General features: G+C 39.6%; 6 protein-coding genes across 8 annotated transcripts; 4 read left to right on the forward strand and 2 right to left on the reverse strand.

Annotated features, from left to right (window-relative positions):
• Nucleotides 1–1231: 1231 nt before the first annotated feature.
• On the reverse strand, nt 1232–7014 carry HNRNPH2 (heterogeneous nuclear ribonucleoprotein H2). Its single transcript, XM_016195704.2, has 2 exons — nt 6906–7014; nt 1232–3482 (listed from the first exon to the last, which is right to left on the reverse strand). The coding sequence occupies exon 2, from the start codon at nt 3427–3429 to the stop codon at nt 2080–2082; it is 1350 nt and encodes a 449-aa protein (XP_016051190.1). The 5' UTR covers nt 3430–3482; nt 6906–7014; the 3' UTR covers nt 1232–2079.
• A 265-nt stretch (nt 7015–7279) lies between these two features.
• GLA (galactosidase alpha) lies at nt 7280–17513 on the forward strand. Its single transcript, XM_016195702.2, has 7 exons — nt 7280–7507; nt 11213–11387; nt 12405–12582; nt 13152–13243; nt 14998–15159; nt 15369–15566; nt 15931–17513. The coding sequence occupies exons 1-7, from the start codon at nt 7299–7301 to the stop codon at nt 16192–16194; spliced, it is 1278 nt and encodes a 425-aa protein (XP_016051188.2). The 5' UTR covers nt 7280–7298; the 3' UTR covers nt 16195–17513.
• A 336-nt stretch (nt 17514–17849) lies between these two features.
• On the reverse strand, nt 17850–21202 carry RPL36A (ribosomal protein L36a). The gene is made up of 5 exons (XM_016195701.2): nt 21077–21202; nt 20563–20668; nt 20283–20350; nt 18216–18338; nt 17850–17916 (listed from the first exon to the last, which is right to left on the reverse strand). The coding sequence occupies exons 1-5, from the start codon at nt 21185–21187 to the stop codon at nt 17896–17898; spliced, it is 429 nt and encodes a 142-aa protein (XP_016051187.1). The 5' UTR covers nt 21188–21202; the 3' UTR covers nt 17850–17895.
• A 6206-nt stretch (nt 21203–27408) lies between these two features.
• Nucleotides 27409–58753, forward strand: BTK (Bruton tyrosine kinase). The gene is made up of 19 exons (XM_016195757.2): nt 27409–27493; nt 36395–36565; nt 37198–37296; nt 39345–39413; nt 41010–41091; nt 47832–47960; nt 48266–48333; nt 49263–49450; nt 49879–49941; nt 50533–50587; nt 50876–50955; nt 51136–51263; nt 52395–52469; nt 52983–53154; nt 53675–53891; nt 54894–54958; nt 55567–55685; nt 56523–56680; nt 58431–58753. Exons 2-19 carry the CDS (start codon nt 36425–36427, stop codon nt 58500–58502), a joined length of 1980 nt encoding a protein of 659 aa, XP_016051243.1. The 5' UTR covers nt 27409–27493; nt 36395–36424; the 3' UTR covers nt 58503–58753.
• A 1067-nt stretch (nt 58754–59820) lies between these two features.
• TIMM8A (translocase of inner mitochondrial membrane 8A) lies at nt 59821–62478 on the forward strand. The gene is made up of 2 exons (XM_016195756.2): nt 59821–60043; nt 61457–62478. Exons 1-2 carry the CDS (start codon nt 59912–59914, stop codon nt 61616–61618), a joined length of 294 nt encoding a protein of 97 aa, XP_016051242.1. The 5' UTR covers nt 59821–59911; the 3' UTR covers nt 61619–62478.
• Nucleotides 62479–90437: 27959 nt separating this feature from the next.
• On the forward strand, nt 90438–106623 carry TAF7L (TATA-box binding protein associated factor 7 like). 3 transcript variants are annotated; one of them, XM_087813671.1, is made up of 12 exons: nt 90438–90505; nt 91301–91379; nt 94190–94323; nt 95155–95281; nt 95527–95582; nt 98115–98156; nt 98938–99085; nt 99418–99531; nt 99966–100223; nt 100609–100721; nt 101903–101962; nt 106579–106623. In XM_087813671.1, the coding sequence occupies exons 1-12, from the start codon at nt 90440–90442 to the stop codon at nt 106621–106623; spliced, it is 1242 nt and encodes a 413-aa protein (XP_087669797.1). In that variant the 5' UTR covers nt 90438–90439. The 3 variants fall into 3 exon arrangements, with proteins under 3 accessions (XP_087669797.1, XP_016051241.2, XP_087669796.1); XM_016195755.2 differs by having other exon boundaries at nt 90440–90505; nt 99013–99085; XM_087813670.1 differs by lacking the exon at nt 99966–100223 and having other exon boundaries at nt 90440–90505; nt 99013–99085.
• Nucleotides 106624–112356: the final 5733 nt, after the last annotated feature.

A 112356-nucleotide genomic window follows, 5' to 3' on the forward strand; every position in this document is an offset into this window, starting at 1 on the left:
TGCCACTATGATGTGGGCAGAAATTTAAGATAACCACAGATATCACAGGTGTCATTAATAAGCAGATGCAAGGTGTACTTTAATAGAAAGTTTAAACTACTTGTTACAGGAAAAAGGGGAGACAGTCAGGGATCATGAAGGAAGCAGCCTCTTAAAGTTGCTTAGGGTTCAGATAAGCCATTTAGAGAGCTGTCATGGGTCACAAAAACATGGTCGTGAAACCTGCAGCATCAGCAGATTCTCAAGCACTACCCCAGAACTACAGAATTTCAGAAACTCTAAGAGTTGGGCCCAGTAATCAATGACTTAAGTCCTGTAGAAGATTCTGGTGCATGCTTAAGTTTGAGAACCACTGGTATAAAACAATGTTTAAATGCTCTGAAAAACCTTAAAGGGTGTTTAGACTATTAATTTATGGAGGAGACTGAATTATTTCTATCACAGGCCTACTTTTTCAAAACATATAAAGGTGCCTTAAATCTTCTCATTTATGGTTATTGAAATAAAAGGAAGAGGCCCAGCTGGCGTGGCTCAGCAGTTGAGCATCTACCTATGTTCCACGAGATTCCTGGTCTGGGCACATGCCTGGGTTTCAGGCTCCATCCCCAGCAGGGGGCGTGCAGGAGGCAGCCAATCAATGACTCATTGTTGATGTTTCTATCTCTCCCTTTCCCTTCCTCTCTCTGAAATCAATACAAATATATTTTTTAAAAAATAAAGGAAGAGGATTATTTTCTTTTTCTTCTTTGGATTTTGGAGGATGCCATCTTGATAAAGTAGTCTCTAGAGCAGCCCAATAGTCCCGTGGGCATGTTGATAATAAGTTTAGAAATAAACAGAAAGTTGCTCCACCAGAATATTAATCAAAGAAATACAAATTAAAATAGCAACAAGATACCATTTTTCAACTAACAAATTGGCCAAGATCAAAAATAATGTGCATCACTGAGAAGGCTATGGGGGTAAAATAAAACACACACATTCCTGATGGAAACACAAAGTACCATGATCTTTCCAGTAGTACAAATTAAAAGCTTCTAAAATCTGTGTACCTTTGATTCAGTACACTTTAAGGATTATATCTTACAAATAATGATATATGCAAGAATGTTTGAAGATGCTAATGTATGTTTATAATAATTTAAAAATTGAAAACTTCAACTTCAACAGCAGAGGACAGCGTAAAAGAAATAGCTCATATGACAGAACATAAAAATCAGGCTGTACAAGATTATTTTTCCAGTTTTTAAAAGGAAGATTTATTTAACAAGTTCACTTAGTACAATACATCTAATGGAAATCACAATACAAGGAAAGATTTAAATCAAAGCTTCAGAATTTTATACAAATGACATGACCCGACTCCTAAAGTATTGATTGGTGTTACATCTCAAAATTGTCCCAGATCTTAATAAAAAATAAAAGTGTACACTCACGTGCCTTACAGGATAGTAAACCAAAAAGCTAGAATTAACAAACATGCCAAATGTTTTCACTTTGAATCATAGACAGAGCTCCTATATTTGAGTTTTACAGAAAAGCATGTTTCTCAACATGCATCCAAGGTTTTCAATGTATTGTGGTATAAGAGCAACGTTTAACATAAGAGAAACTGCTTTAACCTAAATATGCTTACTGCTTAGGTACACTCCTACAACATAACTAACTTGAGGAAAGATGAAAATTGTTTTAACAGTTATGGTCAATATTGAACTGTTATTACATCCTAGATGAATGTTTCAGTGTTCAAAATTACTGAGCTTGAAGTTTGAAAACAATCCTAACTTCCATTTTACAGTAAGCATAAATCACAAGCCTGTAATGCGAAAATGTTAAACTTAACCTTTGTTTTCTTTAAAAAAAAAAAGAGAAAGAAAGAAAGAAAGAAAGAAAGAAAGAAAGAAAGAAAGAAAGAAAGAAAGAAAGAAAGAAAGAAAGAAAGAAACTGACCTAGAGTGATCAGAATCAGTATTTCCCATTTACCATATTGCATATGCTAGACAGCCCTCCCATTCTATTCAACTCCCATAAATGCACAGCTTTCAATTCTGTAGTAGCTGTTTAATGCTCCTTCTCTACCTATGCAAGGTTTGACTGATAGTCACTGGAGTTTTCCTGCAGAACTTGGTCATATCCACTCATACTGCTCTGACCACCATAACCACCTCCATAACCACCACTCAGCTGCTGGCTAGCAGGACCCCCATAACTAGACTGGTTGGATAAGCCCATCCCTCCCATCATTTGGCTACTATAAGCCCCACTACTTGCCCCTGCTGTAGAATTCAAAAAGAGTTCTACATAGCTGTGATCATAAGCCCCACCACTTGTTCCTGCAGTAGAATTCAAAAAGAGCTCCACATATCTGTGTTGCATATTAGCCTTGTCTTTTGCCATAGCTGCCACAGCATCTTCATGGGTAGCAAATTCAACATCTGCCTCACCAGTTACTCTGCCATCGGGTCCAATTTCAATGTGTACTCTCATGGGGTTAAGGGGTGAGAAAAAGTTGTAAATATCATTCTCAGTGGCTCTGTAAGGTAATCCCCTCATGTGTACACAGTGCCCGGTGGTGCTCTGGAAACTGGACCCACCATCTCCATATCTATGATCAGACATTCCTGAAAAACAGTAATTCAGGTCTCTTCCAAATCTATCAGACCCAAAGCCATACCCATCGTTATAACCACCATAATCATCATAGCCTCCATACCCTCCACCATAGGCACCCCGCCTCATCCTTTCAAACCCAGCCCCTCTGCCAATGCTATTGTACCCTCTGCCAGTCCCTGGCCTATCATAGGGACCTGGTCGCTGCATAGCCATGAGCTTTCGAGGGGGATCGTAGTGGGTTCGGACTTCAGCTCGGCTACTCTTAAAGATTTCAATGTACCTGTGCCCTATTCTTTCCTTGTGTTTCTTTAAGGCCTTTTCAGCTATCTCCTGTGAAGCAAACTGCACAAAGGCCTCCCCTGTGCTCCGCCCCTGAAAGTCCACAGGCAGTGTCATCCCATTTGGCACAATTTCCAACCCTGAAAAAAACTGAACAATCTCCTCCTTGCTACAGCCAAATGGGAGTCCTCTAAGGCGGACGAAGCCATCATTGGCAGTATCAGGACTATTCGGACCTGTATGCTTCAACACCCAATCCATTTCAACACTGTTGGACTTGAATACTTCAACGTATCTGTGTCCCATGGTTTCTCTGTCTTTCTTCAAAGCCAATTTCACTTCATCTTCCGATTCAAGTTCGACAAATGCTTCACCACTTGGTCTGCCTTCTCTGGTGTAGATGAAACGAATACCTGACGTGCCATTTTGGATTTTGCAATCGGAGAAGAAGCGCATCACTTCATCAGCAGAGCAGGACCAGGGCAGGCCCCTGACCTTCACCACGAAACCCTCCCTGCCTTCCGTGCTCAGCATCATGGTGGCTGTTAGGCTCTTGGTGGCAAGTTCGGCTCAATGCAATTTCAGTGTAGCTGAAAAAAATTGGAACACTATTATCATGGAAAAATGTTCACAATACAGTACGAAAAAAAAGCAAACTATTAATACAAAATTCAAATACACTGACAGCTTCTTTGTAAGACTTTCACATAAACAAAATGACTGTACCAAATTTCTAATTCAGTCAACAATTATATATTTGATACCTATTATGTGTTGGATATAATTAATGGTGGTTATTTCTGGGTAGTAGAATTATGGGAGCTTTTTGTTTCAGGAAATGTTTCCTTTGGAAATTTCTGTATGTTCTAAGATTTCTACATTGATCATATATAAACATCATAGTCAAAAGAAAAAGGAGTAAAATTACTAACAACAAAATCAGTGGAAGATTTCAACAAATTAAAAAATGGCTATATGAGTATATAAAAATGAAAACTTCATTACATCAAAAGATTTAACAGAATTAAAAGACAAACAATACAACTGAGAAGATACCTGCAACAAATGCATTAATACCCTTTTATAAAGAACTCACACAAATTAATAAAATCAGGGGAATATTAAGGCCTAAGAGATAAATGGAAAAAAGACATTATGGGGAATTCACATATTCATTTTACAGTTTTCAGGTGCCAGGTTCAGTACTTGGCTCTGGCATACAAAGACCAATAAGCCCAAAAAGAACTTATGGTCCTACAGGGGCACTCTGTCTTTACTAAAAACAAAAGGGCAAATAAACACATTATCTCTGCTATGACAGAATTCTGTGCAGGGTGAAAGGGTGGTATTAAAGCAGGGCATGGTTGGTCAATTCTATCAATTGGCACAGAATAGTTAAATGAAAACAGACTAACTGATTCAGGGATCCATACACAAATTTTAAAAATTATGATAGAGCATAAAATAGGAAAAGGCAAGTCAAGAGATAAGGCTGACAAGGTAGAGATCAGATCCCAAAGGTCTTATTTGACAGACAAACACTAAGGGCTTTTAACAGGGGAGTGAAGGGAGAAGAGTGAGGGGAGAAGGGAGTGAAGGGAAGGGACTGAGGGGATAGGAGGAGTTAGGAGAAGGGGATTGAGGGGAGAGGAGTGAGGGGAGGGAAGTGACATCTTCAGAATCCTTTGAGATAGACTGCCCTGAAAACAGTATAGCACTCAAACAGAGGGGGTTGAGGTGACACTAGCAAGATCAGTTAGAACCCTAATCTCCTAGAGATATGTTAAGGATTCACCTAAGGCAACAGCAGTTTAAAAAAGGGAGGAAAGATGTGATCTATGTATTCAAAGCAGTGGACTCTGTGGAACTTAATTAACAGATTAAATATAGCAGAATAGAGATCTGAGGATACAGGAGAGGAGTCTGGGAAATGCCCAAACCTCATCAATCGCCAGAAATGCACATTAAAACCAGAATTAATTGCCACTTTTCACCCATCAAGACAGTGAAAACTAAAGTGAGGATAAATCAATGCTGATATTCAGGGTTCACTAACACACCCAGAAGAGTGAAAGTTGGTACAGTATTTCTGGAAAGCATTTTGGAAATAGGTATCATGTCTTTTGGTACAATAAATCCACTCTAGGTTATGTGCCATGAGGAGGTGATCTGAAATTCAGACAAAGATTTATGGAGCTATATATTCATTGAAAGGTATTTTATTAAGAAAGAATATTACACTTAATTTAAAAAATTATAAAAATATTTAATTACATGAGAAATTACTTATGCTATAATCTTAAGTAACCCAAGATCACAGCTACTTTATAATCTCAACTACATAAAAAACATATTCTTCAACCCTGCTAGAACTCCTTCCAGAGGCTGGTCAACTGAAATACTCACAAATGTTCACTGTAGCACTGTTAGTAATTGCAGAAAATTAGAAACCTAACTATCCATCAATAGGGGGATAGTTGAATGAATTATACTTTATCCTTAAAGTGGAATGGTATGAAGCTGTTAAAACAAGACCTGCCCTGACCTAGGATTTCCAAAATATATTAAATGAAAGAACATACACTGTATGACACTACTTATTTTAAAACATAAGCATGCATGTATATATGTTTGTACATGCATAGAGGAAGATCTGGAAGCATATAATACAAACTTTTTTTTGGAGAAAAGAACTAGAGGGTAGGAAAAGTGGAGTGGATTTTCACTTCTTATCCTATATACTACTACACAGGTTTAATTTTTTTAAATCACTGTAACTGGAATTAAAAAACAATGTTAGCAAAAGTATATGCATGGGAAACGTGTCAAATGTTAACGGTGGTTTCTGAGTGGCAGGTTTATGGCTTTTTAAATTTAATTTTTTAAAATTTTGGTGCATTCTTAATTTCCTAATTACTTTAATTCAGCAAAAATAAAAAAATGTTTGCTTTTCTGGGGTTTGGTATAGCAAATTTTATAAAAGCTTCTAATTTGGTATGTGGGTGGCTTATCTGACATGGTCTGGGAACGCTGGGCCTCTTGGAAAGTACAAAGTGTACTAACTGCCATAAAACTAGAGGATTCAATTAAACAAACACTAACTGCCCATTATGTGCCTTGCACACGGCATCTGCAGTGATTAACAGTCCTCCTATAAACCATCTTTAGATCTGAGCGATAGATTTCGGACTAGTTTTTTGCCTGTCTTAGCTCTTGGATGACCCACACCATTTAATATCCCCGCAGCACTCTAGGCCTTAACACCTCTCTGTAGTGGCAGGAAAGTTCTGCTTCATTACTGTATCTCCCGGGAAGGCCACTAAGACTCCGTTGCCTGAAGTAAGAATCAGGATTCCACTCGTGAGTTAAGAATTCGTGTATTTATATGTGTGTTTATACACATACTTTTTATACACCATAATGCTGAATAGTTATCTCTGGGTGATGAATTGCGAGTTTTTAAAAAACTTGTTATTTTTCGAATGTTCAAAATTGAATAACTTGTTATAAGCTAAAAAAATAAATAAATAAATAAACGTTATTTAAATACTCAAGTCAGTAAAAACATTTATTGGGCGCCTCTGTTAAGCACGTAACATTTGCCTAGATGTGATTTTACATATAACACTGACTTGGTGCCTCTCCCTACAGACAATCAGGCAGTGGAGGCTGAGTCCCCGAAAGGATGGACGAGCGCTCAGACCACTAGTCTCAATGTTTTTTTTTTCTTAATCCACGGACGTGGTTTTCAAACGTTTTTAACCGAAAGGTTTCTCTTAAGGGTCCCCTGAGACCCACTCACACAGCAAGATATACAAAACCCATACACAGTCACGAACGTCCACCATTTCCCCACCAGGCGCGGCGAAGGCGGCTTCCCGGCACTGAGATGGGGGAGTGGGGGGCGGGGGAGGAGAAAGCGAGGAGCGAAAAAGGAGAAGGGGGCCCGCGGACCCCGCTTTGGCCTTCATCATCGCCACCCCTGGGTCCCCAGTTCCCACCCACACACCAACCTCTAACGATGCCGGACGATGTACCTCCTTCCCTCCAAAGGCTATAGCGAGACGGTAGACGACGGCCAGAACTACTTCTGCTCACGTAAGCGAATGATCACGTGACCGCCTACGTCATGTGAGATCTCGGTCACGTGAGCACCTCTCCGCTTAAACTCTGATCACTGAGGTGCACACTTCCTTCTGGTATGGAAATAGGGCGGGTCAGCGTTAAGGAAGAAAGGGCATGATTGGTTGCGGTGCGTCTTACGTGAACTGATCATTGGTCCGCCTCTGGGGATAAACCGTCCCAGTTGCCTAAGAAACAATGACGTCATTACGTAACTTTCCAGTGATTGGCCCGCCCCTGAGGTTAAACTTAAAAGTCCATTTTACAGCGGAAATCTATTATGTATGGTTGCAGTGACGATGAGGCCGGCTAGCGGAGGTCCGCCGCTGGGCTGCTTGCTGGCGCTTCGCTTCCTGACCCTGTTTCTCTGGAACGTTCCCGGGGCCTGGGCCCTGGACAATGGCTTGGCCATGACCCCTACCATGGGCTGGCTGCACTGGGAGCGCTTCATGTGCAACACTGACTGCAACGAAGATCCGGATTCCTGTATCAGGTATCGGAGATATTGGGTACGCCCTTTCCTTCGCCTTTCCGTGTGTTTGGGGGGGGGGGGGGGGGGTCTCAGAGGGAACCTTTGAGCCCGAGAGCCTCCCTACTGCTGCTGCTTTTCTATTCCTAGCGAGTTGCCCCGGATGGGGACTAGCCCTAAATTTTCTCTGTATGACCTCTCCTGGGGTGGGACACCTGCCAGCGGCCCGGGCTTCTCCAGCTTCTCTGTCACTGCGGGATTCCCCAGCTAGGGACTTTGTCCATTTACCATCCAGTTCCGTTCAGACCCTTCTTGTGAGCTGCTGCTCTGCCTCTGCTGGTACTAGCAGCGAGCACAGCTGCGGTGAGTGAGAGAGACAGAGTACTTTTCTTCTTTTTGGGTCACAGGGGTCCTTGACTGTAACTTGAGGGAGTTTAGAGGGACCATGGAGGCTGCAGTGTCCCCACCCTCTCAGCCTTGCGGGTGGCGTCTGGCTGAAAGGTTGACATGAAGGAACTTTGTACAGGCATACCTGGCTTTGTTGTACTTCGCTTGATTGCGCTTCGCAGATGTAATTTTGTTTTCTTAAACAAATTTAAAGCCCTATCTTCCACCAGCAACGAGAGAGAGAGAGAGAGAGACTCGCTTTATTGCGGTGGGGGAGAGAGAGAGAGAGAGAGAGAGAGAGAGAGAGAGAGAGAGAGAGAGAGAGAGAGAGAGAGAGAGAGAGAGAGAGACTCGCTCTATTGCGGTGGTCTGGAACCAAGCTCGCAATATCTCTGAGGTATGCCTGTATATGGAAGCCAAGGGTTGAGGGTTGTTTTGTTGGTTCACAAACTGGCCAGGACCAACCTGGGTGTAATCTGAAACCACCCCAGTAGAGGAGGCCTGGGAGAAACCCAAGACAGTGGTAGATCACTCCAGATTGGTAGGTGGCAGTTTTAATGAGCCGGGGAACTTACCTATGCAGCTTTTCTTGGGAGGCTACAAGAGGAATGAATAGTTTTCCACACCCGCCAGCGAAATAAAAGTTTGTACAGAAGCCTTAGCTGGGTTTAGTCACGTACAGGCGTACCTCAGAGATATTGCAGGTTTGGTTCAGATATCGCAATAAAGCGGGTCGTTGTTTTTGCTAATAGAGGGCCTTTGCCTTTAATTTGTTTAAAAACGCAACATGTGAGGTGCAATGAAGCGAAGCACAACAAAGCGAGGTACGCCTGTATACTGTCCTGATAGTATGAACACATTTCTGTCTCAAGGCTGCATCCTTGGGGCAGCGTCTGGGAGCCGGGAAGGCAAGCAGAATGCACATCCAAGGACAGGGGAGAGGGTGAGGAGCCTCCAGTTGTCAGGTCCCACTGGGAGGGTCAACGTCTTCTCACTCATCTTCCCCAACAAGGCTGGCTGGATAAGACAGATAGTGAACTACCTGATCCACACTTTCCGTGTCTGTAAATTGGGAATAACAACCCTTACCTCAGGGAGTTGACTCAGAAGGATCTGTAAAATAGGAGCTTTTTTTATATTTAAATTTTCAATTACAGCTAACACACAATATTATATTAGCTTCAGATTACAACACAGTGATTAGACATTTATATAACTTAGGAAGTAATCACCCTGATAAACTAGTACCCATCTATCATATCAGTTTCTTTTTTTTAATGTTTGTTGGGGTGACAATGGGTTAATAACAGAGTAGTCCTTAAGCATAATAAAGACACCTGTGGTGCAGAGGCAGCTGTTATGGTACCTCCCAGTGCACGGAAGTTATTCCTATGAATGACTTTACAGTTTTATAGATAAAGTCAGGATGTTGGTCTTACATCACAGAATTAATTGACCTTCTAAGTTTCAGATTAAGCCTATTGTGACTCAGGGGTGAAGTGTGTAGCAGTTGTGCCCATCACATATTTCTTTTTTTGTCTTTTAATTTTTTTCTAAGTGGTGGTTGTCTTATTTTTGTATCTGATTATAAAACTAATGCATGATCAGTGCAAAAAAATTTTAGATAGTAAAGAAGAGTATAATGAAAATAAAGATTCCCCTCATTCTACCACCCAGAAATAATCATGGTTAAAATGTTAATATAAGGCCTTGGAATAGATTTTTAGTAAATCACACAGATTTCTTTTTCTCATTATTTCCAATAAAAATGAGCTCATGTTTGTGTTGTGAGTTAACAAGACTCTCAACTTTGCCTGCCTGCATTCAAATTCTAGCTCATTGTTACTTGGCCGTGTGACCTTGGGCAAATTAATTACCCTTCCTAAACGGAAGCAGAATGCCAGGCATAGAATAAGAGCTTCATAAATGCAAGTTGTATGTATATACCATAATTCATTTAAGCAAAATCCTGTGGATAGCTATTCAGGCTCTTCAGTTTTTCATTATTGTGAACAAAACTATACGTCATTGTACATCATCTGATTCTTTCCTTAGAAGTCTAATTACTAGGTCCAAGCATATGTTCGTTTTGTAACATATCAAACTATCCTCCCCAAAAGTTTTACAAATGCACATTCCCAACAACAGTGTATGAGAATGCCTGTTTCCCCACACCCTACACTGCATTTTTGTTATTCTTTTAAAACTTTGCCAATCCAGTAGGTGTTTTTATTTTCATTTATTTGATTCCTAATAAGGTTAGACACTTTTTCATTTGTTAAATTGGCTCTTTGCATGGTTTCTTTTATGGATTGCCTGTTTGTGTTAGTTCCCTATTTTTCTATTGCAATGCTTTTATTTTGGGGGGGGGAGGGTTGTTTGCTTTTAGGATGGTTTTAGTTTTAGTTTTGCCTATCATATGTTGTAAATATGGTGGTTCTTGTTATATGTTGGTTTTGATAGTCATATATCAAGTATCAATTTTCCCTTTATTATTTCTGACTCTGGCATCATGCTGAGAAAGTCCTTTCCTACCTGAAGATAATAGTCACCTATATTTTCTACTAGTGTGTTTATGGATTTTTAAAATATTTAATGCATCTGGCCTTTATTCTCCTATAAAGAATGCCACATTTAATATTAACTAAACTCCATGGTACCAAATAGCTGGAAGGATCTCTTTCTAAACTTTCTCTTTAATTCCACTGATGAGTGTATTCTAATGTTACTGGTACTATACCAGCTTCATTTATCATTTGCAGAATGATCACATGTTTAATCTTTTAGGTGAACCTTTCAAAGCATGTTGCCAAGTTCCTTAAAAAGTCCTTTTGGGATTTGTGAAGGGTTTTATTAAATGCATAAAATTGTATAGAGAGTATTAGCTTCTTTTTAATATTGAATTTTCTTATCCAAGAGCAAAATAATATCTTAACTTTATCTCTAGGTATTTTAGGTTTTCCTGTTGCTTTTTTGGTTGCTCTTGGCGATGGTATCTTTTTCTCCAACTAGGTTATTGTTGATATCTAAGGAAGCTGTTGATTATGTTAACTTTGTAGTTTATAACTTGACTGAACTTTCTTCTTAGTTCTAATAGCCTTTTCAATTTCACACATTTCTCATTCCTGTTTTAATTGTTCAGGGTTCTTAGAGTAGAAGTAGTAAGAGTGGAGGGGAAGGAGAAGAAAAGAGGCCCAGTCCATTTTAACTTACATTGGTTGTGATTACTACCCAACTATTCTTGCGTTGAAAAAAATTGGAAGCCCCAAGATGCCTAACAAATAGGAAGTACCCAAGCATTTGTTTAATGACTTTTAATGATTCTTGGAATTTCTCTTTCAGTGAGAAGCTCTTCATGCAAATGGCAGATCTCATGGACTCAGATGGCTGGAAGGAAGTAGGGTATGAGTACCTCTGCATTGATGACTGTTGGATGGCACCCGAAAGAGACTCAAAAGGCAGACTTCAGGCAGACCCTATACGCTTTCCCAGTGGGATCCGCCACCTAGCTAATTATGTGAGTTTATAGATAATTTTCTTTTTCACTCAGGAGACTAAACACTTCTGTATGGAAGCTTATTAAAAAACACTTAAAATAGCTGCCATTATCTGAACATTGAATTGTAAGGCTTATCACGTGGACTTTTCATCCCATCAGCAGACAAATGTTTTGCAATAGCTCTTGAGGCCCATCTTGGGTAAGTTTTCCTTTTGCTGAAACAGCCAAATTCTCTGGGAAGAGAAAGGAACTTGGTTCTTGACATATGTGTGCATATATTTCCATATAAGCTTTGAGTAGTATTGCAATTGTACTATAAACTAGAATTTTAGAAGATAGAAGGAATATGTGCTGGAGATTATTAAGAGAGATAGGGCCAAACATTAGTTAAAGGCAATGAAGACATTTTATTCAGTACTGTTGCATTAAGGGAAGGAGCCAAGCTCAATTCTGAATCTAACAAAGACGAGTAGGGATTTATAGCCAATAAGCAGATTGAGAGGGTCAGTGGATGGAAAATTACTAAGAGGAAGCATCAAGGGGAGGAGGATTCTTGCTAAAGACAGGTCAAGGACTTAGACATCGAGAGTGGAAGATGAGGAACTTGATCGTATATCAAGAGTGGGAGGAAGAGTTAGCAGGATTCTTGCTAAAAGTGGATACCAAAGGCCAAGGTTGAGGCCTACTTGAGGGCTCAAAGGAGCCCAACCAAGGTTTGGTCAAGGAGTCTATCCAGATAAATTTATCATTGCCCTGGAAAGGTAACTTTTAGGTTCCCATCATAAAAGATTAGAGTGGCTGATAGCTTTCTCTTCAGTTCTGTGCTATAGCTTACATGTGGAGTTTGAACTCAGCAGAATTGGAGAATTTGCTGTTTGTCTCCCAAGAAATTCATCTGGATAGTTTTGGGGACTTATGAAAAAAATGCTCCCAATACCTGGTGAAGTATGCATCTCTCTTCCCACAGCCTGGAGTGGTTCTTTTTTTGCTTCATAATTACGCTTCTATTGTGGTGACTCTTTCCTCTCATTTCAGGTCCATAGCAAAGGACTGAAGCTAGGGATTTATGCAGATGTTGGGAAAAAAACCTGTGCAGGCTACCCTGGGAGTTTGGGATACTATGACATTGATGCCAAGACCTTTGCTGCCTGGGGAGTAGACCTGCTAAAATTTGATGGTTGTTACTGTGACAGTGTGGAACAGTTGGCAAATGGTATGTTTCATTCAAGAGATTTAGCCATGAGCAAAGAGAAGAACTTTGAGGCCAAGGTAACTGATCATCCACAGAACTAATCTTCCCATTTTAAGTACCCAGTCACAATACTGGAAATAATTATTCTCAATATGCCAGAGCGCCTACCTCTTCACTTTCAGTTTGACCATGCACTCATTCATTCATGCAATGTAAAATCTATGCCTGCCTAACCACGGCTAATACTGTGCACTTTTAATTCAAGAAGGCTCTGGAGTTAATTACAAATAGAAATTCTAACTCTGCATAACATCATTTGGGAAAGCATCTAGAATGTCAACCAGTCATAAAGGGGCATCTTCTGCCTGCCTTTCCCCAATATATGCACCATCCCGCACTACATCTTCAGAACAATGCCAGCAGTCTGGGAATTACTAGACACAATTTCAGCGCAGAGCAGCTAGCTACCCGTCTCTGCTGCTGGTTTAAAATAAAAGCATGGCCCTTTCAGGCAACCTCTTTTTAAACTGTACAGCCCCCATTGGAAATTCCCTTCTTCCCCTTATTTTACCCATTGTTTTCTCATACAGGTTATAAGAATATGTCCTTGGCCCTGAACAATACCGGCAGAAGCATTGTGTACTCCTGTGAGTGGCCCATGTATATGTGGCCCTTTCATAAGGTGAGCTAGCGAGTCCAGAATCCAGTAGAGCCTTGGTGATAGATTTTCAGGACTTGAGAACAAAGGTCTCCTTCAAAGTTCCACCTTACTTAACAGTCTCATCCTACCATCTCTCCCAGGATCCAACCACTTCTTACCATCCCCACTACTCTAATTGGAGTCTAAGCTACCACCACTTGGGAAGTCAGTCATCTTTGATTCTTCCCTTTTTCTCAGCTTCACAACCTATCCATCAGCAATCCTGTCAGTACTATCTACAAAATAAATCCGGCATCAGCCCATTTCTTTCCATCTCTGCTGCATCTATCTTGGCCTTTCAAGCCACCATAATCTCGCAATAGCCTGATCTACTTTCCACTCTCCAGCTACCCCCATCCATTTTCCAAGCAGCGCCAGAGTGTCCTTGCTAAAATGTAAATGGAATCACATCACTCCTCTGTTTAAAACCCTTAACTGGCTTCCCATTGCACTTGGAATACAATTAAACTCCACTGATCTGGCCCTCGCCCACCTCTCCAACCTCATTTCCCATCACTCTTGCCTTCACTGCACTGGTGTTCTTCTGTCCCTCAAACACTCCAAACCTATTGCTGCCTCAGGGCCTATTGTATTGCTCTTTGTTTTCTGCTTGGTATGGTCTTCCCCAAGATTTCTTAGCTTCTTAACATTGAGTTCTCAGACCAGATACCACATACTCAGACTGGTCTCCTCTAACTACTCTAAAATAGCACTGTATCCTGCCCTGGCAGGGTGGCTCAGTTGGTTGGAGCATTGTCCCATACACCAAAAGGTTGTGGGTTTGATTCCCAGTCTGGGCACATATCTAAGTTGCAGGTTCAATCCCTGCCCCACAGGAGGCAACTAATCAATGTTTCTCTGTCTTTGTCTCTCTTTCTCCCCCTTCCTCTCTCTCTGTCTCTCCCTCTCTAAAACCAATGGAAACCTATCCTCGGGTGAGGATTTAAAAAAAAAAAAAAAGGTATTTGTAAAAAAAAAAAATAGCACTCTATCCATTTATTCTGTATCACATTAACCGGTTTAGTTTCCATCTAAGACCTTATCACTATATGGAATTATGTGTTGACTGGCTTATTGTCTGTCTCCCCCCACTAGAATGTAAGCTCCAGGAGGGCAGGGACATTGTCTGACTTTATCACTATATCACTAGCATATGGTAAGTGCTGAATAATTATTTATAGAATGAATCCCTGTTATTCCTTTCTAATCTGTAGAATAATCTTCACCTCTTTCTCAACATCTTAAACCTTGGATATCCCATGTGCCTGTTTACAAACTTTTACTTATCCTATTAACAAATTATATGCCTAGGATTCAGATCCGTATCATATTTGATGAGTTCTGTGTTATTTTGCAGCTGTTTTATTAAGATCATTTGTTATTTCTGATTATAAGAGCAATACATGTTCATTTTAGAAGTTTAAAAATATAGTGAGGTGTGAAAAAAAGATGAATCCTCCATAATCCCAGTACCTAGTTCCTGTTTGGTAAATTTCCAGCATAAACATTGTTTAAGCCATTTTAAGTGGAGATTTTAAGTTATATCACCTACTTCTGAAGCAAAGTTCTTACAATGAAATTCCATTATAATAAAGATTTATGTCTCCTCATGGCGACCTTTAAGCTGTAAACTAAAGAGAAGGCTTTAAGTGCTTCCTTTAAACTTGACTATTTTTCTCTCACAGGAACGTTAGTAGAATGCAAGGAGAAGAGTTACAGTATCTCTGTTTTCACAGCCCAATTATACAGAAATCCGACAGTACTGCAATCACTGGAGAAATTTTGGAGACATTTATGATTCTTGGGAAAGTGTAAAGAGTATCTTGAGGTGGACATCTTCTATCCAGAAGACACTTGTTAGTGCCGCAGGACCAGGGGGTTGGAATGACCCAGATATGGTAAGAACCTGAGCCCTCCGTTCAAACCCCTGCAGTGGGCCTGTTTCCTACTTGACATTCAAGGTAAATTGAAAAGGAATGTTCCTTGGAGCAGGCTTTATGTGAGAGTACTCAGAGTAGGGTGCTGGGAAGTGGCTTCTGTGTCTAGGCAACTTTAAGACTGTTTTTGTCTTCTCTCATTTGAATTCTAATTGCACTCTTTGTCCCAGTTAGTGATTGGCAACTTTGGCCTCAGCTGGGATCAGCAGATAACTCAGATGGCCCTCTGGGCTATCATGGCAGCTCCATTACTCATGTCCAATGACCTCCGACAAATCAGCCTTCAAGCCAAAACCCTCCTCCAGAATAAGGATGTAATTGCCATCAACCAGGACCCCTTGGGCAAGCAGGGGTACCTACTTAGAGAGGTATAGTAAATAATATTCTATGGGAGGAAATAGGCCTTAGCCAGGAACACATTCTCCTGCCTTCTAGTTTAAAATGCATCCAAATGTTTGGGGGGTGTATTTTAAGATGGCTTTATAGCCAAGTGCCAAGTTTGTCTTGGGACTAAATCTGTTACATATGAAGATATATGCACTGGTCTTTTGAGAATATATTTTCTAATCTTGATATAATCAGCAATGAAGTTTTTTGTTAGAATCATTCCTTTAGTTCCCAAACATGCTACACGGAAGTGTGTGATAGTTCTGACAGTAAGACTGCCTGCCACAAAGCAGCATATTGCTAGTTACCAAGCTATCACACCTGTTTTCTTGGCTTACTTTTCAGGAAGACAACATTGAGGTGTGGGAACGCCCTCTCTCAAACTTAGCCTGGGCTGTGGCTGTGGTAAACCTGCAGGAGATTGGTGGACCTCGTTCTTACACAATCAATGTTGCTTCCCTGGGTCAAGGGCTGGCCTGTAATCCTGCTTGTCTTGTCATGGAGCTGCTCCCTGTGAAGACAAAACTTGGGTTTTATGAATGGACTTCATGTTTAAAAACTCGAGTAAATCCCACCGGTACTGTTTTGCTTCGGCTAGAAAGAAACTAGATTACATTGTAAAGCTTCCTGAGAATTTATTGAATTTGTAAGGAAAGGATAGAGAAACATTGAGCTGTTTTTCCACTCATTTATGCATTTATTGGTTGATTCTTGTATGTGCTCTGACCAGGGATCAAACCCACAACCTTGGCTTAGCCGGATGATGCTCTAGCCAACTGAGCTACCCAGCCAGGGCAAAAAAGCTTCCTTAAAAACTTGCATATTGTTGCGACTACCACACTTCTGTCCTTTTCTTCCATTCTCACTTCAGCTGTTCTTATTTCCCTGAATAAAATTTCACTACAGCCTGGCCAGGCGTGGCTCAGCAGTTGAGCGTCGACCTGGGATCCAGGTGATCTGGGTTCAATTCCTGGTCAGGGCACAGGCCCAGGTTGAAGGCTCCATCCCCGATAGGGGGCGTGCAGGAGGCAGCCAATCAATGTTCCTCTCACGTTTCTCTCCTCCCTTCCTCTAGAAATCAATAAAAAATATATTTTTAATTTCACTACAAAAACCAACAGGGCCACTCAAAGTATGTCTGTTTGAACAACTCCTTTGCCTGTCAGGTGATTACCAGTTATTTTCAATAAAATTGGAAGACTGCCCTGGCCAACGTGGCTCGGTTGGCACATCATCCCTTATACCAAAGAGGTTGCAGGTTCGATTCCCAGTCAGGGCACCGATGGAAGGCGAACAACTGATTTTCAGTCTCTCCCTTCCCCTCTAGGGTCAGTGAGTATATCCTTTGGTGAGGATTAAAAAAAAAATTGGATGACTAATCATTGTCAGCTGATAAAAATTGCAGTGAAATTGGTAAACCGTGTCTCAATCATCCAGATAAACCGATTTTGAAAGCAAATTGCTCCATCTCACTGAGATGCACTTCCAGTTACCAGAATATGTAGCAAATTTACTTCGCCATCCAGTTTTGCTGCACAAGTATGAAGAGTTGAACATCAGTAAGAATGAAGTATGTAGAATAGTATACAAAGATAAAAGGGATATGAACTTGAAAGTATTAGGCATTTTAAAAATGGATTATCACTGCTGGATTCCATTGAGGATTTTCATTCACTAGAAATTATTGTATCTTTTGCATCATGAATTTGTCTACTAAATTTGAGGGTGATGTCAAAACGTTTAGGTGGTATGAGTAGTCTGAAGACATGTAATACATATAGTATGTTAGTGTCTAGAGAACAGGGCCCAAATTCCCTATGGGAAGCAACCAGTTTTTTTCCCTTTCCCTGTCCCTCTCTGAAAATTAAAAACATAGCCTCGTGTGAGGGTTTAAAAAAAAATTTCAAAATAAATGACTGAAGCACAAAGGTATGTGAAACAAATTATTTCACTCTTGGTAAGCTTTGCATTCACTGTGGATATAATCGTTACTGAGCTCACCCTGTTTGAGAGGTTCAGATCTCTGCTTATGTTCCACGATAACCAGTAATCCTTACTTCATAACAGCAAAAGGGATCCCGTGAAGCCTCAAGTGACTGAAGTGCTAGACCAAACCATTCACAACATCTGATTTGAGTTCAACCAAATTCAATCCAAATGGAGTCAAGTACCCGAAAAGAACCATTTAAGCATAAAATTTCCCTCGTGGAACACTAGTTTACTTCCCTCCCGAATGGACCAATTGCAACCACATGAAACGAACATATTTTCAAAGGTTTTATTGTCACATAATAAAACAAAATATGAAACTTAGAACTGGATCACTTGGCCCTGTAATAGAAAAGAAAAAAAAAAAGTAAGTTTTTGCATCTTGCATAGAACTTCTATTCCATCAAGAATAGTGTCTATTCCTTAAGAGATCACCATCCTTTATTGTGGTCTCCTTCTCCCCTTCCTACTCATGCCAAACACACCACCAAAAACCTTACACCTTCAGCTATGGATCAAGTATTTTAAGAGGACTGCCCCTATCTTGATGCCACAATAAACAAGTGGGCAGAAATATTCACCTCTCCAAATATAATAAAGCTACATAGAAAAGATGGCACCTTCCACCCCAAATTGTGTACCTTTCTCTTCTTATCTCCTCCCAGTTCAAAATGCTTGCATCTCTTAATAGCCAGCATTCTCTTAGATCTGCAGTTGGGCTCAACACATTCGAGTCTCAGCACAATCTTCTTTGTAGTTTTAGCCTGGAAAAAAGTGATACGCCTCATAAATCACTGCAGAAAATCTTCAAAAATATGACTATGTTGGGTTAAGTACTACTGTAAAGCAAAGCTTTGCAAACAACAGAGTTGTGACAATTTGTCTTTAGCCTTAGGGAGAAAACAAATGTGAAAAATAGTGAATTTAAGAGAGAATGTAGCCCAGCCGGGCGTGGCTCAGCGGTTGAGCGTCGACCTAGGATCCAGGCGATCGGGGTTCGATTCTCGGTCAGGGTACATGCCCAGTTGTGGGCTCGATCAATGACTCTCTCTCATCATTGACGTTTCTCTCTCTCTCTCTGAAATCAACAAAGATATATTTAAAAAAAAAAAAAAGAATGTAATAGCAAAGGTGGCAGGTTATCTAACTGCCATCAAGTTATCCATTCACATCACACATCTTAGAGGGCTTATGAAATAGGCACTCATAATGCCACCTTTAACTTGTGCCTGTTCAGCAGCTTTACATAGTTAGGTATTCCACACAACCAAAATTGGGTCATCCAAATCCATGCACTATGAAATACACAACTTTTGCAATTCTTTAAATAGGATTAAGCACTGTTACTTAAGATCTATCAATTCTCTGGAGACTACCTACAATTACATATACAATTTGTGTATTCAACTGTTACTTAACTCAAGGTACACACCCCATGAATACCCAACATTTAAAGCCTGCTCCTGTAGTCAGAATTCTACTGCTGCTAGTTTGCAGTTCTCAAAAAACCCAAAACCTAGCTAGAACTTCCTCATCTTCTAAACAAGTTACCTGAATGTGAAAAGGCAATCATTCCTTTCATCACTTTGAGATCAAATCATTTATGCACCTAAATGAACACTAAAGTCATTACTTAATACTTTCTGGAACCAGGCTAAATGAAGAGCGAAGTTCCAAAAGAAACAATGTTCATGGGAATGCTGTTCTAGGCACCCTGCACTTTAAGGAGCAGCCAAATCACCTGGGGTAAAAACAAACACATTCACCCTGAGAATGGCAGAATTCAGGTGGCCAGTGGGAGGTCTAAATGGTGATTTTAAAGGTTTATGACTTCACAAGATAGGTAGCAGACTGATTGAGGGCTTCTGAGCTGAGAAGCAAAATTAAGATAACAATTCTTGCCCTAGCTGGTTTGGCTCAGTGGTTAGAGCATCGGTCTGTGGACCAAAGGGTCCCAGGTTCGATTCCGGCCAAGGGCACATACTTGTTGGCTCCATCCCAGGGCCCCGGTCAGGGCACGTGTGGAAGGCAGCCAATCAATGTGTCTCTTTCACATCGATGTTTCTCTCTCTCTCTCTCTCTTCCCCCCTTACACTCTCTCTGAAAAGCAATGGAAAAAATATCCTCAGGTGAGGATAAAAAAAAAAAAAACACCAAAAACAATTTTTACTGCCAGCCAGCAGGCGCTGAAGATTCAGTAGGATATGATGACAGAAACAGGGCAAAGGGTTTACTGGTGTAAAACTTCAGTCCTTAGAGGGGCAGGGAACATTCCTTAACTTGATGTTTGCCTCTTCAAAAATGGGAAGGACAAGAAATATAAACACTGCAGCCCTGGCTGGGTCAGTTGGTTAAAGCATGGTCGGGAAGATAATGCCAAGGTCAGGTTGGATCCCCAGTTAGGGCGCACACAAGTATCAGTCAATGAATGCATAAATAAATGGAACAAATCGATGTTTATCCCCCTCTCTCAAATGAAGTATATTTATACACTGCAATGGTGCAGTATTGTAGACTAAAATCAAACCTAGGTGGTTGTACTCCCAGTTCCACTGCCTACTAGGTATGTCACTACAGGTGACTTGAGATAACTTTGCTGAAACTATGAAGACACAATACCTATATTGTAGAGGTGTGTGGGCAAACAGCAAATGCAAGGTCTTCATTACAATCAGTGGGAAACATGTCAAAAAGTAATTACTACTCACCTTTTTGCGGAAAATCGGCTTAGTCTGTCCACCATAGCCACTCTGCTTCCTGTCATAACGTCGCTTTCCTGAGAGAAAATACTGTATTTGTTACAGCGTACCAAAGACAATAAATAACAAGTCACATGGAAAAGTCTTCTTACGGTTTTATCTTTGGGTTTCCAGAAAAAATACCCATGCCCAAGCGGTGGGGTAGGGGGCGTCTAGGCTTGTGTGTTTACACTACTACACAGATGCCACATTCAAACCAAATCCCACACCATACAACAGACCATCTTACCCTGCGCATACAGAGAATCCTTGCCCTTCTTGTACTGTGTTACTTTGTGGGGCTGATGCTTGCCACACTTCTTACAGAAAGTCCGGCGGGTCTTAGGGACGTTCACCTAGTAAACAAACCGTTCAGACCGTGCAGTGTTATCATATACCAATAGCACAATGGCGACCCGGTTCACACTAAGGCAGCCCACGAGAACTCTATTCTCAGAGCCGCCGCTAACACATCTCTCACTAGAAGGTGGTCTAGTCCCACGTGCTTAATGGACAGCAGCCTCCGACGAGCCCCAAACTGGAAAGAGGGCATATTCGCTCCACCCCGGGCTGAGTTTTACGTCTTTGATCCCATCACTTTAATCCCTGACCCCGAAGCCAGGCCCTTCGGGATCGATCCCGGCAACACCGCGTCTCATTGGTACGAGTCCACACAGGGGCCTGGACCCACCCCGGGACGGCACCGTGGACGAGGGAGGGAAGATTAGACTGGATGTTACCTTACCCCAACCCCAAAGTCCTACCATGTTTGCGAGAGCGCTATCGGCACGGAAAGGAAGACGTAAGGCCGGAAGCGGAAGTATATAGGAGGTTCCTGGTCGCGCTTCCTCATGGGAGTTCTTGCGAGCGACCATAGAGTCTAAGGCTCTGGGCTCAGCGCCGTCTGGCGGCTGAGAGGACTCTGCTCGGACCAGCGGATGGGAGCTTCCGGAAGGGCCCTGCCCAAGACTTCCTCCCGGCCCCTAGCTTTGCGACTTTTCCTCACTTTTGGCAGACGAAGAGTGGTGCAGCTTTAAGTGAAGGAAGCAGTTCTCCTACAGACACTCTGGCCTCCATCTCCCTATCCGCGATGGAAGCCAGGACTGGGGTCAAGTGGAGGGGCCCTTCACCTGCGTGTTCTATTCCTGTTCCACCTCAAGGACACTGGGACCATCTTTTGCAGCCAGCTTCTGGTTCACTGAGGGCTTGGAGGGAACCAATGCTCTAGTTCATCTCTCACATGGCCAGTTCATATGTGTTGGGCACAATAATCAAATAATCATGCTCATAAGTGTATAATTACAAACTAAGTACTTTAAAAAAAAAAAGAAAGAAAGAAACAATGATCAGCATTTAAAGCAGCCCCTTTTTGTTGAGGGAGCAAGCTGGCTGCTCTAGGTTCTGAAAAGCGAAGACTAAATTATTCAGCTCCTGCAATAGCAATAATCAAGTCAAGAGGTAGAAAGTGTGCAGCAGTTCTTCCTTTCCTTGTATACCTGTATGAACAAAAAAGGGGCAATATACTAAACCTGGCAAGTTCAGGGGGAGGATTGCATGGCAAAGCCTAACAAACTTGATGACTAAAAGTAACCACAGGGTGGTCTGAACATAATTCTTAACTGGACTGCTTCAAGTTGGGGGAAATGTTCAAAATACTATTACCTGGTTTCTTTGGAGACTTTCTTCTTCCCCAGTGGCCCACCAATGGTATCACTCCAAGTCTCAATAGTCTGGCTGTGTTATATTCTCTCTCCCTTTGTTTTTTTCACATGCGCACTAGGGTTTTATTTAAGTCTCAGGTAGAGTTAACTGCAATCAGATTGTTGTAAAATTTATCTGAGTAACAGTTGCTAATTTGGGATTGGTTAAATGCTATGCTACTGGTTGAGTCTGGCTGAATTAGAATGACATTTCCTACTAATGTCTGCAGTCTATTTTGGGTCTTTGCTAAACTTCCTAAATGGCTTCCAGGGTCTCCTTTCAATGCATTCCTAAGGGGTCCTTGGAAACATTGCTACCCATTTCCAGCTTCTCTGCATCTTATCTGACAGGACAGAATAATTGGGTATATGTTCACCTTTAGGGCTGCAACTATAGCTATAACTTTCTGCAAGTGACATTGTTTAAAAGTGAGTGAGTAACCTCAGCTACTAAAATCATCCTCCAGGTGGAACAGAGTGAAGAACTATTCAAGGTGGCTAGTATCTGCTCTGGGCTGTGCTCACCTAGCCATTAGAATTCCCGGGGCAAAGAGGGTAGGGAATTCAGGGCAGGCAAAGCCAAGAGGAGGAAGCTTTTATGGAGAGTGAAAAGTTACTTTTCTTATCTTTCTACCAAAACCAAGTTTCAGGAAAAGAACTCTTTGCTGTTTGTTTTTAGTGACGCTTTCTTCCATAAGGTCCTGAGAGTTGTATCAGTCCTTTATCTGTCACTATTAAGCTTTCCAAGGTATCTGTCCAGACCTGCTGGTGTTTTGCTGTCTGTGGTCGCAGGGGTGGGACACTAAAGTGACTGCCTCCAGCACAGATTTCTTTAGCCAGCCAGTACCAACATCATTCTTTATCTAGAAGAACGAAGGCACTGCACCTTTAAACATTTCAGTCTGTTTACTGAGGCACCAGCAAGTCCCAGGGCTAACATGGAACCCTCCCTAGAGGCCATATTGGAGTTAGCTGGGTGTGAAGGTGGATCAAAGGAAGTGTCAGTGGGTGGGTGGAGGAATGAACAAAATGGCAGTGTTTCTTTAAGACTCCTAGAATGCTTCAAATATACAATACAGTATTCTTAACTATAGTCTCTATGCTATACATTACATCCCAGGGACTTGTTTATTTTATAACTGGAAGTTTATGATTTTTTACCCCCTTTCCCCATTTTGCTCACCCACCACCTCACAGCAAGGAGTTTTGGGGAAGAACATCATCTCACCATAGTTACTTTTTTCACTTTTGTTATATATGTATTTATTAGATCATTGGAATATTGATAAATTTTATTAAAAGAGTCATGTGGTGTTTTGCCATTGAAAAAACAAGTTCCTAACTGGGCAAATCATGGCTAGTAGTCATGTCCCAGACCTATAGCTTCCTCAGTAAAGGCCAATCTTTATCTATTATTCTTCTGCATGTAGGATAACATACCTCTCAAATATCAGAGCCGGGCCGGGCGTGACTCAGTGGTTGAGTGTCGACCTAGGACCCAGGTGATCAGGGTTTGATTCCCGGTCAGGGCACAGACCCCGGTTGCAGGCTCCATCCCCAGTCGGGGGCATGCAGGACGCAGCAGATCAATGACACCCTCCCATCACAGATGTTTCTCTCTCTCTCTCTCTCTCTCTCTCTCTCTCTCTCTCTCCTTTCCTCTCTCTGAAGTCAATAAAGATATATTAAAAAATAAATAAATAAAATAAAATATCAGAGTAACTTTCTTTTCCAGACCCCTCGAAGGCACAACCACAGGCACCAGAGCACAAGACCACTAGAGCATGAACAGAACCCTTAATTGTTACCTTGTTCCCCACATATCATCTCTATGTGCTATAAATGTTAATTAACTATCCTGTACCGACCAATGTAAAAGAAGTATGTGTTTCTCCATTTTGCTTTTTATCCAATCCTAGAGATTTCCCTGCTTTGCTTTCTCCTTCCTCCTATCGACCACCAATGGATTTCATGTACCTTCCTTACTTTCTCTCCTTTGACTCTAAATGCATAAAAAGAAATACAAAACTGCCATTCTCTGGAGCATTTTCTCAATCCATTGACATCTTGCTTCTGGATATGTCCTCAAAATTGTGGCTCAAATAAAACTTTCCTATAGGTTTGGACATTCTTTTGTTGACATCTGGCAGAAGGCATGCGCTAGTTCAAAAAAGTAAACCTAATAGAGAAAGACTTCAGGGTACTTAAAATGGATTGCCTCATAAAATTCTCACAGTAATTTTAAGAGGTAGGCAGTACTATTATTCTCATCTTACAGATGAGGAAATTGAGGCCATAGACTGGGGTTTTTTATTGAATTTATTGGGGCAACATTGGTTTGCAGGCCATAGGCTGTTTTTAAAAATTGCCAAATGTTAACATATTTAGTGGAGCCAGGATACAAACACAGGTGATCTGACTCCAGAGCCTGGGTTCCCTTACCATTCATTATACAGTATGATTTTTGTGGCCTGGTAATTATAACAGCTAACAATTATTGAGCATTTATTATATGCCAAGCATTTTTCTAACTGTCTTATATACTACTTCTTTTAATCCTAACAACCCACACAGTTTATACTATTATTTGTATTTAACAGGTGAGGAAACTGAGGCACAAGAGACATTAAATTTGCTTACTCAAAGTCACACACATGGTTATTTTGTAGAGCTGGAATTTGATCCCCAGGTAGTCTAATACTACAGCCTTGCACTTAATCACAACATCATGTAGGGGAAGCAGAGGCATCTGCAGGGTAGAGGAGGATGGGAAGAGAAAATTAGGTAGGGACGCAGGAGGAGGTGCCAGTGGATTAGGGGCTGAGGAACTATGAGAGCCTATGGTCTTCTGCTTGCATAACCCTCCAGGAACACCCATGAGTCCCGAACTGACTCTCTGATCATCCCATTCCCTTTTTGCTAGATGATCCCTAGGAATAAGACAATGAAAACATTACCACTGGTTGCTATATTTCTTAACTTTCTTTGCCAAACAGCCAGCCTATAGTCTCACAACACTTTCTTCTCTCCAAGCTCTTCTTAGGCAGTCTCACTGGACTTTGAGGAGTTTTTAGAGGTTTTAGATATTAACATGGAAATATGAAGATGGTAAACATGGCTTCTCTTAGTTCTTTCTATCACACTTTGTATAACATGGTTTTTGGTTTCCATTCCCTTCACCAATCTTGGTGTCTGTTTTGGACATGTTCCTGCTCATTAATTTTCCCTAAGATGAGGCAGTAAAAACTGAACACAGGATTCTAGATATGGCCTTGCCTTGCAGAGTAGGTGGCCTGTTCACATTCCTCTGCAAGAAAGCCTAATATCACCTTGTAATTTCTGGCAGCCATGTTATTGACATGACATTTCTCTCAATTACTATCAGCAAAAGCCTCTGAACCATTTTGACAAGTGCTACTACTGCCCCACTTTCACTTGGGTCATTTGAAGTTCAGTGTTGGCACCCAATTATAGGATGTGGCACTTAGCCCTAGTAAAACACACTTTGTTGAATTTGGCTTATCACATCAGGTGATCAAGATCTTTTGGGAAACTGCTTTGGTTTTCTCACCCCCTCTAGCTCACAACAGCCTCACACCATTCACTGATTAGCTAGGCTACTTTCTATAGAATCCTCAAAAGTCATTAATAAAAATGTTGAACATGATAGTACCAAGCACAGAACCTTATATTACATTGTGAATCATTTGAGGTGACACTAGGCCATTTATTTGCACTGTTCAGGTGCAGTCCTGTCTATCTAGCCAAGTGTGTTAGAGGAATGCTTGTGGGCAGAAGGTTAAGAATCTAGGTTTACTTTCCCCTTTCCCTTATCCTGTTCTGTCTTGTCCAGATCCCCCCATTGTATGCCTATCAATCCCCAGTCTTCACCACAAGATGCGCCTTGAGAAGGGACAGGACATGTGGCAACAAATAGAATCTGACTGAAGAAAAGGGGAGCAAAGGCAAATGTCTGACCAACTCTCAGGCAGGTGAGAGTTGTTTGGGGGTGACTAGTTGGAAGTATATAAATTGTCAATAAAATAAGAAGATCATACAGCACTTGTCACCCACCTATCTTATGTAGATGTGAGGATTAACCACTGTACTATCCTACAAATGCTTTTTAAATAATGTCCTGTTGACTTAAAAATTCTGACTGACTTCTAGTGGGATCTGTGATCTGTTTTTACATTAGGATATAGTACCTGGGTCAAGTAAACATGGCAGTGCCTGATGTGGTAAGGTGGGCAAGCAGATCAGTCACCAGGGCCTCTGCCACCATCCTAGTCTGCAGCCAGTACTGGCTGTATTTCCTAGGAAAATCTGCTGGAATGTAGGATCGGACTTGGCTGAAGATATGTTCAGGCTTAAGTAACACACCTAAAACACCTAATCTGGTTTATATTTTTATAGGATTAATGAGAAAGGAGTAAATTAGGAGTTAATCCCTGAGGCCGATTCATTAAGGGAGAAAAATTAACATCCACAGAAAATGGGGAAGGTCACAAGTCTTTGTGTGGGCTTACATTTGGACATTTTTATCTGTAGAAAAAATGCTTTCTTAGAAAATGACTCAGCAGGAGGAAGTCTTGTCTCTCTTTCTGTCAGGCTCTGTACTTTGGGGTCCCTTCGTGAGCACTCTCCATCTTTCATTGTTGAATTTAACTGTGTGACCCAAGTCTCCTCTGCCTTGGAGGACATGAGACTCTAAAGCAGGGGTGGGGAAACTTTTTTCTGCCAAGGGCCATTTGGATATTTATAACATCATTCAAGGGCCATACAAAATTATCAACTTAAAAATTAGCTATGAAAAAAGCTCCTAGATTTATTGAATTCCCACCTGTGGTTGCCTTGGCAGGGCCAGACTAAATGATTTCATGGGCCGTGTATACATATACACACAGGGCCTGAGGGCCGGACATTCCCCTCCCCTACAAGGCACTCTTCCCCTTTAGTCCCTTTGTTTTATCTTTGTGGATCTGCATTTCTCTTCTTACTCCTGTAAGCCTCCACTCCCTCTGCTGGCCATCTCCATAGTCCTTTAGGTATGTTGTCCCTTTACCTTAAGGAGGTGGGCCTGACGACCTGTCTGCTCAACTGAGCCCCATCTAGAGTCTCAGTGGTGCCTGTAATGTTGAGAAAGGTTCTTTCAGAGGGGACTGAAGATAGAAGTGTCAGAGGTCCCAAGCAAATGAAGGGCGGAGACAGCTGGGGTGGGGGGGTGTAGAATAGGGACAGCAGCAAGGAACCAGATACCATGCTGCTGAGAAGAAGAAAAAAAAGGCATTGGTTTAAGTCAGGAAACAAAAAAAGGGAACTGAGTGGCTGTGAAAGGGTGGGGTTTGCTCAGACTGTCCTTCCTCTCTGGACTGTAAGAATATGTCTCCAGGACCAGTGCCTTCTGAGATCGAGTCCCACCTTCAAAGTCCTGGCATCTCAATGCATCTGGGAAGCTACCTGCATTAAGTCAGGACTGAGGTGGGTCTGGGGCATGGCAGGGGCTGGGTAGCAGCACAAGTACCTTTTGTGGGACCCTTGAAGGCCAGAGAGAAAGCGTGGCTGGTGCCATATAGTCGGCTGGCAGAGGAGGCTGACTGAGGGTGGGAATGTCATCAGCATAAGGCCCTGGCAGTCCCTTCCGATGAACAGACTGTAAGGGTCTTTTCTGAGGAGGGTTGTGGGGGAACAGGAAAAGAAAAAAGTGACATGAGGTGATCATCCGAACAGGTAGCAAATGTTGTAAACGGGCACCTGTGCAAAACTTGGCTGAAAAGTAATATTATCGGTGGCAGTAGGATAAAAATAAGCCCTTTGGTCAAATATTGCCCGAAGACCCAAAATGTGTACTTGTGTCATTGAGACCCTTAGAGGAAAAAATTTTAAGAGGTAGATTATCTGACAAAACAGTAAAAGCTCACATGCCACAATAGGCCATTGACCTTTGTAAGCTGGGGAAAGTCACCAGCTAAACCAAGGTTTAGGTAAGCTACCTGCCTTAGGCAGCATGGGGCGAATGTTACCAAGCTTAGAGATGGCTTGTTGGATGGATTGTGTGCACCAACCTCGTGGTAATAGTGGGGAAAGAGACTGGGCCTGAAGAAAGCAGCCTCAGCCTCAGCCTCGGCCCAGACTGTGTGGCCAACCCCTGAGGTTTTTCCTACTACTATTGCCTGCCATGTGCACTGCTTTCTTTTCTCTTGTCTTCATCATTTCTCTTCTTTCCTCTCCCTTCCTCCTCTCCATCGCCCTTCTCCCCTCCTCCTTCTTTCTCTACCTGTAGCCCCTCTTTTTTATTCTCTCCTTTATTTTGTTCATTACCACATCCCCTGGAACAGAGTTAGCACTTAATAAATAATTGTTGAATTGCTTTTCTTGCCCCTTTCCTCCCGTGCTCTTTTCCCTTTCTACTTACTTTCCTAATACCTTCCCCGTAGGATTGTTGAGATTCAGAAGTGCGTTACAATATATAAAGCAGTCAAAATAGGGTCTGCAATAGTAAGTGCTAATATCTAGTGTTTACTATTATTTTTATTCTGCCTGAAATTTGCCATTGTCCCCAGAAAGCATGCCTAGAGCAAATGGTGTGGCATTTAGAACAAAAGGGATTGCTGTCCCTGACCAAGACATCCTTGGATGTGCTGCTGAACTTCCAAAAGGAATTCCAGTCCAGTTTCCAGGCCACCCAGCTCTCCAAGCTCCAAATCTCTATCACACGCTGTACATTCCCAGTGGCAAGGCGGTAACAGAAACTCAGAGGCAAGGGCCTACCAGCTCAGGGGCTGTCCTCTGTACTGTTAGTTGTGCTCTAGTTCTGCTCCTTCCTTCATTTTGCATGCCAAGCCTCTGAACCAAGGGTGCTAGAGCCTTTTTTGGAGCCTCAGTTATATGATAAAACAATGTCACCCTCCACATAAGCCACAAAATGCAAATACTCATGGAACCTAAAGCATTCTACCGAAACAGAATCCCTTAAGGCTAGCCCTATCTGCTCTATTCTGACCCCTTTTGTATTCAGACTATTTAAACTATATGCTTGTGTTAAAGCCCAAATTCCTGTTGCTTATGTCTAGTGATGTGTTTGTTTAGAATCCTTTTGATGAGAACTAGTACAACTTTCCACTCACTTCTAGGATCTTGGCACAATTTTAATCTGTTTTCTTTAAATACATTTTTTATTGATTTTAGAGAGAGAGGAAGGGAGAGAGATAGAGAGAAACATCAATGAGAGAAACATTGATCGGCTGCCTCCTGCACACCTCCTACTGGGGATTGAGCCCACAACCTGGGCATGTGCCCTGACCGGGAATCAAACTGGGGACCTCCTGGTTCATGGGTCGATGCTCAACCACTGAGACACACCAGCTGGGCTCTTGGCACAATTTTTGAATTAACATCATTATGATTTACTATTTCCATTTGAGCAAATTTCCTACAGAGTTTCCTTTCAGTGGACTAGATCTATCTATACCAGGAAGTGACTTAGGTATAGGGACTTAGGTATAAGAAACTGGTTTTGAAAATCAGTTTGGGTGTTTTCCACAGAGTCCATAGATATCTGCTGCTTTTCACCCAAAGATGCCAAGATCTGATTTCTAACTCCTGGGAATAAGGGAGAGCTAGAATTTTCAGCGAGGCAGTGCTCAACAAGAAGCTAGAGACAGACCTTGACCTAATTCACTCCAAAGCTGCTTGGTTATGCAAATAAAGCCATCAGAGAGGGAGAGAGAGAACTCCTCTGAGGACCCTGAAACAAATGGGGCCACGTGTAACTTTCAGTTTCTATGGAGGTTCATGTGCACTGACTGAGGATGTTCAGAGAGCATTGGAAACACAAGCCTTAATTTCAGGCGTTCCATCTCACTCTCTGAGAGCCATCACCAGAAGCCCTTAGGATTAATGTTGGTCATCTGAACCTAAAGGAGTAGCTCATCTTACTGCCTTGCCTCCCTGAAAAGGAAATGAACTATAGTCTATTAGCTCATTCCTAGAAGAAGGCAATTCTAAGGAGTCAAGATAAGTTAAATTTTAGACAAGTTGAAAGTTGGAATATAATGGAGTTTAAGATCATTGGCTCAATGAGAAAACAGATTAGTTTGCAATAAAAATAGTAAAAAATGATCAATAAAAATGGAGCAGAAAAGAGGCAAAAGTAGGGGAAAGAAGGCTCTTAAAAACTCCTAATGGGAATAGAAATTAGTACAATATTTCTGGAAACTGTTTTTTCAATATGTTTCAAAATGCAAAATGCACATACTTTTGACTTGGTAAATGATGCTTATTTAGAGATCCCAGTATCATAGGAAAATAATCAGGATTAATGTTAAATAAGAACTTTATATATTTGGGGGAAAGTTGTATTGGATGGATGGATAGATAGATAGATAGGTAATGTTAAGAAAAATAAGCAAACTACAAATAGTATGTGTAATATGATCTTAAATATAAGAAAAATGCACCAAAAAAATGGAAGGTAATATGCCCAAATAATAATGCATCTGGATAATGGGCTTATAATTGATGCTTTCTTTTTAATATTCCTATAATTGAAACATTTTCTATGGTGAACATATGTTATTTTGATATGAAAGAAAAATAAAATGTTTAAACCAGGGAAAACAAAAACTGAAAAAAAAGCCAAAGGAGCACACAAGTCCAGAGTGAAAAATGGACCCTCCAGCAGTCACCCTCAATCTGATGCTGAGTGTAAATTTGTGGATTGGTTCTCCTTTCATCATCACTTGGCCAGAATCTACTGTTTCTGGTGTGGGGCAGAAGAAATGATAAATTCCAGAGACCCAGAAGTTTCCAAAACCACAGAAGAAAATGTAAAATGTTAATGTGAAATGCTAAAGAAGAACCAGAACCCTGAGACCTCTTAGAAATGACTACAGCAGATGAGAATTTCCCTAGTTAGCATGCAGCCAGAAATCTGATTCTGTCTGGAAGTCTTCACCATAAATTTGGTTACCTGTAGCTGTAACCATGAAGTTTATCATCAAATAATTAGGTTTCACTAGGACCTGAATAGAGCTTTTTTGGGAACTTAACAACAGTAATTAAGTTTCTTTGTTGCTATGGTTATGATATTTTAAAGAAGACTTCTCTTCTGGTTCTAGGGCCAGGACATTCTCAATTAAAATCTCAATCAGAACCTGAAAGATGCTTCTTGGGACTGAGAAGAGATTTTTTGTACACTAAATTTGGTCCATTGATTATACTCTAATTAGAGATAGTTGATAGATAATTCTATCAGATTTCATAGTACAGCATTGGGAAGATAGAAGTAAGGAGGGAATGAGGGATAACACAAAGTGTATAGTCCAATAGATAAGCCGGACTTGGGTTTGCCACTGTGTCTGAATAAGTGAGAATTCATTTTGAGAGTGGAAAATTATGTCATGTGTACAATAATGTTCATGGCAGCAATTGCTTATAATTGAAAACAATCAACTTCCGTATCCACTAATAGGAGAATGGATAAAGTGTGATGTAGTCATCATATAGAATATTTTTCACATATAAAAGTGAATTAAAATGGGTGAGAAAGGTGAAGGGATTAAGAAACATGACACATAAACACAGACAACAGTATGGTGATAGCTAGAGGAAAAGAAGGGTGGGAGGAGGTAGAAGAGGGCAAAGTGGGGGTAAATGGGGACGAAAAGAGACTTGACTTTAGGTGGTGAGCGCACGATGCAGTGTGCAGATGATATGTTATTGAGTTGTACACTTGAAACCTGTATGGTTTTATTAGCCAATGTCACCCCAATAAATTCAATTAAAAATTTAAAAAATGTATGAACTAGAGTTACCAAGATAAATAAATCTTAAAACATTACATTAAGAAAGAAAGCAAATTGTAGAAGAATATATACCACTTTTATATAAAAATGTTGAGCATGCAAAGCAACACTGAATATCTTTTATGAATACTTTCATATATGGTAATAATATAAAAACATGCCTAGGAATGACAAACATCATAGTCAAGATACTGTTAACTTCTAAGGAAGAAGGAGACGGATTGTGGAGGAGACACAAGAAGGTTTTTACTCTATGGACAGTATCATATTTCTTTTCTTTTTTGTAATTCATGGGGTGATGTTGTTTCACATAACCATACAGATTTCAAGTGTAAAACTCAGTAAAATATTATCTGCACACTGCTTACTTATGCTCATCATCCCAAGCAAAGTCTCTTCCTGTCTCCATTCCCCCCTACCCACTTGCCCACCTCCGGAAACAATTACGGCACAATGTTAGGACTCCATAGAACTAAGTGGTGAGTACATGAGTGTAATGTTATTCTCTGTACTTTTGTCTATTTGCAATACTTCATAATGTAAAAGAAAGTTCAAAGTTTTACATCCACAGTAAGCGATAACAACCCAAGGGACAAAAAAGTGGGCATTCCACCTAACCCCAGAGCTTTTATCCCATTAACAATGAAAAGGAAACAGTGAGTGACTCTAGGAATCCACCAGTTAGGATCTCCTTGTGGAAGATTTAAAGGAAAATGTAAGAAAACCTGGAGGGACTGAAAAGAATCCTCATGTGGGAAAAAGTACAGTTGATAGTTAACAAGGACAAATCATCTTTTCCAGACTGGAAGACTATTACAGAGGAAAGTGCTCCACAATCCTCTTATCCCCTGTACTTACACCATTTCCTCTTATGCCAAATGTTCCTGGAAGATGAAAAGGGGTCTGTCCCAACTGCTTTTTGATGATAGCCATGGGAAATGACAGGATACTGATGTAGATGGCATCACACCTCAGTGAAGACAAAAACAAACAAACAAACAAAAAAACAAACAAAAACAAAAACAAAACAAAAACAATCCCTCTGGGGGGCAATGAAGTACCACAGAAACAGCTTGGATTGTAGAGTATAAATGGTTGAGGTTGGGCAATCACATAATCTCCATGAGCCTCATTTTTCTCACCTGTTTGTTGTGAGGAATAAATAAAATAATGCGTGTAAAATGCCTGACAAATAGACTGCACTGAAACAGGAGGAGATCCCTTCCATTTCCCTGAGGATAAAAGGGAATGGCCAAAATCTTGCTGGGCAATTAAGTAATGCTCTAAAGGAGAAATAAAGAGAAAGCACCGCTTTTTGGATGTTCTGGCTAAGTAGTTATTTGAACTATGAATAACTGGTTATTTCTAACTAGCATCTTCTGGACTCTTCCCAATCATAGACAGGCTATTAAGTTTTCTGAATTTTGCTCTGGTGTTGTCCCTAATACTGTTTTATCTTAATATGAGTAAAGGTAGGAGCCAAGGGCAATTTAGTTTACTGATCCTGTGAGTGCTATATATATTAATTCCTTGCCATACTGCAGTCTGTAAGATGGCTGAACTCCTTCTGAATTCTGCTGCTCCATAGGGAGCTGGGAGGAGGCAAAAGAAGGCCACATGAAAATCCTTGCATTTGTAGTTTAATAAAGAGTACATTATAATGTTGGAATTCTATATTTTAAATGAAGAGCTCTGTCTTTCTATTATTTTTCCTCCTCCTCTTTCTCTATATGAACAACAATGTCTGTAACATTCATGTTATTTCTACTTACATCCCCTGAGTGAAGTGCAGGGTCAGCTCTCACGGTGCATCTTTTGTGGTCAAATAGACTCTGTAGGGTTCTGAAATTGCTAGAAAAAAATTTAGGACCTGCTACAATACATATCCAAAGAGACTCCACAAGTTCTCTCAAACACACAGTGTCCATTACATACCAACCTTCAGGAAGTCATAAAGATGGAGATCTTTTCTTTCACATAATTGCTGGATGAACCAGTGGTGACTAAGGAAAAACTGCCACATTTTCAGGTTGCATTTCCAGACTGGATCACAAGGAAATAGAAGAGCAGTCAAAGAAAGGGTAAACAGGCCATGGAAATCCTGGTAATCCCCTGGCTCAATGATCTAGAGGATACAGGCCATTTCACCCCTTGTTCTCGCAGGGGCGATGGCTAGTGAGAGGCTTACTTACTTCCTCATACTTAGACCAACACTAAACCCTACCCCAACACAGACACTTGAAAGAGAGGAAGGCTCCCTCTTGTACAAACTGGATTTGTTCTAAAAATGAAAAAGAGCAGAGGCAGCTTCCAGAAGGACCTGTCTTATAGGAAATAAAAGCAGAGACCAAGACTGAAGCAGATATTGGGTCTGAACAGGGAGTGTATTTACCAAGAGTTGGCAACAAAACCAAAGACAAAATGCTGGATGTGCTTTACTCAGCTTTAAAAAAAAAAGCATAACCAGACATTGTTTGTTGCAAAGCTTCAGATCCAATTTACTGGCTATGCTACTCAATTTCTTTAGGATTTTATTTTGTCTAATGTAATTTTAGTCTTTGATTGTGAAGAGGTACTTAATTAGAATTCATCATGGGAACAGATGTGATATTACAGGGATCTCCATGAGTTAAGATTATTATTCGTTGGTTACCACTACTTCTGTGTAAATAAATAATTTTAATGTTAAAAGAAATCTCTGGGATTTGAGCTGAATGTGAATGTTAGAAAGGGCTCTCATTGGTTGTAAACTCTTTAGAGTTTGTCATTCCTCTGAGAGACCATTTATTTATTTATTTATTTATTTATTTATTTATTTATTATTTTTATTTTTGTTTAAAATATTACAGATGTCCCTTTTTCTCCCCAATGACCCGTTCCACCCCGTCCCTACCCCCTCCCCAGTCCCTCTCCCCACCATTGTCCGTGTCCTTGGGTTGTGCATATATGCATATAAATTCTTTGGTTACTCTCTCCCCCTCCCCCACCCGCCCTCCTCCATCCCTCTGACATTCATCAGTCTCATCTATGCTTCCATGTCATTGAATCTATTCTGTTCATCAGTTTATTAAGTTCTTTAGATTCCACGTATAAGCGAGATCGGTGATGTTTGTCTTTCGCTGCCTGGCTTATTTCACTTAGCTTAAACCAGGGAGTCAGAGAAGAGAGGTGTGGGGAAAGGTTTGCTTCTTTGTCCTTTTTTTTCTTTCTGAAAGACTATTTACAAACCATGAACTAATCCACCCCCAGAAGCCAATGGCATCCACAGACCAGATCATTCTGAATATCCCTGCTGTTCCTTTAACCTACTTTTGTCTCCCGAGTATGATAATAAACTTTCCTACATCACAGAAAGGTGTGGAGACCCTCAGGCTTCAATAACAACCACCCCCTTGCTTTCCGGTGCTTTATAAGCAGAAAACCTGCTGACTATTTATTCTGCTACCCTAGTGCCACCAAAAGCATAAGGAGTTTAGTTTTAAAACTAAATCCCCCCAGAAAAAAACCCACCACAAAACAAACTTGAGAAGGAGTGGTGACTTTTTCCCCCCAGTATTTAATTAGTGTTCTGTTTTTGTGACGGTATTTATATTTTCACTTTATATTTCTAATGAAGGTTTGGAATTCATAATATAAGATCTTGCATAAACTTTAAGTGAATAACTGATATGAAGTGTTGTTTTATGTGAATAAAAAAATGGTGACTTTTTGTAACTTTCTTTGCCTTTCTGTATTTCAGTTATCTAAACTGAACCTTTTTGGGGTTCTGTAAGTTTGGAGAGGCTAAACAAGTTACTTTTTATAAATGATAAGAGATGTCATTCATAAGAGTAGGATGATTATATTATTTTTGCATGGTGCTGTTTAAGAACTAATCTAAGCAAAAAGGTGGGGGAGAGCCAAAAAAACAAAGACAACTCCCTCCCCCAAAATTGTTTTTTAATTTTAGAACAAAGCTTCTTTTATTTGTAGCTCTGTCAGTGGGTGATGGGCAAAATCGGTTGGGTGGCAGTTAGTATTCATCCATAATTGCAGGTGCAGCCTCTATATCCTTATTAGACCCCTTGTATAGACTCCAGTAGGGCAATGTTTGAAAAATTACATTCACCATCTAGGAAACTGGGAACTGAAAGTCCAATATCTGCCTCGGTGGAGTTCTGGCACCTGCATTATCTCTTTGGGGGATATCAGAGTCAACAGCTGCACAGAGACTTTTGCTGTTCACAGATTCTGCACTTATCATAAAAGAGTGGTTAGTATATAATTGCCTCTAGACATTACCAAGCACACAGGTACATGTCATTTGACATCCAGAGCATTTCCTTGCCTTATACAAGACCTCAGTTTATATGAGCTTACAATGTAGAAGCAATCTCCCCAATACAATGTGCATCTATTATGCCTGAAAATTGACAGAGATGGGGGGCTGTGGAAGGAGGACATCAGGGTAGGAAGAAGGTCCTTTGTTAGCTTTGCAAGTTTCTCTTCCATTTGAAACTAGGTGTCTAAGCTGAGGGGGTACCAGGAGGGATGAGAATTCATGTGCTGGGTTGTCAAGAACTTTCATTATCAACAGCACACAAGTGAGCTCCAGAAGGACAAAGCTATGGCTGCAGTGATGTTGGAGAGCATCTTTCTGAAGCGATCCCAGCAGAAAAAGAAAACATCACCTTTAAACTTCAAGAAACGCCTCTTTCTCTTGACCGCGCACAAACTTTCCTACTATGAGTATGATTTTGAACGTGGGGTAAGTTTCTCTGCTGTGAAACCTGAGTATCAAGGACTTGGCCTTAGATCTTCATTGGGGAAGAGGTAGAGGCTTTTTGGTTGGAGGAGAAAGGTGGGAGGGACTTAAGTACATTTTAAACTCAGCAAAATCTTTCCTAGCCTAGAATTAGCTAAAGCCATGTGGAAACAAAAATTCAAAGGTGCTAAGAAGCCGTGGGGGAAATCTTACCACGGTATCTTGCGATTGGTGAGCACTCATTAAATGATTGTTGAGAATGAAATCCAAGACTTGAAAATTGCTTCCTTATTTTTTTGTTATAAAAGCACACAGTCATCCACTCTTCCATAGTATTTGCCTTCCCTCTGGTAGTAAAAAAAAAAAAAAAAAAAAAAAAGGTGAAATTAATAGATCTGGAAGTTGTTGTTTTTTCAAAATGACATGCCCTGATAAAAGTGTGGATATCACCTCACTATGTTGAATGAGTAGATAACAAAATCTAATCATCTGGTTGCTTAATTGCTCTTTTTTTCCTTTTTTTTGAATTTATTGGGGTGACACTGGTAAACAAAATTATGCAGGTTTCAGGTGTGCAATTCCACAACACATCATCTGTACTCTTTCTCCATTTTCTTCCTCATTCTCTTTCTCAGAGAAGGGGCAGTAAGAAGGGTTCAATAGATGTTGAGAAGATCACCTGCGTTGAAACAGTGGTTCCTGAAAAAAATCCTCCTCCTGAAAGACAGATTCCGGTAAGTAAAGGCCATTGGGAGGGTGGGGGAGCAGTTAAGAAACTTGGAACACTTCAATTTTCTGTAAAAAACAAAACAAAACAAAACAAAAACGACTGGTGAGGCTGTGCAATGTGGAATACAAAAAAAGCTTTATAAAATTCTTCACTCTGCCATGCATTGATTCTGCCGAGTCTCAGCATCTTTCCCCCATATGCAGAACAATTCCTGTACCCTGGAAAATTTGTAACACAGATTTCAAGATGGCATCATATCAAGTTTTAAAACTGATCAGAGATGATTGGTTTTACTCCCTTGGTTACCAGGATCAGATTTACAAGCTTGCGTTAGTCTGAAAGCCAAAATCCTAGGGCTTTGAATCAGATAAGATTTTTTAAATAGCTCACTTATTATTCTCTCATTCCCCATAGCCTCTTCTCATAGCATACCACCTACTGAGTTAATTTTTAAATGTCATTTATTTTTTCCAGATTACAAGAGTAATGAATATTTATTATAGAAACTCTTGAAAATATAAAAAAGCACAAAAAAAGAAAAAATCATGTATAATCCCCATCATCCAGCTAAAACAACTATTAACATGTTGGTGTATGTTTTTCTTCACTAGCAACATATACACCCACACTAATATGTGTTATATATTTAAAACATAGAATCATACTACACATTTTTCTTCGCAACCTACATTTTCAGTTTAATAATATATGAAAACTTTATTCAATGGCAATAGATACTCTTTAATAACATAAGTTTTATGACTGCATAGTATTCCTTATCATGGATATATTGTATTGTAATTTGTTTCCAAATACTTGACATTTTAAACCATGTTGGAGACCACAGTTCAATTCCAGTCAGGGCACATACTAGGGTTTCAGGCTTGATCCCCAGTCGGGGGCATGCAGGAGGCAGCCTGATCAATGATTCTCTCTCATCATTGATGTTTCTATCCCTCTCCTTCTTTCCCTTCCTTTCTCTGAAATCAATAAAAATATATTTAAAAAATAAAAATAAAAAAATAAACCATGTTGAAGGACCATCCTTGCATACATCTTTAAGTACTTTTGTTATTTTCTTTTAATAACTTCCTAGAAGTAAAATTTTGTTTTCTCTTTATGAGATCTATGCACTTTGGTTATATTTATCTTTTTATTCTATTTTGTTTTCTAAAAGTGGAACTTGAATTTAATATACTCCTACAACTATGTATGAGAATATCTATTTCTCTACATTTGTTTTAATACCAGATATTTTAAATGTTTGTTAATTTGGCAGCCAAGAAAAATGGTATTTCATTGCTGCTTTATTTCACTTTTTTGTTGTTGCTCATAAGGTTGAACAATTATATGACTACAGCTTACTTATATTTTTCCATTTGCAAATTGCCTGTTAATTTTTTGCCCATTTAATATTTCTATTAAAATATTTACCTTAATCCTAGTACTTTTAAAGGGATCTTTATATATTAAGAATATTAAGCATTTAACTGTAATATATGTTGAAATTATTTTTCCAGATTTTCATTTATCTGTGAATTATGTTTACGGTGTTTTTACCATACCAGGTTTTAAAGTCTATGTCATTAAAATAGTTCACCTTCTTCTTAGTGGTTCTTTTACCATTATATTAGAAAGGACTTGTCTCCCACAAGATTATATAGTCAGTTGTTTTTTTTCTCAGTCATTCACAGTTTCATTTTCTATATTAAGCTCTTGAATCCATCCAGAATTTACTTTGGTGTATGGTATGAAATGGCTACCTAACTCCTCCCACTATCACCAATATTAGTGGTTAAATGTCCCAGTATCATTTATTGAGTAAAATCCCTTTCCACAATGATTTGAGATGCCTGAGGTTTTTTTGAATGAGTATGTGCTGGATCCTATGGATATGTGTCCTTACTGGGTTATAGGAAGCTGTCACTAAGAATCTGCATTGTCTGTGCAGGAGAGCCTTCTGGACTTACTGCAAAGAGCTCACAGCACCAAAGAAAATCCAGGAAAGAACAGTGCATCAACCAATAACCATGATGTCTTCTTTCATTACAGAGAAGGGGTGAAGAGTCTGGTGAAATGGAGCAGATCTCAATAATTGAAAGGTTCCCTTACCCCTTCCAGGTGAGGTATTTTGTCTCACCAGCTCTCAAAGGGACCTGTAATGTAATAATTAGGAATGGGATGTGGGGCAAAGGGAAGGATACTAAGTCCTAGGAAACAAAAGATGAGGTGAACAAGGAAGCTGCACTGAGAAATGAGACTGGCATGATATATGAGTGTTTGCTTTTCTGTTTTCCCATTCTAACATAGTTTATTTTAGTCTCTACACCTCAAAGACTCCATAATGGCATTACTTTTATTGTGGTGTATCTTGTGTATGATAACTGCATTGAGAAAGATGTGCTGTTTGTCGAGTGAGCATTTCACTTCCTTCTGGTTCTGCATATCTGTCTAATGGTGGTCATGTGGGTTGAAAAGTCAGAAAAGGGGAGGGGAGGAGTATTAGGAAGTTCAGTATGGGGAAGGCTTATTAGACTTATACTTAAACTTAAATTCTATTCTAGTCTGGGATAACTGAAGAACCATAGATATGTTTGGTAGCTGCATCGTAAGCCATAAAGGAGAACAAGATATTTGATCTTCAATTTGGCTTGCTTATGTCCTGAGAACTCTGTAGTCCACTTGTGAATATAGCAGCCTCTGCAACAGTGAAAGCCAGAAAAGGAAGTGGAAAGTCTCAGGGGAGGGGGCTTTAGGTCATGGATTGATGAGCACAGCAAGACTAACAAGCGAAAAGAAAAATGTAAAAGGATCTTGTTGATGTCCTTGACTGTATCAAAGTTTATAAAATTTGTGAAGGAGGAGTGCTTTAGACATAGTTTTGCTACCATTGTGTTTCAACAAAGATGATGTTGTTTGGCTGGGCTACTAGAAAAAGCTAAGCAGCAGATAATTCAAAATTAATTTACATTTGACTTTAGAATCTACTATGTGAGGTCTATTAAGTCTGTGAAACATCTAATATGTTTTTATACACCTCTACAACACCTACCACAGTGAGGTGTTAAAAAAAATTTGACTCTTTGACTTGATGATAGTGCTTAACATATACTTTACTCTTTTTGAAGTAGATTTGTGGTTCCATGTTTGGTTTACTTTGGCTAATATTGGCAAGGGGAGGCCACAGGCAGTGAGGGGAAAATTAGTCATGAGTTAAAATTTGGCTCCATATTATCCAAGTGAATAATTCATATGTACAACCAAGAGTTAAAATTTGGCTCCATATTATCCAAGTGAATAATTCATATGTACTAACCAAGACTTAAGTTATATAAATAATTACTTCAATTCTTTATACAAGCTCGGAGCTTAATAGGATCATAAAATAACCTTTGTTGGGTAAGTGAAAATCCTGTCTCCAACATGGGCTAAGGGAAACATTATGATCTAAATTTACTCACAAATTGAAACATAAGTCAAGAAAATCTAGTAGTCAATAAGCTAAGACCTTGTAAGTCCTACATCCCTGGATATGAATTGCTTGTGGATTCCACAGATAACTCACATGACTTCGGCCCAGCTGCTGACTGTAGACCCTGCCTTTCTTTGTTTTCCACTATGAATATACAAAGCTATAATTTAAGATTAGCTGTGTCAAGGTCTTCCTTCTTTTATTCTGAATCCTAATTGCTAAAGTCTGTGTGTCCATTGTCCCAGGTTGTATATGATGAAGGGCCTCTCTATGTCTTCTCCCCAACAGAAGAACTTAGGAAACGTTGGATTCATCAGCTCAAAAATGGTGAGAATTATTTGGAAAATAAACAAGTTTCCAAAGAAAGAAAGAAGGAAAGGGAGGAAGAAGGGAGGGAGTAAGGGCAAGGGGGGAGATGGAGAGGGAGAGGAGAAAGAGAGAGAGAGAAAGACAGAAGAGAAGAGAAATAAAAGAGAAAGGAAGAGATACCCTGGCTCAGTTGGTTAAGCATCATCCCATGCACCGAGAGGTCACAGGTTCGATTCCCAGGGCACATACCCAGGTTGCAGGCTCGATCCCCATTAGGGGGCGTGAAGGGGACAGTTGATTGATGTTTTTCTCTCTCTCCTTCCCCCTTCCTCTCTCTCTAAAATCAATAAAAACAGCCCTGACTGGTGTGTTAAGTAGTTAGAGCGTCAGCCTTTGGATTGAAGGGTCCCAGGTTTGAACCTTGGTTGCAGGTTCAATTCTCTGCCCCTGTTGGGGCACGTGCAGCAGGCAACCAACTGATGTGTCACTCTCACATCGATGTTTCTCTCTCTCTCTCTCTGTCCCTCCCTTCCACTCTCTCTGAAAAGCAATGGGAAAAATATCCTCAGGTGAGGATTAATAAAAAAGAAAAAGAAAGAGAGGTGGAAGGGAAGGAAGGAGAAAGAGAAGAGAGGGAGGAAAGCAAGGAGGGGGAGAAGAAGAGGAAGAGAAAAAAATAATTTTTCCAATATTAGTGATGCAGTTGAGCTTAATATTCCATCATATGAATAAAAGATCACACCCTAGACTAAGAATTTCAACCCAGTTCCACCACTACGTCTGTAGTGCAATGTTGTAATTGTAGGTACCTTCATTTCTCTATTTATAAAAATGTCCCATTCTTTACACTGATTATAAGGGTGGTGTGGTATGGCATTCAATGGTTATTGCGATATTTTGAATCCTAAGTATGCAATACCTAGTTCCAAAAAAATAGATGATTATGAGAGTGCTTGAAGTCAGAGTAGAGAACCTGGTTTCAAGCCCTCTTTCACCACTAATAAGCAAAGTGATCTCTGGCAAGTAGGTCAATAAGCTTCTTTGAGGCTTGATTTCTTCTTCTGAATTTTGAGTAATAATGATGCCTGCCATACCCACCTCCAAGTTTGTCCTAAGGATTAAATGATGTAATATATGTGAAAGCATGTGAAAAACTGTAAAACACTATATATCTTCATTGCAGATAAATATTTTTCAAGGAATTATTTCATGTTCCTAGCTTTTTTTTTAGATCCTCACATCGAAACTTGAACATAGTTTCAGCATTTCATATAGACCATATAGTGTGCTCAGATAAACTGACAGTAAGTGCTTGTAGCACAGGATGCATGCACACATATTTGTGTGTATATATAGCCACATGTCAAGTGACTGAGAGATTAACTGGTTGAGTTGACATCAGGAAAGGCTGCCTAGAGAAACAGGAAGGATGGCAGACTGATAACAGCATGGTTGGGTTATTGCATGACAGCTCTTTGTCTTAATAACATTTAGATTCTGATACTCGGTAGCTGGCTGCACCAGCTTTGTCCACTCCCTTGAACACAAGTCAATTGGTCAAAATAAAACTTACCAAATTTTTCAAGCTGAAAGAGGAGAGGAGTAAGGAAGAGAAGGGTCATTTGTTGAATTCTTGCTATGTGCCAGACACTGAGCTAAATGCCTTATATTTATTTTCTCGTTTAATTCTTATAGCAACCTTGGATAAAAAACAACAATAATAACTAATGCTTAATGAGCACTTACTAGCTACCAAGCTCTGGGCCAAGTACTTTGAATGTACAAGCTCATTAAATCCTCACAATGAGCTTATGAAGTATGTGGTATTTGCCTGTTTACAGAGAAAGGACTGAGGCTCAAAGAGGCTAAGTAACTTGCTCAAGGGCACACAGCTAGTGAGTGGGGAAGCCTGCATTCTTACCACATCTCTAGGTCTGTATGACTCCAGAGACTAAACTCATAATATCGTTTTATGCTACTTGGTTCTCTAGCTCAGAAATTGCACCTGCTGTTGGGTGCAAGATACAGTCATGTGCTGCATAAGGACATTTTGGCCAACAACAAATTGCATATACAACAGTGATCCCATAAGATTATAATGGAGCTGAAGAATTCTTATAACCCAACTGAAGAATCCTTATAACATCATAATACAATGCATTACTCACGTATTTGTGGTGATGCTGGTGTAACAAGCCTACTTTTATGTGAGCTACCAGTCATATAAAAGTACAGCAATATGATTATGTACAGTACATAATACTTGATAATAAATGACAATGTTACTGCTTTATGTATTTACTATACTATATTTTTATTGTTATATTAGAGTATGGTCTTTCTACTTATAAAAAAATTTGCTGTAAAACATTATGCCATTTTGCACCAGCAGGAGCCTCACACATCTTGCATTTACCACGTTTCTTGTTTGCATCATTTTCTCTTGTGCTTGATTTAATCTGGTTTTGTTTTGTACAGTAACATGCTATACAGACTTGTAGCCTAGGAGCAATAGGCTATACTATAAGCCTAGGTGTGTAGTAGGTTATATCATCTAACTTGGTGTAAGTGCACTCTATCATGTTCACACAATGAAGGAATCACCTAATGACATATTTCTTAGAACATATCCCCATGGTTAAGTGGTGCATGATTGTATTCCAGAGTAAGGCTATGCTGAGTATTACAAATAAGTGATATCTTGCACCACACAGTTCAGTTCTTGGCATGTTTTGAAATAACAGGCCTGCTTTAGCCTTGGGGGTATGAAACAAGCAAATGCTTCAGTAGTGCTTATTATGATTCAGGATCCTCTAAGTTCTTTATATGTATTAACTCATTTTTTCTTCATGTTAACCATATAAAGCAGTTATTTTTTAAATTTTTTATTTATTGATTTCTGAGAGAGATGAGGCAATTATTTTTATTATCCCGATTTATAGATGAGAAACTGAGGTACAGAGAGATTAAGTAACTTGCCCAAAGGCTCTCCGTAAGTGGCAAGGTCAAGCTTTGAACTCCATTCTCTGAATGAACAGACTATTTTCAAACCAGGGAAATATTTACAGAGGCTGACATAGGAGCTGCAGAGGGCATATCTATTTGTATCCCCTTGTTTCTCCCCACAATGCCTCATACAGTGTCTTGCACACAAAAAGAGACCAATAAATAATTGTGTTAACTGATTTTTCTGTGGGAGTATACAGCCACCACTAACGTATGCTCCACATTGATTGACAGCTAAGGTTTACTTTGGAAATAGGGGAAGGTGGATTTATTAGCTGAGGGAGAAACAAAAGAGAAAAAAATGTGACATGTACAAGTTAGTAACGCCTTTACACTTCAAATACTAATTTCAAACCCAGTTGTAGGTTAGCCCAACAAATATTTATTGAATGCCTACTATATTCAAAGTATGAGTAATGACCAAGGATAAGCATACCCAACTTGTAAGCTTGGTTTATTGACACAGATGTTAACCTTACTATTTTGATTATGCACTACTATTAAAGTTCATTAGATAAGTAAAATTACAATAAAAATAAAGCCAAAACAAGCCAACAAAACACAACCACTTCAGTTGGGTCATTAGTGTGGGTAGGTGCAATTCTGCCTTCTCTTCTCTTATGTTTTACCAAAGGCATTTTTTTTTTCCCAGTTGCTTCAGATCTGGGTCTATGTCCTGTTGAACCTGCTTGGGCTGACAACATGAGCCAAAAAGCAAGTGCCTTGCAACAAAGGCCATAGTTGCTTGAGATTTAGATGCAAGTTCTAACAACTCCAGGACAGACCTAGGTGCTAGCAATGCCAATAGTGAGACAGTCTAGGAGCCATAAAAATCCCACTTAGTGATGTTATCCCACTTTAGGGTAAAAATAACTAATTAAAAATAACTAACATGCCCTGGCCAGTATGGCTGAGTTGGTTGGGAGTCATCCCATGCACCAAAAAGTTGCTGGTTCGATTCCAGGTCAGGGCACATGCCTGGGTTGCAGGCTTAATGCCTGGTAGGAGGCGTGCAGGAGACAGCCAATTGATGTTCCTCTCTCACATCAATGTTTCTCTTCCTCTCTCCCTCTCCTTTCTTCTCTCTCTAAAAATCAATAAAAATATCTTCTAAAATCACCAACACGAGAAGGGAGCTTCATCAGAATCCTGGCAGCCTCTATTGTAAAGAGGCATGAGGGCTCCTTCTGAGGTGCTGGATCTGAGTGGTGGTTAAATGGTTGTAGACAAATGTGGTTAGCTATATACCTTAGATCTGTGCACTTTATGGTATGTAAGTTATATCTTAATTTAAAAAGTAGAGCCTCAGGTACTTCATATCCAGCTGCCATGTATTTTTTCAGCAGACACTTCTATGTTACAGCACCACAGATATTTGGTTATATTCACTGTAGAATCTTTGTTTACTCAAGCTCAATAAAGTCTATCCCAATTGCAACTTCAAAAATAAGACCTCACTAAAATGAATGAAAGAGTGGCCTTGGCAGAATTCCAACAGCCAGTATAGGGAAGAATAATTCATTCATTCATGAAACAGAATTTTAGATACTGTCCTGATAAATATGGATATGAGATACCAGCCCATCAAGTACTTGTAGAATGTGCACCAACCATTAGTGCTTCCCAGGCAGGGCTGGCTTATGCGCTGGCGAAGTAAGCAGTCTTTCTTAGCCTTCCCACTTGAACACTATCTTAGCTCAGGCTGTCATAACAAAATACCTTAGACTGGCTGGCTTAAACAACAAACATTTATTTCTCACATTTCTGGAAGCTGGGGAGTTGAAGATCAAGGTACCTCTGATTTGGTTCCTGGTGAGAACTCTCTGCCTTTCTTGCAGACTGGCCACTTTTTCACTGTGTCCTCAACATGGCAGAGACAAAGAGAGAATCTCTTTCTTGAATCTCTTCTTACAGGGACACTAATCCCATCATGAGGTCCCTACTCTCATGACCTAATTTCCTCCCAAAGGCCCGTCTCCCAAAACCATTACATTGGGGGGCTTCAGAATACGAATTTTTTGAGGACACAAACATTCAGTCCATAACAGGCCCTCTGCTTTTGCAATTCTCTCCTAAGTATCTGGAAGTACCAGCTCTGGATTAGCTAACAAAAAAGGGCCATCATCTTAAAGTAACCTTTTAAGAGGCAGACATTATTTGGTAATGTCGGGTGGGTTCTTAATGTGTGTGCTGAAGGTGGGAAGGGCAGGAAGCCTTATGTCCCTTCATTAGCATATTAGCATAGTTTAGTTTATCAGAGTAACTAGTTGTAAGAATTTTTGGCATCACTACTAGTGTCCAGACCGGCACCCAAGGGTCTTCAAATCCCTGAATGAAAAGTAGTGTCATGGGAGGAGGGGTAGATGGTAGAAGTGATGGGAGCAATCAGTTCTTGCTGAGAGGTGTATATGGAATGTTGCTCAGAATTGCCAGTGCCTGGTAATAACAAAAGTCAGGCAGACGTTTGGTTGGTTTTAACATTATTTTAAAATTCCCTATGGATGATGCAGCCCCTTATAGCCTACACTACATCTGAATAGATCTCACCATTCTTCACTTTGTGCAGTGGTGAAGGGGAGTGCTGAAAAAGTGAGTGGCGAGGGTGATCAGGGTAAAGTGGTTAAAAACCTTCAAATTCATGTTTAGAAAAACATCAAGATAGCACTTTAAAAAAAAGATAGCACTTTTGTTCGTTTATACCTTGCTACCAAAAGCTTCTAGGCCTCCTCTCAAACCTTAAGTGAGTGGAATGTGACTAACAAACTCTTAAGGACTGGAGTTGGTCTCTACAGAGGAAGGTTTTTTGTTTTGTTATCTTTTAAAAAAACATTATGCAGGGCTTCTTCTTAGCAGTAAAGGCTGAAATGTGTATGTCCTCAAATGTGCATATTCTTAGACCAGCCTAGGTCTTTGCCCCAATGCTAGCTATTGCCAGTTATTTCTGTTGTCTTTGCTTCTCTGTTATTTAACAAGATCCCAGGAAGACTTGCCTAATTGATTTCATGTTAAGGTTCTTGAGATGCCACAGTATTGGAAACCATAATACCAATTCTTCCTATCTGAAGACCACTGTATTCTTTACAAAGTACTTTGGCTTCTGGGAGATCTTCCGAGCCTCACAACCCTGGAAGGGAAATGGAGCTGCTGTGTTTATCTCCCGCAATGAGCTCAACCGATCTTGGTGGTTATAGGAAGATAGAAACCATGTTTACTCTAGACATAATCACTTTCATTTGCCCCTGAGCTCACTCTGTTGACTAGTCTATGAACACAGAAAACCTGATGCAGAAGTTCTCACTAAGGCAAATATCACTAAAAGATTACTCAGGGAGCTGGGACATTGGTATATTGAAAGCTGGAGAGAGAGTTTGGCTTGGACAAATTGTGTGCCTTATCTGGAAAAAACACACACATCATAATCAACAGCTGCCTTTCAAGAAGATTGTAATTGGCTACATGAGAAAACATAGATAACATATTTTTGTTCTTGGGCTCTGGAGACATCAGATATTCTTATCATGTTGGTCAGGAGATACTTATCATGACTGACCACTGAAGAGAACTGCACAGGAACTCTCCGGGGCTAGGCATGGGAGCCAACTGACCCTGTTGTCTGCTTCCCTTCAGGGTGGCTGATGAAGGGGCAGTTGTTTGAAGCTCATCACTAAGCTTAGTCAAAGATGAAAACTTGCAAATGGTGGATTCTCCTGTATGTCAGATGTGATCTTTCTCTCTTGTCTCTCCTGTTACAGTAATCCGGTATAACAGTGATCTGGTACAGAAATACCACCCTTGCTTCTGGATTGACGGGCAGTATCTCTGCTGCTCTCAGACAGCCAAAAATGCTATGGGCTGCCAAATTTTGGAGAACAGGAATGGAAGTAAGAGATCCAATCAATATCATTTCTTCCTCCTTTGATTCTATCACACACTTTCTATAGGGTCTATCAAACCCAGGTTTGTTCATTTTGGCCATTGCACAAAGGGGCCTGGGAGAGGGGGATGCTGAAATCCAGCTGGTGCTATGTTCTCCAAGTTGTGCAACCTGCCACGGGGTTGTATCCACCCAGACTTTTCCTAACTTCCCTAAAGTCACTGTAGAGGAGAGCAAAGTCCCTAACCAAACCAGTCTCCAGGCCGTTCCCTAAGATGCATTCTGTATCATCACTGGTATCTTATTTTGCAGGCTTAAAACCTGGGAGTTCTCACCGGAAGACAAAAAAGCCTCTTCCTCCCACACCTGAGGAGGACCAGGTATACAGGAAAATTCGGTGCTGCTACTGCTCAAACAGAAACTTACAGTCATTCTGGGAAACACACAGGAGTCTTAGAATTTCCCTGGGACTTGGCACTGTTAATTGATATTCTTTCTGAGACAGGGAATTTGTCCTTCTAATTAGGACTTCAACTTCAGTGGAAAGATAGAGGCTACTTGGAAGTTCTTGGCCACAATTTAATCTAATCACCCATTTGAAACAAAACAAAGCCCAATATTTACAAATAAAAAATATTTTCAAACATAAAGTTGAAAGAATTTAGTAGTGAACACCCATATACCCAATACCTTCATCCTACCACTAATATATTACTTCAAACTTGCTTTTTTGGTTACTTTTTAAGGCCTAAAAAGCCTTTCCTCATATACAGGCCTACCTTGGAGATATTGCGAGTTTGGTTCCAGACCACTGAAATAAAGAGAGTCATAATTTTTGCTAGTGGAGGGTCTTGCCTTCAATTTGTAAAACATGCAACATCTGTGAGGAACAATAAAGCAGGGCAGAAATTATTATGCCCATTTTACAAACAGGGAAACAAAGCCACTTAGTAGATCCATGTACCAATTTAGTGCCAAATAGGTTTCCTGATTGTGTCTGTACATGATTTTTGTCTGGAAGCTTTAAAAATACTGATGCCAGGGTCCCATCCCCAAAGGTTTTGATTTAATTGGTCTGGGAAACTGTCTGGGTATTGGGATTGTTAAATAAATGTTCCCTACATGATTCTGATGTGCACTCCAAGCTGAGAAGCCCTGCATAACTGCTTAAAAAATGGATGTTGGGTAAACCTTATTATGCCTGATTTGGATTAGAATGGTGTCTCTAGTAAGTCAGAGAGTTAGGAGAGAAGGAGAGAGTACTTGATGTCGAGCCAAACCACCCTATTTTTTTCTCCTACCTACACAGATCTTGAAAAAGCCACTGCCCCCTGAGCCAACAGCAGTACCAGTCTCCACAAGTGAACTGAAAAAGGTTGTGGCCCTTTATGATTACATGCCAATGAATGCAAATGATCTACAGCTACGGAAGGGTGATGAATATTTTATCCTAGAGGAAAGCAACTTACCCTGGTGGCGAGCACGAGATAAAAATGGGTGAGTCCATGCCAGCCCTTCCTGAGCCTTGTGACTGCCCACTTCACACACATGCAAAATCCTGCAGCATAATTTCCCTACTCAGTATCCAAAATCAGAACAATCATAAATTGTTCTTCTCACATCAAGGTAAATAGGCTGTCCCTCCAAGTGCTTCCCAGAGTGCAGCTATACATGTGGTCACATCTCTGAGCCTGTAGGTTCTGGCCCACATGTTGTAGTGCACAAATAACAAATGCCACATGTGCAGAAGCCACACATTTCACTAGCCTAGCCATAGGTCTGCAACATGATCCTCTTTGAGGGAGGGGCATGGTTTATTACCCACATTTGAGATTGGTTCTGAGCTTAGGAATACGGGCATATGAATCTGTCTCTCCCTTAGGAAGGGGAGTGCTGGATGATCTACCACAATGTCTCCTTTACAGGCAGGAAGGCTACATTCCTAGTAACTATGTTACTGAAGCAGAAGACTCCATAGAAATGTATGAGTGAGTATGCTTATGTTTCCAGTGCACAATCTTGCAGGAGGAATAAAATATAGTATGTACTTTTTTGTAGTTTCAACAAAATTTTGATTTCAAGATACTTATTAAAATCACTGCCAACTAGGTCAAATGATGCCACCACCCCAAGCTAGTGCCTATGTCTTATCTTTGCCCCAAATACCATCTGCTTATGAGAGCTGGAGGGATTACCACAGCCTCAGAAGTACCACCCTCTCTAAGAAAGAGTTGACAGCCTGATAGGACACATTTGAAAAGGTGAAAATGTCAAACTTCTGCCATTGTCCTTTCTCCCTAACCATAGAAATGGATTGTCCTTGAGTGCCTTGTCCATGATCCCTTTCCTGCAACCCTCTGCCACTTGCCTTTGCCCTCTACTCTCCATTTCCATGAATTTTCAGTACTAACCGGGCTTTGGGAAAGGGATGCAGTTGTGCTTTGCACATGATAGGCACTCAATAAATAGGGGTTGAGTGAATTGACTGAATCACTAGACAGATAAGCCCTGGAGGGCACTGTAATCTCAGAAACAATTGTACCGTGGCCTATGAGGCATCAAGCACTCTCCCACTACAGGTGGTATTCCAAGCACATGACTCGGAGTCAAGCTGAAGAACTGCTAAAGCAAGAGGTAAGTATGTGACCACAAGCAAACAGCATTCTCCTTGCACAAAAAGTGAGGATTCTGATTTGAGGGCTTGCTGCTGCCTGCCACTTGTAGGCAAGGCAGTGACATGGTCGTCATTTTATCAGGTCCAATTACACTTTTCAGTATCAAAAGCAATGAGGCTGCAGCTGAATCATAGAACCTGGCAATTAAATCAGGGATTGTTCTATTTTCTCCCAGGTTTGGGCAGGTGGGATGCAGGTGTGAGCAGCACTTCCTACTTACAGTCAGCTTCATTTTTTGTTGTTTCAGGGGAAGGAAGGAGGTTTCATTGTCAGAGACTCCAGCAAAGCTGGAAAATATACTGTGTCTGTGTTTGCTAAATCTACAGGGTGAGTGCTACTGTTTTGAGGCCCTAGGGACAGAGGACAGGGGTGCTCACCCAACAGCTCCTTAATGGTGTGCCCCTCCTATTTTCTCTGTCCCTTAAACTCAAAATTCATCTCACTTCACTTCTTGGGTCCTGTGTGACCCTTGTTTCCAAGTTGCTGACTTCGAATCCACTTCTTCAGGGACCCTCAAGGGGTGATACGCCATTATGTTGTGTGTTCCACACCTCAGAGCCAGTATTACCTGGCTGAGAAGCACCTTTTCAGCACCATCCCTGAGCTCATTAACTACCATCAGCATAACTCTGCAGGTGAGTACCAGGGGCACCAAAGGAGGATGTGCCAAGCATCAGGAGAAGCAATTCAGAACAAGGTGATGAGGGGAAGAATAAGCCTTACTCACAGGGCAATCAGTGCAAGTGAGCTGTGAAAGTCAACTCCTATGATGCCTGCTGGAGGTAAACTAAAGAGGTGGTTAAAGACAGGCCTTATACCCATACAGACTGACTTCTTATTTGGTGACTAAAAAAATTTTTTTTTGATATGTCTTTATTGATTTCAGAGAGAGGAAGGGAGAGGGAGAGAGAGAGATAGATACATCAATGATGATGAGAGAGTCATTGATCAGCTGCCTCCTGCACGCCCCCCACTGAGGATCAAGCCTGCAACCCAGGCATGTGCCCTGACCAGGAACCGAACCGCAATTTCCTGGATCATAGGTCAATGCTCAACCACTGAGCCATGCTGGCCGGGCTTATTTAGTGATTTATGCTCAGTGCTAAAGAAAGACATAGAAGAGACTGGTGATTAATCAATCAGCAAGTATTCATTGAGTTACTACTGTATACTCAGCAATTTCCTTGGTACTAAATGAGAATGCAGGAAAATTATTAACCGAGGTCCCTGCTCTCAAAGAATATAAGGTTAGAAAACATCAGAAAATGGCTTGTAAGTACAGTAAGTCCTCACTTAAAATCACGAATAGGTTTTGTGACTTTAAGCAAAACAATGTATAACAAAACCAATTTTACCATAGTCTAATTGATATAAACAAGTGTTAAGTTCCTATGACAGCTCATCAACATTATAATGAAACAACATCAGTTGAGGACCTACTGTAGTGTAGACATTCTAAAAACTGGAAGATTGCTAAAAGAAAAAGCTTCATGGAGAAGACAGAATGTGAGTTAAGCCTGGGCTGGGAGGTGGGGATATATTTAGTTGGGGAGTGTATTTTTATTAGTATTTTCTCTTTTTTGTCCCTAAAAACTCTTCTATGAGAGGAGAAACTTCCAGAAAATGTTGGGTTCGTGAAGATCTTCTGGGATTCAAAATGTACTAGAAAGGAGAACATCAGAAGTGTGAGGTTTTAAGTGAGGATGTGTAAAGTATCCTGCCCCCTACGCTGCACCAAGAACATGACACCCCTCTGTATGTTTCAGGACTCATATCTAGGCTCAAATATCCAGTGTCTCAACAAAACAAGAATGCACCTTCTACTGCAGGCCTGGGCTACGGTAACTGCTTATTTCTCTAGGGTAGGGTGGACTGGCCAGTTGCAAGGACTACCTTTGGCTGACCCAATTAGATCTTGCCTCACAAGTGCCCTTGCAACACACTGTTCTGCACCAGCTGCTTCAAGGAAAGTTAAGACAGAGCTAAACAAAAGTTATTTAATGATTTTTGTCCCTCTGGTGGCTCCTACTGGGACTGCAAAAATATAAACTCATAAAGTGATTATATATATTTTTAAATGTGGTAAAAAACACACACACCACATAATCCTAAAGGGTTTTAAGATGTTGTCTAGTCTATCTTGCCTTATGGCTGACTTGCACCTAAAATGCCCAGATTCCTCCAACCAGTAATCCCTTGTCCCTGAGATTTACCTGAGCAAAGGTAGATTAGTGCTCCTGAGAATTTCTCTTTTACTGCTTGCCTATTTCTACTTCCAGTAGGGGTTCTTATCTATTGTAGGAATTATACATATGTGACCCCCAAAGACTCACACTAAGACTTTGTTGTTATAGGATCATGGGAAATTGATCCAAAAGACCTGACCTTCTTAAAGGAGCTGGGGACTGGACAATTTGGGGTAGTGAAGTATGGGAAATGGAGAGGCCAGTATGATGTGGCCATCAAAATGATCAAAGAAGGCTCCATGTCTGAAGATGAGTTCATTGAAGAAGCCAAAGTCATGATGTGAGTTACAGCCCAAACTCAATTCTCAATCCACTTGCTGGAGTCTAGGAATTACCAGGACAATCCATTGTCTTTTAAGGTGACTTTTAGTGAGAGAGGTTTGGGACCAGGGCCTGAGGTCAACCTTTGATTGGTGGGAGTCCTAACTTCTAAGGTAATCATTTATCTGCTTTAGATATTCGTTGAGATTATGTGTTGATCATGGGTGCTTATCATCTCAGTAGCATTTCAGAGTGGTTGTGGAATATGAAACTTTCAAGAGGAAGACTGATTCTTATTTAGCCTTAGTGTTCACTCAGCTCTCGATTTGTTTCCTGTTGTATCAATGGGCCCCAAGTCTCTGCTCACTTTCACATATTAGGTACTGTTGGGATTTAGGGTGGGAAGGAGGAAAGTCAATTTTCCATTGTAGTCCCTTATCTGACACTCTAATCCCAGGCCAACTCCTTTCTACTCCAGCCCTTTTCTAACTGGTGTGCAGAGCCAGAAGGGGAGGACTGGTTCATTGCCTCTCCTGTAGGAATCTTTCCCACGAGAAGCTGGTGCAGCTGTACGGCGTCTGCACCAAACAGCGCCCCATATTCATCATCACTGAGTACATGGCCAATGGCTGCCTCCTGAACTACCTGAGGGAGATGCGCCACCACTTCCAGACTCAGCAGCTGTTGGAGATGTGCAAGGATGTCTGCGAAGCCATGGAATACCTGGAGTCAAAGCAGTTCCTCCACAGAGACCTGGTGGGACCTCAGAAGGATTGGCCTGGGATCAAGGGCTGAGGGGGTAGAAGTAGCAGAGGAAGACATGTGGTACATGGATGAGGAGGGTTGTTGAAGCCATCACTTCATTTTTATCTAGAAAACACTGAAAGTTAGGTGAGCCTCTGCCCTAGTGGTCAGCCAGTCAAGGATCTCCAGCCTCAACACCACGAGTTCTGCCATGGTGGGAGCTAGAGCTGTCACTCACTCCTAGCCCCATACCAGGCCAAGGAAATGGTGGGGTCCTTCAGGGGCAGAAGAGCAACCCTGCTTCCCAAAGGGGCTGCTCCTGACACAGAGCCATCATTTGGTTACATCAGAAACACAAACTGGGGGGCTGTGGGTACATTTTTTTAAGTGTCATATATTAGCAAACACTTAAAAAGAAGCATTTCATATTTTTTTAAAAAGTGAATTTCCAGCTTCTCTGGAAGTCTAGACCATCTTGTAATACCAAGTCCACAATCTCACAGGCCATGCTCACAGTGCTCCAGAGCTGAGGAGCAGCTGCCTCCTTTAGACAAGCTGAATGCTCTCCTCTTTCCTGCAATCTCCACCCATCCACTTCACTCTATCAGTTTGCCTGCCTGGCCTCTGGAGGCACGAGTTTGTGCCCCCTTCTATTTCAGCCAGGCAAAGGCTCAAAGGGCCCTAGTCCCAGTGGCAGAAAAGCAGAAAACAAAGCACACTTGCCTTCTGTTCTCTCTTAATTCCTTAAACATTTCAGTGCAGGAAGGGGTGTTGGAGAATTACCAATGTGAATGAAATCATTTTGCACGTGCTCAGTGCTTTACTTACAACTACATAGCAGGTTGCTTTACATGTGGTGGTGATGCATCAACTGACTCCTGTTAGGTGGGAAGGTGTCTCTAGTTGAAGGAGATGAGGCTGCCCTGGCTTCACTAACCCGATGGGCAGAAGCTTTGTGCCTTTAACCTGTGTGCTAGAAATTGAGTCTCACTGCTATCTGTTGTTGCACTACAGGCGGCTCGAAATTGTTTGGTAAACGATCAAGGAGTTGTTAAAGTATCTGACTTTGGCCTGTCCAGGTGAGTGTGCCTTTTTCATTTTTCCTTTTAAAAGTAAAAATATCACAGTACAAACATGAGGAGGCATTATAATTTTCAATCCTTTCCCTCCTTTTTTTTTTTTTTCTCATTCTGGTCTTTCCCAACATCTTTCTACATTTTTTTCTTTCTCTGAATGATTTGTCACTTCTTTCATCCTTTTGTTTTATTGTTATATCCCTTTCTTCTCTTTTCTCCTTTCCTCTTTTATTTAGAGAATTTTCCCAGGACCTTTCTTGTTCTGTCAATCTTGTTGACTCTATGCCCTCCCTCCTTCTTTCCTAATCACCCCAAGTCCCTCTGGCAACTGCAGAATAGACGGAAGGGAAGGAGAAGAAAAGAGGAAAGGAATAGAGAAGAGGAAGGGAGTGCCTATTAGATTTTATTTCTCTTCACCCTTGCCGTAACCATATTGTCAATCAGGAGAGATAAATCAGATATGAGAACAGAAATATGTTAAAAACACCATTTGTAAAAGACACTGGGTGGCTTGTGGGCATGTATTGTGCAACTCTTGTGACTGTACCAAGAAAACATAAGTAAGTATCAAGCTCTCCAAATCCTAACACTAAATCCTGAATCCTTTGCAGGTATGTTCTGGATGATGAATACACAAGCTCAGTAGGTTCCAAATTTCCAGTCCGCTGGTCTCCACCAGAAGTCCTTATGTACAGCAAGTTCAGCAGCAAATCTGACATTTGGGCTTTTGGTGAGTGATTAAGATTATATAGATTACACAGCTCAAAGAAAGAGGGACATAGTGGGGGAACTGACACTTTGCAGCCTGCACAGAGAGATTAGTTGTTCTTTTTTTTTTTTTTTTTTTAAATGATATGTAACTGGCATTTATTTTATATATATATATATATAAATTATTGTTGACAGTATTACAGGTGTCCCTCCTCTTCCCCCTCTGTTATCCCTCTCTGCCCAGCCCCTACCACACCTCCCAGGCCTTTACCACCCTATTGTCTGTGTCTATGGGCTATGCATATAAGTACATAAATTCTTTGGCTTATCTCTTCTTGCCCCCCCCCACTCCCACACATATACACACATGGAGATATGTCAATCTGTTCCATGCCTCCATGCCTCGGGTCTTATTTAGATTATTTGTTCTTGCTTTCATTCATCTAATCCCTAGGGAGTGCTTACTATGTCAGGCATCACAGGATTTCTGGGTATAAAACCAGTAAACTAGACACAATCCCTGCCTTCTCAGAACTTACAAAATATTGAGGGGAACAAACAATTCATTCAGTATGTGACAGCTTCTGAATACTGATTATGTAATAGGGACTCTGCCAGACCCTACAACCACAAAGACAAATAAGATGCTGTCTGTCTCCTGGAGGAGCTAATGGTCCAGTGCAACCGCAATTAGCCTCCAGTGTGGTCAGTACTATAGTGAAAGTTTGGATAAAACACAAAAAGCACAGAGGGGCAAATTAACTGAATCTAATTCTTGAGGCTAATCTAGGAAGACTAAGATCTCTGCTGCCCCAAAAGACTACAAACTGACTTACTTTTTTTTTTCATTTTCTAGGGGTTTTGATGTGGGAAATTTACTCTCTGGGGAAGATGCCATATGAGAGATTTACTAACAGTGAAACAGCTGAACATATTGCCCAAGGCCTACGTCTCTACAGGCCTCATCTAGCTTCAGAGAGGGTATATACCATCATGTACAGCTGCTGGCATGAGGTAAGTGTTTTACTGAGACCTCTAAAATTACTTCCCTGAACCTTCTTTCTCATTTAGCCATCCAGGGACCCAGTCCCCACTCTCTCTGGCTGCATGGAGCTGCACACATTCTAGCACCCCAGCCCGTACCATAAACCTTTGGTAGCCAGAGGCTTTCCCAGGCCCACTCCAACTGTCACCAGAATATTATTAGCAGACTCCAATACCAACTCAGCTTTAGGGAGAGGGGGTGTTGTGAGGCCATGTCGCCTAGTATGGGCAGGCAGCCAAAAGCACTCAAACAAATGTATGGGCATTAAAAAATAAAAGTCATTAAAATTTGTGTTTATTTCCTTGGAAGTCATTGGTCCTTTCTTCTACTTTACTGCCAACCTTTTCTGGCTGTGGTCCTAAGTGAGATTTTAAAAACTAAGACCCTATGACATGAAAGAGAGCTAAAATAGGTACTATTATTATTATTATTATTATTATTATTTTAAATATGGTACATTATGGGGCATGTGGTAACTTGAAAATAAAGGGCTTGTCCCACTATTACTAAAATGCTTCACTGTTCTCACCTTTGGTTCTTCCAGAGGGGCCTTGTTCATGTTTCAGTAGATCCTTGGCAACCTTAATTTGGCAACCTAAATCTTTAGTAAAAAATAAATGCTCAGCTCTTAGTTCTGTCCCACTAGAAACAGAGCAAAACAGACAGTGTCCAACAAGCACATATATGAATCTGGAGCCCTCATGGTGGGGTAATAAACTGGGGATCTGGATCAGAGCATGGCATCTTTTCCTTCAACAAATGACTGAGGTCACAAAGAAAGTACAGAGAACCCCTTGGAGCCATTTCCCTTCTGTCTCCTGTATCATGCAGGATTAAGGGTTATTGGCTATGCTCCCTCCCAACTGGGGCATCCTCACTCTTTTAGTTAACTGTTTCAGAGAGGCACTTTCCCCACAGCCTGTTTAAAGTGGTAGTCTCCAAATTGGATGCACATCAGAATCTCTGGGGAACTCTTAAAGCTACAGATGACTGGGCCGTATCTCCAGAGATTCTGGTAAAGTATGTCTGGAGTGGAACCTAGAAATATCTTTTTAAACTTCCCAGGAAATTCTGATACTCATCTAGGCTTGAGAACCACTGATTCAACGGAACAAGAAATTGATGGCTTTTTGGTCCCCATGAACTGAGACCTCTCTGGCATGAATATGCCCTGAATCACTAAATACCTCAGGGGCTTATGGACCATTACATAAGGCCTTAGCCTGGAGACCAGACTGCAGGTCCCAGGTGCTCAGGATCCCTGCTCAGTGATTCAGCCCATGATCTTGAAATGTTAATTCCTTTGTTAATTTTGACTATGAGATCATAGAAATGGTGTTTGAAACCAAACTAAAAATTATCAAAGCTTATAGGATTTCAGTTCTGTCAACCACTTAAGCTTGTTTGGTAGCAACTTTTCAGTTAAGGATACAAAATAAGAATGCATTGGTGTACAATTATGTAAGAATTTGCCCCGTTTTAATCAATGTTACTTTAATTCGCAAATTGTCATCACATTAATAACCTGAAGATGAAAAGTGCAAAAGTATTTTATAGAGTGCTACTACTTCTTATTCTTTTTTTTTTTTTTTTTTTGTAACCAACAGGGTATGTTACTGGGCAGATATACTTAATGAACATTTGCTGCATACTCATTGCATTTCCCTTGAATTCTGGATTTTAACCCACTATAATACTCTACTTTTTCTTTGGTTTTAGAAAGCAGATGAACGTCCCACTTTCAAAGTTCTTCTCAGCAACATTCTAGATGTCATGGATGAAGAATCCTGAGCTCACCAATAAGCTTCCTGGTTCTACTCTCCTCCACAAACCCAATTTCACTTTTTCGAGGCAAACCCAACCTACAGACCCTGAAGCCTTTGTGCTCTGGCTGAATACACAAAGGCCCCTCTCTACATCTAGGGCTGCCTTTCTTCTTTGATTCCCTAGGACAGTACCTTCTGAGCAAAGGCCAAGGAATTATTGTGCCTGGTACTGTCCCCCAGAGAAGAAATTTCCCAAGAGTATTAAAGACAGACTGAATTTGGGATGGAAACAAGTTTTGGGGAGGGAGGGATGTAAATAGCCTCATGAGGGGTTCAACAGCTCTTCTGGGTAGGCATTAGAGCTTGCCAGGAGGGAGGCCAAATTGGGCAAGAATAAAATGGTGTCATAAAAATGGGAGGGGAGGGTGTTTTGATAAAATAAAATTACTGGAAAGCATGAAGTGTTCTTGCTATCTCTATTAGTCATGCAGCCTCCCTGAAATGCCCTATCTCAGTGTTCCAGAAAACCTTTGTGTGACATTTGTTTGACATATCCCTACAGCGAGATCCTCGGCATTTAACCCCTCTGGCTCTGGGAAAATCCTGCCCCTGAATCAGAGACAAACTAACAAGCTTAAAGCACAGTGCCTTGCACACAGTAGGCATGCAATATTATCGGAATGAAGCTGACAATTGAAGACGAATTCTTGGGGAGCCTCTTTTCACTAAGTCTGGAGGGGAAAACCATCAAAGAACTAGAGCCAGGGGCCCAAACGGCTAAACGATGGGTCGAGCCGTCCTGGCCTGGCACTAGCTGGGCAGCTGGGAAAGCGCGGGCCAATTTGGAAGCAGGCAGGGGCGGGGCTGTTGGGCCCGCCAGGGACAGGCCACGTGGTCTGCAGTAACTTCCTTTTTCACTTCATTTTTTTCTTTTCTTTTCGGAATAATGTCTGCACAGCGCCCCCGCGCTGGGATGCAAATCCTGAGACCTCGCTGCGCGAGTAGGGTGGGGACGCGGGCGGGAGAGGGGCGCACCGGTGGCGGCGAGCAGCGCCCCATGGGGGCGGCGAGGAGAAGGGGCGAGCGCGGGCGGCCGAGAGGAGCGCCCAGAGAGGGCAGAGGGCAGGTAGCGGGGTTGGGGTCGCCAGCCGGAGCGGATCTAGGGGACTGGAGGGAAGCGCGCTAACGCCACGCGCGAGGGAGCAGGGGTGGGCCTGGAGGCACCGACCGGAGCGGGGCGCTGGGGCTGCTGGGAGGAGCGCCCCGCTGGGGGCGACTCGGGCGCTAGGGCTCGCGCAGGCGCAGTGCGCTCACGGGGGGGGGGGGGCGGCGGTCCCCAAGGCAGCCGGTTGTGGTTCCGGTTCCGTCGGCTGAGACACGTGAAGGTCGGGGAGTTGGTGCGGAGTTCATCTCGGCGCGCTTGGTCCGGCTGGGATGGATTCCTCTTCGAATTCCAACGGGGCGGGCTTGGGCTCAGTGGACCCGCAGCTGCAGCATTTCATCGAGGTGGAGACTCAGAAGCAACGCTTCCAGCAGCTGGTGCACCAGATGACGGAACTTTGTTGGGTGAGGAGCCTGGGGCTGGGACCTGGCCGCCTTTCCTACTTGCCCCTTGTCCTTGCCCCGACGTCTGGGATTCGGGGAGGGGGGGCGCCCGACAGCACCCCTTGGTTTCCTTAGATTCCACAGGCCGAGCCAGGTGGGAGAAAAAGTGACTCCGCGTCTTAGGGGACTGTCACTCCGGACTTAGTTTTTGTTGGTGCAGAGGACTGGGGATCATGAAAGACTTACGCCGCTGTCCCAACCAGCACTTAAGGCCAGCAAAACTGATGACAGTCCCCCATACTGGGATCTTAGTTTTGGAATCCCCGATTCCCAGGGAGTCAGCGAAACTCCTGTTCCTGGACCCCTCAGTTCCTTGATTACCCAGTTTCTCTAACCGTCCTCTCTGAGAAATGAGTGGCTCTAGCCCACTAACTGTAAAAGTGGAGTAATCTCTCCACACTTACTTGCCTTTTGTTGCATTGTTGTATAATACCAAGCCGTTTTGGGTCTGAAGGTTGAGGAATTGTGTATGCCTTGTGAGGGGACTTTGGCAAAGGGTGGAAGGCTTTTGCACCTTGGAATCAAAGAGTTCTCTGGCTGCCAATGACAGCATAACTGCCCAGCCCTGAACATACAAAAATCCACAGAATTCAGAGGCCGAGGGTAATTTTTTTTGGAAGCAGAGGGTCTGAGGCTTGTGTACAAAGCATAGAATAATGACCAAAATTCATTTAAACTGCGTAACTTTTGAACTATGCATAGTCATCGGTTTCCATGGCCCTTTTCCCATAAACTTGTATTGCTGGACTCTGACCCTGAACAAATGCTTCCTTAACTCCTGTCTGCCTCGGACCAGAGTGCTTTGATTCTTTTAAAAAAAAATCTGCGATTCATTACATTTGGCCCAGTGTTGGGTATGGTTAAAGACTCCTCTAAGAATCTGTAAGCTTTAGGAAAATTCATACAGTTTCCCATTCATCTTGGATTCAAGATGGATTCAAGAACCTCTGGCTTAAGTAGACAAGGTTACAGAATTTCAGGTCATAGATTTTCTTGTTTACTTTGTAGGTTTTTTTAGGATGTCTTGCTGCAACGATTTATCTTTACCATTTTATTCTGCAGTAAATTTAAAGGCATTTAATACAGCTCCATAATTTTCTGGCCCTGTGACATTAGGCAAAGCATATCTGTGCCACAGCTCCCCTGTTTGTAAAATGAGGATTAATAATAGTACCTATTCTGTAGGATTATGAGAATTTGATGTAAGGTTGTAGAAAATTTCTCACCACAAAGTAAGCTGCTGCCAAAAGTGAACTATTATTAACACATCAGGTACTGTTTTATAGGTGAAGTTTTTCCTTTAAATAAGAAGTTACCCCCCTTTCCTTTTTTCCCAAGTTCCCTTTGTGATTCTTATCTTGTTCTCCTGACCAGGAGAAGTGCATGGACAAACCTGGGCCAAAGTTGGACAGTCGGGCTGAGGCCTGTTTTGTGAACTGCGTTGAGCGCTTCATTGATACAAGCCAATTCATCTTGAATCGACTGGAACAGACCCAGAAATCCAAGCCAGTCTTCTCAGAAAGCCTTTCTGACTGATTTCAACATTACATTTTTGGAAAAGGAAGGTAGTTCAAGAATAGTTGAGAAAAGGCTGTGGGGGGATTGGCTCCCGCTTTTGCACTCTTGGAGCATCTGGTCATCAGAGAATGAACAAAAGACCAATTTTTTTGTGTGTGTTTGGGGTTTGAGGGTCATATGTGTATTTGGTTGTGTGTTTTTAGTGTTAATCTTGTGAAAACAATTGACAGATGAATGGAAAACTTTCCTAGATGCATATTACTGTATGTGGGACTATGTTTTTCTGAAAGTCCCATTAACTGCTTTATAATTTGGGTAGTGGAACTGCTTTTTGTAATTTGATAGTGGGACCACATGGGTAAAATCTGTCATTTGCATGGATTTGTTTCAGATGCCTAGGGACATTAATACACATCTTGGTGTCTCTGAGAAAGGGCAGCAATGGGGGAAGTGTAATTTGGTACTTAACTGGTGTTTTGACCACCAGTGCTGGGGGAAAATCTATGGAATGTTCATACAATACAGCCCAGCTTTCTAAATTATCTCCCTTCCTTATACTGTGATTTACTTAAATATCTATATAAAGTATGGTCTCGAAGTAGTACAGGCAGCCTGAGTATCTAGAGGCCTTTAGTTATAAAGGAATCTAGTCAGTGAACATAATTCTTGTTACTAAAGTGCCACAAGGAAGAAGTTAACTTACCCTGTATATCAGGGTCCAAGAAATTCAAAGATGTGCCTAAATAGGTTGTCAAGATTTAGGCCTGTCAAAAACTAACAGCAGTTTCAGGTAGAGGTGCATGCCTAATGTTAATCAGTATAGATTCCATTTACTGCATTCTTTTGATCATTGAAATAAAAGCTTCTACAAGATTCAACTGTGTGATTGAGAAGGCTTTCTATTCTGGTTCTCACCTGCACCCTGGAGAGATTCAGTGTGCACTGGTTCCAAGGCTGAAATGTAGTCAGTTTGGGTACCTGCTCTGTGCAAGTTATAGCAGTTTTCCAGGGATCCCTGACCTTTTTTGAGAAAAGATAGCCTTGAGGTGAGATGGGGAGGGAAAGAATTCAGTGCTGACAGTCAATTCCCCGAGTGTAGTAGAAGTTGTTAAATTGGATTCCCCTCCTCTTCAAATCCTAGTAGCCTGGAGTTTAGACCTTGAGGAGAACTACTTGTTCCGTGCCTCTTGTGCAAATCCATGAAAGTTGGGGAAATAACATTCCTAGAAGTCTTAAGTCCTTTTAGCTTTCCTGCACTTACGCATAACAAAAAACCCTAATGAAAACAATTCAACAAACGTTTAAGTGCTTACTTCGAGCTGGGATTCAGCAGTGCACAAAAGCAAAGTTCCTGTTCATCTGGAGCTTATGTTCTAGTGAGGGGAAACAGGAAATAAACGTGTAAATATGTCAATATAATGAGTGCTATGGAGAAAAAGCGGAGTAAGGGTTTTGGAGAATGTCTGTGGGGCGTTGTTATTTGAGATAAGATGGTTACAGAACACCTGCTTGGGACAATGAATGGCATTTCAGCAGAGACCTGCAAGAATTGAGTGACCAAGCCACATAGGCTTCTGGGAGAAAAACATTTCAGGTAGAGGTGACATACATCCAAAAGCCCCAGGATGGAAGCTGCATGCTGTGATGCTAAAATAGAAGTCAGAAGGTCAGTATGGCTGGAGTGAAGTAAGGAGAATGGTAAGAAAGGACGAGAAATCTGCCTGAGATGGATTGGGGCCTTGGGGTGGGGGCGGGGATGTGCGGTGATCATGTAGGGTATTTTAGGCCATTGCAAGGGTTTGGATTTTACCCAACTGTAAAACAAAAGGATTGGATTAGCAGACTCTCTTCCTGAAATGAAATCTTAAAAGCAAGATGGGAAGCCATTTGAAGATTTTAAGCAGACAAGTGATATGATATAACTTGTTTTAGGAGGGTCTGGCTGCTGTGTGGAGAACATGTACATGGGGAAAAAAAGTAGTAGCAGCAGCAGAGTAGTAAGAATAATACCATTTTGGGGTCCAGGAAAAATCAGGATTCTGGGGTAGGCATCTAGTATATACCTTGTGTCAATATGCCCCTATTGATTTTTTTCCCCTGCAAAATTTAGTGTGTTTATGTAAAACCTCAGGTCATAAAGGAAGGTCCTTTGGTCTTTCCCTTCTTATTCTTCATTCTTCCTAATTCTTTTTATTATATATTTATTTTTTATTTTATTACTATACCATTGTTCCTTATTCTTACTTCATCTAGTATTAAAGTGTTCTCATTACATTTAGACACAAACTTAAACGTCTTTGTTTTACAGTATTGCTTGCTCAGCTAATATAATGAGGGTCCTCTGTCAGATTCATACAGTATTTTTGAGCACCAAGGGATGTGTTCAGCACAAAGTAATGGGAAAGAAGAGTCAGAACATTGGCACCCATCCTCAAGGGGGTGAAGTGCCAGAGCAACAATTTGAGCTTTTGTTTGTTTTGTCAATCTCAGGAATTTATTTTCAGAACCTTGACAGAAATGTGGTACTGTCAGCCCTAATGATATTCAAAGTCCTCATTTCAAATATTCAGGGTACAATACACAAGACTGAGCTGTAAAACAAAGGGATTGGATTAGCAGAGTCTTTTCCTGAAATGAAATCTTGAAAGCCTAATTAAAACATAAAATAGAAGAGCAAAGCTGCTCTGGTGGCACGGGTATCTAGAGTCCTGTCCATTGTTGTGGCCTCACTATCTCCCTCCCCCCACCCCTTGTCCCCACCCCATGTCCTCACCCCATGGTGCCTAAGGCTTAGGACCTCTGGGGTTTTACCAAGCATACTGTGAAAACTGGAACCAGGCCATCCCTAACACCCCTGTCCATGAGTCCATGAATGAACTATAGGAATCCAGACAGATACAAGGAAATCAAGCAAGAACTTCATATTTATTTATGGTAAATCTCCATAAGGAGTTTGGATTACAAAATGTAATGTCAATAACCCCCCTGTAAAATAGCCTTTACATGGAAGACAGTTGATTGTCCTTTTTTAAAAACCTTTTTCCCCCTCATATCAATACCTTAATTTAAAAAAAAATAAAAAATCTTGGTCTAGGGAGAGATTTTATTCCAAAGACCACCCAATAGTGCTTCTCTTAAGACTCTTCATACTCTTTTTCAGTCTTATTGTTGGCATTGTCTGGGCTCAGAATAGCCTGGTAACCTTCATTTTCATTCAAAAGAAGAATAAGGGTATTGCTTAGATTTATTGCAGACCAAAAGGGAAATCTCAAAAGGTGTGGAGGAAGGAAGGTCAAGAACCACAGGTGGTACCATTAAAGTTGAGGGCCTGTGCTGCCTTTGAAAAGAATGGCAGAGCAGGTGGTGACAGCAATAGAGACAAGGAAATGCTACATGGGAATGACCGCATAGGTACTGAAAGTCCCCGAGAGCTTGTCCAGATAGTTCCTTTGAATGCTTATACAAATCACAAGACAAATCAGGAGAATCCCACCCAGGGCTGGTTTTGTGATTGGCTTCCCTAAAACAGCTGCTTCAAAGCAATGCTCAAATTTGATGCCTGATACAGAAAGTGAACCAACTGAGGAGCAGATAATATACGCCAGGAGGTTACTCTGGCCATTGTAAGGTCCCACTGTGAACATAAGTAAGTGGAACTGATCATTACACATAGGGTAAAAAGACAAGTCATGTGATGAAAGAAAATAATGAATTGCTAGTTTTAGTACTTATATAAGAAATGCTAAAGCAACTTGACATCATTACATTCAATAACATCTTAGCAAGTAGCCAGCATTTGAGCAATTAGCCATTCAATGTATGAACTAATAAAATTTGTGTATCTGTGGAAAAATCACTCTCAAAAAGAAAAGTCAATACAATATAATTATGGTACCTTTGGCTTCACAGAAATGCATAGAAGGAACAATTCAGATAAAGCAAACCAGGTTTCAGATGTACTGATCAGGAGCTCTACATGAACAAAAGGGCAAACAGAATTTTGAGATGCATCAGCAATATAATGGTAATAACAGCTATGCTTTAGTGAGGGTATGCATACTATTTGACATACTAAATATTTTACATGGGTCATCTTTTTAAAAGTTACAAGAACTCTATTAGAGAGGAACTATTATTACCATGCCCATTTTATAGGTGGGGAAGCTGAGGCTCAGAGAAATAAATTTATTCAAGGTTATACAGCTGATAAGTTGTAGGGATGGAATTTGAACCCAGGCAGTTTGATTCCAGAGCTCATGGTCTGAACTACTATACTAAATTGCCTCTAATGTATATTTAAAGATAGGAAGTAACGTTTCTTTAAAAGGTAGGTAGGGCTAGAATAACCAGAACATTTCATTCTAGAGACAGGATGGTATAGTGGGAAGAGCGCAAGTTTTAGAGCTAAGCAGACCTGGGTTCAAATGCTGACTCTGCCAACACCTGTGTGATCTTAGGGAAGTCACTTAACCTCTTTGATCCTCAGTTTTTCTATAAAACTGAGATGTCATATCTACCTTACAGGGCTGAAAAATGAAGTCACATGTAAAATGCTTGGCAGACTATATAGATGCTTTAATTGGTGCTATTAATTATTATTATTCAGAACTGAGCATCTTTGATAGCCCTGGCAGAGTCGTCTGGGAGAATAAGAGAAAAGCAAGAAGCCACTTAATGAAGCTGATTAATTGATGAAGAGGCACAGTTCATGGAGCATATAATATTAAGAATTTTGAGTTTTGCCCTGACTGATGTGGCTCAGTGGGTTGAGTGTCATCTTGTGCACCAAGAGGTCGCCACTGGTTCGATTCCTCTGTCAAGGTACATGCCCAGGTTGTGGGTTTGATCCCCAATAGGGGGCTTGCAGGAGACAGCTGATTGATGGTTCTCTCCTTCTCCCTTTCTTTCTAAAATCAATAAAAACATTAAAAAAAAAAGAATTTTGAGTTTAATCTTGCAATCAATGGAAACTATAGGAGGATTTTAAACAGTGGAGTGATATAATGATATATGCACTTCTTTAATGACAAAAGTACTACACACGTGTTTTAAAACTTTTGAACAGTATAGAATTGCTTAAATGCAAGTCCTCTCCTTACCCTCAAGTGTACATTTAGAAGATCACTTTAGAAGCTGGCTTTAAGCAGAGGCATAGTAAGAGATTTCGCTAATTCAGGCAGGAGAGTATGGAAGATTCAGTTCAGATAGTGGAAGTGGGGATGGACAGGAGGAGACATATTAGGAATATGGGGGAGCTGTGAGAGAATTCAGGAGTAAAGTGGAAAGGGAGTAAAACAGATGATAGGAAAGGAAGCGTATAGAAAAATGTGCTGAAGACAGGATACTGTGGGATTCAAAAAGCAGCAAAAGTGACTGGAAGCGAGGAAGACAGCAGAACTGATCATGTTGAATGGACTGCGGAGAGGAAATTACACAGATAGCTTCCCCCCCCCCGCCCAGTTCTATAGCTCCAGTGTCTGGGTAACCCCTGGAATTGTAGCCTAATTTAAGGGACATAAACATACCCTTAAGTCAGAAATACTTAAAAGATTACTGACAAATACAACGTTCTATAAGCTTTTAACGGGAACATTTAGAAACAAGCCAAGAGGGAAGCAAGATAATATGTCACTTGAGTTTTAACACCCTACTCTAAAAAGGAAAGGAGGAAGGAGTGGAAAGAAAAAGGAAACTGAGGGAGCCAGGGACTCAGCAGTATTTGTTAAACTGTACTTCAGACCTATAGTTAATTTTTTAGGGCTTCAACCATTTGCTACGTAGTGTGACTGGCCTGTGTACAAAACCAGTGTTGTTCAAATTAAAAGTCTAATGTCATGGGGTGGAAGGGGGGAGGGATGGAGGTGGAATAGGGCATAGAGGGTATAAATGGTGATGGAAAAAATAAAATTTAAAAAAAGTCTGATGTCACAATATTGCTAGATGTATCTTGTCACTACAAAGGAAACCTTATCAACGCTGCCTGGCTCTCTTTCTAAACAGCTATCCATCATCATTGCGTGGCTGGATACAGCACCAGGTCAAAAGAGCTGATCCCCGTTTTTCAAGCACTTTCTTTTTCTTTCCTCAGGCAGATCCCAGGGATGCTTTCTTCTTAAAGCTTCCAGCACTTTGGGGTTCTTCCCATTAGATTATTATTCCTAACTCACCCCATTCTTCCTATTTGAGACAAGCACATAGGCCTTTAGGGTGTTAAGAGTTTTGGTTTGAATCACTCTGAAAATAGACATGGGAAACAGAATAAATATGAGGAAATTGCAAAAGTTACTGAATATTACGAATTTCTACAGTCAACTCTTCTTCACATTTCCTTCCTTACTGCTATGGTGATTACCAAGATCCCCCTCGGTCTTTATTCTCGAGTGGGCTTTCACTAAGCTTCGCACTTCACACAAAACGCAGAAGCCATAAAATAAAAGGTGGTTAATTTTGTCTACGTAAAAAATCCTAAACAGCAAAAACTTCCATAAGCAAAGTTAAAAGAAAAACAACAAAGGGGAACACACTTGAAACTTTTCTATAAAGGACTAATTTCCTCATTATATAAAGGGCCCCTACAAATCAACAATAAAAGACCATTCAGTAGAAAAATAGGCAAAGGATATAGAGAAGGCAGTTCAAAGAAATAGAAATACAAATACAAATGGCTCCTGAACATGTTGAAAAGATGTTTATATTTAATAGAAATAATAATTTTAAAAAACTACACTGAACCCTGGCTGGGTGGTTTAGTTGGTTAGTGTCATCCTGTACACCAAAAGGTTGCAGATTTAATACTCTGTCGATCCCTGGTTGGGTCACTTACTGGGATGTTTCTCCCTCCCCCCCCCTCCCGCCTCCATCCTCTCTCTCTAAAATCAATAAATAAAAATAATAAAGAAAAAAACCTACACTGAGATATCATGTCTCATGTATTAGACTGGCAAAGCAAAACTATGATACCGCTGCGTGTAGGTGTAAGGAAAGAGGCACTATTACCTTACGGATGGGAGTGTAAATTGGTACCACGATCATGGACAGCAGTTTAGCAATATCTATCAAAATATAGATGTACAAAGCTTTTATTCCAGAAGTCTGACTTGTAGGAATTCATCATACAGATATACTCATGTACCAAATGACATATAAACAAGGTTGTTCACTGCAGCACTGTAGTGGAAAGGGACTGGAAACAACCTAACTGCCTCTCAATAAAATATTGGTTAGATAATGTTCCTACATGAGATACCATGCAGCTATAGAAAAGAATGAGAAGCCTCTTTATATAATGATATGGAATGAGTTCCAATACAAATTGTTAAAACAGCAAGATTCAAGACATATATGGGGGGATTAAAATATATGTACACATTTGCTTGAATAAGCGTAGATTATTATCTCTTGAAGGATATTGTTAGCATTGGTTGCCTCTGGGGAGAGGAACTGGATGGTCAAAGGTTAGGGGAAGGAGGGAGACTTTTTTTATTACATATCTTTTCTCTATGCCTTTTGACTTTTGAATCATGTGAATGTATTACCTATTCAAAAAATAAATATTACTTTAAAAATAAAAGAAAATTTCTCCCCATTTCAGGACTCTGAACTCTACTAAAAAGTGGAAAGGTGTGATGGAAACCACTTCCAATAATAAAAACCCTATATTTTAATTATAATACTTGCAGATGCCACAAATCTCAAATAGATTACTTACTATGGTGGGGTGCCTCTAAAGTATTTTTTTAAATATGTTTTTGTTGATTTCAGAGAGAGGAAGGGAGAGAGAATCTAGTAGAGAGAGAAACATCAATGATCGGCTGCCTCCTGCACCACACCTACTGGGGATCAAGCCTGTAACCCGGCATATGCCCTGACCCGCAACAGAACTGCGATCTCCCTGATCACAGGTCGATGCCCAACCTCTGAACCATGCCGGCCAGGCTCTAAAGTATTTTAAGAACATGTTTTAGGAAGATTACAATCACATCAGTGCCAAGGACTGAAAAGAGAAGACTGGAAGTAGAGACCTGATAGGTTTTTAAGGTAGAAATGTAATTCCAAGGTATATGGGCTAGGTTTTGATGACTAAATAAGAGAAGTATGAGGGAAAATATGGGGATGACCAACCATTGAGGATTTGGCTCATTTACAACCTGTTCTGTATCCAGATTATATTACACATTTGTTCCTGAAATGTGTGGAAGGAAGTAAATTACTCTCCTTCCTAAGAAGCATGCCAAGCACTTTTCTTTTGTAGAAGAGCTCACCAAAAAAGTTGAGAATCATTAATCTGATCAATTTTCTCATGTCAAAAACGGCCCATCCATAATATATATATGAACATATGTTAGATGCACCCTTCTCCTCACCCTCACTGTAGTCCTTTTAAAAAAAAGTCCTTTTCTCTCAGCCGGTGTGGCTCAGGGGTTGAACATCCTATGCTCTAGGAGATCGCAGTTGGATTCCTAGTCAGGGCACATGCCCGGGTTGTGGGCTCGATCCCCAGCAAGGGCGTGCAGGAGGCAGCCGATCAACGACTCTCTCATCATTGATGTTTTTATCTCTCTCCCTCTCCCTTCCTCTCTCTGAAATCAATAAAAAAATATATATTTTTTAAAAAGATGCTTTTATGCTCTTATCACTTAGGAATTGACAAGGGTTTCAGGAGCTCTGTGCCAGAAACTGGGAGTAGAGAAATAAACACACATACACACACACACACACACACACACACACACACACACTCATATGTATACAGGGGTGGGCAAAAGTAGGTTTATTATTGTTTGCATGGAAAATAATACAATAATCAATGAATCATAATACAAGAATAAACTCCGTGTTTCGTGTACTCACAACTGAAAACCTACTTTTGCCTACCCTGTGTATTCTATTATTTCACAATAGCATTTTCTGATATACCCACCAGCAATAAATTTTTGCCAGTCTTAAACCATCCAAATGCCCATCACAGGAAGTTTGCTGGATAAAAATATGGTACATTGGAACAATGGAGTACCATGCAGTTGTAAAAAGAAATGAGAAAGATTTCTATATACTATGGAGTGATCTCCAGGCTACTATACCTTTAAGTGGAAAAGCAAGGTGCAGAACAGTATTACAACATGTTACTTTTTATGAAAGAAAGGGAAAATAAGAACATATGTAACTATGTTTTTAAAAATAAACAATAGAAGTATAAACTAAGATAAAAATGATTACCTCTAAGAAGAAAAAGGAATAGGTTGATAAGGATCATGAATGAAAGTTAAACTTCTCTCAATGTGTCTTTTATAGTTTTGACTTAGGAATCATGTATTTTTTTCATAATTATATCAAAAATTAAACCCCGCAAATCCCTAAATGTTGAAAACAAAATAAATACAACAAACGACTCTAGATATATACCAGCTGGCAGAACTACACAGAGAAGAATTATTCCAGGTTTCTTTAAAGCACAGTAATTTGACTAAACTGGTGGGATATGCCCCAAAGACAAAAAGAATCACAGAGAAATAATAAATTACATTCAATAATCATATTTGTTAGTAAGAATACTGTAATTATTATTTTAAAACTATATACTGTAGGATAAAGTAAATAAATAATCATGTTACTGTCATGAGCAACCAAGATTTCAGCATAAGAAAAAAAATATACAAATATGAAATCAAAGTTGCGTACAAATTCTATAATCTTCATTTTGAACTGAGATGTCAGTATGAACTGATGTATTTTTTTCTAAAAATATACTTTTAAAGTTTATATAGTTGAATAAGTCTATCTCTTCTTTTATATAGGTTCTGGATATACACTCTTTATTAGAAAGACTTCCCCTGTCCCTGCAGTGTACCCACAGTCTACCAGACTTTCCATATTTACCATTTTATCCCTGTATTAAATATTAATCCATCTGGAATTAATTTTTCTAAGGTATGTAAGATAGGAATCCACTTTTATCTTCTTCCAAATGGATAGCCAGTTGTGCCAGTATCAATTATGAAATATCTATCATTTTGCCACTGAACTGAACTATTGTTTTGGTCATACATGAACTTTTCACATATCCTGGAATATCACTCTGGATTTGCTACTCTCTTACACTGATCTATTTGTCTAATTTTATAATACTATTATGTTGATTTAATCACACTGCTTAATAGCATTTCCTAATACTTAGCAAGACAAATCCTCCTTCTGTGTTCAGATTTTTCAGACTTCTTCGCTACTCATTTTACCCAATCCTCTCCCCTAAAAAATCTTGATAGGATTCTAATTGGAATTGCATTACATTTACATATTAATTTGGGGAGAATTGACATTTTTATGGGATATTAAGTCTCCCCATTCAATGACATTGCATGTGATTTTTCATGAGGTCATGAGATTGTTTTATATTTATAAAATATCTATAACGAGATCTTATACTTTTCTTCATACAAGTTCTGCATCTTTCTGGTTCAATGTATCCCAAAGTATTTTATAAGTTCTTTAAGACATTTTTCTCTAGCTTTACTGAGGTATACTTGACAAATAAAAATTGTATATATTTCAGCTGTACAATGTGATTTTTTTCTTTTTTAATTAAATTTATTGTGGTGACAATGGTTAAAAAGATTATATAGGTTTCAAGTGTACAATTCTATAATACATCATCTGTGTACTGCATTGCATACCCACCACCCAAAGTCAAATCTTCTTCTATCACCACCATATATTTGATGCCTTTTACCCTTTACTACCTTACCCCCTGAGTCTGAGTTTTTGTTAGTTTTTCTTGTGTATTCATTTGTTGCTTTCAGTTTTATACCCCACATATGAGTGAAATCATATGGTTCTTAACTTTTTCTGTCTGACTTATTTCACGTAGCATGATGCTCTCAAGATCCATACATGTTGTTGCAAATGGCAGTGTTTCATCTACTCTTATGGCTGAAAAGTATTCCACTGTATATATGTACCACATCCTCTTTATCCAATCATCTAGCAAAGGTTACTTTGGTTGTTTCCTTGTCTTGGCCACCATGAATAATGTTGCAATGAACAAAGGAGGACATATATCTTTGTGAATAAATGCTTTGAGATTTTTCAGGTAGATACCCGGAAGAAGGATTGCTGGGTCTATGGTAACTCTATTCTTAATTTTTGAAGGAGCATCCTTATTGTTTTCTGAGTGGCTGTAACAGTTTACATTCCTAACAGCAGTAAATGAGGGTTCCTTTTTCTCCACAACCTCTCCAACACTTACCACTTGTCTTGCTGATAATAGCCATTCTAACAGGCATTAGGTGGTGTCTCATTGTAATTTTGATCTGCATTTCCCTAATAGCTAGTGAAGTTGAACATCTTTTCATATATATGCTGGCATTTGTATGTCTTCTTGGGAGAAATGTCTGTTCAGGTCCTTTGCCCATTTTTTAAAATGTATTTTTTATTGTTGACAATGTTACAGATGTCCCCCATCCCGCCCTGCCTTTCCTCCCTTCCAACCAGCCCCCGCCCCACCCCAGGCCTTCACTGCCTTATTGCCTGTGTCCATATAAATGAAATCAGGCAGTATTTGCATTATTTGGTCTGGCTTATGAGTTCTTTTACTGCTTTTGTAAATCTAATATTTTTCTTGTTATCGTTTTTAAGTGTATATAGCTATACTATGGAAAATTATTTATTGCTGAATCCAAATTTTCATATTAATTAGAGATTATTTTTTACTAAAGTCTCTTGGATTTTCTATCTATATAAGAATTTATTAGCCAAAAAAAGGATAAATTATTTAATCTCATATTTTGGACTATATACACAGATTTTCTTATCTAACTTCATTCTGTAGAGCAGCATTGTCCAGTAGAATTTTCTGTGATGATGGAAGTGTTCTATAGCTGTGTTGTCTAAGATAGTAGCCACTAGACATGTGTGGCTATAGAGAACTTTAAATATGCCTAGTGAGACTGGGGAACTAGTTTTTAAATTTAATTAATTCAAATGCAGATAGCCACATGTGAATAGTAACTACAATATTCAACATCACTCACCTGAAATATTGAAAATAATGTTAATTAATAATAACAATAGTAGGTATATCTGTATAGTCCCTGCTTTTAATTAAAATGGTTTTAGCAAAATGCTACTTAGAATACTCTTTGCTGTTGGCTTTCGGTAAACAGACTATTATATTTAGGTATTTTTTTTCTATTCCTATTTTACTTAGAATTTTTATTAGGAATTCCTGCTGATTTTTTTCAAATTCCTTTTCACTATCTATGTGATTATAGGGCTTTCTCCTTTAATTTGGTGATATAATGGATTATGATGATAGATTTTCTTATATCTAATCACCCTCATCCCTGGAATAAACCATATTTGGTCATAGTCTAACTTGTTATTAAGTGATTTTTATCCAGAAATTATGTTCTAGTTTCTTCATCAGTACTTGGATCTTTCTGTTTCTTTGCCATCTTCGACAAAGTAGAAGTGTACTCCCCCTGTTGGGTGTAGATCACTATTACTAGAGAGCCCTGAATACTTAGGGTGAAGCCCACGTTCCCATGCATATTGAATTATCGATTCAAATAGTGAGAAGATAAAACTGAACTTTGTGAAAACAGATAAAAGGTAAATAAACCTAGAATTCTTTCTCAAGAATTAGACTAGGCAATTCTTGGAAAAATGGTAAAAATGACCAAGTTCATTATAACTTCCTTATACCACATAGATTTTTTTTTAGTTCCAATAGGAATAAAAAATGGCTGTTAATTTAATTCACCTGGAAGCTCCTAGGAACAAAGTAAGAAGCAGCAAAGGGCATATAAGACAGATAAATTAAACTAAAGAAAAATTATTGCAGAAGTAACAATTTAAGCCAGTGCTATAGTTGGTGGGCTTTATACATGGGCAAATATTTATTGAAATATATAGCATCTTTTTAAAAATTTTTATCTTTATTGTTAAAAATATTACAGATGTTCCCCTTTCTCCCCCTTTGACCCCTTCCCTCTCTCACTCCTCTCCCCAGGCTTTCACCACATTATTCATGGGTTATGCATATATGCATATAAATTATTTGGTTAATCTCTTCCCACCCACCCCTTCCCTCTGATATATGTCAGTCTGTTGCATGCTGCAATGTCTCTGTGTCTATTTTGTTCCTCAGTTTATTTTGTTCATTAGATTCCACATATAAATGAGATCATGAGAAATATATAGTATCTTTTAAACTCTAAAAGTTAAATTTTCTCCTAAATAAAGAAAGAGATAGGGAAATAGAAGACCATTCTTGGCAGATGTAAAATACTATCAGAACTAATTTAGGGGTATAAGAATTAAAATAAGAATGAGAGAGCTAGAGTAAAAACTATATGATGCTAACAGAAGTACCAGATAAAGTGTCTTCTGCTTGCCTGACTAATATACTCAGTGCACCCAGCAGTTGCTAGGGCAAAGGCACAGGCTACAAAATTGGCATCTTCTCCAATTCCTACTGCAAAGGGATCACAAAGTTCATGGTTAAGTGAGTGAATGTGACTCTACACAAAACTTGGCATATCTGTCCAATTTTTACATATACTACACTTCTTAAAGTTAAGTCCAGCCCATGTAAAGAACCAAAAGCTCTTATACACTTGTGCTCCATAAACTCTGAACTTCTACCAAATTCCAATTTAGCACTACCTTTTTCCCCAATTAAATAAATCCCAGCAGCTATAAAACAGGGTAGTTCTTACTGATGCCTTAGTCGATTTTATCATTATTCTAGTGAGCCAAGATTGATATATTTTTTTTTAGGTTGATAGTTTCTAATGTGAAATGACTTGCTAATCAAAGTATCAGTAAATTTGCACAAATGACTGGTTAATTAGGAGCAAATGCATCATCTTTTCCAGAGAAAAGAGCAGCAGATAAGCATTTAATTTCTATTTTACTATGACTTAGAAAGCTCTACTTCTGCCAAAAAAGAAGACCAAAAACACAAGATTTTATTGAAAGACTCAGTCCCAATTTCTAGAAATTGATACCAACTTTATCCTTATTGCTTTCTGTTATTTGTTCCCAGGATGTCCCCCTCATTTGGATAATTTTCCTAGGAATGTTGCTGTAACTCTCAGCCAAGACAACAGGAGCTGAAGTTAAATTTGCTTTTGACTTAGCCACACAGAAATGGACCTGAATGTAAGGCAAAGACAGAAATATGCTCTTGACATCATTTTTTATTATAGAAAAGTAAGTTAAAATGTACATATGCTTATGTGACTATGTATGTATGTGAGTGTGCATGTAATTATAGGAGAAAATGAGATTTTACCGAAAATATCTAGAAAAAGGGAAAAAAAACCCTGAATACCTCTTGGCTTATTCTAAACCTGACTGTGATTCATGAAAAAACAAACTTTTAAAAAATAGATCATTAGGTTAAATATAATTTCAATAGATTATAAATGAAGAACACTTACTGAATATTAGCCCAACCCACCAGAACCATTCTTTCAGGTATGTATGACCACAGTGGCCTAAAGAATGGCAGAAAAAATATCAATTCTAGCACACTTCAATATAATACAGTAATACTACAATTATTTATGTTTTTCTTCAGGTAAAAACAATTGAAAAATGTAACTGTTCTTAATAAGTTTTAGTAAGGGGCTGGATCTTTTTCCTCTCACTTTTTTTTAACCTACTTTTTAAAAAAGCTTGATTTTTTTAATAATAAAATTAACATGAGTGTTAACTGGAAAAAAAAATCAGAACATACAGAAAAGTACACGAAAGAAAATGTGCTAATGGAAAAGAAAATCAGGAGGAAGAAAAGAAAAGCTAAATGATTGACGTTTTTTTATTATTTATTTTTTTGTTAATCCTCACCCAAGGACATTTTTTACATTGATTTTTAGAGAGAGTAAAAGGGAAGGAAGGGGGAGAGAGAGAGAGAAACATTGATGTGAGAGAGACACATCAATTGGTTGTTGCCCACATGCACCCCAATCAGGCCCTGGGATCGCACCTGCAATCCAGGTACGTGCCCTTGACCTGGAATTGAACCTACAACTGTTTGGCACATGGGCCAATGCTATAACCACTTAGCTATGCCGACCAGGGCAATAATCAACCTCTTTAAAAATGTAGAGATTGCTCAAGTAGAACTGCCACAGGTCACTTTAATAATGACTATCTTCTTTAAGATAAAGCTTCTTCCAATGAAAAGGCTATAGCTGAGAGCCTAGAGTAGGTCAATGTAGAAGTCAGAGTGACCAGACATTGTTTCCTTCCAGCAATGATTCTCTAGTTGGATAAAATACTGAGATAGAGCCCTGGCCAGGTGTCTCAGCTGGTTGGAACGTCATCCATACACCAAAAGGTTGTGGATTCAATTCCCAGTCAGGGCATACACCTAGGTTGTAGGTTCGATCCCTGGTCAGGGCATGTACGGGAGGCAACTGATTCATGTTTCTCTCTCACATTGATTCTTTTCTCTCTCTGTGTGTGTCTCCCTTCCTCTCTCTAAAATCAACAAAAACATATCCTTGGGTGAGGATTAAAAAAAAAAAACACAATACTAAGATGGACAGTTTGCCCAGATTTTAAACTTCCTATATTTGTGTGACATCAGTGAAAATGGCAGAGTAGGAAACTCAAAAAGTCTTTCTCTTCACAAAAGCGGCAAATAAACTGGCTAAATAAAAATCAACTTTATAAGAACTCTGGAAACCAATCAAAAGTTTACAGCAACTATATTTGTCAAGGGACATCACCAAAAATGGTAGAGTAAGGGTACATTTCTCCTCTGGGTAGCAGCCTTACCATTCTTTCTCCCCTCTTCTTCCCCTACTTCTTCCCTCACAGGTATGCATCTCCTAAACTCTAAGGGACACCACGAGACCTGCAACCAGGGGAGCAATGGGCAGCGGCAGCTCATCCCAGGCTAACTCTTGAAACTGTTCCCAAGGCCCTCTTTTCTCTGACTTCCCAGAGAGCTAAGGCAAGCCCCGCTTAGGCTCTCCTGTTGCTTCTTCTATGCTAAGCCTTTTCTTGTTTTACTGTCCCCACCTTTAATAAATGTTCCTTCATAGTCACACACACACAAAATGGCAGAGTAGGAAACTCCAGGATTCAGTCTCTCCACAAGAACAACTAATAAGCTAGCAAAAACTGTCAACTTATGTAGAACTCTGGAATGTAGTAAAAATAAACTTACAACAATCATGGGAGAGCTTATTGAAGAAAGAAGCAGTTACATTGCAGTAAATAAAAGCACTATGTTATTTTAAATCACCTGCCTACCAACTCCCCACACCCCAGGTCAGCAGCAGCCATGAAGATGACATTCTGTATTCCTGGTACAGGTTGATATTGGCAGAGGGAGCAATAATGACCTTATTCCCAAAGATTGTGATTGTGTGTTTCAACCTGACTAGTGACTACCTCAAGGACTGGTGTAAGGGCCTGCCTTTATTTTACCTGACTCAGAAAATTCCCAGAGCTTACTGGATGGCTTTTGCCAAAAGCATTTAAAAGCAAAAGTATTGTCTGGTGCAGCCTGGGGAAAGGACTGACAGTTGGGACAAGCAATAGACAGACTGAAAAGCCTGGGAAAGAAGATGGGAAAGGAAATATGTGGGGAAGTAAGAACCTTTAACAGCTATTGCACATACTGTGGAATTGAGAAAGCCATGTGCATGCCCAGAACTGGACACATGTTCAGAAAAGGCCTGAGAAGACCTTTCAAGATTCATACAAGCCAGAACTGCAAGCTAAAGCAGAGTTGTAAATGGATTGACTAAGCATTGGCAGAGTCTCCCAACACAGAGGCAGTTTGCAAAAATTGAGAGAGTATTGTTTTCTTTCTCTTTTTCTTTTCTTGGCTCCAGGCATTTAAGAAAATTCAGTCAAAATACTAGTTGATTACAAAACTAATGGCATAGAAACTTCACTGGCCACATTACAGAATAGAGACTTTACAAAATATTTTAGAAATGTCATTAAACAAACAAACAACAACCCATAAAAGGAAACAAAAACCCTGGGGAGGGGGGAGCATTACACCATATTATAATACTCAAAATATTCATTTTTAAACAAAAATTATAAGGCGTGCAAAGAAAGAAGAATGTATGGCTGATTCACAGGTAGAAATGAAATCAATATTAACTGTCCCTGAAGAAGCTGAGACATTTGATTTACTAAGACAATTTAAACCAACTGTCTTTAATATGACCAGACAACTAAAGGAAACCAGGAAAACAATGTCACACTAGATACAGAATGTAAATAAAGAGATAGAAATTATAAAAAGGAACCAAAAAAATTCTGGAGCTGAAAAATACAATAACTGAAATTATAATTTCACTATAGGAGACAGTTTAAGTAACATTTGAAAAAGCAGAAGAAATAAATTCAAGAGAGTTCAATACAGATTATCCTGAGCAGAAAATAAAAAGAATGAAGAAAACTTAATAGAGCCTAAAAGACTTGTGGGACACTATCAAGAATACTAACATACACAGTGGTATTCCCAGAGGGAATCTGAATCTACACACCAAGAAGCTCAACAAACCCCAAACAAGATAAACTCAAGAGATCCACATTATAGTCCAATGGTCAAAAGACAATGAAAAAGAGAATTTTGAAAGCATCAAGAAAAAAGTGATTGATGTACATGAGAGCCTCAATAAGATTAACAAGCTATTTCTCATCATAAACCATGGAGGACAGAAGGCAATGGGGTTACATATTCAAAGTGTACATGTTGAAAGAAAAAAAAATGTTAACCAATTCTATACCTGATCAAACTATCCTTCAAAAATGAAGTAGAAGTAAAGATAACAAGAGACAAAGGTGGACACTTTATAATGATAAAGGGGTCACTACATCAAGAAAACATAACACTTCTTAATGTATATGCACCCAACCAGGGAGCACTGAAATATACAAAGCAACTACTCACAGAACTAAAGAGAGAAACAGATCAAAATACAATCATAGATGGGGACCTTAAGACTGCATTTACAGCTCTAGAAAGATCAACCAAACAGAAAATCAAAAAGAAATACTAGCCTTAAATAAAATGCTAGACCAAATGAACATAATTGATATTTACAGAACCTTTCATCCCAGAACATCAGATTATACATTCTTTTCCAGTGGACATGGAACATTCTCAAGGATAGACCATATGTTGGGTCACAGAACTAGCATCAACAAATTCAGGAAGATTGAAATAATACCAAGCATATTCTCTGACCATGATGCCTTGAAATTAGAAATCATCTGCAAAAAGGAAGTAAAGAAACCCACAAATACATGGAGATTAACCAACATACTACTAAAAAATGACTGGGTCAAAGAAAAAATAAAAGAGATCAATAGAGACAAATGAGAATGACAATACAACATATCAAAACTTCTGGGATGCAGCAAAAACAGTAATAAGCAGGAAGTTTATATCATTACAGGCCTATCTCAAGAAACAAGAAAAATCCCAAGTAAGCAACCTAACATCACATCTTAAAGAACTAGAAAAAGAACAAGTGAAGCCCAAAGTCAGCAGAAGAAAGAAAATAATAAAAATTAGAGCAGAATTGAATGAAATAGAGAACAAAAAGACTATTTAAAAAATTAATAAAACAAAGAACTGGTTTTTTGAAAAGGTTAATAAAATTTACAACCCCCTGCCTAGATTCGCTATGGAAAAAAGGGAAAAGACTCGTATAAACAAAATCAGAAATGAAAGAGAAGTCACTACAGACACGATAGATATACAAAGGATCATACTAGAATATTATGAAAGACTATATGCCACAAAATTCAATAACCTAGAAAAAATGGATAAGTTCCTGGAAATATATAAACTTTCTAGACTAAATCATGAAGAATTGGAAAATCTAAATAGATTGATCAGCAGTGAAGAAATTGAAACAACCATCAAAAACCTCCCAAAAAATAAAAGACCAGGACCATTGGCTTTACCAGTGAATTCTACCAAACGTTCAAAGAAGATTTAAAACCTACCCTTCTCAAACTCTTCCAAAAAATTGAAGAAGAGACAATACTTCCAAACACATTTTATGAGGCCAATATAACCCTGATACCAAAACCTGGCAAGGATAACACAAAAAAAGAAAACTATAGACCAATATCTCTGATGAATGCAAATGCAAAACTCCTAAACAAAACACTAGCAAATCAAATACAGCAGTACATTAATAATAATAATAATAATAATAATAATAATAATAATAATACATCACGATCAAGTAAGGTTCATTCCATGGGCACAAAGATGGTTCAACATATGTAAATCAATCCATGTAATATACCACATTAACAAAAGAAAGGATAAAAATCATATGAACTTATCAATATATGCAGAAAAAGCATTTGATAAGATACAACATCCTTTTATGATTAAAACACTCAATAAAATAAGAATAGTAGGAAAGCACCTCAACATAATAAAGGCCATATGTGATAAACCCTCACCTAATATACTCAATGGTGAAAAACTGAAAGCTTTTTCTCTAAGATCAGGAACAAGACAAAGATGCCCACTCTCACCACTCTTATTCAACATAGTTCTGGAAGTCCTAGCCAGAGCAATAAGTCAAGAGAAAGAAATAAAAAACATCCAGATAGGAAAGGAAGAAGTAAAACTGTCACTTTCTGTGGAAGATATGATTATGTATATAGAAAACCCTAAAGACTCCTCCAAAAAACTATTAGAAATAATAAACAAATAAAGTAAAGTTGCAGGATACAAAATCAATGTACAAAAATCCATTGCCTTCCTGTATACTAACAACAGAACTTCAAAAAATGAAATGAAAAAAAAAATTCCTTTTGTAATTGCAACCAAAAGAATAAATTACCTGGGAATAAATTTAACCAAGAACGTGAAAATTACAAAGCAATATACAGATTTAATGTGATCCCCATAAAAATTCCAATGTCATTTTATAAAAGAAATAGAACAAGAAATCATCAGATTTGTATGGAGCCACAAAAGACCCCAAGTAGCCAAAGCACTCTTGAGAAAAAAGAACAAAGCTGGAGGATAGAGAGTTGGCCTGTAGACTGAAGAGTCCCAGGTGCATTTCTGGCCAAGGGCACGTACCTCAGTTACAGGGTCAGCCTGGGTCAGTCAGGGCACATGAGGGAGGCAGCCAATCGGTGTTCTCTCTCATGTCTATGTTTTATTTTTTTTTTCTCTCTCTCTCCCTTCTACTCTCTCTGAAAAGCAATGGAAAAAATATTCTCAGGTGAGGATTTAAAATAAATAAATAAATAAATAACAAATAAGTTACTCATAAGGAAGGACTTCTGCCATTTTGCCATTTGTTTTCTAAATGTCTTATAGTTTTTGGTCCCTCATTTCTTCCACCAATGCCTTCCTTTGTGTTTAGTTGATTTTTTTGTGGTGACATGTTTTTCACTCAGATGGATCAAAGACCTAAATATAAGACCCCAAACTATAAAACTCTTAGAAGAAAACATAGGGGAAATATTCATGATATTGGTTTGGGCATATGACATCAATGTTACAGGCAACAAAAGAAAAAAGATAAATTGGATCAAGAAAGATGGTGGAGGATTGAGTGGAAGCTACACTGACACTCTCCCAGGCCCAAACTGGAATTACAACTAAAATATAGAAAAACAACCCTGACTAATCAACTGCAACTGAAGACTAGCTGGAGAGCACCCTCATAAGCAAGGACATAAAATGGAGACGGCATAGAGACTGGTAGGAAGTACAGAGGCTTGAGAGTGCTGGCTGGGCTCCCACAGGCAGCAGCTGAAGGTCTGAAGGGATGTCTCAGCTGTGGGGGGGTCCCACTGAGAACTCTGGGGCCTAAACCCCAGAGCACCAGAACTGAGAAAGGTGCCTGGCTGTGAAAAGCATTGAGGTTTCCGTCTGTCAGGGAGAGAGGGCTGGAAATGCAAGCACCCTCTTAAAGGGCCAATGCACAAAGTTTCATGTGCAGCCACTCACCTTGGGCTCCAGCAGAGAGAGGGCAGATTGGACTAGAGCTGTGTGAGGAGACTCTAAGGGGCTGGCTTAGGGGATAGAGCCCAGAAGGCAACCATCTGGACTCCTGTTTTGAGTCATTCCCTGATATTGCAGATGACATCTTTCTCAGGCAGATATTTACCTTCCAAGCAGCTTTTGCCTGGGGAGGGTAGCAATTGCTCCACCTGTTAGAAAACCTCTTGCCCCACGTTATGGAGTTTCTACAGACTGAGGCTCATTAAGAGACTGAATAACAGTCAGCCTCTGAGTGCTTTGAGTCTTTGCCTGATTTGCTTCTGGAACCAGGAATTGGAAAAGCAGACCTTGGTTTGCATCTTGGTCCTTTCCAAATGCACTCAGCCCCAGTAGAGGGAACCACAAGTTGTGGAGTGCAGAAGGCTTCAAACAAGATACTCAAGGCCAGTCACAAACAACATCTGACATTGGCCTGCACCAGAGGCCATCCAAAAGACTGGGAGTTCTAGCAGATCTACCTAATACGTAGAAACAAATCAAACAGGCAGCCAAAATGGGGAGACAAACAAGCCCCAAATGAAAGAACAAGAGAATTCTCCAGAAGAAAAGCTAAATGAAATGGAGATAAGCAATCTATCAGATATAGAGTTCAGAATACTGATCATAAGGATGCTCAGCAGTATGAGAAAAGAAATGGAAACTATGAAAGAAATTAAGAATGACATAGTAGAAATAAAAAAGAAAAACATTGGAAAGAATGAACAGCAGATTAGGGGAAGCTGAGGAGTTTATCACCACCAAACCAGCATTGCAAGAATTGTTAAAGGAACTGCCATAGTAAGAAGCTGAAATAGAAAGAGAGACATAGGCATAAAGAAATTAAATGGCAGTAGATAAGTACCTATCAATAATAACCTTAAATATAAATGGAGTAAATGCTTCAATCAAAAGACATAGGGTAGCTGAACGGTTAAGAAAACAAGACTCAAATAAATGCTGTCTACAAGAGAACCACCTTGGAACAAAAGACACACACAGGCTGAAAAAAAACCCCACCAACTTCTGGAGGACTTTAATGGAGAGATCGACAACAATACAGTCATAGCCGGGAACTTTAACACCTCACTGACTTTACTGGATAGATCTTCCAGACAAAAAAATCAACAAGGAACCAGTGACTCTAAATAACACACTAGATCAGATGGATTTAACTGACATTTACAGAACATTTCACCCCAAAGCTGCAGAATATACATTCTTCTCAAATGCACATGGGACATTCTCCAAGATAGACCATGTTAGGACACAAAACAAGTCTCTACAAGTTCAAGAAGACTGAAATCATATTGAGCATGTTTTTAGACATTTACACCATGGAATACTATGCAGCTGTAAAAAAGAAGGATCCCTTACCCTTTGAGACAGCATGGTGAGACATGGAGACTATTATCCTAAGTGAAATAAGACAGTCAGGGAAAGACAAGTATCACATGATCTTACTCATATGTGGATTCTAATGAACAAAATAAACCAATGAATAAAATAGATCCAGAGACATAGAAGCATGGAATAGACTGAGGAATTTCAGAGGGAAGGCAGGTGTAGGGGAGTGGAGGGGGAGAGATTAACCTAAGAACTTATATGCATATATGCATAACTCATGGACACAGACAATAGTGTGGTGAAGGCCTGGAGGGGGTGTGCAGGGTGGAAGGGATCAATGGGGGGGGAAAGGGGGACATTTGTAATACTTTCAACAATAAAGAAAATTAAAACATTAAAATTTTTTTTAAAAAAGATAAATTGCATGCCATCAAAATTAAAGCTTTTGTAAATTAAAGGATACCATTAAGATTATGAAATAAAAACAATCCACAGGCTGGGAGAAAATATTTTCAAATCATATATCTGATAAGGGGTTAGTTTCCAGAATATGTAAAGAATTCCTACAACTTGACAACAACAAATAATCAAACAATTCAATTTAAAAATGGGCAAAGGACCTATACAAATTGTCAATTATTACATGAAAAGATGCTCAACACCCATCACTAGCTATTATAGGGAAATGCAAATCAAAACCATAATGATAATGATGGCTATATGAGTGTTCTGGGCAAGCTACTTTGACAAGAGTGTTATTTCAGGGGGTGAATGTGATTGCTCTTCTGTAATGTTTTATGGATTTGTTAAAAAATACATATAATAGCCTTGGTCAGTGTGACTTGGTTGAGTGTTGTCCCATGCACCGAGAGGTCTCCTGTTCGATTCCCAGTCAGGGCACATACCTGGGTTGCCAGCTAAATCCCCAGTAGGGAGTGTGTAGGAGGCAGCCAGCCAATCGATGTTTCTCTCTCAATGATGTTTCTCTCTCTCTCTCTTTCTCCCTCCCTCCCCCTCCCTCCCTCTCCTTGCTCCTTCTTCTCCCTCTAAAAATCAATAAAAACGTATTTTAAAGTACATATATAAATATGGATATGAGTGCTTAAAAAAGCACAATGAGATACCACTACATACCTATTAGGATAGCTTTTTTTTTTTTTTTTTTTTTTTTTTTTTAGTGGTAAATGATAAGTGTTGGTGAGGATGTAGAGAATGGGAAATCCTGTGCATTGTTAGTGGGATGTAAAACGGTGCAGCCACTATGGAAAACAGTTTGGTGGTTCCTCAAAAAGTTCACCATAGATTTACCATATGATTCAGCAATTGCACTTCTATATATATACCTCAAACAATTGTAAACAGGGACTCAAACAGATACTTGTACACCAATGTTCATAGCATTATTCATAATAGCCAAAAGGTGGCCACATCCCAAATGTCCATTGACAGATAAATGGATAAACAAAATGTGGTATATACCCTATAATGGAATGTTATTCAGCCTTTAAAAGGAATGAAATTCTGATAATGGTACAACACAGATGAACCTCAAAAACATTATGCTAAGTGAAGAACCCATATACAAAAAGACAAATATTGTATAATCCCACTTTATATGAGGTACCTAGAATAGTCAAATTCATAGAGACAGAAAGTAGAGTAGAAGTTTCCAGGGACTTGGGGGGGGGGGGGCGGGGAATGGGGAATATCTACACATCTAATTGTGTAGGGGAAGTTTGAGAATATAGACATAGGCACAGAGTCAAATGGACCTGGGCTTAAATTAAGTATTGGCTCTACCATTTACTAGATGTGTGACATGGGTCAGTTAATTAACTTTTAAAAATCTCAGTTTACTCATCTAAAAAGAAACAACAACTCCAGGATTATAATCAAACCAAACTCAAAGAGCAATTGTGAGGATTAAATTATATAATATATATAGAGCACTTAGCAAAGAGCATAGCACCTAATAAGCACTCCATGAATGTTAACTATTACTAACCTTTGATAAGTTCCTGGCATATAACTCAATAAATTTCTGTTGAAGGAATACATGCAACTACATGTTTGCTATAATGATGAAAGTGATTGAAGCTTAGTTGGGAGAGGGGGAGGAAAGCTTTGGAAGGGGTGGGTCCAGAAGAACTTATTAGAAAGACAGCAACAGGACAGAACAGAGCTCAGAAATATATTCTGTATGTATTTGACAACATGATAGTATGTATATGACAGGTTATTCGTATATCAGTGCTACTTCTGAGATCAGCTCTCCTCTACCAAGAGAAATCATAATTCATACTTTTTCTCCTTTTTTGCACGTTTTATTCCTTTCTTACTTTAGAAGGGGCTGGAAATCTGGCAATAAAGGAAAAATTACATATGTGTATGCTTGTATCTTAATTTTTACCTCCTTCCATGAAACTCTTACCATGTTTGAAACATTTAATAAATTTTTCAAATCAAGCCTGGAACATTAGCTTCTCAATTAACATTTTCTGTCTGTGACACTTTTGTAAGAGCACTATTTTTAAATTATCTAATATTTATATCTAATTCTCTTTTTAAAAGGTTTTGAAGCAGCTATTAGTGTTTCTTATCACACAAGATAAAAATAATTAGGCAATTGAGAGAGACTTTTAAGATAAAAGAAGTATCAACATATGCCAATAAGGTTCACAGTTTTTAGAGGTGGATTGCAAAATGGGTTCTGAGCATCATAGCAGCCATAACAAGGAAAGTTAATTACTCAATTCACACTGTCCATATGATTCAAAACACACAATTACTCAGCTATCTCAGTTACCAAAAATATAATTTTTCCTTGAGTTGTTATTAAAAATTATATTTTGAGGTAATAAATGCCTTCATGAATATTATAAAGTAAATAAAAGTCAAATATCATTGGTCTATTTTGTATTACTACCCTTGATGTAGTAGCCTCACGACATAATGCCAGAGTGGATGGATTCTGAAAATGACCAAAATGATTTTGTCTAGGTCTGAAGGTCTGGTAATTTAGCTTCACTGAATGAAAAAAAAAAAAAAAAAAAAATCACTTATTCAGAATAAATGATTGTACAATAACTTGTCTTCCAAAAATATGTATTCCTTACAATTAATTTTAGATAAGTGTTAGGCAGTAGAGACCTTGTGGCTATAATCTGTAGCAGGCATCTATAATGTCTCTAATATCATCCCTATATCTTTAAGGAGAATACGTTTGGCATCACTTTATGAAAGTCCTGGAACCTTTCAGGTCACGTGACTGAACAGGGAGCCATTTTAGTACCTCAAGTAGGTAGACCATGGAGTACACTGAGGGACAGCTCTCCCAACTGTGGGAAAGTGAGTCAATATCAGCAATTTCCACATCAGGAACCATGAGTTTTCAAAATCCCCAAATTCTTGTCAACTCTGGAACTGAAATTGCCGATAACTACAGTGCCCAAACTGCGGGTGACCAAGGCACCTCAACTCTTGTCGACCATGGCACCCAAGCTGATGCCTCCATCGGTGCCCAAGCTGATGCCTCCATTGACGCCCAGGCTGCTGCCAGAACTCCTCTGGAAAACTTAATGGAAAGACAAGGTAAGTGGCTTTATGTTCCCCCCGCCTCTACAAATTAAAGATATTATTTGGGAATTTATTTGAACTGTGCGACCCCTTTGAGGAGAAATTGGTGTAACTTGTGTCCTTGTTCAAAGATGTAAAATAATGACTCTGTGGAGGAGAGGGGCGGTTAATATGTTAGAGTAGTTTGGGCGGGATTCTAATTATTGAATGGATTTGCGTGGTGGCGTATTTGTCACCAGGTGCGGAGCAACCTAATGTGGCACCCCTTTTACAAATATCTCTGTGCACTGGTAAAAGTCCTGTGGTCACTCTGAAGGTTGCCCCTGTGTCAAGAGAATTTGTTCTTGAAGCCTTGTTCCTCCAGATCCCCCAGCGGCCTGCGCCCCTTGAACCTTTCTCCCCAACCCCACTCCCAACCCTACCTCATCTCCACCCCTGGCACGCGGCAACCTGGCAGCCGCCTCGAGGCCACCCATCTGTCAGCGCAGGCGGCCGCGGAGGCGCGGCGAGGCAGGGAGGGGCTGTGCACTCGGCTGCTACCTGTCCCTGCACAGTCCACCCGCCGCCCGCCTTCGGATTCCATGGCTTGCCGCCCGGGAGCCCACTCACGCCCCCTTCGGAACCTCCTGGGCAGAGAGGCAGGTGTGCCCCGCACAGCCTTTCGGGTGCCCGCGCGAGTCAGCGGAGGAGCAGGTGAGTGGGTCAGGCGGAGGTCCCGGGGCTGGTCAGCGCCGTGTGTTAGCGCACGGTGCTTCCCTTCCCTGCTAGCCTGGACCTTGAGGCTCCAACGCTGGGACCCCTTGGTTTTCCAGGGAAATCATTTCAAAGTCTAGGAGCTGGGCTCTTCCCTTGGAAGCTTAGTGCCCCTGGGATAATGATGGAAGGGTGATTGCCTCCAAACTGCAGCCAGCGGCTATGACTGACAAAATGCCAATTTTGGCTGATGCTCTTAGGCTACCTGGAGCATGCTGTCAGGCACCTTCCACCTAGCTGTAACTCTAATTTCAAATCTAATTTCACTGAAGCTAGATGGAGCTGGGGCGGGAGTGGGGGGTGGGGCTTGAATGGTGGAGAGAGGTCCCATTAATTTAATTAGACATCAAAGAATGCTTGCTAGGAAAATAGTGGATGCCTTTTCTTAAATACAATACAAGCAGTTCATTGGAAAAATGCAGATAACTTTTTTTAAATATTAAAAACTAGTTTCAACCTAGGTTGTCCACTTTTCTCTGAAAGTTTTCGTTTTTACACTATTTCTTTCATAAAAGAAAAGCATTGAAATGAACAAAATGTCCTAGTGTTAGTTCTGCTGAGAAATCTAAAAGTTACTACTCATCTGATAAAATCTTGCTTAGCAGCTAGTTCTTCAAATATCTGTATTTCTGTTCCCAATCTTAAGTGTTTGTTACTTTTTGTCCTGTTATGCAATGTTCCAAGCTCCAAGATTTTCAATTTGCTTTAATTTAATTAATGTTCCCCTTATTTTACATTGTGTGTGTATAACTGTATGAAACAGCAAGGAAAAAATTGATTATCACAAATAAGCAATGTCTCTCTTTCTCTGCCTTTTTCTCTCTCTCATCCTGGCTGTCTGCTTTCCCACCGCTGGCCTCTCTTGTGCTTTCTATGCCTTTCTGGTAGTTTCTGAAGTCATGCTAAAGGAATGAAATTATAACTGGTGAGTGATTTCACCATAATAGGGTCTCAGACTAACTTGTATATGTTTTTTTTAAAAGGTTCCGGTACTTTTAAGTGATATTCAAGTTCCAAACTCAGAGCCCAGTTAATGGTTTACAGAGTATTAGGAGATGTACATTAATCTAACTTAAGATATAAGATTTTATAAGTTGGTATATAGTATAATGTCCTTAGAACCTAAGAAAATTTTGTCAGGTTTCATATATGTACATTACTTTCTTTCCACTTTTGAGAAAAATATCCTCAGAAGTGTGGGCCCTAAAACTCAAAATGCAAACCACTTCAGATCTATCCCAAATAGATGGAAAATAAGATGGGAAATAAAGATTAACTTGGAGTGGATTACTGTACTCACTTTATGGAAGGTGTATTTTTTTAATACAAAGGGACCCATCTTAGGATTCCTTTAAATAGTTTTTAGGGGTATTTCAAATAAGTGGTGGTTGTGAGGCTTATAGGAAATAATAGACCTAACACACTCAATGTGGTACCTACACATAGAATGCATGCGGTAAATGTTAGCAATGAATAAATTAAACTGGATTTTACATTCTTTCATATCACCGTTCAGGAACGTCTACTCCATGAAGTTAGGTGTACTCATATAGATAGCCTAGCCTTAAGAACTAAACTTTCTGAAGGGTGGCTCTGAGCTATTTATGCTGGCTCTAGAGTAATAAAAAGCTGCCTGCTTTCCCATAGGTTTAATTCCTACCAATCCATTAAGGTGAATGAAATATTGAAAATTTAACTCTTGTTTCCTTCTAATCATCATAGAACATTTCTGCCAGTGGTTTGGGGGTTGATTTTGGACTTTGGCTGGCACTCTCCCTGCGGAGGCATGCAGTTCTCTTCACCTATCCCCACAGTGTTGGTGAAATTTTAGTCCTTTACCTGAGAGTCTAAGAATATCATTAAAAAGACTAAATCATTTTTTATAATAGCTCTGACTTTATTTGTTATCATGCTATTTGGATTAATTTTTGAAAATATTCAAGTATTGTAGGGGAGATAAATGACTTTTAAAAGTAATTAAGTGATTTCAAAGAAGGTATTTCAGAACTGTACACACACAACATTCCAGTGAGGATCGTGGGCAATATCTTGTATAATTTAACCAGTACTACCAGAAGTGATCAGCAGAGGGAGCAAGAAGAGTTTTTGGTGACTTTCTGTTGGTTTTGTTTTTGTTTTCATGAACTCAAAAACCAGAGATGAATAAAAGCCAGCATGAACCTCCTTACGAAATTGAGAACCAGTTTATATTGCGTCTGCCTCCGGTAAGAAACCCTTGTATCTCAGAGCAAATATCTTCAATGCATAAGTATTAGCTCTATTTGGATTCTGTAGCATTTCTATTTAAGGTGGGCTATAAAAACTGAGAACATTTATTTCCCAGGATTATGTTCTATTAAGCAGTCCTATCCTCGTGTGTACTCTTTTAGAAGCATTTATTTTGTCCTGTACACACCACCTATTGTGTGGACTGATTCCCTGGCAAACAGCTGTGACGATGGATTCAGTATCAACAGCCTGATTGCTCATTGGACAGCCAAGATAAGACTCTTCTAAAATCTTTTCTGTCACCTCAAATGGGTCCATGAGAGGGACCAGCACTATGTCCTGCAAATTCATCACCATGCAAGGCTGTTGAAGCTCCTCGCAACATTGTGTTAGGTTCTTTTCCTCCATTGAGACCTGTATTCAAATATTATTTAGTCTACGAAGGCTGTATTAAGGATGGGCTTCAGAAAGTTATTTCCCCAATTAGGGTTAATTAATGTACTTAGTAAACTGCAGCTAAGCCTTTCCTTAGCAATATAACTGAAGGGAAGCAGTGAGAGGCAGGAATATAGAACTGGGAGAAGGCATTAACTGTAGCTATTAAAAGACAACAGTGAGATTAGAGCTAGCCTCATCCTAAATTGTCTTGCACAATGCACAGTATGCCATTGTTCCTAACATTTGGGAGGTTTAACATTTTATTTAAGAAGGACTGTCTCTAACATATCTGTACTATTAGCTGCCAAGTAGACAATTCACCCTTCTGATTTGTCAATTTACCTCCTTTTTAGGAACATGCTGCTGCTGTCAGGGGAATGATACAATCTGGAAGTGTTGCCATGAAGGATAAACTAAAAATTGACTTATCTTGTAAGTAATTAATATCCATTCATCATACATTGAACAGTAAGTTATTAAGGGATTGCTCTGTGCCAGGTACTGTAATCCATACTAAGGATGTGACAAAGAATAGAATCTGGCCTCTCTCTTGATGGACTCTAAGAGAGGTTTAAATCACTCCCATCTCTTCTTTTTAAAAAAATATTTTATTGATTTCAGAGAGAGGAAGGGAGAGGGAGAGAGAGATAGAAACATTAATGATTACAGAGAGTCCTTGATCAACTGCCTTCTGCACCCCCCTCACTGGGGATGGAGCCCACAACCTGGGCATGTGCCTTGACCTGGAATCAAACCTCAGTCTCCTGGATCATAGGTCGATGCTCAACCTCTGAGCCATGCCGGCCAGGCGCTCCCATCTCTTCTTTTAAGAGGAAAAGAAGTTCATATTTTGCAACTTGAGGTAATTATCAAAGTATGTATAAGGAAGAGCTTGAGGGTCAACTGTGGGATTTACATACTGCTGATTGTCTTCTACATACAAGCTTTGGGATTTTTGACTATGACAAATTAATATACTTGTTCTTTGTCTACAAAGGTGACATACTTTTCTCTCTTTTCAATAACATTTATTAGGTTTTTAAATATAGAGAAGCAGAACCTATGCCCACTGCAAATCTGTATGCATTTAAACTGTAGTTGTCACTTTAACTTCAATTCTAGTTGGATCACCCATTGCAAATGGAAAGCTGCAGACGGTTTTTAATTTTTAAAATTTTTATAAAGTATTTTTAATATGTTTTTTATTGATTTTACAAAGAGAGGAAGGGAGAGGGACAGAGAGATAGAAATATCTATGAGAACCATCCATCTATCGGCTGCCTCCTGCACTTCCCCTGCAGCCTCCTACTGGGGATGGAGCCCACAACCCAGGCATGTGTCCTGACTGGAAATTGAACCGGTGACCTATTGGCTCATGGGTAGATGCTCAACCACTGAGCAACACCGGCCGGGCGACATTTCCTATTAATGTCTGCAGTTTATTTTGGGTCTTTGCTAAACTTCCTAAATGGCTTTCAGGGTCTCCTTTCAATGCATTCCTTTAAGTGGTCCCTGGAAACATTGCTGGCCATTTCCAGTCTTCATTTTATCTTACAGAAGGACAGAATAATTGGGTATATATTCACCTTTAGAGCTGCAACTATAGCTTTAAGTTGTTTTTTTTTTTAAATTATAGAATGTCCTTTTGTTCAGCTAATTTTACATGACAAAGCATATAGCCAATAAAACTTTTATGTGGGAGGAGTGGGGATGAGGAAGAAGGGGTCAAGGCTGGAAAAACAATAAAGATAAATTTTTAAAAAGAATAATAGTTTCTGAAATCATGTGTAAACAAAGATATGAAAGTAGAACAAAATAAAACAATATTAAAGAAAAAATAAAATAAATACAGAGAAGAATATAAATACAGAGAAAATTAAAAATGGCCCATAAGTCCACTACTCTAGTAGCACTATTGACATTTTTAAAAAAGGGCAATACAAGTTTATGGCTAGAAAATTCAAATAAAACAAAACAAAAAAGTTCAAAAGGAGGAGTGAAACTCTCCTTCACAGTGCCTCAAACTCAATGCCAAAGATAACTAATATTAATTATTTCTCCCTGTATTTCCTTACAGACAAAACTGTTATGCATAATTACCAACATTTAAATAATCTCTCTGTTTTTAAAGTTAATTTACACAAAAAAGATTGTGTCAAACATGGTTCTGCATTTTTTTCACTTTCCATTAGAAGATTAAACTTGAATCCTCAAAAGACATCCATATTTGAGACATCTGGGCAAGATTCAGAGTTTTCAGTATATGATATATATGTATATATTTATAATATACATAGTTTTTATTTAAAAAAAATTTTAAACCTCATTTGAGGATATGTCTGATTTTAGAAAGAGGAAGGGGGGAGGAGAGAGAGCGAGAGAGAAGCATTGATGTGAGAGAGAAACATCAATCAGTTTCCTCTTGTATGTGCCCTGACCAGGAATCGAATCCACCTTTTGGTGTACCGGACAATGCTCCAACCAACCGAGCCACATGGCCAGGGCTACATATTTTTTCTCAGTACTTGGCGATTGTGTAGAATTTTATCTTTGTGAAGCTAACTAGAGGTTATAACTTGAGACTTATTCGCACCATTCTAGGATCAACCCTTCCCTCACCCAACCCTTTGAAAACACCCATGCATAATGACTTTGAATGCTCTTATGGTGTCAAAATGAATGAGTTTGAATGAATGGAGTTTGCCTTTCAGGTTGAGAATGAAACACTTACTACTTTTCCACATTTAGTTCACAACCATTACTAAGAAAATTCGCTACTTTTGATCAAGTGACATAAACTGGGGAAAAACGCATTCCATAGACTCTGCCTTCTTTCCTCTGGGGAGTTACTAAATGCATGTACAATTCTAGCACCATGAAAAATACTAGATTTCACTGAAAGACTAGTCTGTTCCACACATGTCTTCCTTATTCAAACCCTAGGAAGTTTAAGAGTACATTGGGGCCCTGCCGGGCATGGCTCAGTGGTTGAGCGTCGACCTAGGGTCCAGGCGATCTGGGTTTGATTCTCGGTCAGGGCACATGCCCAGGTTGCTGGCTTGATCCCCAGTCGGGGGTGTTCAGGAAGCAGCCAATCAATGACGACTCATCATTGATGTTTCTCTCTCTCTCTCTCCCTCTCCTTTCCTCTCTCTGAAATCAATAAAGATATATTAACAACAACAAAAAAAAGAGAGTATATTGGGAATATATCAACTTTAATCTTCCCTGCTTCTCTTCAGCTGATGGACGTCATGCAACTGTTGAGGTGAAAGATGTCTCACTAACTGCTAAGGTGGTTGACTTGCCTTGCGTTATTGGAAGCCTGAAGACTCTCGACAATAAAATGTTTTATAAAACGGCAGATATTTCCCAGGTATTGATGAATTTTCTTAATCTTCTAGCTCTCACACCCTTCCAGGAATCCCTTTCTCCCTCCTTTTTCTCTTTTTATTTATTGATTTGAGAGAGAGAGAAAGAGAGAAACATTAATTTGTTGTTCCACATATTTATTCATGCATTCACTGGGTTGATTCTTGTATGTTCCCAGACCAGAAATTGAACCTGCAACCTTCGCATACCAGGATGATGCTCTAACCAACTGAGCTACCTGGCCAGAGCCCTTTTCTATTTCTTTCAGTGCTCCTTTCCACTTGGTGAATGGCTGTTTGTCATTTTTAATTCCCAGCTCAATTACACAGGAATACAACGGCAGGTTCTGGTTTGGTGTTTTATCCATAACTTTTCACTACTTTATTTTATCGAAATAGCTTTTAGAGCCCCCTATTTGCCATTTATAGTAACTTTCATTATTTGAAATATATGAGCATCTGGGGTTTTCTTCTGAACTTTCTGCTTAAACAGTATGCTTTTAACTGTGGAGATTTACGCTGGTTCTTATTCATCATCTCTACTCTTGATTTTTTGTTTTCTTTCTAAATCAAAATGCTAGGATATATTTGTTTTCAACATATTCCTTCTGAAATGTTAAACACTCAAGCTAAAAAACCCACACACACTCAGAGTCCACATACAGGGTTGTCTAGACACAGAGTGAATGAATATGAATGTATGTAATACTTGGTTTTCTGGAAATGCCAAGTAACATTGTCCTTACTTCTATCCTCTAGGACTTCTGGTGGTCATGATTTATTACTAATCCAAGATTTGTGGCCATAGTCATCTTCTTTGTTTTTGTTAAATGTAGATGCTTGTGTGCACTGCTGATGGTCGTCTTCGCTCTTCTTTGGAAGAACCAGTTACCTCTACTGATTTTAAAGGAATCAAGAAAAATGAAAGGGGGAGACGGAAAAAATATGTCTGGAAGCATGGCAGTAAGTCACCAGCCCTTTTGCTCATTCTGGCTGACTACATTTATCTGCTGAATCCTAATTACTTGTGAACCAGAGGCCCGTTTACCACACTCAGGTATTTGGTTCATTAGGCATCCAGACACTCTTAAAGGAATGAGTCATGTCATGAGCCAGTAGTTTATAACATGACCTTTCTCTTTATCAAATTCAGAAGATATGTGACTACCATAAATATTATATGTTTCACCATGTTGAATTTATTTTAGTTACTCCTCCACTTAAGAATGTCAGAAAGAGAAGGTTCCGCAAAACAACAAAAAAGGTTAGTTGCATGCTATTTCTGTGTCTACTGGGTGAATTGGAAAAAGATTATGAGTGGGGGGAAAGGAAGATAGTCCATTTGGGAATTAATTTGTTCATTCATTTGTATGTTCAGTAAACATTTATTGAGTGTGAGCTAAATGCCAGGCACTGTGTGCTAGCAAATTGGGAATATATAATGAACAAAACCCAACCTGCTCCTTGAGGTTATAGGCTAGTCCATTAGGGACCTGACTGTGTCTTAAATTTGAAACTTCTGCTAATGCTTTTAACTTTCAATTGCAAGATTTAGTTTTAAAGTGAACTCATCCAGAACCTGAGAATTGGGAATTGTGGTTATATTCCTAACCTTACCTCGGACTTTTAGAACCTTGGGCAAGGTACAAGAGTACTGTGGTTTAGCTTTATTTTTTTAATTAAACTTTTTTATTTTGAAATAATTGTAGAGTCAAGTGAAATTGTAAGAAATAAAAGGGAGATACCATGTACACTTTAACCAGTTTTCCGAATTGTGACTTTTTTCAAAATTATAGTACAATATCACAAAGAGGAAATTCACATTATTACAATTCGCCAATCTTATTCAGATTTCTCTAGTTTTACTTGTACTCCTCTGTGTGTGTGTTTAGTTCTATGCAGTTTTATCCTATATGTATGTTCATGTATCCACCTACACAGTCAAGGTACTAAACAGTTCTGTCACCACAAGGATCCCTCATCTTGCCCTTTTATAGCCACACTCACCTCCCACCTACGCTACACCCCTAGTCTCTAATCCCAGGCAATTACTAACATGTTCTCCATCTCTATAATTTTGTCATTTTGAGAATGTCATATAAATGGAAACCTACAATATATAACATTTAAGACTGGATTTTTTCCACTCATCATAGTTTCCTTAATATCTGTGCAAGTTGTTGCATGTATCAATATAGTTCATTCCCTTCTATTGCTGAGTAATTCTATCATATGAATGTACCAGTTTGTTTAACTGTTCACCCATTGAAGAACATCTGGGCTGTTTACAGTGTTTGACTATTATAAATAAAGCTGTGAGCAGGTTTTTGTGTGAATATAAGTATTTGTTTCTTTGGGATAATTGACCAGGAGTACAACCTTTGGGTCATAGAGGTGCCAGTAGTTGCATGTTTAATTTTATAAGAAACTGCCGACTGTTTTCCACAGTTGCTGTTCCATTTTACATTCCCACCAGCAATGTATGTGTGATCTAACTTCTCTATACCCTAACCAACATTAGGTGTTGCCACTATTTTTTATTTTAGCCATTCTGATAGATGTGTAGTGGTATTAATTTGCATTTCCCTCTCATGTGCATGTTTGCTATCTGTATATCCCTGCAGTGAAATGCCTGTTCATGCCTTTTGCCCATTTTCTAAACTGATTTTTTTAATTGTTGAGTTTTGAGAATTCTTTTTATGTTTTAAATATTAGTTTTTGTCAAGTATCTGGTTTGCAGTATTTTCTCCTAGTCTGTAGCTGGTCTTTTTATCCTCACAGGGTCTTTCAAAGAGCAAAAGTTTTTTGTTTGATGAGGTCCAATTTATTGATCTTTCTCACTAAGGATCTTGTTTTTTGTGTCAAGCCAAAGAACTTCTTGCTCAGTTCAGATCCTTAAGATTTTCTCCCTTATCTTTTTTCTAAAAGTTTTACATTTTACATTTAATTCTGCAATTCGTTTTTGAGTTAATTTTTGTAAAACGTTCAAAGTTCATTTCTTTTTACCTTTACGTGTCCAATTGCTCCAGTACCATTTGTTAAAAAGATATCCTTCCTCTACTGTATTTCTTTTGTACCTTTGTCAAAAATTGGTTGGGTATATTTGTGTGTCTTTTTCTGCATTCTTTGTTCTGTTTCATTAATCTATGTATTGATCCTTCCACTGCTAACACTGTGTCAGCTATATAATGACAGGAAACCAAGAAGACTGTTCTCACTTTATTTTTCTTTGTCAAGATTGTTTTAACCTATTAGAGCCTGTACCTTTCCATATAAATTTTAGAATAAGCCCGGCCGGTGTGGCTCAGTTGATTGAGTGCCGTCCGATGCACCAAGAGGTTGCCGGTTTGATTCCGGTCAGGGCACACATCCAGGTTGCCTCTGGATCACAGTGGAGGGCGTACAGGAGGCAGGCAATCGATGTTTCTCTCTCACCCATGTTTCTATCTCTTTCTCCTTCTCCCTTTTTCTGTCTCTAAAATCAATTAAAGAACATTTAAAAAATATTACATATTAAATTTTAGAATAAGTTTGTCTATGTCTATAGAAAAGTTTTGTTGGAATTTTGATAGGAATTGTATCAAAATATAGATTAATTTGGGGAGAATTGACATCACTACTAGTCTTTTAATCTATGAACATGGTTGCCTTGGCTTTTATACTGTGAGTCAACAGCATTCATTGAATGTCTACTAAATGTAAACCTAAGTTAAGAATAGTTTTAGAACTCTTTAAGCCTTAATGAAGTATGACAATTGTACTATAACTTCATTGTTTATTATGTTTTATTTTATAGCCGGTTGATTTAAAACAAGTCGAAGAAGTCAGCTTTACTGAGGTAGAGCAGTCATAATATAACTTTATTGTTTGCCCTTAGTATGTTTTATTTCATAGCTCATTAATTTCAAACAAATGAAGGAAATCATAAAGGTTACTTTCAAGCCTTTTTTCTCACCTCTAACCCTCACTCCCACACGTACAATGACTTTGATTCACTGAAAAATGAATTAATTGTTTAATGTCTGATAACTCCTAGAGGAAAAGATACAATTTGGCCAGTTGACCCTGTGTATTCTAATCTGCTTTTTTCTGTGATATTTATTTAAAAAGCCATTTCTTGGCAGTCAGGATTCACTTTTCACAAGCAATTGTTTGCAATTGCTATCACCCCTTAAAGTTCTAATTTCTATTTGTGGCATGACGAATCAGTTGCTGTGGAGACTGAGTTTAAGGGAGAACATGTAGCTAAGATCCATCTTTTAATAGGAAAATCTCTAAATAATAAAGATGTGGGAAAGTGGAATCTTGGAATTTGAATCTTAAACTAAATTACTTCTAAATAACAAATAAGGAATTACAGTTCTTTGCCAATGTGGGTCAGGGCAAGTAATTGAAAATTGAGGCCTAGGGGTTGTATCTCTGAGACAGGTCTTTAAAATAAATCTGCAGGTTGAAAAGACTAAATGTCTCAAGTAATTTGATTGGGAAAAAATAAGCTTACCATACAAAAATCTAGATCCTGGTTAAGATTAAGATTCCTTCATAAATAGCATTATTTAAGTAGAAATTTGGATGAATATTTTAAAGAGGACTAATTATGTGAATTTATTTGTATGTAGGAAAAGGGCATTCCTGGAAAACACAGGGTACTAAATGACATTACTGATATTCCTAATACCCCCACTCTGGTCCAGTGCACTGAACCTCCTGATGCGGAAAAGGAAGTGAAAAGACTACTGTGTTCAGATGCTGAAGCTGTCAGTGTCCGTATCCTTTTATACTAAATATGTTCTGTATAGTCTGTTCCATCCCATATGTACTTGCTGACAAGCCCTTGCTTCTGGTGTTTGTGTGCCAATTTTGATGTAGAGAAGTTAAGATTTTTGGAAATGTTACTTTCTAGCTAGGAACAGTGAATTCGTGAAATAGAAATTGATCTATTTGTGTAATTCAATATAATGTACTTCTCCATACTAGAAATCTAGATAGAAAGGCCTGAAGTTGGATTAAAATAAATAGTACTTTCAGCAGAGAGCCTCTTCTCTTTCAGTGGGGTCTTCTCCTTTCTCTCTACTTTTTTCCTTGACTGCCCCTTTTAGGATGGGAAGTCATTGCTGAAGGTGATGGCAAGGAAATAGAAAGTCAAGGCTATGTTCCAAGCTTTGAGATATCCCCGGGAACAAGCGGCTATAAGCAGGGTCATAGTTCACCAGGTACGTTAATAAAGGCAAAAAACAAGAGCTTCAGAGAGTGTAGGTGTTGACCCTGTGTAAGACCATTTTCCATAGACTTACAGGCCAATTACAGGAAAAGGATGCTTTTGCCCTTCTTTCCTCTTATTGGTCATTCAGTACTTTATGGGTTTTAGATTGCAGTTCTAATCTCCCATCAATCCATGGTATTCTAAATTCCTATGGGCCCTTAGATTCTCTAAATATCTTGATCATTTAATACATGAATGAATGTTACAGTGTTTTGTATTTCCTGTCCTTGTTTTCCGAAGGGAATAATTTTCCTACAAGAAAAATTACTTATAAAATTAATTGGTTGTCCAGTAAATTTGAGGGGAAGGTTACAATGGCAGCTGGAGTGGGAGTCATTTGAAAAGCTTCAGGTAGTTTCACTTCTTTTTGCTTGAAACCAGTAGAATATCATATGCTTCCGGAGAAACTCAGTGATTCTAGCAGTAACAGTGATAATGATGAGGACAAGGACCAGGATGATGATGATGATGATGATGATGATGATGATGATGATGACGATGATGATGATGATGAGGAATTTTACTATGATGATGATAACGAAGAGGCGGAACAGTGTTATGAAGAGAATCTGCAAAGAGAGCTACAGGCCAAATTGATTGAATTTGGCCAGTGTAAGGCAAAGGAAGGAGCCAGTTCAATAGGTAAGTTAGAAGTAAAAACAAAGGGATGGGACAGAATGTGTGGCAGTGCTAAAGATGAACTCTAAACACACATCAGATGCAAGGCTAAGTTTGAAATGTTATTGCTCAGATGCGTAGTGGACTTTTAGTTGATTTGAATTTCAGTCCACTAGTTTAAGCTGTGTTTATTTTATTTTATTTTTAAAATATGTTTTTATTGATTTAAAAGAGAGGAAGGGAGAGGGAGAGAGATAGAAACATCAATGATGAGGTAGAATCGTCGATCGGTTGCCTCTTGCACGACCCCTACTGGGGATCGAGCCCACAACCCGGGCATGTGTTTTGACCGGGATGGAACCATGAAGGCGGTGTTTAGATATATAAAGTTTCTGTCTATCTCTGTTAGTTATGGAAATTCAGAAGCATATTCATTACATGGAGAAAAAGCTACAAGAGGTTCAGTGCAGAGCACAAAGACAGAAGGATCTCATCAAGAAAGTGGAAAACCTGACACTCAAGGTAAATTCTTGTTGGCTGGTATAAAGATATCTTGGTATTTTACTTTCAAAATCCCATCTTGTGTTTCCACTCATGCCCTCTCTGAGCAGCATTCTTGTTCACTGATGAAGCTAAACAACTTCTTAGAAACCCCTAACAATAGAAAGCTCTATATCCTTTTATCTGAGTAATTTTGATAATCTCATATAAGCATTTTTTTTTTTTTGGAAGTGATCAGGAGACTTGAGATAATAATTGCCAATATTGAACATTTCCCATGTGAAAGGAACATAAAAAGCTTAGCATTTTACATGTATCATCTCATTTCATCCTTACATCCTTGAAATATAGGTACTGTCACTAGTCCCATTTTATAGATAAGGAATTGAAATTCAAAGAGGTTAAGTAATTTGCCAAGGACCACAGAAAGCGGTAGGGCATAGGATGAACCCTATTGTTTGTGCCAAAATGTACATTGTAGTGAAAGAGAATTAACTAAATTTGATTTTAAATTTTATTATGCATCCTTGAGCAAGAAAAAATATCTTGATTTATTTTTATTAATACACTTTCAACTAAAAGAAAATGTATGTTTATGCCCTGTTTACTTTCCTTTTTATAGTGAGGGAAATTCTGAAGCATCTGGAGAATTCTTTTCATTTTCTATAAAATTGTAGTCATCAAAGGAGAGCAACTTGACATGAAACTGTACCTATTTAAAGTGTTATCTTTTGAATAACCAAGTGAGATAATAGATGTGGACACACTTTGCAAGATACAGATATAGGGTATATTATGATTGTTGCTGCATGCAGTACTAGTTAAGAATAGTAATATTCTGCCCTAGTGCAAGGAACTGGAAGCATTAACAACAAATTCCAAGTCAGCTTTTTCAAAATAGTTCACCACAGTCAAAGGATTTGTGATAAACTAGAAAAATGTAACATGAAGGCATTCTAACCATTTATTTTAGGACAAGAAAAAAATGCTGCGTAGGGTATATAAAATCAAATTGATGGTCATGTAGTTAGGGGTGCAGTTTTTATACTCTAAATCCTTTAAAAAGAGTGCTCTTTTGTTATGACTGAGAGTTTTCTTATATATCAAATTATTTGCCAAACTGTTTGCCTCCCTTGGTTCAGTGTTGTTGTTGTTTTGAGACTCAGTATGCATCATTTATACAATTTGTTTTTGTTTTTCAGAATCATTTACACTCTGTGCTGGAGCAGCTAAAGTTACAAGAAAAGCAAAAAAATGAGCAGGTGAGAAATGTGTTTTCAAATCAACCAGAAAATATTTGATACAAATAATACCCCATCCCACCCTCAGTCTCATTTCTGGCTGTTCTTTTTGTTGTTGTTGTTGTTAATCCTCACCTCAGGATATTTTTTCCATTGATTTTCTAGAGAGAGTGGGAGGGGAGGGAGAGAGAGAGAGAGCGAAAGAGAGAGAGAGAGAGAGAGGGAGAGAGAGAGAAAGAGACATCGATGTGAGAGACACATCAATTGGTTGCCTCCTGCATGTGCTCCAGGGATCAAACCTGCAACCCAGGTACATGCCCTTGATTGGGAATCAGACCCGAGACCCTTCAGTGAGAGGGCCAACACTCTAACCACTGAGCAACACCAGCCAGAGTTCCTTGTTTTTTGTTGCTAATCTTCACCTGAAGTTATGCCTTCATTGATTTTAGAAAGAGAGGAAGGGAGAGGGAGAGAGAGGAAGAGAAACATCAATGCGAGAAACATCGATCGGCTGCCTCCTGTACGTGCTCCAACCAGGGATGGAACCCGCAACCTGAGTATGTGCCCTGGCCAGAAATTGAACCTGTGACCCTTTGGTGCACAGGATGATGCTCCAACCAACTGAGCCACACCGGCCAGTGCCTGGCTGTTCTTTATAGGAATAGTAGTGGTCAAATCTTCTAAACGAGGGTTGCACATTGGAATAAGGTTTTTGTGAAAATGCACTCATTCAACAGATATTGAATGTCTATTAAGTGAAAAGCCCTGGATGTACACACAGTGCTTTTTAAATTTTATTCTTCAATTACAGTTTACATTCAATATTATTTTGTATTAGTTTCAGATGTACATCATAGTGGTTAGACAACTATATACTTTCACAAAGTGTTCCCCCTGAGATTTCTAGTACCCACCTGGCACCATACATAGTTGTTAGAATATTATTGACTATGTTCTATGCTGTACTTTACATCCCCATGAGTATTTTGTAACTGCCAATTTGTGCTTCTTAATCCCTTCACCTTGAATAAGACCAATACAATACTTGTCCTCATGGAGCTAACAGTATAGCAGGGAAGACTGACAGTTAACAAATTATACAAATTTAAAGGTGCAAATTGTGAAGAAGTGCTGTGAAGGAGAAAAATTCAGTGGTGCTATTTGAATAAAGAGAGTCTTAATTTAATTGGGGGAGGGGGTGATGATAAGCCTTTCTGAGGAAGTTATATTTAGGCTGAGACCTAACAGATAAGTTCAGGCTAAGAGGGGATGAAGAGCTTCTTGGGAGGAGCATATGCCAGGTCCCACATTGGGAAGGAACTTAGTCTTTTTGAGGACTTCCAGAGTATTTAAAGCAAAGAAGAGAGTGACAACATAAGGTTGGAGAAATAGGCTGAGACCATATTGTATGGTCCCTTGCAGGCCATGATAAGGAAGATGGATTTGAGTCTTAAGTGCAATTGGAAACCCTTGAAGAGTTTTAAGCAGGAGACTCACATTTAATTTAAACTTTTAAAAGGTCACTCTGATTCTTATATGGAGCATGTATTATAGGAGGGCAGGACTAGAAGAGGAAGGCCAATAAGGAGGCTGTGTGGTAGTCTAATAAGAAATGATGGTAACTTGGACTAAGGTTGTGGCAATGGAGATGGAAAGAATATATATATAATTTTAACTGCAATATAAATATTTTGTAACAGCTGTATTGAGATACAATTCACATATCATACAATTCACCCATTTAAAATGTACAATTCAATGGCTTTTAGTATATTCACCAAATTGTGCAACCATTACCACAATCAATTTTAGAACATTTTCATTATCCTCTAAAAAACCCTGTATCCATTAGCATTTGCTTCCCATTTCTTCTGAATCACACCTACCCTTCACCTCTACTTCCTTAGTTTATTTTGCCTAGTCTGGCTATTTCATATAAGAGGAAACATATTCTTTTGTATCTGACTTCTTTCACTTAGCATGTTTTCAAGGTTAGTCCATGTTGTGGCATGTATCAGTACTTTATTTCATTTTATGGCTGAATAATATTCCACTGTATGGATATGCCACATTTTGTTTATCCATTCATCTATTGACAGACATTTGGGTTGTTTTCACACTTTGGCTATCACAAATAACATTGCTATGAACATTCATATGTGAGTGAATACATTTTAAAGATAGAATTGATGTGACCTGGGTCAATTACCGGGTTTTAAGGAGAAGGAAGTATTAAGGATGTGTACCAGATACCTAACTTGAATGACTATTATTTAAAGCCTCAAGAGAGTGAGCAGAGTGGAAAGAGGAGGGCAGTGTGTGGTAAGTGAGGGTAAAGTAACTGTGTAGAAAATGTCTGCTGAGTCCAGCCCTATACTGTTGAGGGTAACAATTTTAAAGAGACTGGAGGTCATATTATGAGGATGGGCTTAGCATTAGGGATCTTAAGGTAGAGACAATGCTGTCCTCCATCCCCATCCAACAAGGCCAGGGGAATCCTCATGTTCTGTATCTTCCCTTCACCTCAGCAAACCACTTATCCAAGTACTGCTTATAAACAACCATATGAACATTTAATGCCAAGATTGCTTCAGCACCCACTAAACATCTGTGTTTTCATCAATGTAAGTAGTTAGTATTGGGTGGTGCTATTTTCAACATAGAAAGATAGTCATAAACTTAACTCAGTTGGAGCCTTTGTGTTAGCTCACTTATTTCATGTAGATTTATTGGGTGCCTACTTTTAGCTAGGTTCTGCAGAGGGCTACAAATTGCTTACAACACAGTCTCTGTCTCCAGTGGGGGAGAAATCCATGAGAACGATAGGAATTTAAAGGGCTGAGAGCTCACTTTTGTCCATGGAGATTAGGGAAGACTTCATGGAGAGATGGTGTTGGACTGAGGCCTGAAAAAGTACATAGGGTTTTAATAAGGAGATAGGGAAAGGAGGGCATTCTGTGTAGAAAGTAGCATAAACAAAATGGCTCAGAGGTATTGATGCCAGGCAAAGGAGTTTAGATTTTTGATGTAGGTCATAATATGCCACAAAAACTTTTTACCTGTGGAGTAAATAATTCAGGAGGATTTCTCTGCCAGCAATATATAGGAGAAATCAGAGGGGAGAAAGACTAGAGGAGGATGTAAGTCATAGAAGGAATCAGAACTCAACAATTGATTAGACTTATAGGACAAAAAGGGGAACACAGAGGAGTTCAAAGCCTGGGTAACTAGAAAATGGTGTGCCACCAAGATAAATGAAGACAACAGGAAGAGGATTATTGGGAGTGGGAGGTGGAGAAGAAGATTAGTTAAGTTGGAAGCACTCTAAAATAAGAGAGTGGAGAGTAGCTCATGCATAGAAATGACCACTGAAGCTGTGGGGATAGATGAGTTAGCCAGGTTGAATGCTCAGCAAGATATCTGAACCTAGGGGAAAAGCTACCTTTAGGGGGTGGTAGGAGAAGAAAGGGCCCACAAAAGAGAAAATTGGAGCAGTCAGTGGTTGTAATCACAGTCAGCATCTGAATGAAAAGAGCCTCTAAATTACTGCAGGTGGCAATTATAGCAGTTTTGGTAGATGGCATGCAGCATAGGATCATTTTGTAATTCTTTTCATTTCACAGAATGAAAATCCACACTGGTATGGAGTGACCTAAACTGAATAATATTCAAAACCCATCTTTGTCCCACAGACAATATACTTCTGAGTGTTACTGGTCACTTTGCCATTTCGAGTAAAAAAAAAAAAAAAAAAAAAATCCTACACCACAAAAGATTCACGGCTTCTGACTTAGAATGCATCAGGATAAGTAGAACACCATCAAGTTCCTGATTGGTCAGGACTCTGTACCAGTTTCCAGGTGTCTCTTAATGTGGCAAGCAGCAGCAACTAAGACCTGGTATAAGATCCAGTGTGTTCAATGAGTCAAGAGGCTCTTCCAACTGCCTTACCTTCTAACTCTTTGAATATGGCTACAATGATCCCATCTCCATTGCTCCATTGCTCCTACACTGAGCTGTGACCTCTGTACACTCTTCCTAGAAGTACAAATTCTTAACAACAAGCATATTCAATTTTAAAGCTTCCTTTTGTAAGTTTGTCATAATAAAGGATAGTATCATGGCTGCAGCATTGTGTACACATTCTTTTTTGTTGTTGTTAATCCTCACCCAAGGACATTTTTCCATTGATTTTTTAGAGAGAGTGGAAGAGAGGAAGGAGGGAGGGAGGGAGGGAGGGGGACAGAGAGAGAGAGAGAGAAAAAAAAAACCATCTACATGAGAGAGATACATCAATTGGTTGCCTCCTGAAGGCACCCTGAATGGGGCTGGGGATAGAACCTGCAACCCAGGTTCTGTGCTCTCGAAACCCAGGTACGTGCCCTTGACTGGAATCAAATCCGCAACCCTTTGGTGTGTTGGTGTGTGGGCAGATGCTCTAACCACTAAGCATACCAGCCAGGGCTCTGTATGCATTCTTAACTGTGGCACTGTATTTTGGAACATCACAAGACTAAGATAACCATACAAATGTCAAATTACAGTTCTTTTTTGTTTCATATGAGTAAATTCTGGATCAAGTAGTAGAACTTAGGATTTCAGATTAATTTTTCATGTTTTTCTGCCTCTCCCTACAGATCATTTCCCTACAGGAAAAATTGAAACAGTTTCTGGAGAAGTGAGGAGAGCCTTCAGCTTTGCACACAAACCTCGGATTTCCCATCCAGATTGAAGACTGCATGAAACTGTGTATGTTTCTGTTCATTTCATTGCCTTATGTTGAATCATTTGTATTTGTTTCTCTGAGCCTTTTTTTGCTAATTATATTTGAAGTTTCTAGTAGTGTAGAAAGGGACAGAATGTAAAAAAAGTAGTAGACCTAAGGACCCAACTCAGCTATGGGACTTTCTTTCTCTTTATGAATTTGAGAATTATTTATACTGCTCTGCTCTCTGGTGCCATCAGATGATTCAGCCATGCATGCCAAAGACAGAAAGTCTAGGCCATGCACCTGGTCTGCATATATTTTAGCCTTTCCTTCTGTTTGCTTTATATATTTTCTAAAACATAGAACAAATCAAGTCGTTTCTACCAAGTGCTAAGACTAGCTACAGTGAATTTAAGTGCCTACTTCATGGCAGCTAATGGTAGGTTATATTCTGTCTCTGTTCAGGTAATAGGGGCTGCTTTCTTGTTCAGGGATTTAAAAAAAAAACTTTATTAGCATTTATTTCATGCTGAATTTACTCTTGGGCCATACAATGTTGTTTCTTCAGTTTCTTCTTCTGGGATGTATTTTCCTTTTGTGCAACCTCTTCCTCTGGTTTAGGAACAATCTGCTATTTTGCAGTAAGGATCCTCTCAATGTGGCAGGGAAAGTTCATGTATGAGTTAATCCACCTATGAGCTCTGTAAATTCTGTGCCGCATCTTGGGAGTTTTTTTCACCTCGATGTGCTCCATGACCAGGTAATCTACATCTAAACCCTTAAGTTCAGCATTACTTTCTGCATTTTTAAGCATGTGCAGCAAAAATTCAGTACTCTTTTTGGGCCACCCACCCTGGGTCCAACCCCACTGTTTGACCTGGGCACACCCACCAACTCCAGTATTGTAACAACGGAATGACACAGTTGCTTCTGTTAAGTGACATTCTTCAGGTACTTGGTAGCTTTTTGAATATGCATATCCTTGATGTCCTGGGAAGTTTCACAAGTGCTCTTAAAGTGAACACAAAGATTTGAACCTCTTGATTTGCATGATTTTGTGGGGTTTTCTGGGTAGTGAATCATTTTCACAGGTCACCTCAGGACATTTAAGGAAAGAGTCAGGGATGATTTCTTGCCACTACAGTCTTTGTTCTGCTGTTTAGGACTGTGTCTGGTTGTTATTTGCCAGCTAAGGGAATAGTTAGAGCAGAGATGAAATTCCAAGCTGTTCTCCTTATTCTGAGCCTCTTCATCCTAACCCCTATCAGAAAAGGTTAGGAAAGACCAGATGCTTGTGATGCCTGTAAAGACTCCTTTAAAAACTGTGGGTGGATTTGTTTATTCAACTGTATTGTTAAGGGTTTCTACTCTGTATTCTTTAAGCAATAAATAAATTCCTCATTTTAAATGGATTGCTGTCACTTAATTAAACCACTCACATGATGAGTACACTCATATCCTAAAGGAAACTGGAGAGACAAGAAGTAAACTATGATTAGGAAATGTCACAAGATGCTGTCAGTACTGAAGCGCTTTCTAAAGAGCTCTTAGGATAACTCCTAAAAAACTAAGCAAATCATCTCATATTAACCATATAGCATTGGGATTTCGAGAGAGGGTAGAGAGATGTGATTAAAATGGCAGCTTTGCCTGACCGGGCGTGGCTCAGCGGTTGAGCGTTGACCTAGGATCCAGGAGATTGCGGTTTGATTCCCAGTCCGGGCACATGCCTGGGTTGCGGGCTCGATCCCCAGTGTGAGGTGTGCAGGAGGCAGCCGATCAATGACTCATCATTGATGTTTCTATCTCTCTCTCTCCCTCTCCCTTCCTCTCTCTGAAATCAATAAAAATATATATTTAAAAAAATAAAAAATAAAAAATGGCAGCTTCAATATTTGCATTGAATTATGTTGTAGTGGAATGAACACAAGGTTGGAATCTCAGATCTACTACTCACCTTGGGCAAGTTTCTATACCTCTTAGAGCCTCTATTTCCTTATCTGAAAATTAAGGGTGATAATGTTTATTAAGGGTTTTTGTTTTCTCTGCCACTTTCAGGTGCTCACATTCCAAGTTGAAGTTAGTAAGCCAAAGACAGAGAAGGGGAGGTTGGTATGTATGGGCAGGGCCTATGGAGGAGGGATAAGGATAGAAGGGATGCTGGGAGCTAACTAATGCAGGGAAAAAGTGGGACTAAGGGAGATAGACATGTTAAGGGCAAACAAAATGAAGCCAAGATTAGGAGAGAAGTTAGAGGACAGCTTGAAAACCAAGATGAGATAAAAACAGTTTTCCCCCAGAAACACAGAATTTAAAAGATGAGAAGAAAGAGAATGAGTAAAAGGAATTGAGTGTCAGAGGCAGTCTCACAAGGAGCTGCTATAAGACCAGTCTCCTTATCTTGAGGGAGACTGCCATTCTGGTGAGGCATGGGATTTTCTGCCTGCCCCCAGCCCCAAAGGGAACATCTGCAGGCCATAAAACTGCTTAGCTGCAGTGCGGAATTGGCTACTCAGCAAAAGGGAATCCCACCATCCATTGCTGTCTCTCTAAATAATATATTGTCTGGATCTATGTGGGTTTCTTGTTTCTTTATCAGCAGACTATGTAAACCCGTTTTACAATTTCTAAGACATTTTTTTTTAAAAAGGGAATTTAGAATATCATTAAAAATTGTTTTATACAGATTACATGTTGAAATAATAATATATTGGATATACTGTGTTAAATAAAATATATTATTAAATTTTGTTTCACTTGTTTACTTTTACTTTTTAATATGGCTGCTAGAAAATTTTATTTATTTATTTTAAAATATATTTTCATTGATTTCAGAGAGAGGAAGGAAGAGGGAGAGAGATAGAAACATCAATGATGAGAGAGTCATTGATCGGCTGCTTCCTGCACGCCCCCTGCTGGGGATCGAGCCCGCAACCTGGGCCTGTGCCCTGACTGGGAATCAGACTGTGATCTCCTGGATCCTAGGCCGATGCTCAACCTCTGAGCCATGCCCAGCCAGGCTAGAAAATTTTAAATTGCATATGTGGCTCACACTATATTTCTATTGGACGGTGCTGTAATAGATTGGTGAAAAAAGAAAAATTGGTGGTAGCAAAGAGGGACTGAGTTTTATTTTGCCAAAAAAATGGCATTTGTAAAAAAAAATCACCACCAATTATTTACAGGGACATTATATACATATATGTATGTATGTATAATCTAAATCTAAGGGATAGACCTTTAAATTGAATAAATGTAACTTTATAGAAACTTACTGCATTGTTCTTTTTTGTATATTGTTTCAGGCTGGTAAAAAAAAATTCTCAGATTGATGAGGATGGTATTGAAGAACCATTGCCATAGGAGCGCATTCCATGAGGGGATAACTAGCTAATTTGGGTAGGGCTTTGAGAAGCAACCACTCCAGGTAACCGCGGTGGATGCAGCTAGTGGGGGTGTCTTTTTGGTCCAGTAGGTGTTGGACTCATCTGGTAACCTATGTTTTGCAGTGCTTCTGTGGCTTCTTGGCCCACCCTCTCTTCCCACACACAAATAAGGAAGGGTGTGGAATATCAGAGTCAAGGAGAATATATAACCAGAAGAACCAAAGTAAACAAATACAAATTTATTCTTTTCAAAGCAGAATTCAAGGGAAAGGGGGAAAGCACCACAGTGAGTGGCAATCAAAGTTAACCAATTTTTTCCCAGCCCTGCCCATTTGTCCCAAACTTTTCTAGACTTATGTGCCACTCTTGCCACATGCCCCAAATCCCTTCCCCAACTCCCATTCTCGTGACCAGTTCTTGCAGCCAGCAAGAAGCATAGCGGGCTTCAGTCTGGCCTCAATACTGCTCTGGGGTCAGCAAGGACATTCAGCAGGTCCCCCTGCTAAATGCAGCAGCTGTGGGAGGAAATGGAGGCTGGGAGCTGAGCCTTGGCCTTGAGCCTTTCCCTCTCCCACAGCCATGAGTGTTAAAAGAGTAAGAAGGAACTGAAATATTCCTTTGTTCCTTGGGCCAGATTTTGGCAGGGAGGCCCAGAGATAGAAGTGCCCTGCTGAGCAGCTAAGTCTCCACAGCCCTAGGGCAAGGCCCCCAGTTTCTCCCCCAGGACTGCTTATCTTAAGGCAGCTACTTTCTTGATTATCTGTCACCTATGTAAAAGAAACTTTGATGAAATTCTTGGTCTGAAACAGTCTCAGAGGCCATGAGCCTACCATTGAGAATTTGTGTTGAAGGAACACTCTAGCTTGAAGCTGGATATGGAGCCCAGGTCCCAAACATACACCTCAGGTAGTACGAGTATTCCTTAAAATGAATCTGGAGGCAAACCATCTCCTAGAATTGGCCTCTGCCTGGCCTCAGGGTTTCTCATTACTGCAAACTACCAACCCAGTTCCTGAAGCAGAGAAACGCAAACAGGTTTCTCTGCAAGAAAATATTTCCAAACTTTGGGCTTTGTGGGAAATGGGTACTTGAGAGCCTTGATTTCAACCTTTCCATTCTGGAGGGAAGGGCACAGTTCCTCCTGGGTAGGGCCCTCCCTAGGGAACCATACAATAAACAGCCCGTGCCCAACAGTCAGCCTTCCCTAACAATTTCCCACTCAACATGACTCTACTCTGCTCTAGCTATAAGCAGAGGCACCCTCAAAAAGGCTTTTTGGTCTCTATCAGATTCTATCGAGAATAAATCGCCTTTCAGTTCTAACTGTTCATTGATACTATTTGACAACAACCCCAGCAAACAAACACTCACCTTCCTTATTACAGATGCTAACCCTGCAAGTCAGACGTTTTCCTCAGGTGGCCTACCCAGCAACTCCCTTCACCACACTTTCAGTTCAGGGTCATAAACTATGCACATCACGCACAATACCTCTAGGAGATACATACGTGATAGAAGCCTAATGACATACAACACATCTCAGTAAATCTCACCTTAATTTGGATTCACAGTGCCCAAGGATCCATTTACCTCACTTTAATCAAAGTGCCTGCACCATCACTGGAGCCTTGAGAAACAGGCATACCTTGGAGATATTGCGGATTTAGTTCTAGACTACCACAATAAAGCGGGCCTCACAATAAAGCGAGTTGTAATCTTTTTGCTGGTTGAGGGTCTTGCTTTCAATTAGTAAAAAAAATAAAATAAAATGCAACATCTGTGAAGTGCAACAGAGCAAAGTGCAATAAAAGGAGGTATGCCTGTACTCACCTTGGGCATTAAGGTAAACACAGGACCACAAAGTCTGAGTAAACCCGTTAGTGAGAATTCAACACTTCACCTGCTGCTTCGGTCCACCTAATGGCACAAATCCTACATAACGAGATCTACATCTTCTCTACCTTGCTTGGCCCACTGCAGTTGCCACAGGCCCACAGCAGCCCTAGATCTCTTCAGTGGAGCGAGGGTTACAGAAAGGATTTTCCAGGACTCCCTTGATAAAAGATTGTTTGATAACATCGTTCCTCTTAGGGCTTAGGCAGCCATAAGCCTCAAAGACCCTGAGCTCTGTTTTATAGCAAATTTCTTCTATCCCATTCCTGCCTATAATCTAGGCCACTACAAATATAGCTTCCCTGCACTCATGGACAGATGCCTAGGCTCTGTGTTTGATGCCCACCTACGACCTGCTTATCATACATCCAGATATCCAAGTTCTCCCACCCAGAGACCTCATGAGCAATAAGGCAGATGTTGTGATG

Source organism: Miniopterus natalensis, chromosome X (genome assembly GCF_054644295.1).
Source record: "Miniopterus natalensis isolate mMinNat1 chromosome X, mMinNat1.hap1, whole genome shotgun sequence".
Classification (NCBI taxonomy): Eukaryota; Metazoa; Chordata; class Mammalia; order Chiroptera; family Miniopteridae; genus Miniopterus; species Miniopterus natalensis.

Excerpts from the sequence above, each read along its gene's own strand:
- HNRNPH2 (XM_016195704.2), bottom strand. The coding sequence starts at position 3,429 with ATGATGCTGAGCACGGAAGGCAGGGAGGGTTTCGTGGTGAAGGTCAGG.
- GLA (XM_016195702.2), top strand. The coding sequence starts at position 7,299 with ATGGTTGCAGTGACGATGAGGCCGGCTAGCGGAGGTCCGCCGCTGGGC. Across the intron at positions 7,508-11,212 it reads GATCCGGATTCCTGTATCAG|TGAGAAGCTCTTCATGCAAA; the intron begins GTATCGGAGATA and ends TTTCTCTTTCAG. Across the intron at positions 15,160-15,368 it reads GTTGGAATGACCCAGATATG|TTAGTGATTGGCAACTTTGG; the intron begins GTAAGAACCTGA and ends TCTTTGTCCCAG.
- RPL36A (XM_016195701.2), bottom strand. The coding sequence starts at position 21,187 with ATGGTCGCTCGCAAGAACTCCCATGAGGAAGCGCGACCAGGAACCTCC. Across the intron at positions 20,351-20,562 it reads GGATTCTCTGTATGCGCAGG|GAAAGCGACGTTATGACAGG; the intron begins GTAAGATGGTCT and ends ATTTTCTCTCAG. Across the intron at positions 17,917-18,215 it reads GAGGAGATAAGAAGAGAAAG|GGCCAAGTGATCCAGTTCTA; the intron begins GTACACAATTTG and ends TTTCTATTACAG.
- BTK (XM_016195757.2), top strand. The coding sequence starts at position 36,425 with ATGGCTGCAGTGATGTTGGAGAGCATCTTTCTGAAGCGATCCCAGCAG. Across the intron at positions 37,297-39,344 it reads CTCCTGAAAGACAGATTCCG|AGAAGGGGTGAAGAGTCTGG; the intron begins GTAAGTAAAGGC and ends CTTTCATTACAG. Across the intron at positions 55,686-56,522 it reads ATCTGACATTTGGGCTTTTG|GGGTTTTGATGTGGGAAATT; the intron begins GTGAGTGATTAA and ends TTCATTTTCTAG.
- TIMM8A (XM_016195756.2), top strand. The coding sequence starts at position 59,912 with ATGGATTCCTCTTCGAATTCCAACGGGGCGGGCTTGGGCTCAGTGGAC. Across the intron at positions 60,044-61,456 it reads AGATGACGGAACTTTGTTGG|GAGAAGTGCATGGACAAACC; the intron begins GTGAGGAGCCTG and ends TCTCCTGACCAG.
- TAF7L (XM_087813671.1), top strand. The coding sequence starts at position 90,440 with ATGAATAAAAGCCAGCATGAACCTCCTTACGAAATTGAGAACCAGTTT. Across the intron at positions 99,086-99,417 it reads TGCTGAAGCTGTCAGTGTCC|GATGGGAAGTCATTGCTGAA; the intron begins GTATCCTTTTAT and ends TGCCCCTTTTAG. Across the intron at positions 101,963-106,578 it reads AAAAGCAAAAAAATGAGCAG|ATCATTTCCCTACAGGAAAA; the intron begins GTGAGAAATGTG and ends CTCTCCCTACAG.